This window comes from Sparus aurata, chromosome 6 (genome assembly GCF_900880675.1).
Source record: "Sparus aurata chromosome 6, fSpaAur1.1, whole genome shotgun sequence".
In the NCBI taxonomy this organism is placed as follows: Eukaryota; Metazoa; Chordata; class Actinopteri; order Spariformes; family Sparidae; genus Sparus; species Sparus aurata.
The window spans coordinates 28,072,426-28,216,604 of NC_044192.1; the positions used below are offsets into that span (position 1 = coordinate 28,072,426).

General features: G+C 43.9%; 2 protein-coding genes across 2 annotated transcripts; one reads left to right on the forward strand and one right to left on the reverse strand.

The window, feature by feature from the left end:
* The first annotated feature begins 747 nt into the window (after window positions 1-747).
* Window positions 748-61,207, forward strand: slc25a26 (solute carrier family 25 member 26). Its single transcript, XM_030421476.1, has 10 exons — window positions 748-924; window positions 5,954-6,110; window positions 7,389-7,507; window positions 14,858-14,962; window positions 15,395-15,442; window positions 40,505-40,549; window positions 45,250-45,319; window positions 49,983-50,047; window positions 53,255-53,328; window positions 60,763-61,207. Exons 1-10 carry the CDS (start codon window positions 892-894, stop codon window positions 60,857-60,859), a joined length of 813 nt encoding a protein of 270 aa, XP_030277336.1. The 5' UTR covers window positions 748-891; the 3' UTR covers window positions 60,860-61,207.
* A 2,407-nt stretch (window positions 61,208-63,614) lies between these two features.
* lrig1 (leucine-rich repeats and immunoglobulin-like domains 1) lies at window positions 63,615-99,248 on the reverse strand. The gene is made up of 18 exons (XM_030420615.1): window positions 99,046-99,248; window positions 87,736-87,807; window positions 86,311-86,385; window positions 80,426-80,563; window positions 80,048-80,191; window positions 78,797-78,940; window positions 78,165-78,308; window positions 76,307-76,450; window positions 74,003-74,083; window positions 72,143-72,214; window positions 71,586-71,657; window positions 71,248-71,411; window positions 70,549-70,902; window positions 69,684-69,965; window positions 67,758-68,192; window positions 67,059-67,193; window positions 66,568-66,822; window positions 63,615-66,057 (listed from the first exon to the last, which is right to left on the reverse strand). The coding sequence occupies exons 1-18, from the start codon at window positions 99,246-99,248 to the stop codon at window positions 65,858-65,860; spliced, it is 3,114 nt and encodes a 1,037-aa protein (XP_030276475.1). The 3' UTR covers window positions 63,615-65,857.
* Window positions 99,249-144,179: the final 44,931 nt, after the last annotated feature.

The following is a 144,179-nucleotide window of genomic DNA, read 5'->3' on the forward strand; positions in this document are numbered from 1 at the left end:
TTTACTGTCATTGTGTACAGCAATGCAACAACGTCAAACAGCAGCGCCAAAAACTTCTCCTTGAGCTGAATAGTTAATAATATGATATGATAAAGATAGCAATAACATAGAATAGAATAGAATAGAATAGAATAGAATAGAGTAAACTAGTTAGAATAATAAGAAAAATGGTCACCAAGGAAAAAATAGCCATGGAAAGACTTCCTACACCTATTTCTTCTACAAAAGTGGCTGTAATGGTCCAGCATTTCTCAGAACTAATGGACCTCCTTTTCTGTAACTTTACCGGAACACTGTTACCTTTTTATTTGTATCCTGATTATGTAATCCTGTTGCGTGTATTATGTTGCTCCTCAAGCCTGCACATGACATCCATAAGCCCAAAGAAGTAGTAGAAATTTCTGTAGTGGAGAAAATGGGAGTGAACTTTTAGCCACTCAGTATTTGCTTTCATATATCAGCATGAATGAAATTAATAATATCTGTCTCTTTGGTAAATCAGTATTTATAGACCTACAATATATAATGTGGGTGAATATGTCAAACAATCACAATCCCACTTTTCTTTTTAATAATTTCTCATCATTGCTATGTTATTTTCTTTGTAATGTCTACACACAGCACCTATGTGTCTGCACACTAAAAACTGAATTTCTTGGCGGCACGAAGCGTAGAGCTAAACTTACCATCACCATCACGTGACAGAAATGGGCGCCGGGAAAAAGCGTCTGACGTCACGTGAGTCGCAGCGTGCGTCACGGCGTTACGCGGAAGTAAGATGGCAGCGTCCTTGACAGGCATGTTTTGTTTACAGTGAAGTGAGAAACATGCCCGACAGTTGTGGATTTAACGAGTTGCTCGACTGACAAGAGAGGATTCCGGGAGCGGAGCATGGAGAGGAGAGAGTTCGTCGCGTCCCTGGTGGTAAGGTGGCAATTTTTAGTACAGTTTTAGTGTACTTATCTGTCTGCCTGTTAATATTTCCACCAGCCCACCTCTGTTTGAACCACATTTAATCACTTTGTGTCGCTTACCTGCAGCTGAAGACTAACTTAGCGCGAGAGCTCAACGCGTGGGTACATATTTGTTCGTGTTCTGCTCAAAAAATCACCAAAGAATGAATCTATTTACGAAATGTAGCGTCAGACAAGTAAAAAACCGATGCTAATTCAGACCACAGGAACCTGTGTGACACTTCGTCTACGTAGTAACCTCCTGCTACCACCTGTTAATGTGTTTTAAATATCGATATACGACGGCTCTCTTAGCTCAGCAAGGGACATTATACAAGCTCGAATAATCAAGATAATGTACCGGTCTGACATTATGGGGTGTAACTGAGTTCATGCAAGCTCTGTCACAGATAAAGCAGAAGACTTTAAGACAAGAACAAGATTTATTCGGTTAAAACAGTTCTTGTGGATTAAAAGTGTCTGTCTGTGTGCACCTGGTTGCAGTTTAACAAAACAATAATGAAGAATAAATACTAATGTACAGTGATAGAAAGTCAATTTAAGTGCCCAGTAAGTAACACGTGTTTGCACTTCTATGTCCCTACTGCTACACTCCAAGACATTTTTTTTTCTCATTATTTTGATTATAGTTTTGACAGTTGAGTCACACTTGAGTTGACAGAACAAGGCGTTGTTCAAGTGTTTGCTGATGATCTGTCACTGCTGGAGGTATTTAATCCTCTCGTCATCTCTTAAACATGTTTTTTTTTCTGAGGCTGCAGGCCTTTAGAGGGCCAGAGACACCAAACACAGAGACAAACATTTGTTAACAGATTGGGCTTTTGTGTGCAATGGAGATGTGTAAACTCTGCATTTACCCCAGGTCAATTTACTCTGCAGTAGATTGTTTTTTTCCCCCATCTTTATTTGCTTAAAACAGTTCTTGTGGAATAAGTGTGGCTGTCTGTGTGCACGCGAGCCAGGATGCAAAGCAACCCTTAACACTTGATGTGAAGATGTATTTTCCCTCAACTTTTATTTTCTTAATTTATATGAGTTTAATCCAAAATGTATCAGAAGTATCAGAAGACCTATGTGGCAGTTACCATGTTTTATCGTCTGATTGCACATTAATAATAATGTAAATTATAGTGGTAGTGGGAATTATGCACAGTGATAGAAAGTCAATATAAGTGCATTGTAAGTAACAAGTAATGTAACAAGTAGATACTTGAATACAATTTCCCAGGTAACTGTAGTTGAGTAATCACAGCATTTACACTTACGTCGATAGACTCTGCAGGAGACCCAGGTTTTCTTCACCTAGGCTCGACTTTGATGTAAACCTAATACCTGGATGAACAAGCTAAATTCTGCTGCGCAAAGTGATGATGCGTTATCATCATCCAGTGGTGGTGCGGAATTTGGGATGGAGTCAAGATGTTTTATTACTGGACACAGTGTTAGAGGTGCCCCATGGTGTTTTAAATGTTTTAAGATTTCTGGGCCTTTTTATGGCTTTATTGATAGGACAGCTTCAGAGATGACAGGAAACAGGGTGAGAGAGAGGGGTATGACACGCAGCAAAGGGCCCCAGGCCGGGACTCGGACTCGGCGTTGCTGCAGTGATGACAGACCCTCTGTACATGGGACGTCTGCTCTACCAACTGAGATAATCGGCACCCCTCATCGGTGTTTTGAAGCCAAAAAAGTTAGACTTTCCAGCTATGAAAATACCTGGATCCGTGCCGGCTCACAACCGGTTTAGCGCCAGGCTACATCAAAGGAGGATAAGATCATTTATTTGTGAGGCTTTTCTAGATTTTCCCAAAGTTACTGGACTGAATGGCTCAAATTCTGACAGTGGAACGAGTCATTTCACAGGGGTTGTGACACTCAAAATAATTTATCTACCCATTTACAGACACTTCTTTCACACTGGGTGTTGGAGCCATAATATTGTCGCTATAATGTGAATTATGTAATCAGGTGTCACTATTATAATCGGCACCAAATGTTATAAGTAGGAACTAGGGCTGCACAAAAAATCGTTAAAAAATCGCGATCTCGATTCACACATACACGTGATCTCATATCTACACACAGCGATTCTGAAGCATTTTATATCTCGAGCTGAATCACAAACAAATGTTCCTATTTTCCTCCCGGATTTTTTGAAGCGCCCCCAAACGCAGCACTGCCGCTGCCTCCGCCCTCAACCTGTGGTAAAGCGTCTTCACAACACGTGATTCAGTGGCGGAAGCCCGCCTGCAGTTAAGTGTATGGAAGGAGTGAGTGAGAAGCCGTTTTTAGACGGGGCAGCAAGCCGCCAATCTGCCCGTCCTTTTGGCGGCTAGGTCCGCGGTTTTAGACAGAGGGCGGCAAATTGGGGGTCTGTTTTGGTCCGCCGATTTCCCGCCTCAGAGGGTACACTTATTTCCGCCTCGCCTGCTAGATGAGCAACTGGACAGCCGCTGAGATCAGGAGACGCTAGCGTCTCCTTGATCTCTAGCTGTATGGTTGTGTTAGCTTGTTGTTGTAGCCACAATCTAGGAACGGTCGCTACTCTCAAATTAAAAGCCCCCCGCTAAGAACCCAGTTCTAAACTCCAATGGGGTGTAATGTAAAGCTCTTATTTTTTCAAGACAAATTCGTTGTGAACTGCTCACAGCCCAACTTCGGGCTTCACATCACGTCACATGTTTACCTCTACCTCTGAGGCAGCTTTTGGTAAAGGAAGAAAATTATGCCTCCGTTTTAGAAAGCTGATCACAGCAGCTATCACATATCACCTAGCTTAAGATACGGCCCCAATAAACACTGTACAACATGAGGTATAAAAGGATGCCATCTCATCTTGGGAGACTAATTTTTTTTTTTGTGTAAAAATAATTTCTCATCCAATGATAGAACTTGAAATGAACAAAAAAACATTGCTTTGGCAGAGGCATAGTAGTATCTGCCATACTATCATGTTTTTTTTTTTTTTGTTCCAAGTTCATCAGTGCAATAAACATTTTGTGAAAAAAATCGTGCCAGAGAATCGTGATCTCAATTCTAAGCAAAAAAATCGTGATTCACATTTTTTCCAGAATCGTGCAGCCCTAGTAGGAACCCACCTTTGTGCAGGCCAGTGTTTCTGCCCGGAAGGTAAATAGTTGTCACTGTCTGTTGCTGACGCTGACGCTGAGGAAGTAATTATTAATTGTGTTGGCAAAGTAGACATATTTTGTCTGAAGGACGTGTGTAATGACAATAAATGCTAATAAATTGTCTCAAAGCAAAAATCAGATAGTCACAGAGTAATCAGCACATGCACCTCAGTAGCTTAAAGCGTTGACAACAGTTTCCGGCGCGTTCGTGACATGCAATGTGGCGTTAGTGGTTTACAATGTGAAGCTTCAGATAAAAGTCACAGACGGGCTGCCTTGCCTGTGGGCAGTGGGAATTGGGTCTTAAGGCGCTTTTTTAGCGGGTTGACATGCATTTAAAAAAAAAACAAACCCATGTTGACCCCCTAGTTTTGGTGGAAAAGCGGTATAAATAAAATTACCTCTTGTCACTGTGTACAACCTTCCCCATGACTTTATACCTCTGCTTCACTATATGTAATGTTCTACTACACCTCTTTACTCCACTGCATTTGTTTTGAGTTGGTTTCATTGTCATTTTATAAATGAGGATGCACTGTTATAGATTAAACTACCTATCAATATATAAAGAAGGATATTAGTTTCACATAGGCCATCCGTCACATTGAAATGGTTGTCACACCGTACTGCATCAGCAGTGATTCAATGGTATAAAACTATGAAGACAACTTTTCCATGGTTAAAGCAATATTATGTAGAAATCAGCATTTTGTGAGATTTGACACCCCCTGTAGTTACTGAGTGCAACACCACTGTGATGGTGATGGGGAGGGCGGAGTGGCTGAGACAGAGACATCTTCAGGGTTCGTACGGGTGCTTGAAATCCTTGAAAGTACTTGAATTTCAATGTTGTGTTTTCAAGGTCTGAAAAGTGCTTGGATTTTAGTTTAAGTGCTTGAAAGTGCTTGACATTATAACTCTATGTCTTTCACAAATTGGGATCAGACTGGATAATTAATTTCTGAAGTTTTTGTTATTATGAAACATAATTTTAGATATTTACAGCATAATACAGTGTACATAATTGTGATGAAAAGTGAAGAAAAAATAATACGTTTATATATTCCTGTAGACGTATTTTACCCCAGCAATAAGGTGCTGGAAAATCTTAAAAATGACCCTTAAAAGTGCTTGAAAAGTGCTTGAATTTGACCTTGAAAAATGAGTACGAACCCTGCATCTTTCATCCTGTTGGAAGACACTGAACCATCAACATGATTCTGAAGCTGTTATTTTAAGTTACAGAGTGTTGCTTTCGGTACATTTACTGAATATATATGTTTTTTTCAGTGTGGTACTCCTATGGTGACTGAAAGCACCTTGTGGCTATGCGTCCAGCATTTCTGCTGTTTAGATTCACCTCGACTGCTCTCATCAGCATCGCTTAAAGAAGCAGCAAATGAGAGCTCTTATAAAAACCCTCTGCACTAGCTACCCAGGGCCAAACAAACAACAAACAAACAAAGCTTGCTACTGCCTGCTGAATGTAGTGGAGCATTTTGTAGCTGTTGTGCAAGTTGGTGTGGGGTTGTTACTGAGAGAGAGCTAAATGTAGAGTGAGTACTGAGTTGCCATACTGTATGTGAGATGGCAAATAAAAATCATGCTAATTATTCCTAATGTCGCCCTGTGTCTGTTGGATATGTCAAGAGGGGAGCTGACAAGAAGGTCACTATATCAACTTTATAAAATCAAAATGTGTCAGGGTTCACAGCTTGTTGCGTTACACCTGGGGCCAAAAAAAAAAAAAATCAATGAATGCAGGTTGGACTAAAGATCTCTACGTCCTCCATCACTGGTGTTGTAGAGCATGTATTCCATCTCATAAAATGATTGTTGTCTCTCTAGGCAGGAGGCTGTGCAGGGATGTGTGTGGATCTGACCCTCTTCCCCCTGGACACCATTAAGACAAGACTGCAGAGTCAGCAGGGCTTCTACAAGGCAGGGGGCTTCAGGGGCATCTACGCTGGAGTCCCATCTGCTGCTGTCGGCTCCTTCCCTAATGGTACGACGCTCATCCTGATGGTTGGATCTGTGGTCTGATGAAGGTTCACTGTTCAGTATTGTTTGTTTTGAGCTACCAAACCACTGAAATTCTTCTGTGTGTGGAGGCATTCTGAGCGCTTACCTCGTGCTGTGTTGGTCATAACATCCACAGAGTGACTGTTTGAGTTGGCTGTTTAGACCTAATTTTAACTGTTGCTCATTAATTTATTTTAGTTTTTTGTCAGGCCTGAAGTCAGGCACTGTGATAATAAGTAAGAGTGCAACTTTGTGGACGTTTGTTGGGTTGCACAGATCAGTTTAGTAGTTCACAAACAAATGAGTTGCATTTCTTTACTTTGTTTTGCAGTATCGGGCAGGGACTCACACGCATCCTCATTAAATCTTTTAAACTGGTGACAAAGTTCTCTTCTGTATTTGTCTTTTGTTGAGATCAGACTCTTTTGTTTCTAACTTTTGAGGAATTTTGAAGTTTCAACACAACATTGCATCCATTAGAAAACTCTTTTGACTTTTTTAATATGACTGTAAATGCACCAAGTCAGTCTGCCATTTCAAAAGGGCTGAGACTGATGATTATTTTCTTTGTCAATTAATCTGACGATTATTTTCCTGACTAATCGTTTGGTCTTTGTACAAAATGCTCGTCTCAATTTCCTCCTTATATTTAAGAGGCTGGAATCAGCAAATGTTGGAGACTTTTGCTTTATAAAATGACTGAAACCTTAAATTAATAGTCAAAATAGTAAGTAACCAGTCATTTGGTTTTGAATGACAAATCAATTAATGGACTGATCATTGCAGCTCTCCATGTCCACCTTATTGCAAAGATCTCTTTTGAACGGGAGAGGTTATGAATACAAAACCAGTTTAAGTAATCTCTTTGGATCGACGCCCCCGCTATTTAGGTGCTGTAGTGTGCAAATAAGTCAATTGACTATTTGATGGATCAGTCCGACTTTCATGAGCATATCAGAGAGAGCGACTGATAAAGATGAGACGTTTGAGTAGGGTAGTAAAATTAAATATCTGAGCCGAATCAGTTCAACACCTTTGCAGGATGAATGTGTGTGACAGTGAGAAAGTACTGAACTCCGTCCACAGGAGACACACTAAACTTTCTCAGCCCCCCTCCCCCTCTTCACCACGCAGACAGACACACATACACACTCATGCCCACACCTCAGTTTCTCCCCTGTCAGTGGTAGTGAGGGATATTAATTGCTGTATGCTGGTTGACTAATGGGCCTTAAACGGCTGTGGTTCTGCTTGGTTACAGCCGCTGCTTTCTTTGTCACCTACGACTGCACAAAATCCCTGCTCGGCGCTGGCGGAGTGCTTGCGGCACCACACTTGGCACCTGTCACTCACATGCTGGCAGCCTCCCTGGGAGAAATAGTAAGTCTTGCTGTCCCTTGTTCTCCCAACTTTTTCAAACCCCCATTTGAATTGTTGATCCTCTTTTGCTCCGCTGGTGAACTCTCTCAACTTGGCCCGCTTCATTCTCACTGGTTCCATTCTTAGAAGGCCAGCTGCTCTGTGCACTTGTTGTTTCTCTTCCCTCTTTGTTTCTTTCCCACCACTGTAAGTCCCAAATGAACACCACCGGCATTTCTGTTAACGTTGTTGCCTTCTGAAATTCATAGACCAGTATGCAAGGGAGCAGCAGGGCAGGAGAGCGGGGGCAAGTATGTGGTTTTGGCCGTAGGCCCCGGGGTCCAGCTGGGCGAGCTAAGGGGGCTTCCTCAGGACTCTCCCAGCATTTCCCCCACTAGCTGGGTAAATAAGATCTCATTACTGCCTATTGACTCATCTACTTTCCCAGCTCAGGCCCCCAGACTCTGCCAATTTAGTCTGGGGAACTGGGGCTTGAAACCAACAGCAGCGCAATTTCCTCAGCCCATCCTCTCCAAATCACTCGCAGTGAACCACAGAATCTGAGCCATATGGGGGCCACACATATTCGCATTGGCATGAAGCGGGGGATAGACGGATGGTGGGTATGGAAAGAGGCATGCCCCCCTGCTATACCACCAGGGCTCTCTGCAAAATAGTAGGCTTTCAGTATTCATGGCTTTTGGATGGATGTAATTTGGCCGAGCTTTGCATGTTTATGAAAGGGGATTACTCCACGCAGGAGGGTGTTCACTGCGAGTTTATCTCCGTCGTAAAGTCTCACAGTGTTGAGAAGAATGCCACATGCACCTCTCATGTTAGCACATTTTCAATAATTGTAGTGAGCGATCGTCCACGTCGATGCAGCAACAAAGCGCTCAACAATCTGTGCGTTCTTTAAAAACTTTTTGCCTACGACACAGTCCGGATGAGCGCCAAAGGTGAGGCTGGGGTCGCGGCTACCTTTAACCCCTCTCCCGCTGTTCTGGATTTGAGCACATCAAAGGCACCAAATCCTCAGGAGCGGAGCTGAGCAGAGCAGGGGCGGTATCCCACTGCATTCTGGCAACTGGATACGTCTTGTTCAAAGAGAGTAATCTGCAAGCTTAGCCATGAAAGGCCTACCCTGGTGCTGCCCTGTGCAAGGCCTAAACAGCCGCGCTGTGATGCAACGGCTGCCACATATGACTCTGTGTCTCCCCAGTCCTCGCTAATGATTTTTAATTATCGGTTGCCGCACCGAGGTTCTGACATAAGCTTGACTCAGTTTGGGCCAAGTGGGTGCAATACACGTGTTTTTGTCTAGAGCTGAAACGAGTGCTCGAATAATCGATAAGTTGGTTGATAGAAAATAAATCCAACCAGCTGGATCTTCTGATATTCTCTATTTTATTTATTTGCATATTGAATACCTTTTTGAATTTGGACGATACAAATAATTTGAAGATGTTAATGTGGCCATGGGAAAACAGGCCACACTTTATAGGTCTACTTTATTGACTAAATTATGTAGAAAATGTCTGAAATAATTGTTGTTGCAGCTGTAGTTTTGCCTCTTTTTCATACATAATTTTCTTCTTTCCATGTTCACACTGTTGTTTATTAGCTCTTTCGCTGCTATTGCTTTTAAGGCATACTTCATGATGAGTACATCTCACGTCAGTCAGGGCTGCCGTCACTGTTTATGATGCTTTATTATTTGTGAGGTCGAAATCCTCGTCAAATAGTAGAATCCTTCATTGCTTATCATTTTTCATAATCTGAGCATGGTGGAGTCAGTTAGTTAGGAGACCTATTAAACCTTTTCATTTTATCCTTTAAATCAGTTGCATGTGAAATATCTGTCCACACCTACATAATCTCCTCCCCCGACAGCAAGCATTGCTCCAGAGGTGCCTGAAACGCCTCGTCAGTAGCAGCTAGCAGCCAGTTTGGCACGTAACAATTGATTTTGCACAGCTGCTTTGTTGTTGTTAGCGGTGCTGGTTCAGGCGTGTGTGAGCTGACCAATCAGGGCAGACTGAGTATTCAGGAGGGGAACCTTAAAGAGACAGAGCTAAAACGGAGCGTTTCAGACAGAGGTGGGAATACACTGCTGCAGCACTGCATGTCCTCAGAGCACTAAAGCATGTAAACCTGAAGTAACCCATCGGATTATGAACCTGGAAATGAACATAGTATGTCTCCTTTAATGAATCCTCGAATCCTTGTACCATTTTGCATGTAACAATACGATACAGTAGGTGTGTAAAGTTTGCTTTTGGCCCATGGCCCACCACTTAGTTTTGGTTTTGGCCCTTAGTGAAAATGTTTTGGCCCCCCCCCCCGCTGTAAGCCATCATTACTTCTTGTAGTCCTTCTCTTGGAGTGAAAGTAAAGAGGACAACTGTCTCATGTGATGCCTCTGTACCATCTACTTTGTGACTCTAAGAGCTGTGTTTTTTCATGATTCAGAGCAGAATTTAAAGATGTGGCAGAAAGCTTGTTTAGCAGTTGAAGTTCTCTTATTTGGCTGTATTTAACCACACACCATTAGCATTATGTTTCATCTCCCCCTCTGCATTATATGATGTTCTGCCAGTGTAAGACAGGGTCACTTGTTTTTCTTTGTGTTTCTCTTCCTCCTGCTTGTCTCTCTTTTGCTGGGAACAGCTGGGTGCGGGCAGGCTTTGACACACACGGTCTTAAAGAAGAAGAACTTGTTATTTTGGTCCTCATCCGACTTCCCCTCCCCACCCCTTTCATCGACCCATGATCCTTTCCCCAGGAGTCCATTTAGTTGTGTTTTACCAACTGTTTTCCACTCCGCAACATTTGCAACAGAAGCTTTATGGGACTTATAACCTTGTTAATCCCGTCCCGAAGTCTCCCTACGTGGATGATGTGCTCGTCTTGACTCTCACTTGCTGGATGTGGACTTCAGTCAAAGTCTGCGATGGTCATACCGGGCGGGGGGGGTTGTAACTCGGAATTTACTAGAGTTTGAGATCGGAATTGAAAGACAGAAAAATATTCAATCCTTGGGTTTAACAGATGTTCATCGAGGAAACGGAGGAATGGTTAAGAATATACAGCAAGTTCACGCCTCGCCGTAATAATAATCACCATATGTGAAATACCTGTTAGATGTTTAACTTGCGGGAATGATAATTTTATCAATACATTTAAAGTTCTGAACAAAAGACAAGAAAATTATGATATTTTATGTCACTACTAAATAAGATTATCAGATACAGAATTATACGGTGGTGGACAACACAGATACAAAGCAGAAAACTACTAGAGCTGATGCACTGAGGTCTTAGAATGTAATAACTGATGTCATTTCTATATTAACCTACTTAACGCTCTGTTACACTTGTAAACAGAAGCAGGACAGAGACAGGGAGGACAGAGAGGAGGACAGTCATAAGCTGTAGACAGGAAGAACTAGAGGAGGGTCAAGACAATGAGAGAAACCCCCCCCCACCCACCCCTCTCCCATCCAGAAGTGTCCTGATGTTTGTGTGACTGCGGTGGTGGGACGCTCCCATAAAGAATGTGTAAGCTGATGGCGTCTGTCAGGCTCTAGCAGGCTGTTATCCAGCCATTAGATCAGATTTATCTTCATTCCCATTCGCTCGACGTCTGCCCTGAAAGCTCATTTGTCAAGGCCAGGCGGCGGGTTTCTCTCGCATCTATAAACCCCCGCCAACACCCCCTCGCCACCACGCGTCTTTGGGAGGATGTACTGGAAAATACAGTGTGACATGACAAGATAGGGGGACAGCGAGAGGGAGGGAGCGGGAGGGAGGAGTTTTGGGGGTAGAAACTGGCAGCCACTTAACTTGGCACTGAGAAATAATCCATGCATCGCCTTTGAGCAGCGCCACGCTCTGTGATTTATTGGCTGTTGTTTCAAATTTGGAGACGCGCAGTGTCCTCATCTCTTTCCTTTTTCTCCATGACCTTTTTTCATCCCCTTCTTCCTTCCTTCCTTTGTCGATCCTTATTTAATTCTTTCTTGGTAATAACGTGTGTTTCCAGGAATGGGGCGAGTGATCACAAACCAAGTATTTTGCTCCCACCAAGATTTGACATCTTTGGGGTTCTGAGCTAGAAGGAACTATTTTCCTATGAGCCGTGGAATAATGTGAAGTGAAACTAAGTGGAGTGAATAAGGAAACAAGGGCTCGCTAACACTATTGTGCTCACCGTTATTTCACCAAAATTAAATAAAGTTTTGATCCTTTTTTTTACTAGTTGCTTTCCCTTTCATTGTTAGTGAGTAAAGGTGCGATACGCCACCTGTCAAATTCATACGCAGAGCAAATAAGGAGAAGCCTATCTCTCTAACTAACTGTGTCTAATTGTAACAGCTGTAGCTAGTTAGCTTAGTTAGCTGTGCAGTTAGCAGTCCATACTGGGAGCTCACGGAGCAGATGTGTATTGGTGTTTACACTGCTAGCACAGGAGCCTAGATCCGGTACGGGCTAGGGCTAGCTGGTAACTTCTCTGCCACACAATAAAAAGACGTCATAATGCCAAAACTGTTATTTCTTCACATTCTGTTGATATTTTTAATTTTATTCTAAGGATATATTCTGATCTTAAGTATTACATACTTGCCTTCTGAAGGGAGGCACGGCGGAACATTTTCAAGAGCCACTTGCTTACTTACAGCAGATGTAACAGGGTTTTCAAGCTTGTTTAGCTCCATTTATTGTCTCGTGCTCGATAAAGGCACGTCAAGTATGAGATTGAGCTGTTTTGCAGATTTTTCAGCCGGAGTTATTTTGTTTATTGGTTTGGGCACTGGTAAAATTAGAAAATCTTAAAAAAAAAAAAAAAAATGTTATATGTGTGACTGCAGCGGTTTCTCTTTGGCAAATTGTCTGTTGTGCTGGTGAATGCGGGCTATTTTATGACAAATAAATCCAAATGATTGAGGCCCATAGCAACTGTTTCAGATGTTTTCTTACCTGTTGTATCTTCATGCCACATGAAAATCCTGGTCCTGATTGACTGACCGCTGTGTCCTGATGCCCGTGAGTGGTAAGAAAAGAGAGGACGGAGGGATGTAATGACTCAATCTGCGGATTGATTCGCTGGCTATGCCCATAATGTGCTGTGAGTCCCTGCTAATTTCCCATTCCTTACTGCTGTTCCCCCCTGATTGAGCGTCGGCCGCTTACCTTGTTGTTCAGCGGCCAGAGCTGGAAATTGAAAACACGCTCTGTCATTTGGATTAACAACAACATGCCAGGGGAAACTGAAAGGCTCCAATCACAGGCAGGCTGCCTCCTAATTAACGCCGCCTGACGAATCCAACAGCTTGTAAATAAAGATGAATGGTAGCAGGAATCCAAAAGACTGCCGATGGGTTTTATAATAAGTTTACAAGCCAGAGAAAAAGCACTCAAAGAAGGGCAATCAAAGTAGGTAAAGGACCAGGAGTGTGTCATCCTGGCAACCTGACTCATAATGACGGACACCTATCTAAATCCAAAGTCCATTCTTAATTTTAATTATATTTTTCTTTCCAAATTTAGCGGAATACTACCAAAACATCGCCACGCATGATATAACTCAATTATCCAGACTTCCAAGCCACAGTCCTACTTTATCATGCCCCGATTCATCACCATTGTTCCCCCGTTTTCTGCTGTTTTCCGAGATCTGAAATGGTCTCAGAGGCTGCCCACTTTATCTTCTATCCACTCAACATCGTTCTCCCCAACCCGAGGCGCGCAAATTACTCCCAAATAAACAATGTCCCTAATTTATTTGGCATAATCTCTGGCTCATTCTGCCTTCCCCTCTGCGGTGACGGGAGAGGAAAAGCCGTCTCAACTCCAGGCCCCACATCCAATTACGTCAGTAATTACTTGTCATAGCCACTTTCTTTCCATTTAGCTGCCTTATTCTGGTCCTTTGGAGAATTGGTTTGGGGGAAAACATGATGTACAATGTATTATAAATGGTAACTTGACTTGAGGGAGGGCAAATGAGATCTCTGAGATGGATGCGGCCAGATTTGTTACACATGGAGGTGGTGCAGGTGAAAGTTTGGCCACTTGGTGGTACTGTTGCTCTGTGGTTAGGTTGCAGCTACGGTCCTGCTCACCTGAAATACCAACAAGTGTTGCGCTGAATTCTTTATAGACACTCATTCAGATCTTTTGCTTATGTACAAAGAATACGGTTTATCTGCTCGCTGTGTATTGAATAGAAGAGGAACTTGCATTGTCTTGACGCTAAAGTGGTACAATGAAGGATTAAACAAAGCGGAGAAATCGACCATGTAATAAACAATAGTCGACATACACAGCAAGAACTGGGGCTGTTTCACATGTTGCATCTGTTAAGTCTTCTCCAGCTCACTTGACATCCAGCATTGCTGACTTATCCCTTCTACTTTTATGCCCCACATATAACCACGTTCCTGCTCATAAGGTGTCCTTGGTGTCTGGCAGAGGAAGCAACAGGAAGGACGAGTGGCTGACAGAAGTGAGGCCTCTAGCAGCTGTCGGGGTAGCCTTCCCCTCCTCACAGAGCAATAGATCCTCCCGGGCCCATCTCCTCGAAAACTTCCGACGGGGCCCAAACAATAAATCAGTATGGATAGCTGAATGGAGATGGAACAAAACAGAAAAAGAGTGAATTTCCTTTTTATTGCACTGCCTCGATCACTCCTTCTCCCTGCTCCTCTCCCCTACATCACGGCGCTGTGGCGAGTGTGGCACCGGCAGACTGGCATCTGTGTGACCAAGGGGAGTCACGGCAGGGGGGCGGCTCACCAATCGCTCTGTAAGATTGCTTGCCGTTAGCCGGTATTTCCGCTCCAATGCAGGATAAATGGGAAATCAAGTCGCCAGGTGGGCAGCTGTGCCTGCCTGCCTTTAGGGCGATGGGAGTTATGAAGCATAAATATTCATGTCTATCTTCACTAGCTGTTGGCAGTCCATATTTTTGTTGACATATGGTGGATGGGTTGGAATTTGTAGCGGGGAGTGTGGTTACTGAGGTGTGCATGTGTGTCCAGATCTATCACCGTGCTTGATGGAAGCGTGTGTCCTGTGGTCACAGATACACAGTCAGCCTGATGACCTTTTTACCTGTTGCTCCAGTGTCATGTCTCTTGCACACACTGGTTTGTTGATTGGCCCAATTGGATGCTAAATAAGGCCCTGTTAGCCTGCCAGCTCGATGTAAAGGCCGCGCCATATCATGGCCCCCTGCCACATAGCAAGAACCCACACAGGATGGTATCATGTACAGCCACAGGGCATCTACGGTAGATTGATATTTTATGTATTCACGCAACACCATCAGACCATCAGTCTGTTTATTCTCGCTTTTTCCATCCTGTAGGTGGCGTGTCTGATCCGGGTGCCCACAGAGGTGGTCAAACAGAGGGCCCAGGCTTCCCCATCATCAGGCACCTACCGGATCCTGCTGGCCACACTCAGAGAAGAGGTACACACTAGTCCAGGCATTTTCTTCAAGGATAACTCTGGTTTATTACAGTTTTGATCTTTTTGTAGTTTTGGCCGTCATTCCTATCAGCTCACCAAGTTAATTGTCTTGGCCTGGGAGGCTGATGATTTGGTGGGTGATGTGGGGGGTTAGGAAGCTGCTAAGCCATCTGACAAGTGCTTTTCTTCCTATTTGTAAGAAAAGTTGATTTGAGTCTCATTCCCAACTCGCCATATACTGACACTTTGATTTGACACTAAGATTTCACAGATTAATTTGAAAATCATTTTAAAAAATGTTCATGTTGTCATTGTTTTTTAACTCGTGCTGTTGGTATTGATATTTCATTGACTGTTTCTTTAAGGAAAATTTTTTCTATTTCTTGGATGAAGTGATGTCTTTGATTATAATAAATGTGTCGTCTCTGAACAGGGCATCCGAGGCTTGTACAGAGGATACAGGAGCACAGTTCTCAGGGAGGTAGGACTGATTCAGTGTTTTTCTCTCTCTTTCGCCCATTCATTGTTTGGTTTTTTTTGCTCAGTTGGTCTGTCTGCCATCCACCGGAGACGGTGATCACAGACAAAGTGACAATGATAGCTGTTTTAAAGCACATCACACACTTCTTATGTCCGTTCCCTGGTAAAGTTTAGTTTCGAGGCAGTTGTGAGGCGCACTGTGCAGATTCTGTTGAAATCAATTTCAAGAGTTTATACTAAGACAATTACTGGACTCCTTGAAGGCTGCGTAGTGAATTCTTTTTGATAGGCTGGACGAATATTGAGGCTTTCCACTCTTCTGATTAAAGACATTTTAATTTCTCTTGGGCTTCACTTGGGATGGAAGTATTGATTTACAGTTTTTTTCCCTCTCACTTTCATCTCATTCAATTACTTGTTCAAGATTCTCTTTCTCCTATTAGAAGTACATCTGATTAATTAATGCAATTAGTTGTGTTATAAATGCAAAACAAAACAAGGATAAATGAGCACTGGGCTCCAGTCCCTTGATGGCCGCTCACCTTTTTTTTAATGGAAACGCTGCTCTCGTTCTTTGATTCATGGTCTTCTGTTTAATTGCACCTGCGGTGCGTGATAACACAAAATGATTGTGGCAAAAGCTGTATAGATCTCTCACTTTTAGCCCTCCCACCTGCCTGATAAGTTTCAATAGAAGCTGAAAAGAAAATGAGAAAGGCAGGCGGAGAGGGAGACAGAAGTATATGAAGGTGACACTTGTCTTTCCATCCCTTTTTTTGGGGGAGGTGGGTGAGGGTGTAATCTAGTCCCCTCTGCTGTGCTAGCCTGTACTTATTTTCTGCCTCACTAAACTGATGTTATTCACGCAAATTCCATCTGGACAGCCGGGGAAAAAAAGGACAACAAGACACTGTGATTTCTCCGAGGGGCTCTGAATAAATGAATACATTTGGAGGCTGGCGCACGGCCTGTGTGCATACTAACACTAGCAGATGAAACGCAACGATGGCGGCGGGGATTTGGGGCGCGGGAACGGCAAGGGATGCTCCGCAGTGATTGGCTTTGACGTGTGTCAGGAAGGTAATTCATTTTCTCTCGGCCTCCTTCGCTATCCGCACATCTCCCCTGCTTTGACCAAGCGACCCTGTCAAGATAAGTTTGTTTATGTGGTATAGCGTGGCCCCCGCTCCCCACGGCCAGCCCACTAATTGGGGTCCTCTCTCTGTGCTATATATTCATAAGGTTCACAGGGCTTCTCTGATTGGTATGATATCACTTTAGTACAGGACTTGTCAGGATCGACCATGATCAGGAGGCTGGCCTGGGTTTGGGTGATGGAGTGGAGGTGTGACTGATTTGGCGATCTGGTTCATGTTGTCACACCGACCCACGTCCAGATGATCACACATGCCAGAGCAAGTTTTAAACAGTGGTGGGGGCTTGAACACAGCACACCCCAACTCTGCCCCAAGTTTTATTTAAAAAACCTTATCTGGACTATTGACTAATACGCATTAAATTCTTTTTTCTTCTGCACCACATTAATCTTTACCGTTGTCTACTCTCAATTTGAGAGAAACTTTCAAGTGCTGAGTCAGCACCTTTTGGGTTCCAGTTGAGTAGAGCATGAAATCAATGAGATTCAGATCGTGCTGAATAAAATTGTGCTGTGAAAAATGACTTTATTAAAAAAGAGGGCGCAATAATTAACATTAGAAATACTTTGCTCATGATTTTCAGTTAAAAGCAATCTTGTTTTTAGTCCCAGATGTACTTACATTTTTTGTTTCATTTTTGAAAAGTTTCCAGAGAGGTGTTGCTCAATTCAGTTCAGTTTTTGTTATTGAACATGTTTAGTCATAGTTCAGTTTTGAATATTTTGAATATTATTTTTAGTTTAAAAGAAATTAAAATAAAATTATGATTTGGTCATATTTGTCAGAGGCAACATTTAAGAGGTTCAGAAGTACATGAACTGTACTTCAGTAGAATTTTGAGGTACTTGTACTTAACTAAAGTATTTCCGTTTTCTGCTATATACTTCCACTTAACGACATTTTCACTCTACTACATTTATTTGATAACTTTACTCACTCCTTACTTTTTTAGATTACATGTTGCATCAAGAGCCGGATGAGTGCATGTTTGAAATTAACTTATTCAATCAACAATCAGGAAAACAAAAAACACTTAAAATGCTTAATATCGGATTTGATAATTGGCCAATCCGATCGACCCATAGCATACAGTATACATACAGTACATGTAAATATATGTATCACTTATTCTTACATGTACTTTTGATGCTTAAGTACATGACTTTACGACTTTTTACTCAAGTGCCATTCATTTTAACACAACATCTTTACTTTCAGTCAAATATGACTTTAAGGTTCTTGCAACACTGTTCAATACAAACCCAACACTTGAGGGCAGTTGACTCACAGTCATGTAGACATCTGAGTCTCAATAAGCATATGCACCAATGCGACCTCATGCTTTTTGTATTTCCCATATGTTTGTTTCATATGTTCCCTTTACTCATGTATAATTGTTTTTCTTTGTTGTGTTGTTTCCTTTGAAAGCATCTTTGAATATCTAGAAAAGTATTATATAAGTCTAATGTGTTATTAATTGTATTACTTTGATTTCAGCTAACTCAAATGTTTTATCACACATTTGGTTTTGTTTTTTGTCCAGTTTTAGTTCAACATAAAATTTTTGAAAAGTCTTTTGAATAAGACTTTAAAGTCATGTTGACAGGATCCCCCTTTTTAAGCTCTGAGAGGTTGCTCCTTTTGCGTAGTACCACCTTCCACCACTAGATGGCATGCTAAGAATAGCACTGCCATGAATGTTTGCGCCTCACTTTCTCTCATTTCACCCCCCCATCTATTTTCCTGTCTTTCTTCTTCTCCATTACACCAATCCAGCTTTATGACATTTATGAGCAGCGATCACTGCAGTGAAAATGATTGCTTTTTTTTTCGTTCTTTTTAATGGCGAGCCCTTTATTTTTCTGAACTAAAGTGCTGCGAGGTGATCTTGGATTTGATCTAAACTGCTCCAATTTGAATTTGAGTAATGAGCCTGAGATGGGTTATTAGATAGTAATTTAGTAATGTGAGGTGTATGAGGGCTGCGGAGCGGTAGGTGTAAGTGAAGCTGACAGTGTCTGACACAGTCGACTGAAAAGCCTTGAACATTGTCTGATTGGAATATAGCAGCGGCCACACATCATATATCTCCTCACCTACTCAGTCTGAAAGCCACTTTATCTAAATCCATTTTTTCCTCGCATTTAATCAGGTAAGCACACAGACAAGAAGGGTAATTGAGCTTGCTAAGTGAGTCAGAAGAGTCTGCCGATGAGAAATGTGTTCCTAGTCTTGCTTTTACCGGTGTTATATATTTTTTTCTTTAGCCAACGGCTGAATCAGCCCTCAGGTTTCTCCACCCCAACAGCTGGGACCTGGCAACCTGAGCTACGGGATCTGGCAGTAAGGCTTATGAAACACCTCTGCATCCAGGCTCCTCCACACTACACCTCTGATTCCTCTTTATCCCTCTTCTCCTCGATCCCTTGTTGATCCCCTCTCTGCTTCCTCCATCACGGGGTTTGGCTGCGAGGAAAGACTTGCTGACTTTGGTTTTAACTGATACCAACAGGCCAAATGATATGTCTGCAACTTTGGGATTTCTGGAGTTATGTACTGTTTTAGAGCTGATTTTAAGGTTTTAAAGATTTTAAGGTGTCAGAGCATTTCACCGGCTGACGCTGTGCTACGGATGGGTGACAAATTTAAGGGAAAAAAAGTAAATAAAGTGTTTTAGAAAGGTGTTGGGCTGAAATAGACAGATAGAAAACACACAGGAGGCTAACCAGGGACAGGTGAAGTTAATCAAGACCATCACAAGTGAGGGAAGAAAGACGACGACAGGAAGTAACACAACATGAGGATGAACATTACAAAATTAAATGGGGAAACAATAAAACTGAATAACTAAACAACTGAGTGGCTGGAGCCACAGAAATTTGGGGCATTTTTGTTTAAAAATAAGACTAATCAATGAAGGTACACACCTATCAATTTTTGTCAGTAGACTAGGGCTAGAATTAAATTCATTATCTTTTGATTATTTTCTTAACTCACTCATTTGGACATCAAAACATTAGAAAATAACAAAAACCTGAGGTGGTTTCTAAAGAACCCAGAGAAACTCAGTTGTCTGTAATGTTAAACAAGGAAACGTCTCATTTGTAAATCTCACCTGCCTGTGACCCTTGTCCGCATGTTGGCGTTCGATCCATGCGTGCTCAGGATTCATTACTACATAATCATGGGTTGGGACCACGCCCATCTTAAAATTCCATTTTCATTTTGATCTCAACTGTGACAGACATTGAAAACAACTGGCAGAGTACAATAGGTGTCTCCAGGAACACATATTTTACCCCGATCACACAGGCACAAGTTGAAAACAAGACCAGCCACACGGTCGCTGCTGGTAACAATTGACTAACTGCCCAATCGACTGATCGTTTCAGCACACATCGACCCCCTACCGCATTCTCTTCATCCTCGCAGGGCCCTTCTGCCCCTCGGGGAACGTACTCGAACCCCCAATTTAGTGTGTTTGATTTCCCTCGTCATACTGGATTCAACCTTAAAAGGTGGATCTTTGTGTGAGTTTGCAGGTTTTTCTGTACGGTATCTGTGATCGCAGCCAAGCAGTGACATTGCTTTGGCGTGCACATTGAGTTGTGACTGTCACATATGGAGAAGTGAAGGAGATCTGCTTCCACTGCTGGGCTGCTGAGGTCCAAACCGTTAGGTAAGGCATGCAGCAGAACAGAGCCGAGCTGACCCCTGCGTGGCCCTTTTTTTTTTTTGGAAAGGAGCCACTTTTCACTGTCTTTGACGCAGGTTCAAAAGGGAGAGGTGAGGGGAATCACTCTCATATCCTGTCTGTGTGCGCACTGATCCAGAGAGGCTCATGTTTATACACCCTCATATGACTAAGACAGAGAAGAGCAGAGACAGAGCAGAAAAGAGGGAAGAGAGACAGAGCAAGGGAAGCGAAACGTGTTTATTTCTCTCTACATATGTAAAGGCAGGATTTGTGGGACACGTGTGAAGGAGTGGAGGCTTCCTCCTGCTTTGTGTTTAGAGTTGGACTTTGTCAGAGCAGCTGCCATTAGTCTCTAGCAGCCAGACAGCGAAGCAGCTCTTCCACACCTTGGCTTCAACACCTTGAAAAGCCTAACAAGAGTGAATCAAACTTAAACTGTCACTAGCGAAAAGAGAATTCAAACCAAGGAAAATATGAAACTGTTGGTTGAAAATCAAATAGATGATCGTTCACTTATATTATGTCTGTGTCTGGTTCATTTTGGACCGATAGTAAGGGCCATTTTCGGTTTGTAACTGTTCGCATTTGCACAGTTGTAGAGAAAAAAATATTTTAAGCTGTGAAATGGTTTTTGCTGGCTCTAGTGGTGACAAAGATGGAGGATAATGCTTTAAAGAATGTGAGCTACTGGTGTTATCTTATCTGTTTACACTGCGATCAATAAGTAGACTAAGAGTCCAGACAAAACCTGTTGACCTCTTTAGATCTGACCCTTGACATGACTTGACCTGCAGAAGGGTCTGTGTGTGTGTGTGTGTGTGTGTTCAGTTGTTTCTGCAAATGGAGAACCAATAGAATGTCAGCTATCTGGGTGTTTTGAATGTATTGTCTATAGGAGATAGGTTTGGTAATAACACTCACAAGTGCACAAAAACCAAAAAATTGAATTCCCAAAAAGTTCCAAAGAACAACTTCTTGGGAAAAATGCCCCTTCGCTTTCCTCTTCATGCCAAGAGTTCGATGATGCCACTATGTCTGTGCACTTATTATAAAGCCTTGTACAGAAGCAGAAACAGGTGGAAACAGCTTGCCTGGCTCCGTCCAAAGGTAACAGAATCCACCACAAACACCTCTAAAGCTCACTAATTACCATTCCTGTGGTTTGGATCTTAAATCTTTGGGCAACTTTCAGCTGAATTATAACAGACAAATTTATCAGTCACCTCATTTTTTTGTTCGAGAAATGTAGTTAAATGACAAGTTCACCCTAAAATGAAACTTTTGTCATTATCTACTCACTGCCATGCAGATGGAAAGTTGAATGCGTTTCTATAGTCCATAAAACATTTCCAGAGCTTCACAGCAAAACAGCATTGCAGCATTCTCCTAAACAACTGGAGAGGATGGGGACTTGTTTCTAAATGTATTGAGCCATTTTACGAGTTGTCCCCTTGCACTCCAGAAACGTTTTGTGGACCATGAAAATTCACTTGACTATCTATCAGCATGAGGGTGAGCAGATGATGACAGAAATTTCATTTCATGGTGAAGTTATCTTTTAAGAACAATTTCATTGAGGTGATAGGGTTTCATAAGCCACACCTGTCCTAATGTAAAACATTCTTACTGTTCTTGTGCTCTCTGGAGCTTTCTCTTAAATGTTGTTGGGAACCATCTGTTCATTGGGGTTGGGGAATGCAAACACTACAAAGGATGTGATTGGATGACAGGAGCTTGTTTTGGACTTACCACAGGCCTTACCTTGGCTAATGCCTAGCTAAAGCAGAGCTCCCTCCAAATGGCTGACCAAATTGCCTGTGCCACAGATGGTGTTGTTCAGGTTTAATTGTTATGGTTGGTCCTCAGGACACAATCAGGACATGGTCTGATTGACACTTTTTCAGTTAGAAAAGCAAGTAGCCGAGCAGGTGCAGCAGCAATAAAACCTTATTATGAGAAATTGTAAAAGAAGGGCCTGTATTCAACTTATTCTGCTGGAACTTGAAGGCAGCCAGTCACAGCTGTAGAGGGGCCTCAGCCTGATATGTCTATTCCCATCGTGAGTTTTAATAGTGTTCATTTCTTTGATGAATCACTGTCTGTCCGCCTGCCTGAGTTATGGACTATTTGTTCTGAATGCTGCCCCTGTTAGAGATGTTTGCAGGTCAGGCCAACCCTTGTTATAAGAGTGATGGCCTTCTTGAGCTACAGAGAACGATTCCTCTTTGTCGCTGGATGATCTCTATCACTTTACCACACATGTCACTCCAGGATGAATGGTTTTCTACCGCCACCACTCTGGATGATGGATGGACGAGCTTCTCGACTGAACCTGACATTTACATCAGTGCAGTTGTGTGACTACAACTGTACCTTAACATTTTTTTTTGTCTGAGCTTCAGCGCCATGCCATAAATTGCCCCCCCTCATGCATCCAGTCCCTCCCTGGCGGACATTGGCACGATGTCTTTTGCCGCAAATCTGACTAAACCTCAACAGCATCTCTAAGATCAACCAGTGGTCTTATTAATGACTTCTACAGTCGGATGTGCTTAAGGAGGAGTTAGCGGCCTTGCTGTCAGACCCCTACGCGTGCCTTCCTGCTCGGTGGAGACTTGGCCGGGTGGACGGTGCACGGCTTTCTGCGCTTCCCTGTTGAGGATGATACATTGGACGCCTCTGCCACTGAGAGCCATGGATCGCAAGCTTATGTTAAGTACGTTTGTCCCCACTGAGCTCTTCAATCCACACAAAAATCCATCATTGTGGCTATAATTTGTAATGCAGGGATTCTCCGTGCATTTCTGCGTTTTTGCACTGAGACTTATTACCAATATCTAGTGCCAGACGTTTTTCCAGGAAAAAGACGCTGTTGTTTTAGCTGTGCATCTATAGCTGTTTTTATGCCTCTCCCCTCCACTGTATGCGTGAGCGCCGAGGACATGTCCGTCAGTGTCTCTCTCTGAGTCTCAGGGCTATGTTTGCATCTCACAACTTTTCGCATGTTTGTCTCAATGCAAGCCGAAAAAACCTTTTGGTGCTCCACATGTGTTTCTAATAACTGAAGCCCCGATGGCCTGGCAAGGAACTGAGGGTGGGAGAGTATTTAAAGGAGAGAGGAGGAGGGGTTGGTCTGGAGTGGAGGGAAAAGGGACAGCAGTGGTTTGGATGTCATGTGGAAGGAAATGCTTGTCAAGAGCATGCTCCTGTATGTTAGAATCTGGTGCCAACACACAAGATTGAGTGTGATGTATTATTCCCCTGACGACAATACTTGCATTGCAGATTTTGCTCAAGTTGGACACCTGTTCCACTTGAGCTCAGTCGGCATTAAAGTGACATAATACCCTAACTGCCTAATTGCTGTAATACCCAGTCAATCAGACGATTATAAAGTCACTGTAAGAAAACCTTTACATCAGCTAAACCTTCAATCAAGTCCACTCTGAAAAAACAGCAAGGTCTTATTTTCACTTTATCCCCGAGTGACAGCAGAGAGTGAGAGTTAAGGGAGTGGAAGGAGTATAAATCAGTGCTGTGAAATAGCCAGACATGGGGAAGCACCCGGTAATTACAGCACCACTTCTCTTTCATGAGACGCAACGATGCATGTCCTTCTCCCTCTCCTTTTTTTTCCCTCCCCAACTTTTCCAAAACCAGACAGTCCCATCTCTCATTTCTGTGGCTTTACATTAACATTCGATTCCGCGCAAATTATGAAATTGGCTTTTGGAATGTGAATCATTCTAGAGTTGCTTTTTTTCAATCACGTTACGCATTGCAGGACTGTATTGTAGTTTGCAAGTTTTATTTATTTTTTTCTGTTGCATAAGTGCCCTTTTTCCCAGACAGTCATATGAGGCTCTCCAGAGACAGCACCTGCTCCCCTCCACCCCACCCCACCCAGGCATATGCCTGCCCCTGTTTCCTCACAGCCATCATCTTGCTCGCAGGAGTGCTTAAGACCCAAAAGCATCTGGAACAAACCACCTGAATGTCAAGGGTCACGCTGTGATGTCACTGCTTAATGTCCAATGGAAAAAAGAAATATAAAGTGTCACCGGCACCACAAGAGCTCACCTCACTCAACCCCGGCAGAGGTCAGGAGTTCAAAACAATTCATATTTCAACACTCACCTACATTCAGGGCAGTCGGAGCCGGACTTGTTGTTTACGTGAGCCAAGTGGTAATATGGTTTAATGCTATAAGATGATAGTGATTGAAACTAGGTCAGATTAATGAAGGAGTTAACTTTATTTGTACGTATTCTATGTTATTTGAATGTTTGATGTCAACAATAGCTGTGTTTTCTTTGTGTACACGTCAGGAAATGTTGATGGAAACCTCAAAGAAGTTGCTCACTAGAGGTTTTTTTTTCTTAATGCTCACTTAATGTGCTTGATTAGAATTGGAAACACGTTTTCTGAATAAGTGTTGAGGCAGCCAACAATCAACTCACATGACCAGCAGTTTTTCCGCTTCAAGAGAAGAAGAGGAAGATGATATGTCTGAGGTGACATGTTTCAGAAGCAAAACAAAATGGGCCCTAGCACCCCGAGTGAGTCAGGGCCTGCCGCAGCCTCTTGGTCGAACACGGACAGTTCAACGTGCTTTTGAAGTTTCATGTGTTTTGGGCACTGCGCCCACTGTGACTTCAAGAGTGTCACAAGGCAAGTAATCAGTAATTACATGTTTGATTGATGTATATCAAGAGTTGAGTTTTACTGTAAATCAAATGATGATTGTCACACAGAGCTTACTTCCTGTTGCCATTAGCAGGCGTATTGACCATTATTGATTATTATTGGAACGTTGAGGCGTTATGGCTGACACAAACACGTCAAATTAAGTGAAGATTGGACAATTTACAATCAAGTCACAACAGCTTCCTGTTTCATGGTGCATAACAAGCTGCTACAGCAATGACAACTAGTGAGAAGTCACAATGTTTGGCATACACCTAAATCACGAACTTAGATTTAAATTTCATACATGAAGGTAAAACTACTCGCAGACACTGCTGTTTACCAACCATAAAACACTTGTGACGTGTGTGTGTGTGCAGTTTCATGAGTTTTGAGCAACTTTAGCCCTTTTGAAATGAGAAGGTTGTCTCAAACAAAGGAACAAATGTTTTAGCCCAGGAGGCTGGACTTGGAAAATCAGTTGGTCTGACAGTTGGTCCACAACTTTGGCCCAGACCGGAGCCACTAATTATTGGATGGATTACCATGAAATATGCACAGACATTCATGGTTCCCAGAGGTTGAATACTAGCGACTTTCAATTCAATTGTTAACTTGGCACCTACTTTTCAGATTTGAGGGAGAAAGTTTATGTATTGGTTCAAGTGCTGTGATTGTAAAGGAAAAAATCTGTTACTCGGTGACTAGACGGATAACATGGTACATTTTTATGGTGGTTTTATATTCACTTATGATAGGCGGGAGCTGGACTTTTGTTGTGCAGCCGTTTCTCGCGTTCTGTAACAAATTGATCAAGTCCGTGCATGGCCTTGTTTGACTAAGTCATCCATCTGTGTGTGTGTGTGTGTGTGTGTGTGTGTGTGTATTTAAAGTAGTTGCGTCACTGCCAGTATACACTTCTCTCACTATGGAGATACTGTTTCTTCCAGCTGTGCTGCTGCTGTTCTTATCTGATTCCCAGCTGATAAGATATGTTTCTGTTAGTGAGAAACGGGGAGAGAAACATTTCAGTTGGCCGTCGGGCAGAGATTGGTTAGCTGGAATGACTCTGGTCTGTATTTTATTGCTGTGGGCACTGCTCCCAGAGAACAGAATGTGTGTGCGTCTGCACCTCTGACCATGTGTGTTTCCATACAGGCATGCGTGTGTGTGCCATGCTGGAGATAGCACGTTTTATTCTGGACCCTCCTGATCGCTTTACTGTGGTTCGCTCTCTTTCCTTTAAAGGGAAACTCTCACATCATTGCTGAGGGTAATAAACAATCTTGAATGTTACCTGTCTTTTTAAACACACTTTTTTTTTTACATACTTTATCAGAAAATCGGGAAACTGCAAACTTTCTGCTATTTTTTTTACATCTGTTCATAAAATACCCATTATGTAAGTGCTGTACTGACATGATGACGCCAAGTTACAGTTGACCATCATAACTTGCAAATATCTTGTCTGACAATTGTACCACACATTTGCATGTACAGTTAAAAATCCTAAACAACTGAACATTAGTGACGGTATTGTTTGACTTGTATTGATCTAACCAGAAACCCAAGAAATGGCGTTCATTGACATTGTTGGTTGTATGCAGACAGTTGTGGACTCAGTAGTATTTGAGGGCTGTTGTTTCTGCAGCAATGGTTGTCTCTTGCAGTTTATGTTCGAAAATGCACAAAGTGGTAGCACATAAATTCAGGATTCCTGTGCTGCTGTCGGTGATAGAATCTGACAGAAATATGCAGCCCTCTGGTTACTTTAACTGCACCATAATGGGTTTGGTTCTGTTGATTAGAGTCGTCTGTTCAATTTTGGCGAAGTTCTCCCAGCTAGTTTGTTAGCTGCTCGTTGTGTCAGTTTTTCATTTTCAGTTAGATACTGCTGGTGGTTTTCTGCCAACCAACACTGTGCATGTTTGTCTGTAGGTTACGTTCATAACCGCATTTCTCCCGTTGTTCCTTTGAGGTTCTCTGTGCCGGTCTTGCACAGATTCAGCAGTCTGAACGATTCTTTAATAAATGGTCCACATCTAGACTCATTACATGCAGTTGGTTAGCCTCTTTGGCACCGGTTGGTTGAATGGTTTCTCTGAAATCATCCTAAATTGAGTTATTTGTCAGCACAATTGGACAAGACAGTACCGCACCCACTGTGGGTAGCAGCTAAAACACAGACAGCTGAAGCTTCTTTTTTATTTTAAATTGACTTACTATTCCCCAAAATGTTCATTTCAGAGAACCACACACCAACCATAGTTCTCCCACCTTGAGTACGAAGTAGAGATCGTGTTGGGAAGCATGTTACCCTTTAAGCTCTAGATTCCAAACATTCCTGTCAATGTAGGAATCATTTGCTAGTGAGAAACTAAGAAACTAGGCTAACGCTGCTCCACCAACCTTTCCCACTGTCACATTTTCTCTCAGTCCACTCTCCCATGTCTTACTCCTTCCCTGAGCCAGATCCTCAGGCAGCCATACATCTCTCTTCCTGTCAGCAGCTAATTGGTTGGCCCTCAGGACATCCTGTGTCACACCACACCACCATTCATTGGCTAATGCGCACTATGCCGTGGATGTCATCTGTCAGTAGCTGTGACAGAACCAGCGTCATGTTTTTAACCCAACGAAAGATGAAGTGTTTTTCATTAGGTTGATATATGTATCCAGTAAATTATGTATTAAACACTGATTGTTTTTCCCTAAACTAAACTTCCCTGTACTAACTGTGAGAGTGTTTAGCTCCAATTTACATCTCATGTTAATTCGTTGTATTAGCGGCAGCAGGCTACTCTTGTCATCCCCTTCATTAAAAGCTGTGGAGAAAAGAGAAAGCCTCAGGTGTGTCTATAAGGAGGCTTGTGTTCTTCCCTCCGTGCCTTTGCCTGCTCTTCTGTATCAGGTGTCCATTTTGAAGCAACAAGCTGCACACAGGTGGGAGGAAGAAAGAAAAAAAATCACAAGCACAACATAAATATTATTCAGAGTTTCTGGGAAGCATTTCTCTCATGTCGATGGAATTGCTCCCTTGAATCTATGCCAGCACACTGTTTCCCTCTCCCACCACCTCTCCTCCCTCTTTCCCTCGGCTCACTCCCTCTCTCCCTCCACCTCAGAACAAGTCTTAATTTGTCGGGAATAATACCGCCCTGCGCCGCCGTCCGCCGGAGCTGCGTTGGCTCATGGAAACCGTAGGCCAGCTGCGATTTGATTTGCTCACGGATGAGATGTGCCGGTGCTCAAACCTCTCCCTAGTTTGGCTTGTTTAAACACAGACGCGCGGACACACACACACACACACACACACACACACACACACACACACTCTGCCCTTGGCATTCAAAACTGTCAGATGGAATTCTTCGGCAAGTGCACTGACTCTCGTTCTAGTTTTTACAGCGCCGGGGAGCTGGAAAGGTTGGGATGAGTGATTGCTAGTCGCTCAAGGCAGAACACTCCTCATAGTTACACAGTATAGGCCTTAAAGGGACACAAGCTCATGCTGCACAGCCTCCAACACTCCCTAATCTGTGACAAATTCAAGTTTTTGAGGAACTGCACTGAGCACGGGGGGGGGAGTTGTGCTTTCTATGTGTTATCGGTTTAGGTTTGGATAGGCATATGATTTGTGTGAAGTGTGCCTCAGGGGAGTTTAAAGACAGGTGTGTGTGTGTGTGTGTGTGTGTGTGTGTGTGTGTGTGTGTGTGTGTGTGTGTGTTTGACTGAGACAGCATATGTGAGTCTGTTTTCTGTTATGGGGAGAGCAGACCTTGGCTTCCACAAACCGACACTATACAACCACCAAGAGAGAAGTAATCCAACCTTCTCTCTCTCTCCCTCTCTCTCTGTCTCACTGTCTCTCTCTCTCTCTGTGTCTCTCTCTCTCTCTCTCTCTCTCTCCCTCTCTCTGGCACTCTGAGTTTTCCCCCCTCTCTCCCCTCCATTCTCCCTCTGTCTCTCCCCTCAGGCCTCTCTTATGAAGTGAGAGGCCAAACACAGGCCCGGAGTGCCGGATCAGGCTCCTTCTATCGATTGACTTTATTTATGTGTTTGTTTATTTATTTAAAAGGCCCTGAACCCCTCTGTCCCTGAGGGGTACTTATGTGCCACACATATGCATGCGCGCGCGCACACACACACACACACACACACACACACACACACACACACACACACACACACACACACACACACACTCTGTCTCTCTGACTGGACCGTGCTTGTACAAATTCCTCCTGTGCTCCTGTGTTTGGCCAGGGGTTGTTGCAGCATCACTGCCGGGCGGAACGTGTAGTCTCTGCAGTAACTAGGTGTGACATTAGCTCATATGTGGACGCACGGCTTGTGTCCAGTGTTTAGAAACATAACATAGAGCTGCCCATAATAGGGAAAATGTCTAACGCACCATGTGTGGTTAAAACAGGATTGATGTTAAAGGTGGATAGGCCAGTGCAGTGGTTATAGTTAAAGTTATAAATAACAACTTAAAGTTGCAGTACATAAGAATTTAGCTGATTTAAATATTAACTGAATTATCAACAGAATGTCAAGAAATAAGAGTTGTGACTTTATGTCAAAGACATCTGTCTTTTGTTTCGCTGAGGCAGTTCTTACTTTTTGCACCTTTTATGTTGCATGATCAAAATAAATTCTCAAAAAATGTTAAAAAATTGCAAAAGATTTCTGTGATTACAATTTTAAAAGACATTGGTGTGTGATTCTGGTTAATTTTTACAAAAAGTACAACTGGTATCAACATCAGCAAAGTGTGTCCTCCCTTGTGCTCCAGGCTCCCTGCCGGACTGCTAGCTGCACGGCTAACTGAGCTAACCAGCTAAGGAAAGCTACAAATTGCAGCAGATAGCGGTTTGTATTGAATTCAACAAGTGGCTCATTCTTACATTTATTGTACCTTTAAATTGTGATTTGCCATATCATACATATCCTTATGTACATTAATATAAAAAAGATTGTTAAAAATGTATCTGTCCTGAGCTGGTATTCAAAAGCAGTCCCGTTGGAGTTATTTTAGGGTTTCTGCTAAGAGCTCCGGCTATTGCAACATGTGTCCTTATCTGTTATCTGTCATACTTCGTTACAGTATCACTAACCAGTGTGTATTTGTGTGCGCTTCTCTGACAGCTGTGCTGTTTGAACTGATTGTTTTTGTATTTTTGTGTTTGCTACTGCAGACAAACAGGTCTGGCTTCTTCTGCTCAGTGACTGACGCTGAACACTTGGCACAGTAACGCGGCGAGGTGTCAAACACCACCTACCGCTCCGCCATGAGTTATGACTTTATCAACTCTCAACATATTAAAATCTGATCTCTGTCTGTTTGTTATCAGCATGTCACCACAGTCAGTTCCTCATCATACTTTTGTGACACGCAGCAGATGGAATGTGGGTGCGTCTGAATGTTTGTGCGTGTGCTTGTATGACTCTGGCAAGTGAATTCAGCTTGCAGCCCTGTTGCATTAGCAGGTAATAAATGTGGACTTAGACTTGGGGCTTTGCTTCGCCTGGCCAGTGTGTATGATTTTTTTTATATTTGTGTGTGTGTGTGTGTGTGTGTGTGTCTTCATAGTGATTCCTCACTATGAATAAGGCTGCTGTTGATCGTTTCGACATCTGACTCCCATCTGCTTTCTCTTAAATGCTCTCCCCTCCCCTCTTTTCTCCCCGCTCTTCCACCTTACCCTCTCTCCCCCATAAGAAAATAAAAATAAAATCTGTGTGAATCGGTATTGAACACACAAAGTTCAGAGAGTATCAGTGTTCAGGGGAAATGCTGAGACTGAACTCATTAGTGACTCACCATTTTTTAACATGATGACCTTAACATGTAAAAGCCGGCATTGTTAATTTTATTTTGCATATAAATTGAATTTGCGAGAGCACATATGGTCTCATTTGAAATGGTACATTTGGTAAATTCCAAATCCTCAACTTTATGAGGTTTTGCCAAATGGATTTGGAATGGTCACTCAGTATCAAATACTAACAGAGGATCCAGCACACTTCTCTGGCTCATGAATCATTCGCCCTTTTGCTCATTTGCTCCACATCTGGTGGCAAGAACAGAGCAGAATGAGTTGCAAGTGCGCAAGTTGTTGGGTTCACGATTGCACCACAGTGTCTTGACTGAGTTAAAGCGTGAAAAGTGGTTTTCTGAATACTGTTATTTGTGTCTGGGATTTCATAATATGGCAGTAACATCTGGGAGGGCGTCCTTATTGTCATCGTAGTGACAGTAAACAATGTCATTAAGCATATACCGGCTTTGTGGATCATATACTGAGGGCTTTGACGCTAAGTGTTGTCAGCAGGGTGGCTGTCACCGCGTGGATGGAAATCTAGATGAAACCAAACTGGCGATCTGGTTTCCACAAGACTTCCATCTCAACAATGATAAGAATTATCAGCATGTTTGCAATGTGAACAATTAGATTGCTTATAAACTGTTGTTGAAAGATGACATGCTTTTTAGTATCACATAAGTTATTACAAAAGAACTGAATCAAACCATAGAAACAACTTACCCGTTGTTTTTGTTAACATATATTTATATATATATATATATATATTTATATTTAAATGAACTTACCCATGTTAAAGGTAGGCTGTGTTTAAAAAAACCTTACATTTAGCAGCAGTTAGCAGCTACTTTAGCAACAGAGGTACCCATATTTGTCCCAAAGGAAACTTAAAAGATCACTGTAACTGTGTTGTTCTTGGTTGTGGTTATTGGGAGGCTGCTTGTGGTTAGCAGTAGTTAGCGGTGACTTGAGAAACAAGTAAAGCAATCAGTCCAGAGTTGAGACAGAGCAGCATCAGTGAGTAAACTCAGAAATATTTTTTTTCCCAAAACATAATGGGATTCATCCAAATTAGTGAATAAAGTAAAAAAGTTGTGCTTTTATACATTAATCCGTGAGGCCGGAGCTCAGAAACGGTCCTCGTTTTCATACATCCACCACAGCCTCATAAAACTGAGAGAGCATATTGGATGCAAAATTAGCACAAGTCCCTGAGTGCAGGATGAGTCATTACATATTTTTACTCTAAAATACCCTTCAGAATACCAACAAAATGAGCTCTCTGCGATCGTTGGGTATGATACTGTCTTCCATATGAGTTATAGTGCGAGACATATGTGATGGATTTTGACTTCATGGGAACTTTTAGCAGCATGCCAAAGCAGACGCCTGTGTCGTTTTACACAGGGCTGTTTTCGGTCTAAATCCTCTTCGTTTGTTGTCAGTTTAACTCATAGCTTGGTGCGTGTTATTAGTGAGAGATTTCTGGTAACGTAATGTGAAGTGGAAATCCTGTTGATTTAGAGTTTTACAGCAGTGGTTGAAGGATTGCCCAGGGGTTTGTTTGAATTGTCGTGAATTGTTGTTGTTGATTTTTAACCAACCAACCGGCCAATCGGTATTCTTGTATCGGTATCGGTATGCCTGTCGTGTAAAAGTCTCCAGTGTGCCGTTAATGTTAAATGGACTGTACAAACTACTGTAACTTTATATCATCTCAATGATACTACATTATGCTAAATGTCAGACTGAGATAAATTGTTACATTTTGTTGGAAAGCATCTGAGTTCTAGTTCCCAGTGAGGTTGGTTTTGGAGAGCCGCTCCATAGTAGCAGCAGATAGATGTTTTGAATGGAGGGAAGCTGCAAACATTAAGGGATGAGATTTTTTTTTTTTTTTTTTTAAAGTCTGCTGGAAAAGATGAATAATGTCTCCTCTGTTGGTTTGGCCATCTATACATTTGTCTGCTTGTCTCTCCATCTTAATATCTGTCTCCCTTAGTCCTTCTCTCTCCTCCTAAATACTCATCAGCATGCAGAGGCTGGAGTATGACCGATTAAAAGTCATTTGTCAAATTGCAGCCAACTGGCTTGCCTGCAATCAGGCTCAATGTGAATATATTTTGACATGTGTTTTTCCTGCCCTCTGCTGAGTGCTTAAGGACCTGTGACAGCCCAAAGCCTCTCTGAATACTAATAAAGTTAGTGCTAATACAGTTGGCAAGGACGCACACACACATACACACATACACACATACACACACACCCACACACACACACACTGGAGCACTGTCAGCAGAGTGACACAGCAGATACAATCTCCATATTACTGTAATATAGTACCTGACAGTCACAGCAAGTGGCACTGTCACCTTTGATCACTGACAAAATGTGTCAACCGGCAAACATAAAATGCTGCTTGTTAGACACACACACACACACACACACACACACACACACACACACACACACACACACACATTAGCAGAAATACGATTAGCACGCAGACATATTCATGCACAAAAACACCAGGCACACACATGCAGGATAGCAGGTCCGTGTGAGAGCCGGTCATGTGTTTCCCAGCAGTGGAATCCTGTCCCTGGAGGCCAGCTGGATGACACAGATGTTTGTGGGCTTTGGGAGCAGATGCTGCTGAGCTCCTGGAGCACAGGCTTCACTTTGTGTCCAAGCTGCAGAGACAGATTTTTGGCATGATTTGTTTTTGTTTTGTTTTTCGAAAAAAGGGTATACAATGATGAATACATCTCTAATCTCAGAGGTGATTCAGTTTTGATCGTTACTATTTACTTTGGAATGCAGCGAAATGATCAGCAGAGGTTAATGGTCAGGTGGGTGGAGAGGGTACACTGGTTGACAGAGTGGAGATCATTTGATAGAAGTTTGATGTAGACAGGGTAGACGGACATGTCTCTGTTTTGATGTTGTTCCAGGAACATCGATTTCAATGAAACTGCAACTGCATCTGGAGAAAGCTGTTGTCTCTGAGTGATTTAAATGTAACTCCCACTCAGGAAACCACTGTTCATAATCAATTTGACATATGTTGTTGTACTGATTACTTCTTAATTTTACACTAAGTTCACTTAGAATATCTTCCCCATTTCCTTCCAGCTTTTTTGTGTTTTTTGGTGAGATTTAGGGAACTAAAATACTTGGTTTGGAAATCTTTGGGTTCAAATAGACCATTTGATATTGTTGAACACTGACTTGTATGGATAACTTGCATATTGCATATTGGTCGGTTTCAGTGAAAGCATCATATTATGTGATGGTCCAGGAACAACAACAACACAGCAATATGAGATCGTGCAAGGGGAAAACACTTAGAGCAGAGGCCCAGGTGACTGTTTGAACAGAAGATTTATCCAAGGCATGCTGAATCCTTTCAGCAAAGCTTTAGTCCAGAGTGAAACAGATTGAAAAGAAGGTCAAATATATGAGTGCAGGGCCTGGCCTGATTTGACAGACAATACAAAAAAAAGTGATAAATGCTCACCACAGTGTCCCAGAGCCGAGCCCAACTGACTGAATTAAATTGCTTATTTTGTACCGCCCAAAAATCCAGAATCTAAAGAATTGTACTTTATGATCACATAAGAAGAAAAAATGCACAAACCAAAAAGCAGAAAATCTTAACAATTTAGTAAATTGATCCAGAGAGTGTTTCCGGTGAAAAATTACTTCAGTTGATAATCCATCGGACAAGACCTTTCACTCAAGAATGTCAGCCTCCCGGTGCTGCTGGTTGAGGAAAAGTCAGGGGATCATAAAAATCAGAAAGATTCATCCTCTCAGGACCATGAAGGTTTGTACAAGACTGGATCACCTGACCTTAACCTTGCTGGAGCTACACTGATGGCATGCCTGAACAAATCCAATATGTTTACATTTAAACAAATGTAAACCTCCCCATACCATAGCTCTGAATTATTACTTTTGCCACTTTTATTTGAGCGTGTGTGCATGTGTGTGTTTTGCCTCAAGACTTGTCGTGTCAAGTGACAGGTCACGTTCACAGACCTCAACAACGTGTTACAATGCACTGGCCGTGTTTGTCTCCCTGGTTATCGTTATGATTCGGTCGCTGCTCGCGCGGCCCGTGTGAGCGCACTGATCGGCTCAAGCTGGAGTTGAGTGAGCTAGTAAAGTTTTGGCAGGCGGAGGAAAACCTCAGTCGTTTTCAATGGACATAAACACGAGTGCCGCTCTGCCTTCGGGGTAGGGTTCTTTCTCCTGCTAACTGATCATTTAAATTACAGCTACACATTTAGACTGTGTGAAATGGCACGCTGTAACAAGATAAAAAGCAGATCTCTTTCATTAGTCCTGCGAGTTTGATGATATGATTGTAGGATCCTGATTGTTTATGTCCTGATGACGCTGACAGACATTTCTTTTCCATCGTTTGTGCTGGAGTTTATGGAGTCCCGTCTGTTTTTTAGAGTCGACATAACGACCCTGGATTGAGTGGCCATCACGCACACACGCACACACACACACACACACACACACAGAAACTTTGGCCTGCCTTCATGGCGCTGAATATGCCGTGGTAGCTGAGGCGTTATACAAGGCAGGGGGATGAGACAGAGTCAGCAGTTAGCACCATTGAGCAGTGTGGATTTTATGCTGCCTGGCTGCCCTCATGCTAGCACAGCGTAGCACAGCCCTGGTTGTCTGCATGTCTGTGTGTTAGTCTACCATGACATAGTTCAGGTTGAAATGTGTCTTAGACCCTGGCAGACCTCTTTGTAACTCTGGAATATCAAAACCACGCAGTGCGCCCGGTGGCTAACTGGATGGAGTAAATGTCCCCTTTTGACTTTTAAGTTCAGCACCTGCAACCAGTTACAGCCAGGTGGTCGCTCACGGTGTCCTCAAGCTAAATGCTGAGCCTCTAAGTTGCTAAGTCACAAGCGGCACATGTTAACAGCGTAACGGCATGATGCAGGTTATTTAAAAGAAAATAAACGTTTAGTGAGGGTTGACACTCTGTTTATTCACTCTCATTCTGATTTAATTGGAAACATTTCCACAGCTCATATTTCACTATGTATGATATTTTTAGAAAAACGGTCTGGTTTGTTGGTTGGTTTGTCAGCAGGATTACACAAAAATGACTGGAAACAATGGGGGATGGGTCTCAGCCCAGAATAGATCATCTTTTGGTGTGGATCTGAATAAAGCGACAGATTCAGGTTTTTTTTTCCCCCTAATTTTCTTTAACATTGTGAGATAAGGTCTTTATATACATTTTGATTATTTTCTCAGGGAATAATAGATGGATCTTGATATGTATATGTTCTTTATTTTATTTGGCATATCTTTGTGTCTGTTATCTACAAGTGAGTACAATTTGATGTAGATTTAAATATGTTTTATATGATACTGGAAAAGACTTGATTGAGTTAAAGGGGACTGTTGGGCCTTGGCTGAAGTCTTCACATCACTGAGTACCATTCTAGTCTTGATACTGTAGTTAATCCTAAAATGTAGAGATTCAATGCTGTACTAACACCTTACACACTTTTCATACTGTCCCAAGTTTTAGAATTGTACTTGGCCTAATCCAATATGGAACTCAAAACTCCTGTTTCACTCTAAAATTTAAACCAGCCGTAATCTAATCAACAGATCGAGGATCCAAATCAAATGGAAATCAGCCACTTAAATATGCCTGATTTTTTCTCACCATTGTTCGCTGAGAAATTAACGAAAATGTCAAAAAACAAGTGAGAAAACCCTCCAAACGTTAATAGGGTCTGTATGGGGTCTGTTCTGGGCCGAGACACATCCTCCATTCAAGTTTTCTAAAGATCCATTCAATTTTTTGATGTTTTGTAATCCTGAAGATCCTGTACATTTAAAATGTTAATGAAGTGTCTAATGCCACAGCTGTTAAATGAGACATATTAGACAGAAGCATAGAAAACTGGAATCATTTCAAAAGAACGTGTTGAATTCCTGTGTGCTTTTGGTGAAAATGCAAATATGAAACAACATCTTTCTAGTTTCTAATTGAGCTGCAGGTTGCAACAGCTGAACAAACCACAAACACCTGAGGCTATTTGAAAAATGATTAAAAACCAAATCATGTATAATAAGCAACATATCTCAAGATCAGGAACAACTGAATTAGAAAATATTGGAGCAAATCAAAATAAGCGGCAAAAGAAGTTTGAATATGTGGGGGTGGTCGACTTGAGCGAGACGGATAGCCTTTGTTTCTTTTGATTGCCATTATAAGATATGTTGATTTTTTAATCTGCCTTGTTGGTTGAGCAGGACATTCTGTTTTAAAACACAGTTTCTCAGCAGCACAGACCAGGCTGGGGGTTTAGTCTGGCTTAGGCTGTTTAGTAGTTACTATAAGCAATTAACTCTTAAGAGCTGCACTCTGTTATCTTTGATATCTGATATGGTGTAAGATTAACTGTTTGGCCTGAGGAGTCACACACAAATTCAACAATTTCATTCCCATGGTGTGTAACCCTGTGTCTGTGCATTAGATAATTACAGTGGTATGGTTGCTTATATCATGGTACGTTAAGAGCGTGTTTATCTCTTTCCTCTGCATGACTGGTAGATAGAATTTCAAAATAAAAGCAGCGCTGCCCTTTTTTTAGGACGTAAATAGAGGAACCTTGACTGGAATCATCTCTGGTTCAATTTATCCTTCTTCTCACGAACCCTCATGGACAGGAAGTGCACAAGCAACCCTCTGTCTCTCAGGTACGGATTGCGATGCATAAGTTTATCTCCAAGGTTACCCCACCTCTAAAGCAATAGCAAAAGCAAATACAACCCGCTCCCCTGGGCTATTTTTGAGGAATCCTGTTTCGTGTTTTTAGTGCAAGTCAGAGCAGCGACGCAAGGATTGCAGTTGCGGTGAACAATCATTCCACAGCGGGGTAACACATTGCGTGCACCGCTCAGACGCTCAAAAGAAAATGAAAAAGACATCAGGTAACTTTTTGATTGCGATGTTCACGGTGTGATGATGCAGCGGAGAAGATGAGGAGACGGATTACTTGTCCAATCCCTTTTTCTTCACCACTTCTCCTGCTGTCTCTACCTGTTGTCGTCTCTCATTCAGTTGAGAGATTTATCACGTCTGTCGTCTCCCCCCATCACCACGCCAGCGTCGGGTTGAAGTATCGCTTCGGTCGGCTCGAGACGGTTGATTTGAGATGAGAAGACAAATCATTTCATGACACTACAGTGATTAACTTACATCTCCTCCCACCCTGTGTGCTTGATTGTATAACTATAATAAACAAACACTCATGTCGGATTCTTCACATTCACTCAGGTTCGTACATGTTTCCAGCGTGTGCCTGCGTGTGTGTGCGCTCGCCAGCCTTCCCTTAACTATAAATGACTTATCAATTTTAATCAGACCGCATGTGGTTTTCAGACGTTCCATCTCTGCCAGGCAACACATACACACATACACACACAGCACTAGCACAGTGTGCCAGGCGTGTCAAACTAAGTCATAAATCATCGGCGGATCAGTCTTTCCAGATCCTCTGCAGAACTCATCTGGTCTCCTATCGCTCTCACTCTGTACTTTTTTTTTTTTATTTTTTTTTAAGCTACTCTGTCAGCTGATTTAGAATAATAAAACATTGATTAATATTGTGAAACATTACTTGGAGATAAAAGAGAACATTACCCAGCACTTCGGATTAAAAACTACGCAACTGCAATACAAAGAGTCAGCCTGCGCTTTTCGGTTTTTCAGCCAAAACATCTACACTTTAGATTTAACAAAAATCAAAATCTGTACTGTGTTTGAGATTAAATTACATACAGTAGTATGCAATATTAAAAATGGTGTGAGCAAGTTTGCAGAAAAGTCCTAAAGTATGTAATGAGTCAGAACAGGTTTACTCACTTTCCCTTCTGATATACTATCACATATAGCAGTACATTGTGTTCCGCTTACATTTAGCAGTAGAGGCTATCACCGCGACACCCTCCTTACATTCCCTGTCTCTCCCCGGGCCTGGAGGAAAAAGCAGAGCTCATGATGCTGGTGATAAAAAAAGACACGTGCACTTTTATTCCTTTTGAAAGCTCTCTCATCTCTCCACAGTTAGAAAACAGAGGTGTGCTCTCCTGTCATTGTATAATCACTCCGCTCTCAGGGGTCTGGAGACCAGACCTACATCAAATAGAGTTCTGCCCGGACAAGAGTTTTGTTAGCTCCATGTACCAGGCCCGCTTAATCAAGCAACTGTCAAATGTTCAACTGGGATGAACCTTAGAAAAAAAAAGAAAAGGGGGAAAAAAATCAGTAAAATTCATTAAATGAGCTAACTACAGCTCTAACTACACAATTATAAGTATGTAAGTATATGGTTTAAGGATGAACAGTCCTAAACCTTTAAAAAAAACAAAAACATGTCGGAGCATTTTAAGAGTTACCAAAGAATATGACGCGTGTCTTACTGTACATCAGGTTTAGTGGTATCACAACATGTTTATTACTTGTCATAATACGCCTCACTTTTAATACAACTGTTTATCAGGTCTCTTGTCCGTTCATTTCAGGGTGGTGATTTGCTGCGCTCGGTGTGATTCACACTTGTTTTGACAGCTTTCTGTTGATACTTTTGTTTTTTTTAAATGGCCTTTATAAGATCCTCTTAATGACCTGGAGTTTTATTAAAGTTTTATAGCCGGCTCACAGAAAGCAGATGCATCAGATACCCTTTAAGCTAATCTTCTTCAGACTGAGTGTTTATATGAGGTCAGCTCGTTGGGAGTAAGTGCTTAGTAAGCTCATTAAGTGACATAAACACCGCTGGTGTATCGTCTTTGTGCTCGGGCTGACTCAGAGTTGGACGGGCTCAGCTTTTACTGACATCCTAACGTGGTCTGATGGAACATGCTGGAGGAGGCGGTGCAGATGGATGGATGAATGATCGTCTTGTTTCCGCGATCAAAGACCGATGACATGACCCAGTGTCACTTTATTTATTTCTCTCTTTGGTTTTGTTTTTGTTCCCTCTCTTCCTTCCTGTCCTGACCTGATCTGCCGCTCCTGCAGCGCGAGATGACAGGATACATGTGTGTGTCTGCAATGTGTGTCTCAAAGTGAAAAAGTGAACATTTGTCCGTGTGAATTAGTGTTTTTGTTTAGTTTTCTGTATGTGTCTGTTTATGTAAGGCATGCCAATCCCTGTGCACGTGTCTGCACGGTGCTGTGTGAGTCGGTGTGTGCTTGCCTGTGTGTGGTCCGACGGTGTGTCATTTGCCACCTTTGCCTTGGCAGTGCCATTGATTTCCTCCCGCTGTAGCTTCCTGCCCGAGCCGATTTAGTGTTTCCAGCGGCAACACTCACTCTCCAAACATCACTTGAGAGCCCTCCCTCCATCCCTCTATTCCTCTTTCCGTCCGTCCATCCATCCGTCGGTCTATCCGTCTGTCCATCCGTCCACGGCTTGTCTCATTCATTAATCATCAGCTGTGAGGAGGAACAAGGGAGCAGTCAGACGAGAGAGAGGAAACTGAGAAAGGTGGCAGGGATGACAAGTGGAGGAGATTGGAGGTTAAAGATGAAACTTGAACCTCCAGGAAAAAAAATAAAACTAACAGTGAGATGATCCTGATGATTAAAACTGTCCTCTTCTTCTTCTTCTTTTTTTTTTTTTTTTTTGCAGATCCCGTTCTCGCTTGTGCAGTTTCCACTCTGGGAATATTTAAAGGTACGTATCAGATCTTTCCATAAATGTTTGCCTTTCTGACTTTAATTCCCTCTCTGTCTTTATCCTCCATCTGTTGTATCCCCCTTCATCCCTCCACTCTCCACCATTCCTAAGCACTATTATTTGCAGTAATTGTGTTCAGTGATAAATCCGAGGTGAAGTTATGGTAGTGTGCTCACGCTCTGACACATTTACAGCGGGGTCACACTCTGCATTCCCCTGTATCATTGTGGCAGGCGAAAAATGGGACTTTGCTCCCCAGTTTAATGGCTTGTCACGACTACCATCAAACCAGCCTTCATTTTATCACAAGCACATCTGTCTCCTTGTAATATTTTTCTTAATATCTTTTTTCGTTCACTCCTGCCCTTCCGTCTCCTTTCATTGTGTGGCCCCCCCAAACACATAAAAAGCTGCCTCTCTTTGAAAAGACGGCATTTCGTTGAAGTGACATCATGTCTCAAGGGCGCGAGAGGCGGACAGTCAAACATTCCATCAATGTTCGGGAGCTAACGGCCGCGGCTACGACGAACAATACGCCGCACAGCTGTGTGTATGTGTGTGTACTTATGTGTGTCTGTGCATTTGCGAGAGTTAGATTTTGTCGTCCACAAGTGTCTCTTTGTCCCTGAGTCAAAGGCCCCCTCTCTCCAGGCCATCTGGACACGTCCGTTGGCGGAGAGCTGAGCGGCTGGAATCTGGACCTCTCCTCTCCTCTTTCTCTTTATCCTCTCCTCCATCCATTGGCTCCCTGCTCGCAGTCCTCCCAGATGTACCCTCTGTGTTAACATGGTGCTCCGAATAGCTAATGAGGCGTTTCTTGGCTACAATGGCGGAGACAAGCTGACTAGTCATGGAAGAAGAAGGAAAAAAGCTTGCAACAGGTTTTTACTGCCATTCCTTTAGAGTGACCACCAAGATGTTCTGAGGCTTTCATACACAAGAGTAACGTGACTTAGTTTGAAAAATACCAGAGCGAAGGAATCTGAGAGACTGCTTGTGTGTGGCATGATCTCCCATCTGCTTTGTGGGATGGTAATGTGCTGCGATGTGGCCCTTTTTCTTTTTTGCTTCACACTCAGAGCCAGCACAGCTGTCAGTAAGAGACTCAGAGAGATGGAAAGGGAGAAAATGAACCAACTGACGGCTGTAGGCCTGCTGGAAGAGGGAGTAAGCAGACAAATCCTTTCACAGAGTCCTTCAATTTCTGGGATATCACAAAGATGTATATTCCTGGCAGGAAAAGTCAGAGAATGATCTACATTCATCAGACAAGTCGCACATTGGACACTGCACAGACATCTCTGAAGTGTTTTTTCACACCAGACTTCAATAACCATGTGAGTAATTCTCACTGTTCTTTCACACATTAATTTCACAATATTGCGGTTTTCACTCAGTTGTTTTCCCAACAGCAGCTGTAGAATAAGGCTCACAGTTTACCCCATCTGTGCTGACCTCAAAAAACATAATTAGCCAACCAGGAGGGTGTTGCACTTTTTAGGTTATGACTGAACACCAAGAAAGAGCCACAAAAAATTCAAGGAATTTGCGCGTCAAAAGGCATGATGGGAACTCGTATTTATCCAGTAGGACCCGCTTACAGATGCTGCCTCCGTATGCAACAAATACATAAGAGGGACCTACCACCTCTTTCCTGTGGGAAGTCTTCCAGGTGCAAACTCTGACCCTGACATGGGGGTTCAAAGGTCAAAAAGTTTGTTTTCCCAGGTTCACCCCTTATTATTTATTCATGAAACAAAGAGGAAGGGATGGAGAGAGAGAAAGAGATGGAGAGTAATCCCCCAGCGAGAGGCCTTTGATGTGGAAAACAAAATCTTCGTTTTAATCTGCCCTCTAATGAAATACACATGACGCATCCTGAGCTTGTACACAGCCATGCCTCTATCTCTCTTTTTGTCTTTGTGTTTACTTGTTTGTCTCTGCGTGTGTTGCGCACACACATGGTTTTCGTGATGTTCCACACGTGTGCAAGATAGGAGGAGAATGAGATAACATGCAACCGATTAAACTTGCAGGGGGGGTGGACAAAGAAAATATTAGTAATCGCTCCATGCTGTTGCTCAATTGCTCTCCCTGAGAAGTAATCATACCTTACAGCGCCCGAGGCAGGCCAGCTGTCCACATGCATTTCATACAAAGACACATTGCATGGACAGTCCCTTCATTGAAACGAGTCTGGGCGAAGAAGAGACGAAGAGTTCATTCTCAAGACAAGAACATCAGGTGGTTTCACTCAGTAGCCAGTTGCATCTGGGCAAGCTGTCTTGTGATTTGAAGGGTTTTTTTGAAACAGAGAGTTTTTGTAAAATTCTCCTGATTTCAGTTCAATTTTAGATATTCACTGGTTGCAGACTCTACTGATGAAATGCTGTGCAACTAGCTTTGGCCTCAAATAAATCCCTTGATGTGTAGAACCTGTGGTGCTGTATAATCACTTAGTTAATTTTCCAAATTATAATTGTTAAGAAATTCTTTAGAGTTAAGTAAATACTTATTAAAGCAACATGATGTGATGTGGGGGGAGGTTGGCTTTAGGCTTTATTGCAGAATATTATTATATATGTATGTCAAAAATAATGGCAAGATGCATTGCCTGCAGTAAATGCACCATCAGATTTTTTTTGTTTTATATACTATATTGCCAATTAAATACGTTTAAAGCTGGGATTGTCCAGCTTTAAACGTATTTAATTGGCAATATATATACACTATAAACACTTCAGAAATGTTAGGGCTGGGTGACAAAGTCAAACTGCACAATTTTTTGACCAAATACCTTGGTATCCATATATTATACTCTATGTTATAGAAATCACTATTGGTTCTTGCACAAAATGTTAACATGATGAGATTTATAATCAATAACCATCAGTTATGTGGATGTAATGACTAAAGTGGATAGAGGAAAGTAATAAAACAAGTAGAACAGTCTGGTAAGTTCAGAAAATATCTTCACTATTCACTGTAATGCAGCTCTCCAACCAGGAAAAGTCAACACGCCATGTCACGGTGTAACAATATCCAAATTAGGGCCCGACCAATCTTGGATGTTTGGGGCCAATAGCAATACCAATGTTAGAGAGATAATAAATTCCAATACTTGTATATTGGCCCAGACTCTAAACCCACAATATACCCACAAAAAAGATATTTTGCACTGATCCTTTAAACATGGTTATTAAATACATGTGACAAAGAGGTAGAACTGGACTGTGCACTTAAACTATAAACTGTCGCGTATTTACTCTTACAAATGTGCTTGATGCTTCATATTCTGCATTACACCCACTGTAAAAGAAAAATCATGGCAAAACATATCTTAGGCAACATATACGGCCACACTTATTTATCTGTGAAAGGCCAGCATCAGTTGATCATATTGTTCAAATGAAATACCAGTTGTGCTCTATCCAAACTCTAAGATTATATATAGTCTCACATCATGATTACCATATAACATTGATTTATTTCCTAGTGCTAAAGGGCTTATTTTATTGTGTTGTGTATTTGTTTGTTTCACTGTGGCGAGGTGGGATTCTTGTGAAAATGTAATGCCTTTCAACCCTCTGCTGTCACTATAAGATAGATCAGTAATTTGAGAGAAATTCAAAAATAGTTTGATCGTTGGGGCAGCTTTGGATCAGGGGTAGAGCCAGCATCTTGTTATCTGAAGGTTGCTGGTTTGATTCCCCTGATCTGCATGCCAAAGTGTCCTTGGGCAAGAAACTGAACCCCAAACTGCTCCTGATGTGCTGGTCGGCACCTTGCATGGCAACCACCGCCATCAGTGTATGCTAAAAGCATCTGCTAAATGTAAATGTAATTCTTGTGCATTAGATTGCTGTGCCTGATCATTGTAAAAGCCATAATGGTAATCTTACATTTCATTGGGATCACTACCTTTTTTTAAGCCAGGGTTAAAAACTGGTGCATAAAACTGGCTTTTTATCAAACATTAGGCAACTAGCAAGCTATATCTAACTACTCAATTGGTCAGCATAAAGACATTTACCAGCAACACAATGATTTTTAATAGCACACCTGACACTGAAATGCATCATTTAATGCAATGAAAGCCACAGCTCCCCAGAAAGTATTACACTACTGAATGTGCAAAACAGTGTGTTATATAAATGTTTTGGGGGGGTGTTCAAGTGAATCCAATGTAATTTGAGTCAGAGACCCCTGGTGTGTATCATGTATGTATGTGACTTATGTGATATTTTAGTGCTTCAACACATAAATGTCGACCAGTAAAAACAAAGTGTTGATATGTGATTATGTGCTGACATATTGTATGTCCACATGATTGCATCTAGACAAAAAGTGTAAAAAAAAAAAAAAAAAAGTGTGACAGAGTGGGAGCGCTGCAGCGTATCCTCTTGCCTCCCTCTAGGCCCGTCCCAGTTCTTGGGAAACAAGTAGCATGACATCACTGGGGAGAACAGGCAACACAAAAATAGCCGGACAGCCTGGTTCCCAGCCGCGGGCCTGCACCCCAGACCGGACCAAGGTTCACAATGTGTTTTCAATGTGTCTGATATGTCCACTAACTACAGTCTTCTCTCTCTCTCTCCATCTCCCTTCCTCTTCCTCCCTTCTTCTTGCTCTTTCATCATCCCCCTCTACCGACAACCCTCTCCTTCTCTCTCGACATTTCTCTCTCTTTCTCCCAGACTCTGTGGTCGTGGAGGCAAGGTCACACGCTCTACTCTTGGCAGGCTGCAGTGTGCGGAGCCTTTGCAGGTGCAGGGGATTATTTGCTGCTTTTGGAGAGCAGCGGAGAGGAAGGGAGGGGAGGGGGGGAGGGGCGGGGTGGTGGATGAAGGGAGGGATGGATGGCTACAATGGATGGATGGATGGATGGATGGGTGGGTGGGTGGGTGGATGGATGGATGGATGGATGGATGGATGGGTGAGTAGATGGCCTGGAGGGCAGGACGAGTTTACCCAAAGCCACATTCCTCATTCCTGTAAGATTCCACAAAGGTGAGCTCAGCTGGCAGATCTGATCCTCACCTGGACAGCAGACCAGAGGAGAGAGACGAGTGGATGGAGGGAAATAGGAACCAACATTATTCTTAAACCTAGCTCTCTTACAGCTTTAAATTAGCAATCCTCAGTACAGTGAATCTGCATTGTTTTCCCATAAAGATCTCGTTATCAGACCTCTCCATCCCCTCATCCAATAAAAATCATACCATGGCAGATTTTTGTGGTTCTGTCTGAGCCTTGACGAGTATCAGGGGAGATACAGACAACCAAAGGAGGCGAAGGGAGAGATAAGAGGGGGCCAGTTCCTGGGTTTGGGCCCCTGCAGCTGTGCGACCTCCTGAGTGCTGGGGCCTGAAGTTACTTAAAAGAGAGGGAGAGAAAGAGGCACAGGAAAGGAGAGGTAACGAGGAGGAGGAGTGGCCTAAAAACAATACAAATAGGGGAAAGGAGAGCAGCTAGAGAGAAATAAATCAAGCTGTAAAACATGAGAGATAAGTAGAGATAGATGCTAGAAGTTTTATTTAGTGACAATTGCCTTCGTTTCAAATGTTGACCTTGAGCACAGTTGTGTGTTTGATTAATCTGAATTTAAATGTAAAGGGCTCCATCTCAAGATAAAGGTCTCAGAAACCAAGACAAAGGTCTCAGCCCAATGTAACCCTTATCAAAAATAAGGACATTGTTTTATTATCACAAATCATAATCCATGAGCACTATCATTCTCTCTGAAGACCTAATTGCAAGACAAAACTGAATAAAAAAACTGAATTCGGTATGGTTGCAATAGTCTGATAAACAAATTAGGTTGACACGTCACTCCCCAGTAATTTTCCTGGCATCGATAGGATTATTGGGGAGTGACAAGTTAAGGCTCCAGACTATCAGGTATATGTGACAAAAAAAATGTCCCTGATCCCCCAGGGAGTTTCTAGGTAAAACATCTAAATGTGTTCTGTCTTTAGATGCATAAAAAATAAAACACAGTAGTCCTAACTCGATTTTTTACCAGCTGTAGTTGAAAGGCCCTTGGAGGCGCTTTGGGTGAGGATGCACACGTGTATCCACGTGGAGGTTAAGTTAAATATGTTTCAACCTGTATACCTGAGTTAGTGTTGAACTACCGTATATATGTATGCTGTTGCTTGAACTTTGTGGTCTTGTTCAGTGTCTTGCATAAAGTTTGAAGAAAAACATCAGCAGCGGAAACACACATTCAAGTAAAATAAATCTAGAGGCGTGTAACAACATTGCACGTGCCTCCAATATTGTAGCTCTGAGTTAAAAAAAATGGTCACACCATCTATCTTTCCACTCAGTCCTCATCTCCTCCGTGTTGAAAAAGCAGAACCACAACCAAAATACACATTTCAGAAGAACAGTTCCGCCGACCGGCCCGCGTTGGACAGTTATAGCTTTCAGTCCATAACTCTTGCAATGCTATGCTGCGCCAGACAGGACAGGAAGATTGAGGTTAGCTGCTCAAGGAGTCATGGAGAAATGGAGATGGAGATGGAGGTGAAGGAGAGAAGAGGGGATGACGAAACGGCACCCCAAGGAGCTGAGACGTGGCCCTGAGCCACCCCACCTGGACTCAGTCCACGCTGGGAAGAAGAGGAGGTAGAGTGAATAAATGAGAATAGAATATGAGAGAGAGGAGACAGGAGCTGTGGATGAGACAGACTGAGACATGCAGAGGATAAAAAAAGACAAAAAGTACTTATGAGATAAGGAGCAGAGCGGCTTGAGAAATCTTGACCAAAAGTTTTAGTTGTTAGGCAAAGGGTATTTCTTCTTCTGTTCCATTGTTTGAACCTTTTTTTTTTTTAAAGCTAGCGAAGAAGAAAATGTAGATTACATGATATGTGTATAAACAGAAATAGGTTAACAACGGTGGTCACTCCCCAATACTTTTCCTGGCATCAGTCTGCAAAGTTATTGGGGGGTGAAAAGTTGAGGTTGAGGACATCTGTTATTTATGTGTGATACCCCCCCCCCCCCCCCAAAAAAAAAAAAACATTTTTTTTTACATAATATTACTTCTGGTATATAACTCGACCAGCGTTACATTACAAATGGCAACAAACCTGGCAGGCCACCATGTTCACTTACTTGTCACCAGTATTTTTGCAAGACACTGAAACTGTAAATTTACTGAATCTGGTATGGTTGCCTTACAGGCTGGCTACACTGGAGGCCTGTGTACTGCATGCATTACCAAGCTGCCGCAGCTCACTCGCAGCCAACTTCCTCACTTATTTGTGAGGAAAAGTAAAACATTTCCTTTACTGAATCTGGTATGGTTGCCTCAGTCTGATAAATAACATAGGTTGACAGTGGTGGTCACTCTCCAATCATTTAACTAGCATAAGCCTGAACGACTATTGGGGAGTGATACGTTATGGTTAAGGACATGTGTTATATGTATGTGATTAAAACACTTTTTTCATAACATTGGTGTTTCATAACTTCAAATTCACAAAACTGCAACAAAACCTGGCAGGACCACCTCGTACCATATGTATAAACTGTGTTTGCATGACAAAAAAAAACCTTTTTTAAATTGACTGAATCTGGTATGGTTGCTTTAGTCCAGAAACCAAGATTGACAAAGGTGGTCACTCCCCAATTATTTAACTGGCACCAGCCTGTAAAATTATTGGGGAGTGACCAAAAAAAAAGGTTAAGCTGTGTTGAAACGAGGCAGAAGAGTATTCAGCTTGAAGTAATCAGACAGCTGGATGTTTGTATAGGCATATTTTTTATTTGGTATGTGTAGGAAAAGGATTGAACATATGAAATTGTGAGAATAAAGGGTTATCTGAGCTAAAAGGTGGGAGATATTGTTAAGGGAGTAGTGAGGGGGTGGGTTGAGAGTATCGGGGGGCGGGAGGGGCGTAGGTCCAGGGTAGGAATCAAGTTCACATCCCTCTGCGACAGAGCTGCTGTCCAAGAGGGATCCTCAAGTTTCAGTCACTTCCCCTTACATCGCTCTTCACACTCTCTCCTTCACTCATACATAATCTGTTTGACACTGGAAATGCTCACACAGCCGCGTTTAATCATCCCAAATATCTCCAGCCATACCCCGCGTTGACTTACGATGGACTTGACCCGGTTTGAACTGCCTATAAAGAAAAAATCCTTGCCCAGCCGAGACGAGATTACATCACCGTCTGATTTGGGTCTAACCTTCATCACGTCACATCACATGGTTCCTCCAGCCAAATTTAGATCCACCAAATCAGTGCTCCATGTGTAAGATTTATTTGGATAATGCTGCCTTTTATTGCTGTCCAAGAATATTACAAGTCAGGCAACAGTAATGTATCTTTTTATCCTTGCTGAAGTTTTCTCCACCCAACTAAAGGGGGGAAAAAATCATTTAAAACCACTCATATAACAAGCCAGGATTAACTAGTAAAATCTAACAGTGTGTTACACCAGACTGATCCTAATGTTTTTCTGGATCCTCAGCTCACTCACAGTCACTTTGCTCCTCGGTGGCCCATGTGGATATGTTTAGCGAGAGCAGTGACCGAGTGACACGCACACGCACACACACACACACACACACTGCGGCTCAGTGGGGACACCTCTGGAACGCAGCGCCCATCCAGCTTCCAACTTTGGCGGGTGGAGGGAAGTTGGGGTGTATATAATAAAAGTGCTCTATAAAAGTGTGTGTGTGTGTGTGTGTGTGTGTGTGTGTGTGTGTTTATATGTGTATGTGTATATATATATATATATATATATATATATATATACTCGTTTTTGTTACGTAATGGGGACTGTTTCAGGCATAAACCATGTCAGGACCAAGAGTCATCATGGAGACCAGCCCTAATGCAGTAAAACATGATTTCTGCGATCCTGGTTAGGTTTAGGGGTAAGGCACGGATTGAGGTCAAGTTAAGGTTAGGCGTAGGGTAAGGCTGGCAGGCTTTAGGCTGTACAAATGAACTGAAGTCAACGTAAAGTCACAAGGATAGCAAAACTGTGTGTGTGTGTCTGTGTGTGTGGGTGGTTGGCTTTTGCACGTCTGAATAAATCCAAATGTGTGTTGTTTTTTATTATGTGTGTGTCTGTTGAGTGTGTGTGTAGCTCAGTGGAGGGTGTGGGTTGGATGAGGCAGTAAGTAGGAGGCTGGGTGGTGGAAACAGAGTGTGTGTGTGTGTCTGGTTTTTGTGGTCTAATAACGGAGAAGGTCTCGGATGGGGAATATTATCTTTTTTATGAACTTAATGGAGCGGAGGGCCAAGAGTTCCACTGTTTATTGCTGAATTAATACGTTACTGTATCTGTGGTTAAGTAATTCGACTTTTTTAATGGGTTTATTTTTAATATTTAAAGATTCTCCTGGGAGCAGAGGAGGTCCTTTTATGTTTGCACTTTGCTAAATGTGTGTCTTTCGTAGGTGCGGTGGCTGCATTTGTTACCACTCCTCTGGACGTGGCGAAGACCAGGATCATGCTCGCGAAGGTATCCACACTCAAACACACACACACACACACACACACACACACACACACACACACACACACACACACACACACACACACAGGCTCCTCTGGCAGCGACGTTTAAACACTGCTGTCAGGTGATGCCTTGCAGGCAGAAAGCTGCAGCAACAGTGGACGGAGAGGGCCGAGGTAGCAGCGGGACAGTCGTGAGACATACACACACATCGATCATTCGACGTGGACTATGGACATTGTCGGCAAGACATGTTTGTGCGTATGGTTAGTGTTAGAGAGAGGACTTGTTGCTGCTCCAGAGGAATTTCCATCTCAAGGCTACTTGTCACTGAGAGGTGAAGCAGAGGGCCAGTGTCCCTCCTGTTGACTCCTCTACTCTGTCCATCCTCTCGAACATTCCCCCTCTCTCCTCTCTTTTCTCCGTGTAGTGGTGTTCCCTCCTCTTCCTCCCTCTATCCACCTCCTCCCTCTATCCACCTCCTCCTTCGCTCCTGGCTCGCTCTGACTGTACGTCTGGCTTGCTTCACCATGTCCTGTGTGTGTCTGTGTACGGAGAGGGTAGTGAGTTCAGAGTTACCCAAATCAGCCCCCCCACATTCACACTCACTCTCTCTCACACACACACACACACACACACACACACACACACACACACACACACACACACAAACACAGACTGTCCTTGGAGAAGACACAGTGTTCTGATCCTCACCCCCCTCCTCCCGAACTAATGAGATACTGGAATTAACAAAACACTCAGACAGTCTTGATCTCTTGCGAGAAGCTGTTGGCTGTAGGTGGAACAGCGCGGCACAAAAGCTTCCTGTAAACACAATTTGAAATGCAGCTGCTGTAATTTACCACCAGCAGAGGACTTGGCCTGTGTTGCCTCTACGAGGTTCGGTTATAACTTTATAAGGCCAAGTTTGCGATCCACACAAGGCACCACAGGTAAGGTGGGAATAAAACACTGAAAGATGAATAAAACCAAAACCAAATAGAGGCCAGGATGCTTCATTTATATGTAATTCAAACTGTTACTTTTTAAAATTAATTCAGGTGCAAACTATCTCAATAATAATACAGTTCTATTGAAATGAGCTATAAAATTGCAATCATTCCTCCAGACTGCGATTTGTAATTCTTTATTCGTGGAAAAAAAATTGGAATTGCAATAGTTTTATTGCCAAATATGTCATATAGACATGACAGAATTATTATTAAACACTCTTTGTATACCGGCTTTTAGGCATAGGTAGATATTGATATTCAGTTCACTTTCACTTATGACAAAAAAATAAGCAAATCCTCCAAATGTAGAAGCTACACCCAAGTTAATGTTTGGCTTGAAAAATTACTGAAATGCTCAATCGATTATCAAAATAGCTGTGATTCATTTTCTGCCAACCAACTAATCAATTAATTAACTGAATGTTTCTGCTCTAATAGAAATGTAATAAAAAAGTAGAAGGGTACTCAGTAGAATGCTTGCCTCTGCCAAGGCCTAACAGTCCCTTCTAATTCCATCAAGCCTGATCCAGTATGAAACTCGATAGCCCTGTATTACTATAAATTGCCAAGATAAGAAACTGTATCGCAGTGTTGAAGGAAGTGAGTCTATCCTGGGCGGAGACCCATCCTTAATCCAAGTCCTTTGTGAGTAATCCTGCAAGCCAACCAACAAAACAATAGAGCGACACAGGTGAAAACATAACCTACGATATGAGGCAACAAATGATAGTAAAGCAGCTTATCACATCTGAAAATGGAGTCCTGTTGAATTATAAAAATTAGCAGAGTGGCGAAGGATGACAAGTCTCGGCAGGAGAGAGAACCAGAGACGGACAGAGATGGCGAGAGAGCAGGGCTGCTGTTGATGGGGTATGGACGGTTTGGATCGGACGGTGGGAGGAAATGTGGGTGTTGGAACTTGTCACATTAGTTTCCGTCTTACAGAGGCAGAGCAGAAGGTTGCTTCTTGTCTTAGGTGGGCAGAATGAAAGAGCGGTGTTGTACGGTAGGCAGCCTGACACGAACGAGGCCGAAGCGGGCCGGCGTCCAGGGCACAGCTGGACACGCGAAGCCCCTCCTGGGCAGGGACTGCTGCCACGCCGCCCTGCCTGCAGCCCTGACCACATGCCTGGCACACCACGGCCTCCTACGCTGCTACAGCACAACACTGCTCTTCTCCTCAGGCTGGCACCGCACTGCTGCCCTCACTGTCATGTTCACTCGAATCTGGTACGGTCCAACACCTTGTTCAAAAGTCGTCACTGTCATTCAGCCGAGACCGTCAGGCGGATTTTGTTCTATTCCGACAGTAAGAACAAAAGGCAGAGGAACTTATAGACTGAGCTGCAGGAAGATTGTCTTTATGTCAGCATAAGTTACACAAAGACCGCGTGTGTGTCTGTGTGCTTGTGTGTGTGTGTGTACGTGTGTACACGTGCATGCGTGTGAGTGTGCATGTGCATGTGTGTTTTGGAAACCCTCTTCCTCCATCCCCTCCCTCCATCATTCCACAGCGGTAGAGGAAAAGAAAACTTGTCAGACCAGAGTCATTTCTCAGCCACCTGTCTCCAACAGAAACACGAGGAATAGGGGTGTGTTTTTTTTTCTCCTCACATGAACAAAATGCGGGAATCCTCCCCTCGTTCCAGTCGCAACTTTTACAGAGGAGGCCGCAAACTTAGTTTCCTACACGCTCCGTGAGCTGTGGCGCAGATTGGCACACATGAGCCCTACACACGTACTCCCGCCGCCTCCCCCTGCCTCTCTCTCCTTTCTGTGCTGCCACCGCCCGCTCTCACTTAACCCCGGCTGGCCTCACCCCGCTGCTCCCGTACCCCTCCGCCACTCGGCGGTGATGGATTAGAAACTCTCTGGCCAGCTAAGCCGTATTGTGTAAATAAAAGTTCCAGACTTGACTGGTGCAAGCTGCGGAGGGGAGAGCAGGAGAACCTGTTGAGTGTGTTTTTGGGTGGGCAAACGGCTGGGCGGGTGTTGGAGGTGTCACCTTCGCTGACACAGCTGTCCGAGAGGAGAACAAGGAGGGAGGGACGGAGGAATGATAGGAAGGGGAGGGCGGGAGGAAGCTCAGCTGAGGAAGACTAAACAGGTCGTCTGTTTGAGGAGCAGGAAGTGAAGGAGACGTTCCATCAATCATCACACTTCTATTTTCACCCTCTCTCTTTCTCTTTTTTCTCTCCAGGCTGGGTCGACCACGGCGAGCGGCAACATCCCGCTGGTGCTGTATGACGTGTGGAGGAGCCGAGGCCTCACAGGGTGAGTCTTCATTTGAGGGAAAGGTGCCGTCCATTCAGCCGCTTCACACAAACTCTATTTATCCCTAGCCTCTTATTTTACATGATTTGATTTTTACTCCCTGATCCCTCACGTAATCAAGTTTGATGAGTCGCTTCTCTTGTGGCGGACGTGAATTTACAGCCAGAGCTGAAAAATGAGATGCATAAAAGCTTTTCCTCGTACCGTCCTATTGATTAAGGTGTTACAGGGGCTGAGTGGAGGGGTTTATTTGAGTGTTTTGATGTGTTTATAATGCACACCGGACAAAAGGCCAGGTCTAATGGGGCCACAGAGGGCTGCCAGCACTAAAACAAACCCCTCAGCCGCGATGAATAATAGGCCTGCTCGCGCACCAGCGGCCACCATTTAGTCAGGACGCACCTCGGCCTAATGCTCGGAGCAGATTTGGTTTGGGACCGGGGCCAAACACAAGTGGGACATCTCTCTATCTCACCGATGCACACACACACACACACACACACACACACACGCCATGGTGTTGTTTGTTTGTGTGTGCGGGGACTGCAGCGCTGGAATCTAATCAAGAGAGAAATTACATCTCAGCTTTGGGTTCTAATAGGAGCCAAGGGTGATTCCCTACAAACAGCTTTCGAACATCCAGCTTTCAATTTTAATAAAGATCATGTTTGAGTGGACTGCGCCGTCTCGCCGAGGTGATAGCTGCCGGGACCTAACCCCCCCCCCCACCCCACCCCCTCTCCCAGCTGCGGCGGTAACAGAGTGGTAATGTACAGGGGGGCTGTTTGATGCCAGTCCCCCCACCTCTACACCACACGGCCAACCTTTGATGTCTTCCTCTCCTTCTCTGTCTCCTCCGACGATCCTCTGAGACCGGCTGCAAAACTCACTTATATCGTGCGGCCCCAGACAACACGTACACAGACATGATCAACTCCTGAATAATCCCTTTTCTCCCCTGATGTTGATGTAACCAGAGAAGAATGAGAGACGATAGAATGAAATGCAAAGACAAAGGGGAGTGTGTAGAAAGTAAAAAGGGAGGTGGGAGGGGAAGGGGGGGCTGTTGCTCCGCAGGGCCAAAGGCCCGGTGGTTGCGCTGGTGCATGCCTGATACAAATTGCTCGGGCTTTAAAGCTGTAATTATGGTAATAGGCCCAATTGCAGTGTAGTGAAGCTCTAAAGTGCTTCCATGTGTGTGCCATGCCCCAGAGACCCCGGGTTAGCAGCACTGCGCGGTGCAGCTCACGCCGGCCTCCCCCCAGTAACCTGCACACTGCACCAGGAAACATGTCAAAACAAAGACTAATAAGCAACACGTCCCCCAGGCTGTGTCTGCTCCGTGCCTTATGTAAACCAAAATGGAAAGAAAAGTAAATACAAGGGTTTTTTTTCTTCTCACCGCATTCACACAACAAAGCAGCGACTCTCGAAGTTTGTGGTGAACCGTGATTGTACTTTTATGACATCAGCAGTCTTTGTTCTTCGCTGTCAGGAACGGAGTGAAGCAGTCTGAGCACTTTTCACCTGCCTGATTCAGATGAACACTTCATACGTTGCATAGGTGTCGCTTTACGCGTTGTAATGTTGTGTACGTTCTCACGTCAACTAAGCCTTTGTATTTTTGGAAATCTAGATCGTATCTCCAAGTGGATTCTTTGTGCATTATAAAGTATTTCTCAGCAGATTTAATCCAATTACATCCTCTCACCGTGCTGTGCGAGGCAACGACGCGTAGTCCTATATCATTTCCACACTTTGAACACCTCATACATTACTGCACGTCATTTTCTCTGAGTACTTTCATATCGCTGTCAACTCTACAACCTAAGCTGAAAGGTTATGCAAGTGAAAGTATTAAAAGTATGTCATAAATGTAAAGATTATAAAAATCTGACTTCAAAATTTTATGTGATCACATAGCAAACAATGTACAACACAGTGAAACTGGAAAGCTGCATTTAACCCATCCCGAGGGAACAGCTGGAAGCGTCTACGCACCCGGGAACCAACTCCAGATCATAGCCAGTGCCTCTGGTCAACAATTGAACAAGAGAATTGATCCGCTCATTGATCCGAAAGAGTTCTAAATGTAGAAACGATTTCAAAATACTACTTAACACTCCACAACTTATCTGAACTCTATACATGTTTCAGTTTTTGAGATATGCTCATTTTAAGTACAAAGTCATCCACAATGGAAATACAGTATATCCCCAGTATCACGTTGTTCTTTGTGTTTTTGCTTATCGTCTTATTTCATGGAGTATCTTGAAATGCCCGAGAAGCTCACAACTACAAAATACACTTTATTCAAAATCTAAACCTCAAAACTACTGTATTTATCTTTCTCTGACAACGATCAACCTGATGCTCTTCTCCCCTCCCACCGAGCGCTGTCACCACAATTTGCAACGTACGTCACGTAACGTAACTTACGCTCGACATGATTGGGCAGAAGACTGAAGTCCCAGCTTCCTTTTGCAAAATGAATGAATGCTCTAGCTATTATGGTTTTCACTTTAGATTGATTAAATCAGGGGAAAAAAAAAAAATCACCACTCGATTTTTGCACTGTATGTCACGTGACATCGGGATCTGGCAGAAGATTAAAATCCTTACTTCCTGCTGCTGCTGCTGCAAAAAAAAAAAAAAAAAAAAAAACTTTAGTTGATTGTAGCTGATATGGTGTTTGTTTAAGACTGATTTAAACAGGATCATGGAAACAACAGTGTATCGCTGCCAGTGGAGGCTGCTCACGCGAGGCTCGTTTTCATTGGATCAGTGCTGCTTGATTCTGCGCTATGTAACTTCGGTGAGCGGGTGAGATCACAGTACGTAACTCTTTACAGCAGAACATCGCACGCAGCACCAGCCATCACTGATTTTGGTGAAACATTAAAAGATCTCCATGCTCTCTTCTTTGCAAGCGGCACCATCTTTTTAAACGGCAGCCAGGACATCCTCTGTGCTCTCCTGTCATGCCTTCACGCTATATTTAGTTTGATTCCTTGGAGAGGCGATTGGCCCACAATAGAAGGATGACGGCGATCAGTTGGCTGGCCGGGCTGTGATGTCAGAGTGAGTCAGGGGGCCCGGGGGAGCTGAGGGGAATATCTGAGCTCCGGCTCTGCTCTGACGTCTGACCCAATCCACAGGTGGGCCAGATCCCAGACAGGAAATGTAACGGTAGTCCAGAGCTGAGACAAAACAAGCGCGTCGAGTTTAAAATTAGTTTGTTCGTCCACACAGCTGGCAGTCAGAGCCATCACATGAGGGGACGTCGGGACTTGTTGTGTCTACTGTGATGTTGTTTGGTTGTCCAGCTGGTTTCTGCATTAGATTCTGATTTAGCTTCGGATCATATGTGATATTGTTGTTTTAAGCTTTTTTCCCGGAGCGGGCCTGGGGTTTACCTTTTCAGCAGATGGTGATAAAAAGCCGCGTTGAGATGGGAGGAGCCTCAGCCACCTCTGACTGATGTCTCCACGTTTTATTTGGAGCAGTCACACCAGTCCGTGCTCACTCAAACACGCTCAGATTCTTATTCAAACATTCACTCTTTGCGTCCCGCACACTCCCCGAGCCCAACCACGCATAACTAACCTTTTACTGGCCGTCTTTTTGAAAACACCCGATCTGGGTCGAGGCATTCTGAAGCGTGGAGTCATGTGAATGGTTGGGATGGCTGGGAGATCCCTGGCATGTTTGTCACCTTGTAGAGCTTTTCAGTCGAGTTTGTGATCCGAATCTTTCCAGTGAAAGAGCTAGTTAAAGGGTAACTCCACCAATTTTGGACATTAAAGTGTTTTTTTTGAGTCTTGGGTAGTACGACTGCGTATGTAATAAAGGTAGTACAAAGCCCTCTGTGTCTCCAGTGGAGACCTGCATATAATCTGATAAATTGCCTCCAATGATGTCACTCAGTGGCTAAGTTGCGTTGTGGATAATGTAGGCACCCGGTAAATTGCGACTTTTTATTTTTAACTGTCCATAGTGAGTCCAACAGTGACATGAGATCTCGATCTAATCTGATGAAATTTATCAGATAACACGCAACTTCCTCTGGAGCCACAAGAGGCTTTATACTACTTTTCCAAATACGCTGTCGTGCTCCTCCAGGGATTAAACTCTTGAAGTCATAAAAGCAACCAAAAAGATCTTTAGTTAGTTTAGTGAACAAAACATAGACTCATTTTGTCTTTGATGTAAGGTCAACATGCTTGCTTTGTTCTGGAATTTTCGACCAAAAGTCAACCTAAAAGTCTGTAAAACTTTAAAGTCTTTTTATCCATTTTGGCTTCTATGATGACGATGACAGCTCTTCACCAAACCACCAAACAAACATAACCTTAACTCAAGGTCTTTCTCATTTACTAGCTTTTGTCTGTCACCTTCTTCGTCAGTTTTCAAAGGTAAAATAAATGCTTCATCACTAAAGATCCTGGAGTTTGTTGCACTGAAGACAAGAACAATGCAACGTGCCAAAGTGTGTGATTAAAACATATTTTGCGAGTTGAGAAATAAAAAAAAAATGACTGTCACTGTCCAGAATCCGGTATGAATCTTCTATCATTAGTGACGCTCATTATTCTTAATAGGTTACTCCGCTCGTTTAGTATTGCGCTTCCACAATATCTTCAAAAACGTTTGAAGGTTTGCAAACGACAGAAGGAGAGTCCAAAATCGAATCATCAAAGGCTGACGACCCTGATGATAAAAGGAAAACAAAAGCCAAATAGGCTACCATGAAATTAGCTGCACATTCAAAAGCAGCAAACTGCATCACACTTTGGCTTATCTGTCTGTTTAACCGTCAACATCTGGTGGCGGATTTCCAATGAGAACGTTACTCGATCTCAACAACGCTTCTGATTTTTTTGTGAAAGTTGTAGCTGTTGAGAATTTTTTCTGCCATGTTACAGCAGGAGAAGCACCAACTGATATGCAGTTTTTTTATGGCCAATGCTGATACCGACAGTATGGAGTAAAAAATGTGATATATCGGTACGCACAGTTTACTATTAACTATGTACCCACAGTTTTACAATAAACGATATTGTCCAAAATCAGTGAACTGAAATAATAAACTCAACTCGAAATGTTGTACTGTCAAAATCACCCAAGCACCGTTTTCTGCTCTGTCTCGGCAAAATACTGATCTTATAGGCAAAGTGATATATATCGGTCAGGCTCCAGGATAAAGAATAACGTTAATGATTGCTTCAGTTTCAGGGACTGCCATGGATTCATTTGTATCTAGGCTTCATATGCTCACTCCAGACCTCCTGATATCACAAGACTGTGTCGTCGAGACAGCAAAAGTACTTTCTGCTCCGATTTGTTCTAAAAAAAAAATGCTGTTTTTGTATCAGAATGCTTGGAAGATCTGCAGCTCGTGAAAAAAAGGGGTCAAATATTCACTTTGGATGAATGCGTGGGGAAAGAATTGGTCATGATCTGGTCTCGTGTTCGCCTCTCCCGTTGGAATTAATATAGACCCAGAGCCTGCTGCTCGTCTCCTAAAGGCGCAGGCCGGGCGGCGGTGAAAACCCACGTGACGTCGATACAGGAAATGACTCGTCAGTTTGCCATCTCGTCTCTGCTAGCACCTGTGCTTCCCCCGCTGTGACTAATCAAAATGTCTGATATGAAGTAGGTCGACTCAGGAATCTTCTCCACGGTGTCTGCTGGAGCACAGCTGATGGAAACCAAGCAGGATTCGGCGATACTTCACGTTTTTCCTAAAGATTAAAATGGACAGAAACACGAGTCTCTGACGCACACACCCTCGCAGATGAGGAATGAGGACAGACAGTCCGGGCACACAGACAGTTCCATGCGCTTTTTCTCCTCGCACACAATACCCCTTCATCCATTACATCTGGCTCGGACGAGGCCAGACCATGTGAGCGTGGGGGCGTGTTGGCAGGGCGGAAGGTGTTGGTAGGCAAATACATGCCGAGAGACGGGAGACGGGGCAGGGAAAATAAAAAAAAGGGAGAGAGACACAAAAAGGCAGATGAAGCACGAGCACGTGTCTGAGAAGTGGATGACGCAGCAAAGAAGAAAGGAGACGGAGGAGAAATCCCCGAACAACTGAGCCAGCTGAGGGGGGGGGGGGGCGTCGCTGGACAAAGAGACGGAGAGAGAAACGGACGGACGGACAGCGGAGGGACATGTGTGGATTTCATCCGGCCATCAGTCACGCTCAGAGAGAGAGAGAAAGAGAGAGAGAGAGAGAGAGAAGGGAGGGGGTGAGAGGTCCAGGGAGGCCTCAGGGTGGGGGCTCGAAGCCTAATCCCAAAAACAGCTGTGTGTATCGGGGAGGGTGGTGGTGGTTCTTGGGAGACGGGTGCTTTCTCATGGCTCATCTCATCCTCTGACCCCTGCTACGTCAACGGCTTCTTGTTGGGCCTCGGCCGTTGTAACCCGGGGGCCTCTCGCTCTCCGTCAAGAGGCTCCACCACCACCACCACAAGCCGCATGTTCCACCCATGGACCATGCGGCCTTCAATTTCAGCCATAAATCACTCACAGATAGATGCTGTCGATCAGCGGAGCGACACGCGATCCGGCCCGTGTCTTCATGGAGGTCATTAAAGCCGGAGCAGGAAAAACTGTGGAGGAATTGGCACCAGCAAGGACAGAAAAACCGTCTCCTTCCCTGATTCTTCTGCCGCGGAGAAGAAACTTCTTTTTCCTTGCAGATTTTTTTTTTTTTTTTTTTACCCAGCCGCAGCAATCGTTTTCTTTCATGTCATTACATTTATGCTGAAATCACTTGATAAACAATATGATTTTTTTGGAACTGTGACGCTCACAAAAATGACATGACGAAAACACTGAACAGATATTATCTGAGTCGTGAGCAGAGGGGACTCAGTTTAACACAATTCTAATTCATCACTAACATTTGCGCTACTCCAGAAGGTCACCGAGCTGCACGGCTAACTGAGCTAACTAGCTAATGGCAGCCACAGTTAGTGGTATCTTGAAAGGCTATCTGTCCGCCAGAAAACTGTGTGCTGAGGCCATTAGGTGGAAAACCAGACAACATTTTCACCATGAACTAAAAAAAATTCAGTTTCAGTAAAGAGTTGGCGTGGCTAAAGCATTATTCTCCTTAGGACCAGTCTTTAAGCCATCCAAGTGGTTTTGCAGATGTTATTTTAAGGTAAAATAGCTGCAGAATTTTTCTTCAGTATGTTATGTCATCATGTAATTGCATCCACTGCCTACACATCCCTTAGTCTGTGCTTCATTAGTTTCTTTATTTCATTTTTTTTTAAGTAAATAAGCTATGGTAGATCAGCTATCAAGACTGTGATCCTCAGGGTTAATTCAGCAAAGCCGGCTGTCTTAAATACTGATTGGAATCTGTATTAGTTGAAAATTAAAGGCATGTTTTGCTCGTTCTCCTCTTTCCTGCAGTCTGTTTGCGGGCAGCATACCGAGGGTGACCTTCATCAGTGTGGGTGGTTTCATCTTCCTCGGAGCCTATGAGAAGGTCCGCCACACTCTGCTATAGCGGCACGTCGTCTGTGGCCGTCCCGAGTACCTGACCTGGTGGAGGGAACAGCAGGGAGAGCTTCTCCGGAAGTAGCACCCTCGTCCCCCCATGAGGCCCCCCCCCCCTCACCTCCATGCTGCTGGGCCCCTGTGAAGCATGGAACACCTGGTGCTTGGGCGAAGAGTCGTCCGCACGGGCCTGATCGCATTACCCAGGGTGCCGCATTCCTGCTCATCAGTGCCCTGCGGCCTGAGCTCACACTTCCGTAACAGCAACAGCGGTTTGGGGAAATTGACGATGCCTCTTTACTGTTTAATGTGTGTGTAAGAATCAATAAGTTATGGTATTAAAGATGGTCTCTTTTTATGTTTTGAGTGAGGTCTGGTGATTCTCCCTCTTCCCCGCGGGCTTCCTCTACATGGTTTTTACGATCATTTTAGTGTTTCATCCATATTTTCTCTCTGCTAAGCCGGGCCACCTGTGTTACAGGCACACTCATATCTCACCATTGTTGCATTCCCGCTGGAGCGCGACTGAGCTCACCCACCTGCAGGAGCTTTCATTTTATACTGTAGGTGCCTTCAACAATAGAACACTTTGTCATTTGCTGCTAATTAACATGGGCGTAGTTTTGTTAGGAACCTCAGGTTTCCTGCAAAAGCTGCATGTTACATTTTAGAGTTCATCTCTCATCTGTTTATTGTGGAACTTTATTATTTAATGAATGGATTATGTAAGGAGTTGTTCCTTAATCTTAACCTGAGATGCTTACCCAACCTTTAATTGAAAAAAACAAACATCTGTCAATTGCGTCAATAGGCATCCACTGTTCAGCATCCTGTTAGCTTAGCTTAGCACTAAGACTGGGAGCAGCGGGGAAACGGCTAGCCTGGCTGTGTCATCACTGTGAGGTGGTTCACTTGTTCCAACCAAGAGATAGACCGATGATACACGGCCCATATAAAACCACATGTAATGTGCTTTAACATGGTCATTAGTGAGCTTTAGAGGTGCTGCTAGATGGACTTTGTTTGTCCAGAGCCGGGCTAGCTGTGCTAAGCTACGCTAACAGGCTGTATATGACCGTGGTATAGATCTTTCCATGTAAATCTGAGCTTATATCCCTTTTGTAGACTCAAGAAAAGGGTGAGCACTTAAAAGCACTGCTAATTAAAGATAGAATGAACTAGAAGTTTGTACAGCAACCTACAACAGACTATAATATAATCAATAAACAGTCCTTACATTGTAAAATACATAAATTGCATAAGTTACATTTTTCAGTTGCTTCTGTTTTTTTGTTAGTTTTTAAACTGGGCCTTTTTTTAAGGGTAACTCCACCAATTTTACACAATAAAGTGTAGTTACAGTAGTTTAAAGCTTTTTGTGGCTCCAAATAAGCTGCATGTAATCTGATGAATTGCATTGTGGGTAGTGTAGGTGCCAGGTTTTGAAAATAAAGTAGAATGCGTGTAATAAAAAAGCTTTGTCAGATTACATGCAGCTTCCTCTGGATCCACAAAAGGCTTTATACTACTTGTTCACATATGCGGCAGTCCTGTAAACACTTAAATGTGTAAAATCGTTGGGGTTGCCCTTTAAGTTTGAGACCTTTTCTACTCAGTTTACTGAGAACTGCTCAGGAGAAACGAGCAGCATATTTTCCCACTTACTTTTCGTGTTATCAAGCCGTGCAGATGGTTTCGATTTTATTTGCCAAGTTTCCGGGATATCAGCTCAGCTGCTGGGGCCTAACAAGATGATCTGCATGAGTAGATCAAGTTGGGGTGGACTGGGAAAAATGTTTTTGTTGTTTTTTTCGAAACTGACAATTCAAATGAGCTCCAGCTGTAATTGCACCTGGCCTTACACAGGAAATGATTCCACGGGGGGAAAAGGGCTGATTAAAAGCCGTAAAGATTGGAATTAATTATATTATTTTGAACAAAATTTTGGATTTATTTCATGGTTTTTCCTTAAGATACAATGTGCAGTAAAAATGTGTTAGTCTGCACCGGCCAATCGTTACTGAAAGTACTGATGGTTTCCACATGTCCTTTTTTCTTTTCTTCTTTTTTTCAAAATTAGAGCATGCACTTATCCAAGAGAACTTATTACAAGACTAACAAATCACTCCTCTACATCTCAATGACATATGTAAGAGAAATCAGCCGTCAGTATCAGTTTCCCCCCTCAGCTCAGTGTTGTCCTCGCGGTCTCTGCGGAGGAAAAAGTGAAGACTGCCGGGTGGCAGAGGGAGACGGATGGCCTCACAGGTGGGAGTGTATGTCATGCTGCTTGTCACTATGCTGTTGGACAACAATGGTCGGCGTGTGATTGGTGGAGGCCACGGCCGGAGGCATGTCAATCATCCGGTGACAAACATCCATGTGGAATGCACATTCTGGCCAGCCACTGACCCTCAGTCAGCCTCGACTCCGTAGCAAATATTTTAAACAGGCCGGAGAAGGGAAAAAATATGCCTGCTGTCTTTTGGAGCTTCAGGGAGCCAGGACACATTCCTGGTTGGAAGATTAGCTCTCTCTGTGTGTGTGTGTGTGTGTGTGTGTGTGACTACTTCACTGCTTTGAAGATCAAGGTCTGTGGATTTCATGTCTTTGTGCATGCCCCATTTCAATTGATGGCTTCTCCATAACCGCTGTGACATGCGAGCGGCGGCTAAACGCTAACTCAGCTGTTTGTGGTCCTGTTGTCACTTTAACATCCTCTCATTCTGTTTGAACAGGCGGAGAGAAAAAGAAAACGCTCGCAATAATAGCAAAATGGGATTTTATTAGACACTTCAATGCCATGTTAGACACTTCACTGTTTCAGCTTTGACATTGGTTTCAACAGTTTGTTTCAATAAATTACTCAGAACACAGACTGCACCTCACGCCCCCTCTCGTCCCTTTTACCTGCTACACTGGGATTGGATTGCCAACTGGGACCTCTGATTGGTCCTGCTGGTTTTAAAAAGAAAGAAAGAAAAAAAGTCATCTCTGATGGGTGCCATCAGGTGTAACCAGAGGAGTGTGTCCTCCACTTTACCTTGATAAGGCCACTGGTAACAGAACACAGCTCAGACGAGAGCACACTGGCGAGACACATGCACACACGAGACAAAGTGGAACTACTGCTCTGCCCGATCACGCAGGGGCGGTGACGGTCCCAACTGCGTTAATCTCCCAAATTCGGTTAGAGAACACATTTCACAAGCTTCCCGACTGTTCACAGCATGAGAGCGCACCTTTTAAGTTACCTCAGACACTACTGAGCTGTAAGTGATGTGACGATGAGAGAGTTATTGATATTGATATGACGGAGGCTGACTACTGGCCATTATCCTGTCGATGCACAAAGGTGGCTTGTCGAGTCACATTACAGCAGTAACCCGGTGACACGAAACGACACGATTCTCCCTGACTCTCCTCCTTTCTCTGAAGTTCGTAGCGTTGAAATGTTGATTTGAACATTCAGACAATTAAATGTCGCATGTTCACAGCTGTAGATCTCATTTAGAGCTGGTTATTCTCTCGATTATTCAATTAGTTGTTCAGTAATCTGATAGACTGCCTTACGGTGATGTCACTCAGAGGCTAGAGTGGCATTGTGGGAACCAGTTCTTGCCTTTTTTTATTCCATGCGTTCTTCTTTTTTTCTCTTCAAAACCTGTTGCCAACATTACCCACAATGCAACGTAGCCAAAGAGCGACATCACTACTCCCCATGACCTGTGAACACACTTTAATGTGTCAAATTGGTGGAGTTACCCTTTAAGTGTCTGGCGTCGACAACAGTTGCCAATTAATTAAATAACTGACAGCTAATCGATTAATCATTGCAGCTCTAATCTCATCATGAATGTGACGAAAAAACACGACTGGTATTTATGCCGAGACATTATCGCCATCTACAGCTTTGAGTTTGACCACATTTAATTGCAAACGTGTGCCAAAGTCACTTTTCTGGACAAATAAAGAAAATCATCACAGAGAAGTACAGAGAAGTATATTTTTTCCCGACTGGATCAGAGCAGCTTCGCAGTAACTTGTAGTATTGTGAAACAGGTGGAAGAGCCTTAATGGTACAGTGTGTACTGTCGACTTTACCGTGTCAAGATAAGCGGAGCGTCTCCTCGCGGAGGAGGTTCCCGCATTCCTATTGGCAGATTTCATGAACACAACCTGCTTGTTTCTGAAGTGAATATAAAAAGTGCTTTAACTGACCGCCCGTAATCATCCCATCTTGAACCATCTGACGTACCAAAATAATTTACATTGAAGCTCTTCCTTCATACAACAACGCATGTGAATTGTGATTGTGTAAGGCCATGGTTTGTCAAAAAACATTCAAGTGCAATCAAGTGTTTGCTTGGTTTTGCTATAAAGAGTGTACCAGGGTCTCTCACAAAAACTCTCTGGATATATGCTATTACAAGTTGTAGTTTTCTTTGATCATGCAATAAGGCACCGCAGCTGAATGTTGTTGGTAAAAGCTGAAAAAAGGCTGTTTTTGTTTTTTTTTGTTTTGAAGAAAAATAAAAATACCATCACTCCTTTCTTTGTCATGCACATAAATTCAAATACTCTTTTGTAAAAGTTATATAATATATAATATAAGAAAACTCTTATGTACAGTCAAATGTCCAAAGGTATATTTCTCTTTTCCCCCTGCACATACATATACTGTACAAGATTCCCTACATTTACATGCTTCAAATGCAAAGTCACATTTTTTGGAGCTAGAATTTCTTAATTGGTCACCTCCCGAACGAAGGTTTTTAACTATGTACAGCTGATACGCTCAGATGGGACGCCACCCACACAAGCTCTTCACACTCCGGATGCCCCCTGCCTTTTTTTCCCCTCCTGGTGCTCCCTTTCAGTCCAGATCCAGGAGGCTCAGGATCAATCGCCTCGATATGAGGTAGCAGTTTATTTCCCAGTGCAAAAAAAGAGAGAAAAGTCCACTCCGCTACTGCGAGTCCACGTTTTGGGCTGGATGGAGCGCCTGCTAGTCGCTGGCTCTCCTTAGGGGGCCGCTCTCATTCTGAGAGGCTCTGAGGGTGTGTCCGTTGGACAGCAGAGTCTGCCTGAGCTCAGGCTCACAGTCACTGTCGAGGCGGCTCGTCGTCACCCCGGCCAGTTTCACCGGCTTGTGGAAAGAGTCCTCCTGCGATGGAGAGAACGTCGCCGTCTGTCCCGTTCTGCTCACTGATGAACAAAGAAGGAGAAACGGGCAAGGTCAATGACGTGACATATACGTAGAGAAATATGCAGTCAGCTACAGGATACAGAGGCAGTGGAATGTATGAACAGGGCTGTGTTGACATGTGGAGGTGAGAATCGGTATTTGGAGGCCAATTCCACTGGTATTACTTCTCGCTAAAGGAGCTGAATCCCAGAACAGGCCCAGACGTGCAGCTGCAGCAGTGAGAGCTCAGTGCTGCTGTACAGTGTTTTCAGGTAGATATACTGAGGGGCTCTGGGTGTGCAACAACGACAGACTGTCAAATGCTGGAACAAGCCAATCCATCAACAATCATGTTTAAAAGGATTTGCCTTGACAAAGGATACTAAATTGCTGATTGTTTCTCATGGCTTCACCTGAAATAAATCAAATTCCAGGGCTTTTTAAAAAAAGTGTTTCTGTTAATGGGACTGGTTTGTGAGCAGATGTAGTGCAGGTAAGGTAAATTTCCTCTCATGACACTTTAATCTTACCTTTTCTATCATGTTGTAACGTATTGTGGTTTCTTGGAAATTCTTCAATGTCCTTTCGGATCCCGTTGGGTGTCCCGTTGCAGAGCAGCGTTGAGTGCAGCCCCACGTCATGCTGCTCCCCCGGGTGATAGTGAGAGTGCTGCTGGTACTCCATGCCTCCAGCGGGGCCGTACCCATGCGTCAGGTAGTCGGGGTCTTTGGAGTAGCTGCTGCTGTTCTCCATACAATCTGTGCACACGACTGCACCGTCGAATCCTGCAGGGCAGGAAGAGAGAAAATAAATGATTTGGAAACTCAAAATCAACAACTGTGTGTCAACACCGTGGTTTAGGGTGTCTGCTGTAATTATTTCTGATGCTGAGCAAGCCTCTACAGACAGCGGCGCTCCTTTCATCGTTACGGAACGCACGGACGTCGCTCATGGGAAGTGGGAGAAGCTGCTGGGGAGCGCAAACATTTGGCAGGCCGGGTAGAGAGTAACTGTCGGGTACCTGTGGTGTCTACGACGTGTCCGTTGGGCTGAGGTCCACCGCCGGCCTCCACGCGGATACACACATCCTGCCGCTCGGACAGAGTGCCCTGGGAGGAGAGGTAGCTGGGGACGTCTGGAGGAACGATCGTCTCATCTGGGAGAGAAGAAGAGCAGAAGGACATTAGAACCAGGGCTGTGGAGACTGTGACACTGCGGCTCAAACAAATTGTTGATTAATCCATTCTTATCGACACATTTTTTTGATTATCATCAATCATTTAATTCATTTTACTGCAACAAAATCACTGGCTCTTATTCGTCTTCTTTTTTTTGCCCTAATATTTGACAGAATATTTAACACGTCATTTAATTCATAATTGATTACTTGTTTTAGTAAAATTTTTAATATTTGCTGGTTCCAGCCTGTCAAAGGTTTTCAAATGAGATTTGCTCCTTTTGTACATCTTTAATTAAATTAAGTTAAATATCTCTGAGTCGTTGGTTGCAAAAAAACAAACATTTGGTTATTTCAATACATACTTCTGCTCCTGTAATGGACATTTTTCACTGGTTGATGTTAATTCACAGACTAAATGATGCTTATTCTCAAACATTTTCCCGTTGCAGCTGGATCTAGTTTGAAGTTTGCGTTTGCTTTTCAGGTATACAGACACATGGAATCTCTCATTTCTCTCCATGACAGGACAGAATAGTTCACCTGTGTTGGTGACGCTGCACTCCTCGCTCTTCTTCCTGGTCTGGTAGATGATGCACACCCACACCAACGACGTCACCACGATGCTGGTCACTACAGCGATGACAATGATCCCTATGGTTACCGTGCTCGGCCCCACCGGCGACGCGCAGGAGCCGCGGTGCTGCTTCACCACCAGCTGGCTGTGGGCGCGCTCCGTGCCCAGTGTGTTGGACATGAGGCAGGTGTAGCGGCCGGCGTCCTCCAGAGAGGCGGCGCCGATGACCAGCAACTGGTTCCCGGGGGTGAAGTGGTGTCTCTCGGAGGGGCGCAGCGGCTGGTCATTACGCAGCCAGGTGATGCGGGGCGGCGGGCTGCCCAGCGCCTTACACTGCAGCGCCACCGTGTCCCCGACCACCACGCTGCGGTCCTCCAGCTCCTGAGCCAGGTGGGGGGTTTCTGTGGAGGAGAGGATTCCTGAGGTCAGCGTTTTTCGTTCTGTTGTTATTCTGTGACATCACAGTTTTAGGTTTCAGCGCTCAGGTTTCTGCTTCAGCTCAGATTGTTCACAGTATTGATTACATGGCGGTGAGTCAGCGGGATCGACTGGGCACAAAGTGTGATGTTCTCAGTTTAATCTGACCACCAAAAGCTTTCTGATGATGACGGTCTCACCCAACAATCATATTTATACGTCTGAGGTCACGTCTTTAACGCTGCTGACAAACACGTACGTTTTAATGACAGCACACAAACAGGATTTCTGTCTGTCGTCTTCAGAACAAAGCTCCCACTGTTTTCTCGGCAACTTCACATTCTGCTGAAAGGAGCACATTGAACGGAGTGTGTGTGTGTGTGTGTGTGTGTGTGTGTGTGTGTGTGTGTGTGTGTGTGTGTGTGTGTGTGTGTGTGTGTGTGTGTGTTAAGGTGGGCCTCTCCTCTCAGACTGAGCACTTCCCCTCACAGTGGGACATACACAGATTAAGAGATCTCACTTAACCCACTTCAGTCGCCCCTCTCTCTTCTATCAATACTTTCTCCCTCTCCATCAATCCCCTCTTCTCTACCACCCTCCCCTCCTCTTTCTTTTTCTCTCAATCCCACTCGCGCACCTTCCCCCACACACCGACTCCTCCATTCCAATTCTTCTTTGGCTCCCATTTTTCTCCCCCGCCACTCTTTTCCAGACAGGGGCCCCTCGACTACAGCCATCTCTCTCTCTCTCTCTCCCTCTCTCTCTCTCGTCCGTCTCTCAAACCCAAACATCACAGAGGCATGGTCGCTCGCTTTGCCTCAATATTCTAAATTGTTCAGTGGATTAGCACTCGGCTTGAACTCCTGGAAAGTCTCTCACAAGTCGCGCAACATGCAAATGTGTTGTTAAAATACCTCTTCGGCCAGTCTGTTAAATAAAGACACAGTTGCTTCGGAGTTCTTTGGGGGACTTTTAAACTACTGTGTGTTAGCAAGGAAACCCCCCCCAACTCTTTCTTTCTTTTTTTTTCTGTGTTCAACAAGGGACTGCTTTGCTCAGTTCAAAGACAAAGGACAAAGATGATCTATGTCCTGCGATGGTTATAGGAGAGCAGCTCAGTTTTGTTTGATTTAACAGTGTAAAACAGCCAATAAACTGGGAGCACTGAGGCCTGCAGTGAAGCAGCCATGACTGTCCCTCCCACCGAGAGAGAGGAGGGGGGTGGGAATGCCTAACAAACACCCCTCTGTGAGCCCCCCTCGCTTCTCCACCATCCCCCCTTTGACCCCCAACTGTGACCTTTGGCCCTTGACCTGCAGCAAGGCCACAGCTGCAGAGAAAAGAAAAATATAAAGCCTCCCATTCTGCGACTGACCATTTCCCGACTGAGCACCGGGGTATTTACAAGCGCTCGTCCTTGGGGCATGCGGGAAATTTATCGACACTGATAATGTTGAACTACGTGCAGCTCTTACCCAGCACAGTGAGCGTGGCGTTGGCAGAGACAGTCCCCGCTGTGTTTTTGGCGGTGCAGCTGTACACGCCCATGTCTTCCGGCTTGACGTCCATGATGAAGAACACATCGTCGTCGGGCATGACGTGCATCCGGCGTTCACGAGCGGCGGGGAAGTCTGTGCCGCCGTCCTTCTGCCAGGCGATCTGCGGGGCCGGGTGGCCCTCGGCGGCACACTCCAGCCTCGCTGTGTGGCCCGTCCTGATGGTGCTGTCCCTTGGAGTCTTCACGAAGGATGGGAGAACTGTGGGCGGAAGAGGCACCGTTAATCTGGTGATGTCCGAGTGCTGGCGTTCGAACCAGAACGCTCGACTCCACGGCGCAAATAATTCACCGCAAAGTAAAGACGAAGCTAGAGGCCTGACGCAGACCCAAACTCTAAATAAATACTCTACATTTGCAGGATATCGGAGTGACAGAGCGCAGAAGAGATGGCCCCTGTTAGCGCTGACATGCAGCTAAATCAATTTGTTCCGAATACCATCCTTGGAGAGATGGAGGCCCGAGCCACAGAGAGAAGACTTTATTCGAGTGAAAGAGAAGAAATCTGCGTGGCTGCTAATCTCAATCGCTGCTCTGTCAAACAGGACAATTGCAACTCACATAAGTTAAACATAAGCAGGCTATTTATTCGGTGGAAATTATGCAATTACACACATGTCAACAGGGATACTGGAGTGGCGTGTTTTTCTCTGTCCATCATGTCGTGACACGACACTGCATCTCTAATATTCTTCTATTTCCCCTCACATTTTAACATCACAGCTACAATAAACCAAACCCTCCCCTTTCATATTAACACATGTCAGCTGAAAACAACGACCTACCATTGACGCTGAGGCGGGCCTTGCTGGAGTAGGTGGAGCCAAAGTGGTTAGTGATGATGCACTGGTAACGGCCCTCGTGGGCGAAGGTGACATGCCGCAGGTGCAGGATGGTGGTGTACTCCATCACACCCCCGCCTGCCCCGGGTACGTCAGATGATGTGCCTTGGTGGTGAGCGCGAACGTGGGCGTAGTTCTCCGTCTCTGCTTGGCGAAGCAGCTCCTGGTCTTTGCGCCAGGCGAAGGTCATGGGGGAGGAGCTGCTGCTCGCTGCTGTACAGGTGAGACGCACGTCGCTGCCGAGGACCGTCACCGTGGTTTCTGGCTGCACGGTGATTTGGGGCTTCGGAAGATCGTCTGAGGGAGGACAACGATAGAAGGAGAGGAAGACAGTTTTTGGAGGGATGAGAAAAAAAGGAAAAAGGAATCTGACTTTGAAGCATAAATCACACGTGTCAAACATCAAAGGTCTCAGTAGGTGTCTGCTTGCTATGAACAAATGGATGTGAAAGAGATAAATAAAACACACATTAGGATCCATTAGCTTGTCCGACTGCAATGCGAAGCTAAACAAAAACACAAAACACCACCCAAACAAATGTGTGCAACTATGTAAATAACAGAACACAGCAGCTGTCAGTGTGGCTCTTGCGCAACACACCCGTCCGCGTAAACACAGATCAAGCGCAGACGCACACTCACCACACACAAAGCTGCTGGACGGAGCCTGGAAGATGCTGGTGCCCTTCAGGCTCTCCGGGTGGGCACAGGTGGCATTGACAGCAGCCTGCAGACCACGTGACAGCAACCAGTCGGGCAGCCAGTGGAGCTGGCAGTCGCACAGGAAGCTGTCGCTCTGAATGAGCCTGCGGAGGAGAGGAGAGGAGAGGAGAAGGTATAGTTGTATTTATCACATCTGTTGCATCTGGAACTGAATATGTAGCTCTGAGAGTGTGTGTGGATGCCAGGGATTTGAGCCATGTGTCTGTTTTCTGTGCACACAAAATGAGTTTTTGTGTTAATGCATCAATAACACTCACAGTGTTTTGAGGTTCTTCATTTTACTGAAGGCATCGGGCTGGATGGAGCGGATAGCATTGTCTCCCAAGTTCCTGTAGGGACATTACACATTGTCTCATCAACAACGACCACACATTAAAGCCGAGCACACTCAAGTTTTCATTAGAGAAGGATCTGACTTTTTAACCAAGGTGGAAATATATCCACGTCTGAGGATGCATGCCACCTTTTCCGTCCCTCCCTGCCCTCGCTTGACAAAAGGCCTGTGAAAGAGCTTATAGGAATTCCATTTCTTGTGCGGAGCTCGCCATATGCTCAATAACTTTGTTCCAGCGCAGAGGCAGGAAAAAAAAGGCCAAAGTTGAGATCGTGTTAGGCTAACGAGAGAGAAGCAGCTGGCCGCTCGCAAAAGCCTCTGTCTTCTCCTTTTACAAAGACGCTATTAAATTGCTAGCGGCCCACTCTCTGCCAGCTACTTTTGGCAATACACCCTCACCACCACCGCCGCCATCTTCCACACTCTCTCTCTCTATGCCGGGGAGGAGGAGGGGGCAGCCAAGCATTGTGGGATACTCACAGGTGTTCCAGGGTCTCCAGGCCAGAGAAGGCTTTCTTGGCCACCGACTTGATCTTGTTTCCAAACAGAGTCCTGCCGTTTCCAAACATGAAGGGTGTCGATAGATGAAGAGAGAGAGCGAGGGAGAGAAGAAGAAGAGGGGGGGGGGGGGTGAGAAGAGAGAGTAAGAGAGGGAGAGAAGCACAATTAGCAAGGCAGAATCTGATAAGAGTGAGGGGGATTGAGGTATTGGAAATCTGAACTGTGCGGAGATTAGCCCGGAGGAAGGGTGAGGGAGATTGGATGGGGTCTGAAAGTGTGTGTGTGTGTGTGAGAGGGTGAGGGTGGGAGGGACCTGGGCTCTGCGCTGCTCTTCAAAGACCACTTTTATCTTTATTAGAATTTAATAGCAATGACCAGCCAGGGCTGTGTGTGTGTGAGTGTGTGTGCGTGGTGGCTCTTTCACCCCCGGCAGAGCTTGTAAGGACATACGTGCAACCATGTGAGTGTGTGTCCGTGCCTGTCAAGCCTGGTTTGAAACAAGAGGTGAGTTGCTGTTCGCTCTGATTCGGGGTCCTAATCCCTCCTTCCACCTCCCCTCCCTCGTCCCTCTCATGTTGTAGCCTCCGCTTCACAGGAAGAGGAGACACGGCTGGCTGGTTCACAATGAAGACCCCAGTGTTCCAACTCATCCACACGTACGCACAAACAAGCGGCTGTCTTGTCACAGTGATGGTGAGAGGGCTACTTTGTCATTTTTGCAACTTTTATTTTAAAAAAATGAAATAAAATTTGAGACCGCCTCATCTTCTTCCTTGGCTTGGATCTATAAGATCCACTTCCCTCCCATGTGGCGGCATTCAAACGCCACTTTAAGCAGACCCAGTGGACACTTTGATGTCTCGCCCCGTCTTTCTCTTTTCTGCATCTCTTTTTCCCATGGCTCGCTTTGCCAGCGTTGGGATGTAGCAAGGCCCGCTTCCGCCAACGCCGTGACAAAAGGGGCAGGGTCAGAGGGCGGGGCATGCGAGGCGTTTGATGTTGATGACTGAATGCAAGTCCTCGATTTCACCCTCCCTCAGTTCCAAACAACGAAAGACTGGGAAAGAGGGGACGAGAGGAGCGGAGGCATGGAGGAGAAATAGAAATAAGCCTATTGGGGAGCGAACCCCTGCCAGCCTCGAAGAAAAGCCCTTTTCTCATTCTCCTTCTCCCGTTCTTTCTCTTTCAGCGGCACACACTGGGAACCATCTTGGCTGGACATCATCTTTTCATCCTGCAGGTTGATGATTGCCGCTCGGTGCCAAAAACTCCACGTCTGCTGCAATTTCTCAACTTTTGACATTGAACTTTTTTACTAGCTGCCTTGACGAAAACCTTGATTAGTAATCATGAAAAACAGATACAACAAAAATGATTCACTATCTCCTTCTTGAACCAGTTAGCAACAAAGAGAACACAGTTTGGCCATAAAGCTACAGTGAAACAATGAAATCATAAGATTAAAGCCAGATTGAACTGGAGACAAACTGGCCTGAGCTTCAACAATGACCTTCAATGTTTCATGAACAAGCCTTGTGAAAAAAGGAAGAGGGGCCCTATAAGTCACTGCAACGACTTCCCCACCAAGTGAAGTGTGGGGTCCTGAGGGGACACATATCTCAGACTCTGTGGCCAGTAATTGGACCGGCTCAACTTGGCTGGCAATGAAGGCTGAGTCGGGATTTGGAGGGAAACATTTGGATCCAAGAAAAAAAAAAGCTCAATTCAGTTTCTTTGATTGTGTGTTACTGAAGAACAGCGCAGAGGGATGAAAAGGAGGGGTTGAGAGCGAAGGAGAGGTGGAGGGACTTTTAAGAAAGAGCGAGGGGAGACACTCACAGCTTGTTGAGGCTGTCCAATCCAGAGAAGGCCCCGTTGGTGTCCTCTATTGTGCCCGAGATGTCGTTATGGTCCAGCTCCCTGTGGAGAAAGGAGAAAAGAGGGGGGATAAGAAAGATGGAAGGAGGGGAGGGAGGGGAGCAGTAGAACAGGGACAGGGTCTGCCAGCGCTGAAGCGTTACACAGCCCTGGCAGAGGACGGTCTGGAAGTCACGGGTTACCCCTTCGCCCACACACCCTCCCTCTCTCCCTTCCTCTCTACATCATCCTCCCCCCCTTGCACCTGGCCTTAAGAGCCCCTCTGCTGCTCTGCTCTGCCAACCAAGCGCATTCTTTCCTTGGAGGGGTGGAGAAGGAGTGTGCATGTGAGTATGGGTGCATGTGCATTGGTGTGTTGAGGCAAACCCAGCGCAGGGAAACGCATGTATAATTCATGGTGGCGTGGAGGGGTTGGCGGGAACACAATGCTGTGTGAGAGGCCAAACCGTTGGGTCTTTTCGGCCAATGGCTGCAGGTATGGCACTGCCAAATGAGGCTAGGAGGCGAGCTTAGCCATGGCTGGGCAAAAACAAAATGAACTCGATGAAAAGGAAGAAAAAAGGGCTTCTTTTACAGCCTTCGGGGGTTTCCAACCACTTGTTGAATGCACTTTACTTCCCCTTGCAAGGTCTAAAGAATTACCTCTGTAGGTGAGGTCATAGCTGCGGAGGGGCCACAGCTCCGCCCCTCTTCGTGGTAATCGAAAAGAGAAAACAACAGTCGGACGACTCCTCTGAACCATTAAAAGACTTTCTTTCAAACTTGAGAAAGGCCTTTGAGCTTGATGGTCAGCAACACCCTCCGCCTCCACAATAGCACCTCCTCCCTCCCTTTGCTTTCCAAGCATCTCTTCTCCCCCTCTGGTTCTTTTCAGTCTCCACTGGCCGCTGTCTTAGTTGGACTGGACAGGGGCTGCCAATTTCCTACTCTTTCTGGCTGGCTGGATGTGAATGGCCGTTGCCTTGTTAAAGCAAGGCCAGTGACGGGGGCTGTGGAGCAGGGAGACCGGGCACTGCGAGGGGGGAGGGGGTGCTCCGATGAGCCAAAGACCCCCGTGGCCGAATTAGAGGGCAGGCTGGCTTGTTTGGAGCTTTCACACCCCGATGCAGGCTCCAGCCCCATGCCAGCACAACCAGCAGCGCAGGCCCAATTAAAGCTCCCCCGGCTCCTTTTCAGGGCCCAGCCTATGCCTGTCCTCCCCTCCACTGATTAGATTAGGCCTGCCTCAAAGACACGGAGCACAGGATGCAAGAGCAGGAGAGGACAGATCATGCAAAATCGGGCCATAGAGAGCCTGTGTATTTGTGGATAACACAAGGAGATGACAGAGTACACTTAGGATAACTGAGGGGAAGAGATAGGCATTAAGTGTGCTTTAAAAGGGTAAAGCCAAAAGAAACAAAGTGACCAATTAAAGTCAAGAAAGGAAAACATGAGAGAAGAACTGAGATAGCGTGGTTACAGGCTCAGCCATCCAACTCTCCATTTCTCTCTGTAGCTAGTTATCTAGCACCCAGTTTGCCAGCAGAAAGAGGCCTTATGTGCCTTGGCTTGTCACCCAGCTGTGAGAGAGAGCTCGTCTAGCCAGCTCTGGCACAATTCTACTCTCTGGCTCTCTCACCGTGAGGAAGGCATAGCCAAGAGGACCTTGGTTAGGAACCAAGACCCCCAAGTCTTTCTCCTGGATTTATCCCCCGACTTTCTCCCTTTCATTCACTCCTTTCATTTCTTTCTTTAGGCCTGTTTGGGCTCTTTGTGCAAAAAGGTGGATCAGCTGGAAGAGAAAGCTCCGTCTTTATTCGTGGCTCCTAAAAGTCGAGGAAGGATCTCGAGGGACGTGAGCGACGTGGACTACTTTCAGATCCAAGGTTGTTGGAAGCCCGCGTACGAGACAAAACAAAAACCTCAAAACAAAACTAGACAAAAGGAACAAAGTGAGAGAAGACGCAAGAATAATGAGGAGTTGCCAGAGAAACCGCGGCAACAGTGATGCAGATACCTCGTAAAAGTTTCAAAAACTCATGAATAGACATGAATGCAGATAGAGATTAAAGCCGTCTTGAAAAATATACAACTCAATGAACGGACTGCGTAAGCCTAAATATCAAATATCACAAAGGCAAGACCAATATTACATATCTCAGCTTTCACTGCTCCCAAGTGGCACATCTCAGCCTTATCGTCAGAAGGGGCAAAACAATAATGAGTGGGCTGTTGGGGGTTGTTTGGGGCTTGGTAATGGTGGTGGAGGGGGGCTGTACTTACAGGTTGCGTAGGGCCTTGAGGCCTCTGAAAGCTCCCTCGGTGATGTGGCTGATGGAGTTGTGGCCCAGACGCAGTGTGTGGAGATCCCCCAGCACAGCCAGGCTGCCTTCATCCAGACGTGTCAAGTTGTTGTACGACAGATTCCTGGAGAGAGAAACAGAGCACGAGACAGACGGAGAGGAGGACAGAGGCAGACGGGGAGACGGGGAGACGGAGAGAGAGGAGGAGAGGAAAATCAAGGGGAAAAGAGAAAAAAAATATTCTGTGTGAGGTCTGGAAAGAGATGACAGGTTGGCAAAACGCTGAGGCAGCTCGTGACATCATTATACTTAAATTTCATGGCTGATTCAATGTCTATTTGCCACTCCGTGATGTGCTTTTCCATTGTGACTGAAACAGAGAATGAGCTTAACAGACCTCAAGGGCTCAACCAAGGTCCTGACAGTTTGGCGGGGAAGAAAATAAGTTCTTGGTTGGAGCTTTACATGTCTACAACCTCCATTTAAAAAGCCTACTTGAGCGTGCGGTAAACCCCAGGGGAATCTATACTGTCACTCAGTGTGATACACTAAACTGATACATTTTCTCGTATCAAATCTCTTTTTTTTCCCCCTTACATGGCGTCAGGAAGTCCAAATAGGATGAGAAGAGTACATGGGTTCCAAGCAGATTCGCTTGTTTTAAGAATCTGTCAGGAAAGAGCACTCTGCTAGTAAAAAAACAACATCTGACCTGAGTTTACATGAGGAACAGGGTAAAAGTGAAGACTCAGATCCTGTTTCAATGGCTTGTAAGACTGTTTTCATATAATACCTCTTGATGAATCCTGATTATAAATCCAATAATGCTATCCTTCAGCTGTGGTCAAAGGCAGTATTGTGCATTATATTGCCCTCTCTATGGCCCTTGCTGTCTGTCTCTGTGGCCAGGACTCAGGTTTGCTTGACCAGTCATGTGTGCAGAGATTCTCCCTGATGACCAGCTCAGCCCGGGCTCATTGGGAATGCAATAAGAGGCTCCTCATAAAGACAAGTCACTCTTTTCTATCAGTCACCGGGGTCATCATAACTCAAATCATATAACTGCTGATTGGTGCAGTGCCAGGAGGGGGCTTCAGAGATGGCGCTGGGAGCTATCTGTCATTCGTAGACGTGTACACAGGAAACAGCAATGAGATACACAAAGCAAACGTACATGAATGCCACCTACGTCTTCTTTATGCCTACTGACTGTTACACATAAACTAACACAGGCGCCACGGATACCCCAGGCTACCTCGCAGTTAGCAACGCCTCAGCTGAGCAAAGCACTTTACAGCAGCAATACGACAGTCATGTCAACGGAAAAGGAAAGACTCGCAGATAATAGCTCCTCATTGGGAAGACAAAGGGCCGTAAAGGCGATCCTTCAGTGTAATTGCCACGACACAACCGGTAGAGGATTACACGCCGCTCTGCCAAACCCGCGCCTCAGAAGTGAGTACAAAAACTCTTGTCAAAGGGGTTGAGTGTTGTTGAGCTCAGCTCTAATTATGGGATAAACAGGCTTATTCTGAGAATAGTGTAATGTATTGAGTGTTAAAGCACAATGTCATTTAACCCCTCGAACGGTAGATGGATGATATGGATGGGGGTGGGGAGTGTTGGATTCTCAAGCTATGGGACAAGGGGACTGGATCCTAAGATACAGAGCAACATTTCAACCCACAAGTTTTGAATACACAACTTGTGTTTTTTAAACCGAGTAATGTTCACCTTTGTCGCCTCACACCCTCTTCCACTGCAGGAACTTTGGGAACGTTACCGCTGTCTATAATTTCAGTGTGAGTTTTCAGGCTATTTCAAACGCTTGTACTCACAGTTCCCTCAGCTTTTGGCAGAACTTCCATCCATCAGCGTTGATGCGAGCTATAGAGTTGTTACTGAGGAATAACTGCTGAAGGGAAGTCAGGCCATACAGGGAGCCACTGTTCACCTCTGTCAGGCTGTTGTAGTCCAGATGACTGCAAGAGACAAACACGAGCGAAATAAATACAAAAATAAATATCATCATGAAGAACGAAGGTCAGGGTTCAGACGCACTGGTTTAGCGTACAACAGGATGGGTGGGGTTTGGTGGTAATTGGTGGGCCTTGAAATTACTAAATTTGCAGCAGCTATTCTGAAGAAAAAAAAAACACACTGCAATTTGAGGCCATTATTGTGTTATTTAGCATGTAATTGAAATAATATGTAAAATTGCAGGTCAGCAGGAAAAGGTGTGATTGTTGAGATAATGAACAAGTTCCAGTAAGCACAAAAAGATTTCATTCTCATAAAGGTTTGGTGGGTGATTATTCCTGTTACAGTAACTGGTGTAAATAGGATAAGTGTCAGAGTTTTCCCATGCTGATGAGTGTTTCGCATAATGTGTAATACTTGGCAACTTACTAATTTCATGTAAATATATTATTCGGTTTATTTATAGACACTGTTTAGTTGTTTTACTTACAGGACTTTCATCTTGGCCAGGTCCCAGAAGGCCCCATCAGTCAGTTTGCTGATGCTGTTTCTTTGCAGTTTGAGGACCTCCAGGCTGGACAGACCCTGGAAGGTCAGACCCTCCACCTGACGAATACGGTTCCTGTTCAGCTCACTGCAGAGTGGACAGACAGACAATTCAAAGAAAATGTAGTGGCTGATAGTGGGGGGGGGAAAGTTAGTGAGCCACTTAATCATACTTTAAACTTTGTCAAAATATTCTCTTCACTAAAAAAAAACTCTTCCTCTTTTGCCCTCAGTCTACATAAGAATCCATTACAGGCAAGTCACGACCACAGAATCCTGTAGCCTGCACGCTTGAGCTGGAGTATTTTGTAGTGAACAAATCTTAACAAGCATTCCTCAGAGGTGTCCTTTCCACCTGGGGCATTAAATCAGCACTGTATACCCATAGGCTTCAACGTACAAACAAGGGTCAACTTATGACCCTATGAATTAAAGGTTATACTAAAAGGAGATATGAAAAGACAACATGGTGTAAGATTTTAAACCGAGCAGTGAGTCAGTATTTTGCATACAAGGCCTGAGATGTCTCTGCATGTAGCTGTGAACCTGTACATCTGGCGTGTGAGAGCGTGGAGGCTGTAAAAGCCCTCACGTTGGTAAAGATAAACATCCACACAGGCTCTTTTAGATCTAATGTGCATCACCACTACCGTGTGCAGATACAGTGTAACCGGGGCCACCTGTCCAACAAAAAGGCACCTGGGGGAAACTCCCGCAGTCACAATGGGGAAGACTCCCGTTACGCGAGTCCCTTTGCTCTCCAGAGTGGAGGCGTTGAGATACAAATGAGTCAACCTCGCTGTTAGGCCGGAGGGAAGTTTGACTGAGATAATAGAGCATGGTGTGTGGAATGGACTAACCACTTTCGGGATATGGAAGAAAGCAATAAATCACAGATAGTACAGCTCCGGTGTTTACCTAGTCAGACCGCGTCCACCTCTAGAGGTATAGCTCACACTAATAGTGTTCCAAATGTTAAACACACAGACCACGACCAACTCGTACTCATTTAAACTCGTCATTATTTTCAATTCTGTAATGTCTCAGAAGAAACTGGGACGCTCATATTTTTTGACATTTGTGTTTAGGCTGAAAATGAATATTGTTTTTGCAGGAACGGTTCTGACGGATCAACACACAACCTTGTCAGCATGCTAATTAGGCTGCTGAACTGATGAAATCCAGTGGTACTCACAGCTGGGTGAGCCGCGGGAGCTGGAAGGCTCTCACAGGGATCTGGCTGATGCGGTTGCGGCTCAGTCTGAGGACCTGTAGAGTTGAGCCCAGGTGGTCCAGAGCTCCGAGCTCCAACACGCTGATCTTGTTGTTGCTTAGGTACCTGTACATAGAAAAAGCACATTGTGATGTAAGATTCCCCGTTTCTGTCCCTCTTGAGTTATTTTACATAATTCAATCAATTTCCCCCCAAAATGTTTTTATTAATACAATCTTTAATATGGTATTTGGGATACAACTTTTTGATGTAAAACCCTGCAGACACTGTTAAAGTTTCATTGTTTCATTTCTATAGATTAGTGTGCTATATGCCGCAGCACTTTGAGATTGTACTTACAGGTCTCTGATTTGGAGCCCGGCAGGAAAGCAGTGCCCTCGAAGCTCGGTGATGTCATTATTACACAGGTCCAGCGTTTCCACAGAAACCAGCTCTCTGGTCCGCCTGCCATCTATGCTGCGGATCTTATTATGATGTCTGGAAAATGAAGACGCACAAAAAAGGCATGAGGTGTGGTTGAAAACTCGACCCGACAAAGTATCAGTATCACTATCATGGAAAATATGACCCTGTTTAACTTCAGTGTCCATTTCCCATCACCGGAGGAAGACACTCCAAATCCCCCTGCTTCTCTAAATCCACTCTCTCACACAAAGACAGCAGAGTACACAGAACAAAGTGGTCTTCAACCACCACAAATTTGTTCTTTAAGAGCTTCCAAACAGAGGCTGGCCTTCTTTAAACAATTCCAAGGACACCTGTGCTTCTCGACTGAGCTGAGGCGCAACATCTATTAGATAGATGGGGCCTTGGTAATCAACTAGGGCCACTTAAAGGGGAATTTCTGTGCACTTCAGTGTGTCATGGAATGGAGAGATGGCTGCGTGGTTCTCAAGAAGTTCTGGCCACTATCAAAGTGCTAATCTACTGAGGTCAAAGGAGCAGGAACTAATAACAATATAACAGCGAAGCAAAAAATTAACAATCTTGAAGAGATCCAACAAAACAAACAATTAACACTTCTTCTGCCAGGAGGTCCTCTTGTCCTCCTAAACCTCTATGGTGGGTTGTTTTTGCCAACCAGCACTCAATTAAACAAGAAGAACAAAAGAGAAAGTAAAAGAACTTATCGTATAAATTTTCCTCCAATTTGGATAAAGGGGTGGTGGAAACACTGCTCGGCAGGGACAGACACACTCCTGTAAGCATGAACTTGCGTAACCCAAACACAGCTCTACTCTACTGCAAACATACAGTACGTACACAGTATAATATGCAAAGCAGACAGGTTTAAAAAGAACACACAGTTAGACATCCATCCTGCTACACCAGTTGTCTATGCCTGTGCAGAGGTATGTTTGTGTGTGTCCGCATATATGTCAGTGTGTAACTAAGGAGTCTGATGGCCGGTGTTATCTGATCATACATGAAAGACTTTTCTGGGCGACACATTTGACACATGCCTGGGTGCTAACTAGGGACGGGAATTTCATTTAGTATCCCTTTCATTTACCCGACTGGTTGGGAAAACCCCCCCCCCCACACAAAATCTAACGAGTGAGAGAGTGAAAAGCAAAGAGATGGCTCAAATTAAGTCTCTTAATAATAAAAGCACAGAGAAAGCAGGTTTAAACACTTCACAGATTAAACTGAGAAAAGCACAGAATTACATCAAACAATTACCAAATTAAGTTTCATTTTAAACTTTCTTTGGCTCTTTCTTGACCTCCCACCACGACCATATTGAGAGGTAATAATGAAAAAATGGTCTTTTATACCAAACACCTGTGTTTCAGCCCCATTTCCAACATGGAGCTGACTGTTTTGCTCAAATCTGATGACCTGCATGGATTTCATAAGATGCAGGAAAGTGACACATATGGGAGCGTATCACAACATCACATCTACTCGAAGTTACCAAGTTAACTAAATGTTTTATCTTAAGAGCAATTCATTTGGCCCACAGAAAGTGTGGCAGCATTAGAAGAAAACTCAGAAACGCAGCAATGTTATTCTGAGTTAACTTCCTAGGATGTTGCGTGTGTGTGTAGGAGTGTGTTTGACAGAAAGAGCAGGAGACAGAGCAGGTGTTCCACCAGTCAAACTCGTCAAAACAAGGTCAGTCCCTCCTTCCTTTCTAGCCTTCAGCCAGCAGATGGACACACACACGGACACACACACACACACACAAACGTACACACACACACACACACACACACACACACACACACACACACACACACACACACACACACACACACATTTATTGGTGTCTGAGAGGAGGAGGGGTCACACCACAGCATCCCACCTGAATAAACAGTGGCAGAAATGGTTAAGGATGAGCCAAGCAAGCACGACTGGGCAAACACACACACACTACACAAATAACACACACACACGGGACAGAGCAACAGACAGTGGCTACAGTGAGCCTGAGCAAAAGGGACAGAGGGAAGGAATTGGGGAGGGTAAAGGGAGGGGGGGGGGATGAAGGGGTGAGGTGGGGTCAACAGCTGGTGACCTTTGCTGGGAAAAACAGATCAGTCTCAAACTGGTGGGAGAGGTTGACCTCTCTCACTCGTTCTCTCGCCCTGCTCTCCCTTCCACCACTCCAACCAGATTCCCTCTCCTCTCTCCCCCTGTCTCCCTCTCTCCCGCCTCTTGCTCGCTCCCTCCCACAGTCAGAGCCCAGCTGCGTGAGAGACAGATAAAGCCGCGGCGCTCAGTGTGTTTGAAGTCCACACATACAATAGTAGCGTTTATAAAAAGTGATTATCATACGGCCGGGGACAGTTCTGATAAAGAGGAGCTGGCTTCACTCTTGTTCCCTTTGATGTCCGGGGTCTTATTCGCCTCCATTCCACTTAATTCCAAATCTCATTACCCTGCCCCATTGACCATCTGATTATCATGAGACGGGCACATTTTGACACTTCTTTTGATGTATATGGAAAGTGCAGCAGTGGTTTACACTAGCATGCCCATTTCCAGTGTCATCTTTGTGGGCGATTGTTTGGCCCGTCCTCTCCTATTTGAAGCTGGCTGCCGGGACAAAAGGAGAATTATTTCAAAATCAGATCATCCAGCGGGCCATATGATTTCTATCCTGAGCTGTTTTAAAGGGGCCATTTTGATGTTCATTGAAAACAATGGGAAAGTTATTGCTTCTCTGCCGTCACTGTGACAATGTGTTGTAAAAACATTTTGTTGCTTTTTTTTCTATCCTGCTGTGGCATTCTGGGAGTCTGCAGAGATGCCAAGTGCACTGTAGGACTGTGGGAGCCCAGTTAGTTTTTAGGTAATCAGGCGACTCTTGTTTTCAATTTCCGATAGAGTGGTTACTGGTTTGACCGACTGATTGACATCTAACCAATTGATAGCTATCGGAAAGGGATGAAAGCAACAGGTAGCAGACAAAAAAGGCAAAAGAAAAATCACCTCTCGGCCAGGCAACGGGTTACGAAGAAAGCAGAACAAAGAAAGGCAGAAGGAAGCGGGAAAGAAATCCAGCCCACTCACCTTTCTCTTCTTAGTTCATCTATTCCTCTTAATTTTAATTTTAGATACAAGACTACCATAATTCTATAGAAATGTGTATACTGTGCTCCCACAGCACTGAAGTCATCAAGTATGAACCTTTTAAAGTTTGTGAACCAGATAACTCTGAATAGCCAGGTGCTGATCAGATACAGTCTGATGATTATCTTTGCAAAGATACCTCCTCAGCAATCTTCATGGGTTTAAAAGCTGCATTAAAATGAAGTAATGTACGTTTCTGACCATAGCAAATTCTTATACTTATTCTAACACTGGCCTCTACCCACTTTGTCATTATGTCCACATGACTGAGGATTATAAGAGTCATTCCTAAAATATTGTCGCAAGATTTACAGAGGTATTTGGTCAAAAATATGGTAATATTTGACTTTGTTGCCCAGCCTTATCATTTATAAAGTGGAAGATTTAAAAAACACAGTTTGTTGCTACATGGTCTTAAAATAATAGAGCAGTATTATCGGACTATGTCGCCCAGCTGTAATTTAACTGAACATTGAGAGCGACAGAAATGCTGGAAACTTTGCTATTTAATGTGTGCTATTCTTCAAATATCATTAATTTTGTCATTTCCATCAGACAGTGCAAACTTGCAAACTGATACAATCCAGGACTCACAGGCAGTCAGACAGTAGCAACCACATATGATGGACCCTTTTGGCGACCGTTGGATGGGGGGTTAGAAGTCTTTTCTCAGTCTGTTCTTTAGTGTGTGTGTGTGTGTGTGTGTGTGTGTGTGTGTGTGTGCGCGGCAAGCGTCTGTCTCACACAAACTTGTAGTCAGACAGCATTCCAGACTATCTCAACCAATGGCACAGGATCACTGCCTACAGTCTCCAGTGCTGCCTCTGCCAGGGCACATACAGTGAAACTCTCAAACTCAGAGGGCTCTGTAGTTGGCAGGGGAAACCACATTTACATTTGGGAATATCCTTGGGCATGAGCTCACCACTCGCTTCTCCTTTTCTGCTTACTTATCCTCTCTGTTCCCTTCTGCCGCTGCCTCCTCCACTACTTCTCGTCAACCATTTCTCTTTCGCCATGTAGTGATGTCACCCTGATCTGACACTATTCACATCCCCCGTCCTGTCCACCCTCCCTAGTTGCTCATCCTTCCTTCCCTTCTCACTGTCACCCATTTTACTGTAAGCCATGTGACTGACAGCTGCAGCTGCAAGTGCTTCAACGGGCCCTCACTTCAGCTGTGTGGCTTTGTAAAGATCCGACCCTCCCTCCAGCCTCCACTCCCACCAGGCCTAGAGGCCTTCCCCTAGCAACAGGCTTCAAGTCAGGCCAAAAAAAGACACCCCAATCATTTGGAGGGGCTGCGACACTGCATAGTTTGTGCAAGTAAAGGTGAACTTGCTCTGATCGGTTTGGTATCAAAAGCAACGTGAACAGGAGATTGTGTTAAACCCTAAACATCTAGTTTGAAAACACACACAAAACAGCTCAAACCTTTTGGAATCATGACAAATGTGAACAGATGTCAGATTTGCTTAATCTTCACTAACTGTTCACATATTAGAGATGTGTTCTGACCACATTAATGCATCATGATGAATTCTGAGAAGTGGGCAGATGACACACAGGGAGAGGCGTAGGTGCGACTCCCACAAAGCTCACCACCAGCAATGACACGACCATGACCAGCGTTACGGGAGCCTGCAGCTGCGCACTTTAGTCAGTCAGCCGGCATGCTAGCAAGGTGTGAAAGAACATATGTAGAGTGAAGCTAATGGTTAGCACTGGACCAGCTTAGTGGGGTTTAACTTTCTTGTTTCAGGTTGAGTGAGATGTAAGAATGTTCCCCTGGTTGCATGAGGGGAAAAAACTATGGCACGCTGGAAAACAACAGTCCACCCAACAGATGATATGGGTGGAACGCTGTCACGATTTGACTTATCCCCCGTGTCTGTGTGTGTGTGTGTGTGTGTGTGAGTGTGTGCGCGCATTTGTTTTGTGGGCTTCACATTCCTGTAACTTTTCTTGATTATCATAGTAACACAGAAAAGTGTCAGTATGACTTAATAACTTGAAGACTTAAATGTAACTTCCAACTACTAAAAGTATATGAACACCTGTATTACCGCAATCAATTCCAACTTGACTAAAGCTGTCAAACCAACAATTTCTTGCCTCAACAGTGTAAAAATGAGACTGTTGATGGAGAACTGAGCTCACGTTTGTGACATACACAAGCACACACACGCCCTTCCCAAATAGGGCAGTAAATCTCCAGTGAGATGCCAGTGTAGGCAGTCCCCACAGGCACAGTTTCACAACTGGGAGCAACCAAGTTGGAACTATATACGAGCTGACGCTCAGGTAGCCAGTACCACTCACTGTAGTCAAGAGCTCATGGCCAGCTAATAAGACTAGTCAGTTACGTGACCACATACTAATCGCTCAAGACAGAGTTCCATATTTGCTCCAGTAGAGCTCTGTTTTGATCTGGCTTGATCTAGAAACAGGGTCTAACTTCACATTAATGCAGTATAACTTCTCAGATGCAAAGACATATTAACCCTGCACAGACGTCAAGGGACTATTTCAAGAGCATTTCAAAGAGGCCACTGACCTAAGAATACAGTAACAGAAAGCCAGATAACTCTGGTACCATGTTAAGCGGTGAATGGAGGTGGGGTTGGGGTAAAGGGGGTACTCACAGGTAGAGAGATACAATCTTGGAAGCAGCTTGTCCTAAATCTGGTATGGAGGTCAGCTCATTGTGGTCCAGCCGCCTGAAAGAAGTGGCAAACACACACACACAGTTGCAGGTTAGAGAACAAAACTGTGCCCTGAAAGGAAGAAACAAAGAACGCTAAAAATGATATGTTGCTGAGATGTTAGGAGGCATTTCTCTAAGTCATTGCCAAAAGCACAGGAAATAACTTTTAGTAGCCTTACTGGTGAAAATAAAAAAGTACAATTTCGTATTTTAAATCTTAACTTCAGGCACATAAACAGAGCCTGGATCAAACTAAAGCGGCTATGCTTGCGAAGTTGTAATTTCTACACAAATAAACACGCCAGCTGAGATGCCACCGTGTTGTCGGGGCTTTTCCACACGCTCCATCGCAGGGGGCTAAATTCAATCAAACCTTGCATAAATCAAAAGGTTTCAAACGCAACTTGTCACGTCTGCCGCACAGCAAGTAGCAAGTCATCCTTTTAAAAACCAAAAATAACATGGGAGTAAAACAGATGTCGAGGAGCGTATGACTGGCTGGCCGGCCTGCCAAAGATGTCACCAGTGTGTGTATCATCAGTTAGCTTGTGTGTGTGTGTGTATGTGCCTTGTGTACTGGCGCTGAGTGACACAGAGCCAAGCCCTCTCCTCACCGTATAAAATATTTACAAGGCCAGCGTTGGCCACAGTATCGGGTGGTGAAGGGGAGGCTTAATATAGAAAACCACCACTTTATTCTCAATTGGACTTAGTTCAGGGCGACACATACGAGGATGCTACTAGGAAGTAGAGTGGCATCCGTTAGTCAGAATTAAGTCATTGACAAAAAGGTATTGCAGGTGACATTTTGCCGGCTCTGCAACTGATGACTACTTTTAAGATCAATCGATTCTGTAGATATCTTTGCAACACAATACATAAAGTCCCAACTTCTAAACTGTTATTTCTTCACATTATGTTGTCGATTTGAGTACATGTTTTAATGTTGAATCTTAAATCATTTAGTCTATAAAATGCCAAATGTAAAAAATGCACAAATCACAGTTTCACCACCACAACTCCACAACTATTTTGTCCATCAAAGTCTCTTCATCTACTATTGTGAATATAAAAACAGCAGCATATCCGTACATTAAAGAAACAGAAATAAGCAAATGTTTGACATTTCTGCTTGATAAATGAAGGATTTATCAATTAACAAAACAGTTGACAACTAATTTCCTTTAGATCAGCTAATCAACTGATCGACTAATCATTGCAGAGTTAGAGTAAAGTTAACTCACACACTCACAGCAGAGAAAAAGAGACTTTTACAAGTCAGTAATAAAGTGCTCTGGGGCTTGCTCTCTGTTGCCTCAATGGAAATCATGTGTGTGCGGCTATTCTGTCGGTGCCTACTTACAGCTCTCTCAGGTTGGGAAGGTTGTCGAAAGCATCCACACTGATGGTAGTCAGCTTGTTGTGGCCGAGATTTCTGAAAAAGAAGACGAGAAGATGTGAATACAAATGTAGTTCAAATCCATATCAGCCTAATAGAAGACGGGGAGACCGTCAACGATCAAATGATCAGCATTGTTTTCATAAATTGTATCGTCCCCGTCAAAGCCATTGGTCTGTAGTTCAAATAAGGATCCTGATCAATAAAAACAATTATCTCTCCCATTTGACAAACTGCCTCACCCGTCCACATTAAGTATGCCTGAAAACACTGCAGTACATCCATTCAGCCGGCCTTCAAGGAGGGCCCAGATCAATACTATCGATACAGAGTGCCTCTTTCTCCTGGCTCACTTTCCAAACATAACCCACAGGCTATTCATCTGCAGCAGTCAATTTGCACTTTAGGCTAACAGTGTATTTAATAGCTGGCACTTGACTTGTGCGGAGGCTTATTAGAGTGATTTGTCCAGTGATATAGCGTTACCACCGTCAGTGCACGGGTGGGAAGGAACACATCTGCATTGGGGGATTGAGCTTCCCACGCCATATGAATCAAATTTAATTCACGCATAAACAAGTGCTATCTCTGTCACACTCACACACACACACACACACGCCTCCTGGCTGGCTGGCATGCGGCCGGCCTGTTGGCAGAGAGGAGGCTACAGTGAGAGTGCTGTTTGTGTTTGTGTGGTGGGGTTAGGCTGTGGGAGACAAAGGGAGCCCACAGCTCCGAGCCGCCTGCCTCCCGCCCCTCCATCTCTCTATCCAGACGTGAGAGACGGCCCAGGAATGTTTCACAGGCCTGCCGAGAGATGGCCGCTTATTCCCAGAGACTGGGGACACTTTTTACCTGATGCAACACATTCCACGTCCTCTTGTCCCACCGTGGTCTTAAAAGACCGCCGGGGGGGCTGAGGAGAAAGCAGGTATTCGGGCTGTGGCTTCATGTCATTGATTCTTTGCTTTAAAGAAAGTGGGAATAGTTTAATACCACTGGCAAAGACTGTTATTGTCTTACATCATACACACGCCAGTTTTTATTCCCATCAATCTTCATCTCTGTCTAACTTGACAGATTTCCCTTTCTTGTCTTCTGTGCTCGATTGCAGATAATGACAGCCTCCCTCCCCAAAGCTTTCTTCCTGCGTCCATGTGTGTGTGATGAGATAATAGCAGAGCATGTGTCTGCCCTGCAGGCGCAGGTCTGACAGGGGAGGTGTGCATGTGTGTCTGTCTTATGATCATTTTACTGGGGCACCTCCCATTGTGGCCCAGATCACTAAATTGTCGTCCCCTGCAACAGGAGGCAATTACCTCGTTATGGTGAAGCTAAGTGAAAAATCGCAAGTCTTTCCTATGGGCCGCCTCCGCCCGGGGGTACGTATATTCAAACACACACACGCACGGCTCAGAGAAGATGAACTTAGGAGAGCAGGGAAAGAGCATTCACTAGTTTTCATCAACCTGCTTCAGGCACAAAACAAGTCAAGGAATTTTACTAGTGAACTTCGCATTACAAGCAAATAAAGATATATCCAAGAGCACAACATCCACAAAGAGCTTTTTTAGCATTTAAAAAGGTGGAGGAAATTGGCTATGCATATATCCACCGGCATGAAAGTCAAAGCTGAAAATAAAGAACAGGGCAAAACAGAACAAAGGGACGACTGACAAAAAAGGCAAGTCACATTTGAGAGCCAAACCTGCCGTACTGGTGCTAAAGGCCACGGCAACAAACAAAACTGGTCCTTTGTGAGCAAGCACAAGCATGCATGTGCCTCTTTCTCAGTCACCTATGGTGTTTACACAACTCAACTCTTTTTCTCTCCATCTCAGTCGGCCAGATTTATTTCTTCCCTATCAGATCAGATAAGTTTCACAGCGTTTTAACACCTACTGTATGAGCCGATGGTGATAACGCCGTTTTCCCTCCCTCTCCCTTCACCCCCTCCGCCCTGTGAAAAGAGGGTTTGGGAGGAAGTGGGTGGTAGGGGTGGGAACTCCAGTGCTAAGCGTCGTTAATGCTTTCCAGAAAAGTGACCTTACAATCATGCTGTTTCTGGAAGAGTTTGCCAAGCAGCGATCAGAAGCCTAGAAGTCATTAGAGTTCTTGCCTTTGACAGATGTGACCAGCAGAAACAAACATACGGAGACAGAAAGGAAACCATCCACGCAACCAAACTCTGCACTGGTTGCAGAGAAGAAACCAACGATGGCACAACAGCTTCTATTAGTTTCCATCACACCATTTAACCAACCGGAAAAGGATGTATGATCGAGATGGGAACAGTGATTAACCATGGCAAACACTACAAAGCAGTTTGCCGTAATGCTTCAAATGCAGCATTCCATTGTGTGGTACAACTAGTTTATACAAAAGGGCAGGACTGTTTGACATTAGTCAGCGGGATCAAAATCAAAAGCACTCTCTGCCAGGTACTTAACCGAAGAAAGTGTGCGATAATTTGAGGATACATGTTGAGCCAATTACTAATCTTCCCACTGAATACAATCTGTATTGACTGGTGCACTGCGGCCAGGTGAGCATTTAGTACATTTGCTGAAAACGTTATTATTAAACCATCCGTGGTTATCAAAAAGACTATTTACTGGGAATATTAAAACTGATGATCGTGTTATTACTCTTGTAGTCACAGCATGCAATGTCTGTAAAATAACCCTGAGGACTTAGTTTATTCAATGATTCGGTTGTGTGGTTTACCTATATTCATTTAGGGAAATTTTAAAAACTGTTTCATATTCTAATTTCGATGACTGAATATTCCTAAAATGTAAAAGTTAATGGCTCTTTGCAAGGGTGTATTCAGATTATCATGCCATTATGTCAACACTACAGCAGTGGTATAACATGGTCTTACATTACAATTACAACTTTTATAGCAGTTATTTCCTGGGACAATATATTGTCCAACCAAAGTAATTATTTTAACAGACTTCTCAGCCTCCATTCAGCACCAAGTACATCTGAAGTTAAATATGAATATTCCAAAAATCTGCAAATACAAAAAACAGGCCCTGTTCAATATTTACTATTCATTCTTAACTGCACGAGCCAACATTTCAAGTGGTTCCTTGCAATCTGCTAGCTATCAGTGTGCACAAAGGTCAGCATAAACTCTTTCCTGACAGCAGAACTGGAGGGACACGAAACAAGCGGGAGGCTCGAATGGGAGCCGGTATGGGATAAAGAAACAGTTACACTCCCGCCTTCCAACCTCACCCAGCAGCCACCGCCCAAACACCTCCCGCACATTACTAACAATAACCACAAACACTGAGAGACTGTTTAACATCAGGAAGATAAAGGCTCCCTGCAGAACACAACGGAAGGAAGGTTAAAACACAACAATAATAGAATAATCACCAACCACCTGTTGCCCCAAATCTGTGTCACAATCAATCAGTTAGTTAATCAATACAAAATTAAGTGATGTGACTGTCTGGATCAATCATCCATCATGTATAAAAACAACACTTTCGCTAGTTGCAACAAAGAGCTTTTCTCTTCTTTCTATCATTATTATGTGTAACCTGTTTGACAATTTGTTACTTGTGACATCAGCAACTTGTAAAGACATTTGGACTTTTTACAGCCTTACAAAAACAACCCGCTGTATCGCCTGATGATCGGCCGACTACTGGAAGGATGTGTGAGCAGTCTGAAATATCAGCTTCAATCTGAGCCTTCAAAACACAATATGATAAACTCATTAAAAGGTCTATCTGACTAAGCAAACTGTCTAGGAAGTAAAGCAGCCTGCAGTAGACCATCACTGCTGGATCACATAGCTGATCTGACATATAAAACTCATTAAAAGGCTTTAAAAAATAGCTGTGTTATGGGTGCTGTGGGAGTTGAGGAAAGCTGGGAGTACAGGAGTGATGTCATTGCATATGTCACTATGCTTGTAAGTCAGCACACGGTCTGTGTGAGAGAGGGGAGATATGGGGAGGGAGGACTGGAGCGGGGACTTACACATACAGAGATACATCATCATTATCTTCCTCATTTCTACTGCGGATAAATGCGGTGTGAACTTTGCTCGCTCAAAGTGTGAAGTGATGTCAGTGATGAGCCTTCTGTAGTCCAGCTGGGAGACAAAGGCCCTTTAATGTGGTTGATTTCAGAGCATCATAAAAGTAGTCAAATAATAACCTGAGTGTCTGAGGGCCAGACACACACACGGGCACACACACACACACACACACACCACTCTTCCTGTCATTAAAGGCCATTTTATAGCCAGGCAACTGCAGTGAGAGTGTACACAAAGCTAACACCAGCTCCAGGCCTCCATTTTACACACCAGTCAAACAGAGGCCGGAAACGGGCAGAACAAAGCCACTATCTTATCAACTTTGACAAGGTGAAAAGCATAGCCTGACCGACAAGATTTGCAATAATAATGATGAATGTGAAAAGTTCAAATGTGACTGAAACACTTGTCGGATCTCTGGGCGAGTGAAGGAGAACTTAGGTGCAGGATCAGAGAAGTGCAGGGCTGATGGGATCAGCATATTTCACCATTTGCATTACAGATCCCCACCGCCCCCCAACCACACACGCACTACTCAACAAAGGAGTCGCTCCAGCCTTTGAAATCAGTCAGACTCGGAGCGTGACTCAGTTTCTGAAGTTTTTCCGAAGCAGGAAGGCAGGCCACATCTTGGGGCCATGTGCACCGCCATTTGGGGCTGATGGAGCGGGGCACTCCAAACAAACAGGGAGAAGGTTAGGGAAAAAAGGGTCTGCACTTGCTCGAGGCACTGCATGAACAACGACGCCAGCATGGACTTCTCCAGACGAGAAGCACAATAACACTATATACAATTATGTGCACACATTGTCCACACACACACACACACACACACACACACACACACACACAGGTTCATGTTCCCGCATTTTACACTGTACACTAGCATGTTAACAATTTCTTACAAATGGCGCCAGATTACTTAATTATGAGAAAAAAAGGAAATGAGTGTCCCCCAATTAATCTGAAAGGAAAACATAAGTAGTGTATGTGCCTTAGTACTGCGCAGACAGCTGACCTCTTAACTTCAAAGCAAAGAAAAAGACACGATCATTAGTCAGTTTTTTTCTACTCACTGTTTATTAAACCAGCAGAGTTAAATTCTGCAATAATTACACTCCAGCCAGTGCTGCAAGGAGTGCCTAAGTAGTGGACTGTGCTATCTTTAAATTGTAAGTGTGTGTGAATGTTTGTCAGTCTAGACAGTGAAGCTCTGATGCTCCTATTATTTCAGTGGTATCAAAAAGTACTCGAGACTAGCATGGGGGGTTGGAGGTTGAAAAAAGTGTTGGGCCCTACTTCGCACTGAAAACCTCACTTCTCCAAGTACTGCCTGTTTTCTGGGTAGAGGCGGCTTCACTTGCACAGCACCTCTCCCTCTCTGTCCAAGTCACGCTTTTTTTCTTCCTAACATTCTCTCCAGATTCCCAAACTCTTACCAGATGTAGAGAATTCGCAGATGATTCATCGATCAAACCCACTTTGTAGACACCGACTTCGGGGGAGAGGGAAAGGTGGAAAAAAAAAAAACTTGGCGCCCTTAAGTGTCTTCACAAAAGGGCCATCTATTCTGCTGACTGGATTCCTGCAGAATGACTTGTGGCAGCAGCTGTTTGATTGTCATTAAAGCCAGAGCGAGGCCATGAGCTCACTCCATATCTTCATGTTAATGTCAGACTTTATCTGTTGTTATTAGAGTAGGGGCTCAACCTTAGCTGTTCCTTCCTAATTTGTTCACTGCTAATGTTTTGCATGAATCATCTCGACTTGTTAAAAGAGGATTGCCGCTTTAAATTTCCCTACAGGAACTCCCTTTTACTATCCAACTCAACACCGAACAGCCTGATAAGGGAGGAAAAAGTGAAGAGCGGCTGATAAAAATCAGTGCCAGTGATAATATCGTCTTAAACTCCACCAAAATCTCGAGTCTGACTTTAAAATATCCGCCAGAGGACATGGGAGTCACAAGGCTAGAGAAACAACAACAACTTGGTATAATCACTCCCAATACCACAAGATTACTAGGCTGCGTAGCAAGAAATGCCCGAGAAACCACAAGTAGCTGAGCCCTGCTGAGTGCTGCTGCTGTTGCTGCATCTCTGCCCCAACTGCTGAAATGTGAACCTGTTCAAGCAAAGGAAGTAGCATTTAGTTCAAGTTCAAACTTACTTACAGCAGCAATGGCCATGACAGAACCGCTGCACCAAGGGCAGGCATGCTCCTAATATGGTAAATCATTTTTGAATGCTCATTCGTAGGTTAAATGAAGTAAAGCGGCCCCTAAAGATAAAGGAGTTGTGTCTGACAGCGTGTGACATACGAGCGGACCGTCCTGTAATGCTTCATTTCCTCTGGTTTTTCTCAGTGTGTTATAACATGTGTGACAGTGGTTGAGGTTTCTGACCACTGACAAGACTTTCACCAACTAAACCAACCAGCCTGAAGGCAGCAGAGGCAGCAGACCGTGACATTGACAAAACACTTCCATGCAGTGGGTGGAAAATGTCCCCTCGACTCCCCCTTGTATTCCATCCCCCACCCCAGACCAGGTGATCTGCAGCCCCACCCGCAGCAGACCAGTCCACAACCAGCCAGATGAGCTTGCAGCCCCTGCCAGGAAACCACCGACACAAACCCATTTCCTGAGGGCAGCAGCCAAAACCAACTGCTGGGGGTGGTGTTTACCAATAAGACTGTACTGTGAGGTTGAACGCTACGCAGCAGAACATTTAGCATGCATTACGGCCAGCACATTGGGAAACTTGGGAAACCACTTGGGAAACGCTTGGTTACAATGGGGACCATTCAAGATCAGGCTTCATCTTGCATCACACTAGGGTTGCTACAAGATGGTGATGCAGGGACTCAACATTGACAAACAAAAAAAACAAAAAAGACAAACCCCCATCAACAGCTGTAGTTCTCTGTAAGAATAAGAAACATCGAAAAGGAGTTCACAATCTAGCATGGACAAAGCAGCAGGGCACTGGCAAACAGATGCCATGTGTCTGCCTTATCTCTACCCAACCACAGCAATCTTAGCCTTAAGTACTGATCTTCATGCTTTCTTTTACTTGCAAAACCCCATTATGCCTGTGGCACTGTGGGCAGAAATGCTTTTTACACACATTATCATGGCTGCAAATAAGATAAGGCACCACTCCTGAGAGGAAATATGAGACTGTGTGTGAGTAAGGTTGCTTTGAATGTTGTTAGGGCTATTTATCAATCAGAAATAATGGATAAACATCTGAGACTGGTGGCCAGTTTTTTTTAAATGTTAGGCACAGTGATGTAAAACAGCCAAGGATGTGTTTGTCATGACTGCCGAGGCTTAAAAGAAGCAACAGCTGCTCTTTATAAAATGTCAGAAAGCTGATCAAAATGCTGATCAGTGTCCCCCAAAGCATAAGATGGTGTCCTCAAATGTCTTCAATTTACTGACATAGAAGAGTTAAGGAACTGGAAAATAGGATTCAGAAAATGTTGGCTTTCTCAAAAAAGATATTCAAGCCGATTGATCAGTTATTACAAATAGTTGGATATTATCTTAATGGTTCACAACTAATCTATTATCTTCCCGCAAAAACCTAGTTCCCCTCCATCCTTCACCATCTCTGTTGGCTCAGTCAGCTCTGCCACAATGCGCCAATATGCTTGTTTCTTTGATTCCTCATCAAGGCTGCTTCCTCACAGGGGACCACTCAAATCAGGGTCCTGAAGGGAGATTATTTTGGAAAGCATTAGGGCTTTTCCCTGGCCCCACTGCTACAGGACTACTGGACTGTTACTGCAAAAGCGGCCAGCACCTACTCTATAGCCACCCATCTCCCCTTGACATTCACATTCAACAAGGTTTCCCGAATTACCCCTGCAACTTGCCATGAAGTTGACTCAAAACAGTATTTTGTCAGAGCGAGAGGTGAGGGTTTATCATGAAGTTCCTGCACCCACTTAAAGCTACTTGTTTGAAATGAATCATCATTTCCTTTTGTTATTAAGTAGTTGCTTTAACACACACTGAAGGGGAGTTTACCAGTTCATACCAGTTTTATTTAGTACTAAATATCAACCAGCGTCACCTTTTCTCTTTATCAGTCTGTACCAAACGAGATTGTGACATTTAGCTAGGCAGTTGTGGTTTTGAGGAGGTATTTTTCTTGCCTATACCATAGCCATCAAAATTGTCTGAAAAGAAAGTTTGATATTATCATATTTAAAAAGTTTGGCCTTTAATGTGTCAATTCCTATCAAAAAAGAAAGACATAAAAAACCGCTTAGCAATGTTTTTTCATCCTGGTGGAGATCACTCGCTTAGGAACTACTTCCCTCTGAGCTGCCGTATAAATTCAGGTGCTGAGGTACTACTGCTGCCTTCATTACTGTAATCTCAATTTAAGAGCCTGTATGAAGATAATTGCAAAAAAACACATGACAGCGCAATCCCTCTTCACCCACACAAAAAGGGTGGGAAAACTCCATGCATCTTAAACTGGATTTGCCCTCTGCTTGAACCACTTTTATTTTAGACAGTCAAGCAGAACATAGTGGACTTTAAAAGTCTGTAAGTACTTAAAGTAAAAAACCCAGGTACGACTAATTTGGGGGGCTTTTTGTTGATTAACAACTGCAGTTAGACTTGTTTTAGCTACTTGTTTTAACAGGGGAATCCTACAGGTGTTTCAGGTTATGGAGATATTCCTTCGAGCCTTCCATCTGCATCATGTGGAAGAGACAGAGAGGGAGGAAAGCTTGTGTTTACTGACACCATGAATGCTGTCCTTGAAACCAACACAAATGCTGCTGCTGCTGCTGCTCCCTCCCTGGGGTAAACATAACAGAGACAGTCGATTCCACACTGATTTCACTTGGCCCGCACGCCTGAAGGTAGAGATGGACAAACGCAGTTTGGTTTAAAACCAAGGCACTCTTAGCTAGCTTCACCAACCAGACACAACTGTAGCTGTTGTAATAAATAATAACCGTGGCTATACCCACTTGTCATTTGCATCAAAACTACAGCCCCCCTTTCGTCTTTCATTGACAAGCACCCACATTCTCATGCACCGTCAGCACTCTAAAATTAAACAACTTTCAACCCACAGCACAAATCACCAAGTGGACTGGCCTTTGGTGTAGGGGACTTTACAATGGGATCACACGGGGCCACAAGTGAAATTGTCCGTACTTGCCTCTTTCGGTTTACAGTAATCATCAGCTAATCTGGCTCGTTTACAGAGCCTGGAGTAACAGAGCTGGTTCCCTTTGAGTTACCTGCCAACAAAATGTGACTATCTCGAGTGGTGTGGAAATATGCAACCTAGGTGTTTTCTGAAAGATAATTCAGAGCCATAAAGCCATTCCCTTTTAAAACAATAAGATTGCGGGTCCTTATATCTTGACCGATAAGGTCTGGCTGAGACAGTAGAAGTAGACTTGGAACTCAGGAACCTGTCTTTATGCAAACCCAAAAGGTTTAGAGCAGCTGCTGCAGAGGGGACATTTGTCCCACAGTGGTTGTCCATTGTCCCAGAGGACAGGAAGAGCAGTGTGTGTCTGCGTACATGTGCATGATAAACAGCGTCTGCACTTGAACTTGAGTAAGTGGTGCTTCAGGGCAATGAGGCTACCCGGGTACAAGTGCCGTTATTCATGTTTTTCAGAGGACTTTTTTAAAAGTTGCATTCCTCACTTTCCCAGGGGAAGATTAAGCGCCTAACACAGGAACCTGGGAGCCAGAGGAGTCTCTGGGTCTTTGGTCTTTAACCCCACATTCCCAGCGACACAAACAGATGCCGAATATTCTGTGGCAAGACGCCGAATTGTCACCGCGGATGCTCAATTGCCATTGGACATAGTGGTTACAATATTCTGCGGCGAGAGCCAAAATGTTGATTGAGAGGACAGAGGGCTGTTTTGTCGGTGAAATAATTGTGTCATTTAGCTTGATAAGTGCTGAAGTTCCCCAAACATCGGAGGATGTTCCATGAAAAATGCCCCAAATTGGCTCATTTCCTAAATGAGCTGGCAGACAGGGTTTCGACTGTTGTCCGTCTTGTCCCGGGGATAATTCTTAATTTACAAGAAATGTGATTTGTGAACTGCGGCAAGCAGCACACAAACAGGGAATTAGGGTTAATACCTGTCATGAATCTGAGTGACTAAAACCGAGGTTTATTAGTTATGACAAGTTTGGGCTTATTTGTTTACTCACCCTGAGGGGACAGTTTGTTCATTCTAACATTGGAAACACTAACACATTTTTATATTACTGGCTGGCCTGTGCTATCAAATTACACTTTGTATGAGTTAATCCAATTTGTTTTAAGTATATCAAATCAAGATATATTACAGTAGGAGTTTGGTGGTGGAAAAAAATGTTTTCAATGGCAATCCTGGCACATTGAGAGAGTTTTTCGAGCTAACATTTTAAGTTGAGTTTTTTTTAATCCCTGCAATGTGTCAATGTCTCCTCGAGCAAGACACTGCACCCCTAAAAGAAAAACAATTCAGAGAATATCGGTGTGTGTTATTACTCTTCTTGCAGCTTTACCACACCAAGTCAGCAAGCCTGATTAAATACGTGATTTTAAGCTTCAATAAACGAGGTTGGAACAGACACCTGGAGGTAAAACACTACACATGGCCCACGGTCAACTCAATTAAGAAACCATCTTGCATGTCGTCCCGTTGTGGAAGACGAGGCGAAACTTGAATCACGAATTGCACAAACAGTCCTAATCAAGTTACAGCCCGATGTGCCAGGACTGTGAGGGCCGACAGAGCCGCTGGTCTGACGCTCACTCCATCAGGGTGCGGGGACTTTAATGGGGTAACAGGAGGTGACCCCCCGGCAGAACCGGAGCGGGTTTTATTGCAAGACTAAAACACTTCGCTCCCTCCGCAAGTTGGTGGTATGAAGGAGGAATGAACATGGACTACTCTGACAGCTGGGCTCATTACAGTTGATGGACAATTGTGCAAGTCGAAGCAGAACCACAATAATCTTCTCAGACGGGATTCCACTGGGAGAAACCCGTATCAACAGGGGTCCCAGTGCAGAACTGCTGCTTATTTTGCGTCTGAGATAATTTAAAAAAAAAAGTTTTCTGTGCGCTGTGAATGCACTTCTCTCCTCTTTACAAACATTGTGAGCCCGTTATGGACTGGTCAATAAATAGGCTGGGGAGCAACTCAGCGCCTTTACTTACAAGGAAACAGTCCGGACTGGAAGGTCCAGAGGCGTAGCTGTCAGCTCCAGACCGCTGCAGTCCACCGAATCTCCGTCGCAGGTACAGTTGAGGGCACAGGGCAGCTCCGAACTCAATCCATAACTGATTAACAGCTCGGCCGACAGAATTAAATAAAAAACACAACGGGAAACATATCCAAATCGTCCCAGGGACGCCGCCATTTTGTATCCAGTTTTAATAGCGCGGCCGCCGAGCTCTCTCTCTCTCTCCTCGTACCCACAAACTGGAGTGTTATTGTGTCTTCGGGGACTGGACGCCTTTTGTTCAGGGTCTTCTGGTACAGCAGAGGGCTAGTTCAAGCACCTGTGGCGCACTACAACGTTTTCCATCCCCGAAACACTCATTTAGGACACAAGTTCCCAGTCCCAACTTTCTCCTCTGGTGTCCGACGCGGGCTAAAAAAAAAAAAAATCAAAGGTGATTCACAGATTAAAGCAGCCACAGCGGACTGAGGCGAGCTGCTGTCGCCTTGAAGTTCAGTTCAATAGCTACTCTCTCGGTGGTGAACCTGCCACTGGTGACATGTTTGAGGACAGCAAAGTGTTAAAGGACGAGCCCGGGGAGCTCTCAAAAAATAACTGTTGCTCAACGCAGCAAAAACAAAAAAACTGTTTCAAACTCAGCACAGGGGCTCCGCGGTGACTTGTGACTGTGTTGGGACGTGTTCACCGCAGAGTGAGGGTGCAGTGGGGGAGTTTAGACCCGCAGGAGCTGTGCCGATAAACTCCAGCGTTGGTCTCTCAAGGCGAGGAGCGCTGCATATCGTCCGAGTCTCCCACACAGCACTTCACGGCTCCGGCCGGATAAAAATCCAACTTTGGAAACGCGCAGTCCGTCCAAGAAGAACTCAACCGACAGCTTATCAGGTTCAGTCTGTGGTCACACAATCTCGGCGATCCGATTAATAGCAAAATAGTGTCCCCCCTCCTACCGAACGTGCACCACCACCATGAGTTTTTTCCTTACTTGAGTTACTTTTCCTTTTTTTTCTGGGTGATCGTTCCGTAGTCCCACGTTGGATGCACAACAGCGATCCCAGGGTCCTTCCATGGTTGGCCGTGATTGGCTGTTGTGGTTTGATGGGCGGGCCGAGCCCTGACCTCATTGGTCGCTTCGGGTTCTCCGCGCACCGCCGAGTTGGAGAGCCTTTGAGCGGCTGTCAGTCAGCGGTCGCTGGCCCCGCCCATGTTTCCCACCCCGGGGTGTGAAACCGCACCACCTCCTCTCACTCTCACTGCTTCTTAAAGAGACAATCACTGGGATCAAGCTCTGTAATCGCATTATAACAAGCCATAATAACATAATTGGTTTGAATGCCATAACAATGCCATTTAAAGTGTTTGTCAGTAAGACCGAAATGAGGATTTACATGTAAAAGAAAATGTCAGAGAGGAAGTGCTAAACAGCACGCTCCGTTTCCTCTAATCTCCGCTCAGGCAATATGAAGGAGAAAGCAATAGTGCTACTAGGCCCAATTCTAAACTTTTATTAATACGTCCATTAATTACTATTGCATCAGTGAGCCTCCATAAATTAATCAGCTCTCTAAATCATCATGTGTTGAAGGTATTTGCATTGCTGGAAAGTAACTGAGTGCATTTACTCAAGTACTGCACTTGAGTACAGTTTGGATTTTTAGTCAATTTATGTCACTTTAAAGGTAAATGTTGTACCTTTTACTCAACTACATTCTTTATAAATGTATTTACTAGTAACAAATTCAGATTGTTAAAAAATAAAGTTCACTTTTTCATAAAAGCATGGAATTTGGTGCTCTTGTACAGTTTGGGGCCCTGAACATTTTCCAAGAGGAAGCCTTAGCAAAAAAGCCACGGTGCAGCCGTTCTAATTTCCACCATAAGTAAACTATTTATTTAGCATTATATCTCCTGAACCCCACATGATAAAACAGAAAAAGGTGATGTCTGCACCTACATTTGCTGGTCAAGGATTACAATGCAACATTCAGGTGAACAGTTAATGCTGACTTCTCTTAAATTGTGAGAAGGAAACTAGAGACTATATTCCAATGGGAACACACAGGCTGCGATTCATGAACATGTTGACCCACGAGTATTCAGTAATCACCACTACATTATTACATTAGTTCTCAGTAATCATAGTTCATACCACACCCTTCTTCCAACTCACCCTTCATTTTGATCTTTTTTGGAAAGTTTAAAGACAGTTATGGTGCTATCACATTGACAAAATGTGTTCACAGACAGATAAATCTCATGGCAAAGCACTCAAAACAGCTTCTGTGACTGGTTCCCACTACAGTAGGTGTCGGAGACAACATATTACCATGACACACACAATTCATATTGTTAATACTGTTTTTAAACACACCTGTTTGCAGAATGCATAGCAATGAGCTAATGTATCTATTTGTGACTATGAAAGACTTATATGTATGCAACATATGATATGGGTTGTCAAAACTGGTTACAGGTACGTGAGCTGAGCCATTCATGAGTCTTTGGCATTGCTCTCTCCTTTTCCTTCTTTCAGGTACATCCCTCTAAACTTGAGTCGTGTTGAATGCAGGTTTTCAAATAAGGCACCTCCTCCCTGAATGTTTCATTGATTTTGGCCCATAGCATCTTTAGAAGGGCTCAACAGTAAAACCAACACCCTGGTACCACCCCACACACTCCACCAATCAATGATATTGTTAATATTCTAAAAGTAAAACAAATTTCATTTTAACTTACCGTTTGCAATTGTTACATAATGGCAGCAGCTAACACATTGGATTTTTCTGTAATAGTAATTTTGTTGAGAAAGCTGGAGAGGAAGAGGGTTCAAGGTTGGTTTAGAATCCTTTAAAATCCTGCAACTCTTTCACAAACTAAAACCATCTCGATCACACCAGTACAAGGAATGTACAACATTTAACATGGTATAGTTCATTTTTTTCACCAAACCTAATTCCCTAATGTCATTCGTTCCACTGCACTATTCATGTGACAGCAGTCGTGATCCCCTTGACAGACAGTCTCTGGTTTTACCTAACCTCATTTTTATCTCAACCACACACCTGCCACACGCCAGTTGCTATGGTAATATTAGGGGGCAGTGGTGGCCTAGTCCACGGACTTGCAGGGCTTGCCCCACCCTCATTAGGTGCCCTGGGGCAAGGCCCTTCACCCAAACTGCTCCAGTGGCCGACAGATGAAACTGTTGCTGTACTGAAGAGCTTTTCGGTGTGATTGTGTAACTGTGTGAACATGATCAGGGTGTTCCTGAAAAAGAAAGCATTGCTCTCAGTGAAACTCCCCTGAAGAAATTAAGGTTAAAAATATAAATATAATGAATATTGTTATGCTCTTTACTGTCACTCTGTTAACATGGTCAATCAACTGAATGATTTCAAAGCTTTAAAAGTCTTCACAACATGCATGCAGGTTCTCAGTTACTGTCATTTCCTTCTCATAATGTCACTGATTTTTTTAAGCATTACCTTTATTACCTGAAAAGTTTATGATGATGCATATGGTATCATTGTAATCTTGACCATCAAAACCCAGGGACAGACATCGCCTTTTCTGTGTGCATCATGTTTGGTTAAGGAGATATGATGCAAAATACATAATTCAGCTATGGCAGAAAGTGAAGTGGCCGCCATGGCTGCCACGTGGCATTTTTGCAATGGCTCCATCTCTGAAAATGTCTATGGCCCCAAACTGTACAATCACACCAAACTTCATGCTCTTACAGAAAAGTGAATAATTCACCTCAAATTTGTTGCACATCATCTGAATTAGATACTTTTCTTTTTTTTTTCTTTTTAATGCCAGTACTTTTATTTTAGTACAAATTTTGAACGCAGGACTGCTTGTAACAGAGTGGTTTTTTTTACATGATGGTATTACTACTTTTTTTGTGAAGTAAATTCATCTTCTACCACAGTACCTAACCTGTTCAGGTTGCTGTATGCTGAGGAATTTATTTTAAAGTTTTCTTTTGAAAATGTTAGGAGATGGTCGTGTGTGTGTGTGTGTGTGTGTGTGTGTGTGTGTGGTGTATGTGTGTGTGTGGTGTGTGTATGGTTGTGCATGTCAAAACCGCTACAGCTGCTCCTCTTGATATTTCCTCTGTTTATGTGAGCCTAAATTAACCTCAACAACTCTGTTGCTGCTCTGTCAAATAAGATACAATTACAGCTGAAGAAGCAAATACATTCGACTGTCTTGAAATGTCTCTGCACTCTTTGAGTGTGTATGCAATTGAACAGTGGTGGAAATCAACTAAGGACATTTACTGAAGCACAGCACTAGAAGTAGATTACCGATTTTAAGGTACTTGTACTTTATTTGCCTATTGCCACTTAAAGACACAAAGTCAACAATTCGACAGAGGCAAACATTGTACTTATTTCACCTAAGTGAAAGTATTCAAGTATTAGCCTGAAAATATACTTACTAGAAGGAAAAATACTTATTGTGCAAAATGACCCATTTCAGAATGACATATATTACTGGATTATATTTATCAATGCATTAATGTGCAAGAAATACTGGTAACAGTGGGATCATTTTAATTACTTTACACTGCTGGGTAGCTTGATCTACAATTATACATCATGATGAATTAATTGTTTATTTTGTATTAATAATCTCACTGTGCAATGTAGCTAGTATCTATAGATGTCAAATAAATGTAGTGGAGCCATAAGTGCATTGTTTTCCGTGAAAAAGTGCAGGATAAAGAACAAGTCTTTGTAAATAGAAACATAAAGTGGCCTTTAATTCTGAGTAAAATCTTCAGGTTAAGTATAAAAACCTCCAAATTGTACTAGTAATAATGTAGCAAGTACAGTACTTGATTTGTTTAGTTACATTTCCACCAATTTGGTTAAAATTGGCTTATCAAATATACAATTAAAATGTTAAACTATTACACTTGTAATAATATCCCTGTCATGTAATATGTAATGTATAATAATCAGATAATTAGATTGTGTTAAGGGGCCATTTTACATAAAATAATGATGTCGGTGATGCTGCTGATTCTTAATCTTAAGTCAAACTTTGAATGAAGGACTTATTTGTATTGGGGTATTTTTTACAGTGTAGAGATGCAATTCTGCTTACGTATATGACCCCGATCCTTCTTTCACCACTGTCTGTGAGTATCGAGCAAAATGTTTTGCACAGGTGTGTCTGCGCATCTGCATACATGATTGTGTGCTAACTAGGTGTGTATAGTCATGTATGAAGGCACACCCATGCATGCGCGTCTCTGTGTATTTTGTACACCCAGGCTGATCTGCTCACCATTTTGAGTGTGCCCTATAATGGCCCACATGATAGCACAAAATTCTTCCCAAATGTTGAAGTGAACGTTCGCCTGTTGTCTCAAAAATGCACATCTGTGATAAATCAGTGGTCCTGTCAGCCTCCTGGCCCCACCAACACTTTTTACTCATCACATTTCTCTCCTGGCACTGACAGATGGGATTGATTGGCTTTGTCAGAGCTATTGTGATCGCTTTGTGTTGGGAGAAGTCCCAGATTTCATTGCTATTAATCATGGTAGCAGGGACGCAAGATATTCACACCTGCAGCACTGCAGGCAGTTTAGTGGCACAGTTCCTCGTTCCTTTTCCAGTGAATAGGCGAAGGTTTCACATTGCATCATGTGTGTGTGAGTGAGCAAAGTAGCCTACAGGTGAGGCCGTACAGTTCTGAGAACTGAGGAATATATCTGAGAAATGAGACCCTGTTAAAACATGACTTCATTGGTCACGGAAAACTGAGTAATCGACAGTAAAAATGTCTCTAAAAAGAATTCACTCTTAAAGGTTTAAGGAATGAAAAACATTCTTAACAGTAAAGTTCAATCAAATGAGCACTTACTTGTACATTTTATATTAATTTGACAAGAATATGTTCTAAAAACATTTTATTAAAGCTCTAAGATAAATGACTCATGCTTGCTTTGATATTAATATTCATTCTGATATGATGTAATGAAATATAATATACCAAAAAAGCAAATTTCTAAGCAAATTATAATGTTAAATCAAAAGTAATGTTTTGTTGATAACCACCTAGAAATCTACATGTACAAAGTTTTAAACATGTTAACTATCAATCAAAGTTTTATGAATACTGCCCTTTTCATTCTCTTATTTTTATTTCAGCTCGCTGTCTGTGTCCTGTGCACATCTTCAGTACAAGCTACAAGTGACGGGAGGTCTACAATTGCAGCTATCCCGAGTATGTTCAACCCTGCATTTTGATGTTCCTTCGACAGATTGGGTATATGGACCAGGTACTTTGGAGATCTATTTTGAGAGGACTGTTGACAAGTCTTTTAATGTGATTTATTCGGTGGATGACGTGCTTTGGATGACTTGGCACGCAAATAACTTTACTAATGCAGTGGGCAAATACCAGGTTAAGTTTTTGAGAAATAGAGTAAGCTCAGTTTAAGGACTTTCATAGGGAAGGTTTGTAGCCTGCTGTTTATGTTAGCCTAATTAACATAAACAAGTTTCCTTTGGACATTTAAAAAAAAAAAATTATTTGATAAACTTTTTGAATAGGCCTAAATGTAATTCTAAAGGTATGATTAGTAGTAGATGTAGATGGTAATATAATAATTATATTTTGTTTTTAAAGTAGACATATCTTCTGGTTGTTAGTAAATGTGTAGTTCATCTGACAAGGTCTTACAGAAGAAGAGAAAATAGCAAACAATTCCTTTATCCAATAGTGTTTTGCATTAAATGAGACACATTGTGTTCATTTTCAGGTGATTTTATTTTTGGTCGCTATTAAAATAGGCTCACATGCTTTAGTGCTCAAAAACAAATCTGTTTTCTCATGTGTCCAGCCTGAAGCACTGTATTCCCCTTCTGTCTGAAACGCTCTGTTTTAGCTCCTGTCTCTTTAAGGCCCCCCTCATGAATATCCACTCTCCTGTGATTGGTCAGCTCATACATGCCCGAACCAGCACCGCTAACAACAACTGAGCAGTTGTGCTAAATCGATTCTTATTTGCCAAATTAGCTGCCAGGCACAAATTATTCAAATGTGTGACATGGTGACATAGTGTGGTGTCACAAAGTTAAACACAGAATAAAGGCGGGACTACTGACGAGGCATTTCAGGAACAGTGGTTTCTGTGGAAGAGAGGAGCTTCTGTTGGTGCACTATGGGTATAGGTAAACTGTAGAGAAAAACTTTTTTGTTCATAATGGGTTGCCTCATTTTTGTATTTTGCAGAGTGAACATTTTTATTCTGCACTGTACTGAAGTTATATCTCTCATAAAACCTATGCCACTGAGCAGCACAAGCATGCACAGACATTTCACTTGTCACCATTGTGAAGAGACATTTCTCCTCGGGTATGGACTGATTTACAATCTGAGAAAAAGGGAGTCCCACAAAGAATTCACATTGTAAGGAAAGCATTAAAAGCTTTCGCTACCATAACTGGTCCACTCTTCATACTCACCCGGCACCCTTCTCCTGCGAGCCGCTGCTGTGTGAAGTTGTGACTGATGAGAAGAGTGGACGTGAGTCTGTCATGAGAGTGTGTTGTAAAGGGGATAATGACTGCACCAGATGAGCTCTTGTCTTTTTTGTTCCTGTAGAGATGTTTTTAACACCAACCATATTGGTGTTTACACAGCTGGAATGGAATGAAAGTGTCAACGCAGACATGTCTAAAGATTTTGGGGCTGGTATGAGAAAAGTGAAAGCAGAAGCTTCATAGGTGCACTTGATGAGTCAACTACATATTGTTCACATTTAGCTCCTTTTTTCAGGGGGGTGGCGTTGCTGGAGGGGTATCGCGCTGGCGGTGGGGATGGTGAGAGGGCCCGCGGATGCGTAAGGCCTGGAGCGATTCATCACGCTCGTCTTACTGGAATCTTCAAAGATAAGAAACCATCTGCTGCAGCTATTCATCAACTATAAAACAGAGAAGCGTGAAACCCGGCCAAATCATCATACTGGGACTGAATGGCTAACGGGTGTTGCAGGAGCGTGGAGATGCTTCACTAATAGGAAGCAGGAACGGTTTGGGCATTTCTGTCAATAGCAGGCTGCCTGCTAAGTGGCGTGATGCACAAGGTGGGGGAGTGTGAGCGAGAAAGGGAATTACATGGCAAGACAGTTTTAGGTGTATACAAATCCTTATGTCTAACATACTCAACTTTAAAGAAGAAGTTCAGCTGAAAATGAATATTCAGTCATTGTCAACTCACCTTCATGCTACTCACCCTAACCTAAGTGACATTACTGATTGAAAAATTTTAAATTCAGTAAATCAACAAGTGGCTAGCATCAATTTGGGTATCTCTGCGGTCAGTGGACAGATGCTACATGTTAGCTTGCTTTGGGGACTGGAAGTTGGGGGGAACTGGCTAACCTCAGCCAAAAATAAAGTAACAACAAGTATCACAGCACGGGTAGGACAAGGGAAAGAATTTTTGAAAATTAATTAATTCATCGTATCATATTGTAACAGGCCAAAACACAACCCAAATGATGCTTCACTGTTTCTACATAGCACTGCTCACCTCCTTTCGTAACACAGATGTGAACTGAGACTGCCACTGGTTTCAGTTCACCTAGGTTAACAAATAGACACAGCCAGGAACTTCACCAAAATGCCTCTAGGATGACAAAAAGAGCCACGCTATCTAGTGTCTGCTCTCTGACAAACTTGTAAGACCTTCCATCTTCAAGCTAGTGTTGCTAGGCTATTCTGAAAGCATTTTTTTGTTATATTTGTAGAAAGTCTCTTGTCTCCTGTAGCGGCTAACGTTAGCATATAGCACACGGCCCCTGAGCTGCACAGAGCTGCGGTGGCAGAAACAACCTCTATCAGCGGCTAATGCTAGCACACACCCGGAGTAACTGTTGCTAGGAAGCATTTTCGGATTCAAAATTTAGCTTGCTTTTGCTGGTTTCTGCAGTCCCAACCCTAACATTTGGACGCCAATCACCTCTGAAGTTTGCATTTTGTGAGTTGTTCGCTGGCTTGCTAACACACCTGCTGGTAAGCCTACATTTACGAGTCAGGGTTAATGTTAAGCTAGCTGCTGATGGTCAGTAAATACTTCCAGAACTGTCTGACTACTGAAATCTCTCATTGAAACAGTCTCAAAAGTCTCATTTTCTATTTCTGCCAAATTAATCATATGTGTGGGGATTTTTTGGAGTCGTTTAATGGAAGTAAAGTAACAAATACTGGAAACGGTTTTGCAGGTGATAAAGAGATGAGTAACTGTATTGAGCAATTGATTACATTTTTGTAGTAACTTGCCCAACACTGCTCATGAGGGCCAGATATTGCACCCAGGTCATTAACTAAACTGTTAAAGGAGGAGGTGAAAACAAAATGATGTCTGAATAAAGACGGCTGTTGGTGATCAGCACATGATGTGCAGGTGTCCAAACACACCAGCTCTGGCTTTTCTTCTCCCTGTGTTTTTATTTTTTTAATCTATATTGAAACTGTGTGTGCTAACATTTACATTTGTCATCAATGTTTGTCTAACGAGGACAGTGAATCAGGCCGCGCTGTGCCAAGTTCCTGTCAGCGGGTCTGCAACTTGGCGGCCCAACGGCAAGCGAATTGAAACAAAACCACGCCAGCTCCCCAACCTGTTCCATCACGAGGTAGGCGTGGTCATTGCTCGCCCTGTCTGTTATGCTCACACATCAAGCCACGGTGTCAGCCGATATGAAGGTATGCATTGTTTGAAGACGGACAAAAATGGCAGTTCGTTTCCACGTCCTTTCACCAGGTGTTTACTTGTGTCCACATTGCTCACATCCTCACCCTGCGAAGACAAAGTTGAAGCCGTGGCTTGTTGGTTTACAGCTTCTTTGACAGGCAGGGTGGGGAAGGGTGACTCTCTTGTGTATTTGGCCATGGTTGTTTTAATAGGCCTTGTCAATAGAATATTTCATAAAAGAAGCGATGGCCTGGAACAGTTTTTGTTCTCTGCAAGGAGAGGAATGTGCTTGTTTCACTCTTTGAAAGGTGACTTCTGGGCTGCACGGCTTCGGCAGCCAAACAGCTTTTTTGTCTGCCAGCACTCTTTGTTTCTGTGTTTTTAGTGTGAATGCATTTGTACCAAGAAGGCAGCTCATTCTCTCTTTTGTCTTCCGTGTCAGAAGGGGTTTAAACAGTGCTTTTGTTGTCGTATAGAATATAATTAGCGCTTTTGGAATTATTAAACCCAGGGCCCTCTCTGCACTCAGTTACAGCTTACATTAGAAAAGCCGTTTTCTACACTGAACTCTTAAAATTACTTTATTTAAACCCATGAAATGTAAAAAATCACCAGACCCACCTTTGACCTGTCACATTTCACGGTTGGCTACACGTAGGCGCAGCGTTTAGAAGTCTACTGAGTGGTTTAATTAGCCGGCTAAATCAGAATGGTCCACCAGTCCAAATTCAATTAGGTCTTCAAACGCGCTCAATGGCACCACAGGCCAGAGGTGGAAAATTCAATTTATTTGAAGTAACTGGATACCCATTTACTGCACAGTGGACCATATGGCCTCTCCCTTGGTGTGCGTTGTATATGTTTACGAGCAATTAATTTGGCATCATTACATTATCTTAAGTGTGTTATTAACTGTGGAGAAATGGCAATTAGATGGTGTGTTAACTGATACCACAACATGTGTTTGTGTGTGTGTGTGTGTGTGTGTGTGTGTGTGTGTGTGTGTGTTAACCAGCCTCTGGGAAAACGAGAAAGAGCTCAGAGAGAGGCTCGTTTTTTTTCCAGAACCGCTCGGACACAACAGTTTTCCCTCCTGAACTGCACAAATGAGTCCGATTCAATAAAACAGTTCACTGCATTTGCACTTGTACATTTAATAAAAGCTTTAATTGGCCAGCTCTCCCTGCAAAGAGTCTAAAGCGAGCGTACGCAACGCAAAGCAAAACCACCCAGTAGGCTAATGAACACAAGCCTGACGTTCCATCAGTGAAGAGAATGAGCCCGTATTAATCAAACCTTTTCTCTCTCACAAACCTGCTTCTTTCTCTCTCCGCTCACAACACTGCGGAGGCCAACTCATTAGCGGAGGCTTTGGGAGCGCTTGTATAGCTATGCGGAGTACAAAGAGAGAAAAGGGTGATCCCTCCTTTCTCTCCGTGCTCCCTTGCTCCTGACAAAGTAGGGCCTCGGTGAATAGTGGAGGCAGAGGCAGGGCTGAATGGAGCCGGAGGAGCGGGGCTCGCTCATGCAGAGAGCTCCCAGCCCCTTCTATACCTGCCCTGGAGAAAAGAGTGGCCAGCTGCTGCCGCTGAGCCTTTTTCCCTGGCTTCAATAGAGACCTTGTGAAAGGAGCCCCGGACAGGGTAGATGAATACGATGAGAGAGAGAGAGAGTGAGGAATGGAAGTTTGGGAGGGAAGGAAGGAAGAGAAAAAAAAAAGGAAGAGGGGGGAGTAATTGGGAGGAGAGAGGGTACAGAGTTTGCATAAGCCCATCGTTATGCCCCCACTGTGCACGGAGCTCTCGGGGTTGGTCTGCGACAGAGAAGAAGAGCAGCTTGGTTTAATCAATCATAATGGAAATTAGCATGTTATAGTGAAGCGGTGGAAGAAGTCAATTATTTTGGCAGTTCAAAGGGGTAGATTGACTTTGGAGCCGGGATCCACGGATGCTGGCCAAATCAAGCTTGGCAGAGCTTTTTCTAAAGCTCAAACAGAAAATAAGTAGTTTAAGGAGCTTTCAGATGCATGCCTGGTACAGGAGTAATGATATTCACGCAGCAGGTATCCTGGTGCTTTCATCCAAGCGGTCTGTTGGGAGAAATCTGTGGGAGTATCCTGGTTGTGGTGCTCTTTTTGTTATAAAGGTGCAATATGCAAGAATTTAGGTTTAAAACAAACATATTTCACAACAGAAACAGCTGCTTTGACATGTAGCTATGAAGCTGGCATGCCAGCCATCTAGCCCCTTGCCAGTTTGTTCTTCAATACGGTAAATAACACCAACACTTCCCTCATGCTCCGAGCATGTAGTCCGTGCAGAGTTAGCTGCTACCTACCAAGTTAACTGAGCTCACTAGCTAACAGTAGCTACAGTTAGCAGCAGCAGTTAGCGGTTACTCTGGCGAGATGCTGCCCCCTTTGTTTTTGGAGTATGATTTCAACAGGTGTCCAATTTTTCCACGTTGCACTTTTAACTAAAGTTCTCAACAGAACGCAGATAAATAAGTTATAACGTTATTTCAAAATTTCAAAACGTTGATGTGTTGTGTTGCAGAGATACGTACTGAAGTACATACACCTAGCCCCAGTCCTTTTGCATAATGCCACTCCCAGCGCAAATATCGATACGGAAATATAATACATTAAATCCCTTTTTTAGTCTGTGTTTTGGTCCTTTTAGTTTCCACAGTGGTACTTTAGCACTTCTTTAGCCACCACTATTAGCTTTCCTCCCCTGCTTGTTCCTCTCTTCCTTCCTCCCTCCTTTAACTCACGGACTGTTCCTTCGCCTCCTTCCCCTGACCATTGCTCCTTTTTTTGATGCCAGTTTCTTCACCCTTTTCCCTGCCCCCCCCCCCACCCCTGTCTGCCCTCAGGCCTCTGCTGCTGCTGCTAATAGGATAATGGCTGCCATGTTATGCACACTTAAGACCCACAGAGCAGCACCGAGGGCTGTGTGAATGTGTGTGTGTGTGTGCCTGTCTTCACCATCGGGCTGTGGGGAGTGCAGGATGTGTTCAAAACGAGGTGAAATTCGTTTCAGGGATCGCACAGGGAGTGGATTTCTTCATCACCTCCAAAGTCAGAATTAAGAAAATGTACACACCCTTAGCTTTCAAATTCAGGATTCCACGCGGCATTAAGTGCCTTGAAAGGCTGCGGAGAGAAAGTTTTCACCATTTTCTGCTCTCTCAGGCTTTATTAGAAGCCTAGTTAAAGGGGCTCAAGCCTTCATCTGCAGATTATGCAGCGCTCATTCAGCGTAGACACTCTATAATTCACACAGTGTAATTAGGAAGTTCCTAATCTCTTGACAACGACATAAACCAACTGAATAGAGTTTCTTTAAACTCTTTCAAATACAGAATGTTATGAGCAGGATTTCATCAGAATATATTGAGAATGTTTCCTGGATTACGTTTTTCTTTTTCATCCCCAAGACATAGAGATTCACAGTGTATTGAAAATGTACTCCATTTATCTGCATCTGTTTATTGGGAAAGGAGTGGACAATAACAAAAGGCCTTTTGAGCTTTCCTGAGTTTCAGCCAGATTTTGAAGGTGCTGTTTAAACTACCTAGCAGATGTTCGCTGCTTCTGATGTACGTCCAGTTCCTTCACTGCGCAGGGGACCTCTCTCCACACAACTGAGCTTTGAGGCCTGCGAGCCCTGCGTCCTCCTCCCTGAAAACACTGACAAAGTAAAACAGCAAGCGGAGGAATGAGGGAAAGAGACTCGGGTTTACTGAGTGAAAGGAAAAGTGAGATTTCCCTCTGCTAGTATTGTCCCCCTTGTCAAAGAGCAAGCACTGGAGATAAAGTGGAGTGAAAGCCGAGCCTGAAAATGTTGGGGTATTTGCATCCAGCTGGAAAAGTTCTGGATGGACACTCATAACATTTTAGCGTGCACCTCCATTTTATTTGTGAGAGCTGACGCTGGCAGCATGCTGCAGTTTAAGAAATCACTTGAACTGAACTGACATAAAGAGCTTCACATGTGGAGCCAACATACATACAAACACACTCTCTCATAGACACACAATGCACAAAACCTTTAGCCGCAGGAACTATTTTTCAAGGAACAGACAGGTTCCCTCACCCCTTTGTTGTCCACCTATTGCAAGCTAGAAGTGGATATTTCCAAGTTGGTCATCCCAACTTCCGATCCAAATACCTCCCAGAGCTTCACAAGTAACTACAGCAGTGGATTTAACAGATTAGCACACTTAAAAAAGACTGAAGGAGTCGACTCGTACTGCATGCTTGCAAGACTTCTGTCAGGCATTAATCAGCTAAATGGAACTGACGATGGCAACTACAAAGTTGTTTCTGTTCGTTTCACTTCACAAACACTACATACAGTCAAAAGTGATGCAGAGTAGGTGTTCAGTGTGTGTGCTGCCGTACTACTGTGACGTCATGTATGTTTTTGTAGGTGAAATTGGACTTGGTGGATCTGCCAAAGTGACCAACTGAAGTGAACATTCCATTGCACTTTTACATGTTATTGTTGTGTTATCTGTATGCTTTTTTTTCTCTGTGTCAGAACATAATCAGCAAAACTATATCATTTCAGGTGGATGCAATGAATGGTGCGTTCCATTAACTCAAGCTGGAAGTTGGAACTGGGAATGACGTCATACCAGAGTTGACTGTGTTCAAGTGCTAGCCAGGTTAGAGACTGTTAGCTATTGTTTATTAATTTATTCATATAAGCTTTTGCACAGCATAAAAATGTACGCATAGAAACACCGAAGCAACCTGTTCACGGATAGAAGTTGGACAGAACTTTTTGTAAGACTGATTAAATGAGACACAAATAAGTAAGGAGTGCTAATAAGCAGTACCTTCTAGAATTCATAGCTGTTGATTTACGAAGCAGCGGTCTTGGATTCTGATGTCAGGGTTGGTGAGGTGCGTCTGACTTTTCCAAGTTGCTAAAATAATGTCCCCACAACTTATCTCAGACCCTTGTGCCTGCAGTGGACCAGTCCCTCCAAAGGGTCCTAGTCCTCGCATGGGTGAAGTTGCTGTGATGGAAACGCTGCTCACCAAACATAGACCAACAAGCATTTTGTGACCATTATTTGACAGATAACAGATGTAAATTAACACTCCTGGGCACCTTGACTAATGTGAGATACCATGCTAAACAAGTTAGCAAAATCCAATTTGGCATGCCATCAAATGTGATAATTTAACATCTAGCATTGCACAGGATCCTGACAATGTCTGGAGAGTGTTGTTGGGTTTTAGGGTTGCCCAATACATACTGTATCTAAGAGCACACAGCAGAAGTGTGGATTTGTTGAGGAAGAGAGGCGTTAAATTGAGTTGATAATGAAATATGGACATCGGAGACCAGTTTTATAAACATTTCTTTATTTCTCCGCTGAAGTCATTCAACAGGTTGCGTTTATTCCTCATTAGCTCATTACAACGGCTGACAGCAACAGAATGTCACATGCACTCATCTGGATCTTCTCCATCCTGACTTAACTCCTGCAGATCAGTTTAACCTCTTGCACTCCAGACATGACGAGGTGATTAGTTTTGCTGGTGAGGTGCTGCTACGTGTCAAACTCGCCTGATGTTCCCAATTCCTGTTCATGCACACACATACACACACACGCGCGCGCCCCCTCCTGTGCTGAATTTGTTGTGCTTATTTAGCGTGGGCACCCCGGGCGGTTTAAGGCCAGGAGCGTGACAAGGCAGATGCACCGCAGTTCCGCATATCTAACTCCAAACAGACGCTCACAATTTCTCTCTGTCTCCCTCTCGCCTCAAATCCTGCTCTCCTGAAACCCGTCTCTTTGTGTGTTCGGACTGAAAACAAAGTCCTAGAATGGGTTTTGACAGATGCACTATAATATAAACAATAAAAATCTACAATAGGGTTCGGAGAAATAGTAAACATTCACAAACAAACACAGCAGAATCAGCTCGGCACACCTGCAATTTGTTCTTTTAAAACGTCGGTCTTGTGATATAATCGAACATTTCGAGCGTGCCTCTGCTGGACTGCGTCCTCAGAATAATCCAGGTCTTGACACCTGCGAGGAGCCTCCAAGTCAAACACGCCGAGGCTGATTAAAACATGACCATAACAGGAAATTTGCAGTGGAAATCAAACTTGGGGCTGAGGTGAGATGCAGAGCGCTGAAGTCTGGCAGTCATTGAGGGGAGCAGATTGATTTTCTTGGATTAGACTCACTCATCTCACATTTCATCTTGGAGCTGTTTGGAATAGGGCCCTCCCTACTCACAGCGTCATGTTAAACTTGAATGAATTAGATGGAATTAAAACTAATTTAAATAGATGTTTACTTGTGGTTTATATGATATTGTTTAACAGTGTGCTTTCAGAGGGAGTGTACCGTGTGTATACTTTTTGCTGTCTTTCAGGTTTCAATGGACATGCACGCTTGCCGTATTGTGTTTCTCCACACGCCCTGCCTGTTATGTGTGTGTATAATGTCAATATGCATGAATGCATTCATGCAGGCATGCGAATGAATATTTGGTCTACGGGTTACTGACCCATTTGCAGGTGTGAATATGTGTGTGCGTGCCTGCAGACACGGACAGTCAGCTATGGCAGTGACACTGACGCTCCCTGTAGGGTTTATCCTGCCGTCTCTGTCCAATGTTTTTATTTGAGCATAGTGACATATACATCTACATGAAAGCACATATCCATACAAATATATACCCATTTAGATTTTGATATACCCTTTTCTCTTTTTATTTGAACCTACACATACAAAATTTAAAAAATCACATGGAAATTAATAACGTAAATCCTTTACCCTGCTCCTTTCCCTCCTTCCTCTCTTTTCATCTATATATCGGAAATGGAAACATCTGCTTGCCATGTTTATAAAATTAGGGGAGCCTCTGCCAACTGTTGAATAAATGTGTAAAGATGCAATAAAGTAAGGACAAACAGTCTCCTGCTACATGTATCATTTTAGACTTTTAAAGAATTAACATGTAAGAATTCTGCATGAAAATGTCCAAAAACAACAATTCCAACAATGTTCAAACCCAGAGAAAGTAAATTTTACAGTACGTTTCATACATCTGTTGATAAAACTTCTATGATATAGCCAGAGAATAAGTAGTCGGCAAACAAGACTAAATGTAACCTGCAATCGTGGTTGTTTAATGACTTGTCTCTCATGGTCATCACGTTTGTGTAGAAAAACACATTTCACCTCCATCTTTCCAGTCGTCATATAACAATACATAAACACATGAAAATGGAGGTCACCTCCGCAGATCGCTGCTGCAGTCAGCTTGGTAAACGGGAGTGGAGACAAATCCATTTTCTCCTCCTGTCTGTAAATGACTCCGGATCAGAGCAGGTGTTTATTCCTCCAGAAGGTCTGTCTCTTCACCAGAGCTAGCTGGCTATGCACCCCTACTCCACCCTACCCTCCCCACACAACACTATGGCAATGTCTTTTGCTTTGTTCTGATAGAGAGACCCCTAGTGGTGCAAATGACATATTCTGCATTTAAGTGCTCTGCAAAAAATGCTCTGGGTATGTACAGCTGCCTATTGGATAATCAGATTGCCTCTTCTTTCAAATTACACTTGACATCACAATGACTAAATGCTCTGATGTTTAGAAACTCAAAGGGGATTCAACCTTTGAGGACCATGAATGTCTGTACAAAATACTAAAGCATAATGATCTTACGTACCTGTGGCGCTATCTCACCATGATGATGGTTTGGGTTTATTGCCCATGTTTTGAATTAGGCATCTTATATTTCTGTAATGCTGAACCTAAAATACTTGTGACATAAAAATAAGTCCATTGAGCCTCAAAAAAGTTTGCCCCACGTGTATATTAATGAGAAATACTGCCTTTTACTGTTCCTTGTTAAACTGCGAGAAAGCCAGTGCCAGTTTGTCATCATAACTCCACAGGGCTTAATGAAAACTCTGCATCTGGTGACAGTTATATGGGCTCATGTGGAAGACACTGTCAGATGGGAGTCTGTGTGTCTATGCCAAGCTCGGCTCTTTCGATATAATTCCTCTTTAGGAGATTATCAATCACACCGCGGCTGCTCCTCTAAATGCAGGTCAGGCAAAAAGCTGCCCGGGCCATGCACATATTTCACCTAATTTTACCAAATGTTCATCTTGTGTGCTTTCCAGTTTGGTGCAGAAGAGAGGCTTCACTCGAACTTAACTGACCTGAAAAAGCAAGTAACCGTTTCTGCCTTCTCTTTCCACACACATTTTACAGGCAGCTTAACCTTGTCAAGAAATCTTTGAAGCCTCCGTATCACATGACATAAACAACAGATGTATCAAATGTTCAAATCAGGCTTTCAGGGCCTGACTTTTCAAAACAATTAGAATGAAACAGAAGGTTAATAATGTATTGGAATGTGGAAATGCAATGTGGCGTCTGTCACAGCAGAAACATTTGATCTGCACCTGGGAGAAGTTGCTTACACAGCCTTCACACCTGCATGCCCTGGACTTGTTCGGTGTGTGTGTGTGTGTGTTTGAGGAGTAGACGAGAAAGAGGGAGGAAGAGAAAAAGGAGCCAACGAGAAAGAGAAAGAGAGAAGGAGGGAGGAAGATTTAGAGGGAACAGACGGTAAAAGAGATGAAACCAAGTCAAACAAAAACAGAGTAACGCATCGGACGCAGGTGGCCGAGACTCCAGGCGGCCATTTTCTCCCACGCTCTTTCAGGGAGAAACCGTTAAGTTTCTGTTAAGAGTGTGTGCAGGATGTTTTTCAGGGCCTCCCCGGCTCGGCCCGGGACCTTCTTTTTTTTATTTTCCCCCCTTTGCACAGTTGCTTTTTCAATCACCCAACAACGCTCTCCTGCATGTCAATGGACTGGTTTCAATCAACCTGCAATGCATTAAGTCCCCCTTAAAACACTCTGCTCCCACTATCTGGTTTACAGGCCCATGAGTCAGAACCAGGAAGACTGTTGTGGTAACAACAGTCAACAAGGCTATCCTTTCTGCTGTTCAGTCCTGTTTGCTGCACATTTCTTTTTAGCATGGAAATATCTCTTTTGTTTTCATGGTGAGATTGTTCTGACCCCTAGCAGTCAGGATCGTTCTGTGGGTCTAACACAGACTCTATGCTGCTTGATATTACATACTTGAAATAAGATAAACTGTGGCTCTCGAGTAGTCCTGTGCACCCAGAACACTGATGTTCATTCACAAGGTTCAGCTGCAGAGCGATGCACAGACAGATGGGAAATAAGCCGTCATTACTCGCTATTGCTCATTTATCTTTAAACGGCTGCATTTAAACGTAATTATCTCTATTGCAGAGCCCATCAAGACGGGACGGCGTAGGACATCTGTGTGTGTGTGTTCACTTCAGCCTGGGGACCGCTCGAAAATTGAGATGATGATGTCCCATGTATTTTTCTTGGTCTGAACGGGCTCTCTCACACTCAGACGCACACACACACACAACAGATGTTTTCATGTGTACCGCCTTGTTTTTACAGCTTTGAAATAGTCACGGACCCCTCTGATAATTCATCTAATGCGCTGTCGTGTTCGGCCTGGGACCATTACTTCATGCTTGTTAGTCAACTGATCTGCTGTCTGAAGGCACAGGATATATTGAGTTAGCCATTAGGCAGCCTAAATTAAATCTTTGAATGTACGTTTTCATCTGGTAGTTGGTGACAGAAAAAGAGATAAGTGGTTTAAGTAATGGTAGTTGGTGTAAAATGTAAAAATAAGCTACTCCATGAAATAAAAAAAAAGATCTGGCATTCAACAGCTAATTCTTCAAACAAAGTCAAAGTCCGATAATGGATATCTTCCTTAAAGTGAAATTCTCGTCAAAATGCAGCTTAGGCTTTTTTTTGTGAGTGTATATGAGTCAAACCTTCGTGTAAAAGCATAATTATGAGGAAAGAGGCACTTTTAAGATTTACCTATTTTTTTGTTTTCTGGTCAAACTCAGTTTTAATGGGAGTGCTTCGGGCAAATTAGCGATAGCATCAAAATCGCTATGTTTTTTTTAACACTAAGAAGACTCGACACAACACGAAACTTTGCTCAGGGTCTCTACACATGAACACGAGCATTGAGAACATTGTTTGTGTACACAGAGTTTACTAAAAAGAGAGTTTTTCTAACAACTCACGTTAGCAGTAGCTTGTTCCGCTAGTTCCGACGTAACCTGGAGGAGAGTTAAGGTGGACCTCTACTACTGTCTTCTGGCAACAACTATCCTCGCGATATCCCACGTGACTATTCCTGCTTTTGATTATAGTATTGTTTCTTATATGAGGCTCCTTTTTCAACTTCAAGGTCAATATAGTTTTTCGCTAATGACAAAACAATGAATTATCCGCGCATTTATATGGAACTGAGCTTTAGGAGCGTTCCACCTTAACTGTCCACCATGTTAAGTTGCATTCGGAGATTGACACTTCTCCACTGGCAGGACAGTGGCGAGTGGAGGAAACATCTGCTAATGTGAGCTGTCCAAAAACTTGCTTTTTAGTATACTCTGTGTACACAAACAATGTTTTCAATGCTCGTGTTCATGTGTAGAGACCCTGGTGATACTACGAGCAAAGTTTCATGTTGTGTCGAGCCTTCTTAGTGGTTTAAAAATATTGAATTGAAAATTAGTTTGACCTGAAAACTAGTTTGACCTGTTTGAAGAGGAGACACATTTTAAGTACTTTATTTTCTGTTGAATTGTTACATGTATTGCAATGCAATATTTATATTTCAGTAGGTGGTATAGATTGTGAGTAAACTCTTAATATCTCAATAATCTAGCAATAAGTCAACAATCTAGCAATAAGTAATTCACTCATTCAGTATCAGACTGATGCGATCAGTCTACATACCGATCCAGATTCTGCAGTCTGGTCAATTGATTGACGGTTTGTCATTGCACTCTTGTATAGAAATCTTCTTAGTTCTTCTTAGATAATGCATTGCTCTGCGCTTGACTTGTTCAACTTTTTCCAAATGTAAAGGAGTTGCCATAACAATTTGCTGTTTTTGTTTGTATGTAAAGCCTACTCAACTTATTAGACTCAGATCGCACCTGAAAAAAAAGTGAATTGGTGCGTCTCAAATGGCTAATTGAAGACAAGGAGTGTTGCGTTGACAGCTGAACCAGAAATCCTACATTTACAGTGAACACTTTGTGTTCTCTAAGATTTTGCATGCCCCATATTATACATTAAGTTGGACACTGCAGCCATTCACACAAAATCATTTGGCCATAAATGTAGAACATAATTTAAAATTAGATTCAGATGACCTGTGGCCAATAAGCAATCAGGCCTCTTTGTGAAGACATGGAAGTGTCCCAAAAGCTGTATAAATGAGCTGTGCAACTTCTATAGAAAATGCTTCATTGGCTACACAGTGTGTACAATAGTACGAGGGGAGGAGGAATGTGTGCAGCGACATGCTCAATGTGATGATTAGGCTGGATCTTATACAAAACAACCCAGCTAGAGGGCAGCTACCAGTCCGGAGGCACTTGAAGCACAGGTGCAGCTCTGGTGTCTCCCCCAACTAAAGAAGAGAAGAAACAAAACCCGACCCTGTGACATTCAAACAAAAACAAGCACAGAGCTGTGCGCCGATGGTGGCCGTGGTTGTTCTTTCTAATTTTTTTTCTTCTTCCCTCTGCTTCAGCATTTTTTCGGAGGGGCAGCCTTCCCTCACAAAGCTACAAAGCAAACAGAGTAGTGTGAACATGGGGTGGAATAAGGGTAAACACGGGTTGTTGTGACGTGTGTGCTGAGTGAGTGACCGTGTGTGGTGGACATTCCTGATATTGAGCCTGTGGTGCTATTTTTTTTCCTGCCGGGTGAGATGTTTTGAGAAGCCTGGTCCCCCACCCAGGGCTCACCTGTTGAGCCATGACAACCAAACAAATGGCTTCCATTGCTGCTCACGGTGACCCGTGACCCCTGGGCTTTGAGTTGCCCTGCAGAGAGGGGCTGTTTGAGAAGCCTTCCCGGTTCAATAACATCTTTTCCCCTGGAGCAGCTAAAGCGCTTAGCTGTTTAACACCTGTGGCTCCATCCGTTGAGCTCCGGCACAACTGCTCATATCTTCCATATATCCTCACACAATGCGCGGTTGTTTGTCACGCTTGTTCCCTGGACACCTGAATGCAGCAGCAATTTGTTAGATTTTTGTGAGGTGACAGAGGAAGCAGCATGAGTGATGTCTGTCTGAACCTTTGAGGATTTTTAGATTAAAAAAACAAGAATGTTTACATATAAAACAAGCAGATTATATTTTGTGCTCAAACCTTTATGCATGCCTCCAAAATATTGCACATATTCATTAAGTACTTTTGTGCAGACTGACAGAATTGCTGAGTATTACTGAGTACTGATTAACAGTAAATCAACTGGTGCCAAATTTTTCAGATTTTATAACATATTTATAGTACTGTTAATGAGAGAAAAAGAGAGACACACTACACATTGCAATATACTTGCAACATTTTTGCAATATGAAAGACAAAGTTGACAAACCTTAACCCTAACCCGAGGAAACACCTGATCAATCGTAAATCTATCTTAAAGCCAAAGAGTGGACTGGATTTGGTAGCCTGCAAAGTTACCAAGCCTGCAGCCAGTGCTACGCTTGTTCACGGAAAGTTGAACCCTCCTGCATGAACGACGAGTCATAGACATCTTCACCGACATCTTTATGTAATTAATTACCGAGGAGGTAACTGGGCTTCTTCCACTGTCTGATTGACATTATCTTATCGTTAGCCAAAATTCCGCTACTGGCTATTTTCGAACTTCCTTACCAACATGCTGTTTAGTATGCAAAAACAGTATGTGAGTTTTTTTTCGTATGACCAAATCCTCTGTATGAAAGCATTAGTATTTGAATAGGATACCCTTTACAAGATAGTAATTACAGTATGGAAGCACTGCTGGAGTGACAACAACATAACCAAAACGCCTGTGTTTCTTCTTCTTTGAACTAGACGGACTGGATGATGCAATGCCGTATTGCTGCCCTCTATTATTTGTTATTTATGATCCTTTTGAAAGTTATATATATTTTTATGTAGTCCAGTCCTCTGCTGGTATCCCATTAGTTTCTACATTTCAGTCTAGGTATCCAGGTTGAGTAATGGACAGAGTAAAAACTGTTAATCCAGCTGCTTCCAGTACTTTTTTGTTATTACAGAAACAGTAAAGTACTGAAAAAAGGTGCCCTTGGTTACTGAATTCCAGGTACCAGTATCAGTTCAAATTTGAATGGTTTCTAACCCTAGTCATGCAGAGTGTGTTTACCAGCTCGCCATTTCTGTGCTGAATAAATCTTTGTGTTTGGTTTTCTAATGTGTTTTCAAATGTTTTCATCGAGCCAGTCAATGTGACTGTGGCATTGCCTGCAGAATTACAAGCAGCAAACAAAATATCCCACCAGCTTTTGACCCTTTCTGATCAGCCCATGTGACAAAGCATTTGGCTTGGACGTAAAACGACAGCGCATTACATGGCACCCTTATATATACATATTGTAAAGGAACATCAGCCCAACACTTTGGTGTTTAAATGTGTTATAAATATTTAAATACAAGCTGTGACGGGAGCTGTGGTAGCCGATGTTAATATGTAGGCTGACATCCTTCATGACAAAAGCTTTGAGAACTGATCAAAGGTTTGAAAGCTGTACAGATGTGTGCCCCCAGTGGTTAACTGAGGTACATGTGTTTGTGAACAGGAGACATCTGGACTGAGTACGTTTTCTCCTTTCTTCTCCTCTTTATATCCCCCCCTCCACCAAAACCCACTTCCACTCGCTGGCACCACACCAGCGGTGTCACTGCGGACACATCCACCTCCAGCGTGCACGCCTCTAGTCGAACATGCGCAACTCATCAGTCTTTAAGCGGGAGAAAATTACTCCACACTCACGCATGAGTGGACTCAATCTGAGGCAGATATTCACTCACCTACAGCATGATAAACAATCCCCGTCTCACCTCATGAATAAAATAAATAATCAGCTTTGAAATTTACAAAGCCTCTTTCAGGCCGACTGTAATTGTTAGAGAGATGCACACACAGCCACACACTTTCACTCTAGTCACACATGTACGTGTATCAATATTCCCTCCGTGCCCTGACTCCCTCAGTTTGGTTTGTTAAGATATAAAATGCAGATTTTTCTAACCAGCAGCAGAGCCTCAAAATGTTGCAAAATGGCATTTTCTCGGAAAAAACCTTGAGGAAACACACTGTTTTCTTTCACACCTAGGTGCTGTGGTAGAACCACACGAAGGACCACACACACTGTACACTCACATCCAGTCCATAACAGTATGCAGTTTCATAAGCAAATGCAAACACACACACACACACACGCACACACACACACACAAAGATATTGAATGTAGTTAAGAAAACTATTCTGTCATGTGTAAACAGTCTTTAAGAAGCATAAAACATAAATCGACTCCCCATTCAGATTGAGAAACCTTGTACTGGAACAGCACAGTTGGGCCTGCAGCGTGCCACAAGGAACACGTAATTGCTCGTATCAAGCTGATACAGATGCACCGAAATGCTGCAATCCAAGACTACGCTGCCAAATGCTCCGACAAACAACAGCAGCACCTGCCTGAAATCTGGGAGTGAGTGGAGCGTAATGCCTTGGCTGCAGAGTCGGGATGTGTGTTTCAGTGTGTGTGCGAGTGTGTGTGTGTGTGTGTGTGTATGTGTGTGCTGCATGTTCCTCCAGGAGTGATCATGATGAAGCAGGACTAGCATTAGGTCATCAGTTCTGCTGGCGTCTCTACAGCTGCTGGGCTTGACTGGTGGAGACATGTCCACATATGGAGGTTCTTGCTGCTCACAAGATATTTCATATGAACAGCACTTCGCTCTGAATTGGAACCAGAGATGTGACTTTCTGGGTTGTCATAGGTCAGATGATTGGCTGCAGCTTTTTGGAGGTTTATTATACTCTCAATAACAAAATTAAATTGACTAATGATGTGGAAAAAGTGTGTGTGTGTGTGTGTGTGTGTGTGTGTGTGTGTGTGTGTGTGCTGGAAGTATGAAATACATTTTCATTAGAGGGAGATTTCCAGAATTCTTAATACATACTGTACTTTGGTCATAATAAGATTCCATTTAGCACCACTGTTGTCAGGCAGCCTTTAATCCAAGTACAAGTAACAACAAATACCAAATCAACACATCCTCATAACTAGACGACCTATTAGATATATTGCCAGTGACTCCAAAAACAACATGACTTTACATACGTACGTTCTGTTCGGTCACTTAAGTTATGTTGTGTTTGTGATGTAAGTTAGCTATGTCAGTAGGTCAAATATAGCTTACTGTTGTCTTTTCATTTATTTATTTTTTTTTAAGTATTTTTTTGGCCTTTTTATGGCTTTATTGACAGTACAGCTGAAGACATGACAGGAAACAGCGAGAGAGGGGGAGCGACACTCAGCAAAGGCACCCAGGTCGTGAGTCGAACCCAGGTCTGACGCAGAGCCTCAGCACATGGGACGGGCGCTCCACCAACCGAGCCAAACTGCGCCCCCACTGTTGTCTTTGGTTTCACAAGGACATGAACAGCGGTCTCCTGGGTTAAACTCCTCTGCTTCACCTTCGCCCACCCGTCCCCAACCTCCAGCCCTACGCAAACTGACTTCCTCCTTTGCTGCCGTGATACTTACTGCGGCCATTAGAGGTCGCCGCCTCACGAGAAATGTAAATATGCATAGTAATAAGATGCTTGCATAGTCAGCTTATGGACGCTTTTCTGATGAGCATGGGGTGTTCAGATTTTGCATGCAGGTGATACACCAGTCCATCCCATTCAAATCTGTGTAAAATAGATGCGTCCAAACACCACGCGTAAAAAATTTCATGAATGACGCATATTTGATGAGCGAGAATTTCCAAGCAGAGCGACAGTAAGGGATGATGACTGAGTCAAACAGACACAGGACTTTCTCCCAGGAGACCCATAAGTAAACAGACGTAACGTATTTAACTTATTGATCGGCATCAGTTCACAAACTCAGGCGAGTAAATGTGTTGCCTAACCAAACTGCGACCGTTTCAACATTACATGCACTGGATGCAATTCCAAAACCTCTCCCCTTCTTTTTACTTAACAACGCCATCATCTTGTCAGTCAACTCTCCTCACTCTTGTCACTTTATGCTGCGACTCATCTGCTACACGAAGTAAATGTTTTTCTAACTTTAGCATCCGTAAATATTGATATAAAGAAGAATAGAACTTCTCTTGGGACTGAGATAATGAAGTTTTTTTGAAAAGATAGATATTGACTATGCATGAGTGGAGCCATCCTAGCTGGAGTCCAAGTTTCCCAAATGTATACAAAGGAGTGTTTGAGTAAACTGTTATGACCAACAGTGATAATGGACAAAAATGGAAAAATATACAAATTGGCAAATACTGGATAATCCCTTTCATTATTGCTCTGTGATTGCACAAAATGCTGGATTGACAGCATTGTAACATCGAATGTGGCTGCACTCGGTGCTATTTTCCATCTGGCTATATAATTAAAAATGGCTCATCAGCAGTTACTTCTGTTCACTGCCTCATAATCCTTATGCGCACGAAGCGAAACACACACCGGGCACACATACAGACGTCGTCACAGCCGCACTCCTCTGTACCCCACTTTCACCACCAGTGACCCCCACACACAGTCTAACAGTATCAGTGCTGTTGCTATTCCGCTGAAGCTGCTGGGTGCGAATCTGTGCTGTGTTTAGCGAAGGAGATTGTGTATTTTGAGAGTGTATGGGGAGTACAGCAGGTCAATGAATATTTGATGACAGTGCCACCTCTCCTCAGCGCCCAAGCCCAAGCAGATGATCTCCTGACCTTCAGACACCCAGGGCTGGATGAATTATTAAGAGCAGGGCTGTCAGTCATGAGCGCCGGGCCAGCTCCAGGTGGAATAGAGAAGGAGGGCTATCTGTGATCGCATCTCGCTCAGATGTCAATCGCCAGACCACCACCTGCTGATTGGACGCTTCGACCCAGAGGACAGGGAGTTTCTGTAAGCTCAGCAGAAATATCCTTGTCATAAATTCACAATAAAAGTGCTAAAGCTGATCCAGTGCGGATAGATGGATAAAAGTGATAGATATTCAGATAAAATAGAGAGTGAGCTTTTCATCTTTTGGCATGATGATGGATGCACATGACCTGACACCCAAGATTAATGGGATCCTTTCATCCCTGTAGCAGTAGGAATGCTTCCTGCATCACATGGAACGCCTGTCTTTTGATATGCCAAGTGTTTCAATTGTCTTCTGACTAACTTCTGCTTTATATTATCGTATTATTTCCTGCTTCAAAAATTGCCGTCACATGAGTGTAACATCTGTTTTGATGAGGTTATAAATGAGTGTCTAGGATTTTGCACATGCTGCAGAGTTCCTGTTGTCCCAGGGCCCTGCGAGGGACAGCAGACTATTGAACTGATTGTGACCTGCTAAGCTTTGTTTGGGTGGAGCACTCCAATTTCTCCACTCAGCTGTTAGAGGCTGCTGTGTTTGTGCTAGCCCGTATGGACTAATCAATAAGTGTGTGCGCTGGCGAGTGGGACTTTTGCTGAGAATGTGATTCGTCGTTGTGTGTGAGCAGAGTCTCTGTGTGTGCATGTGTGCGTAATTTTCTATTCGCACTTGTGTATGTGTATCCGTCAGCTTTTCCTGAGGCCTGTGGTCCAGGAGGCTGCCTCAGCCCCGAGTAACCTTCTCGCGTGAAGGTGTCGCATATGATACTTCCTCAGGTCTTGGCCAAACATCACCTGATCCCTCACCCAACACTCCAGCCTGATCCCTTCCATCCCCTGTATTCCCTTTCTGCGCTCCCACCGCCACCGCCACCTTACTGCCGCCCCTTCCCTTCTCCTTGCACTGGACATTTAGTCGCCCCACCCCACCCTACTCTCTGCTCCATGTCTCCCGGCCCCAGCAACAGCTGGGCTCAACTTGCAGCTGATCGGCACTTCTGCTTTGTTTGGCTGTGGCTGGATGCTGTAGCTGGGTGACAGGGGACAGAAGACAGCGACTCTGGCTAAAGACAGTTGTGACACAAGCAAAGTGCTCATTTTAAATGTTCTAAAAGGAAGATGAAACTGTTTTTAATTGTGCACTTTAAGGTTGACAGATCCCTCAATCCACTTTGCTGCACTTTCATAAGTTTGTTAGTCTTGCCAAGATTGGAAATCACATGAAAAAACAAGAATTGTCAAACTTACCATCAAGTAAATGACTTTATTGATCCTTTCTGAGCACTTATTGCGATTCATCAAAACCACACACATTTCAGAATGAATCCATGAAACATTTCTATCGGACCACATCTCTACCTGAGACTTCTTATCCATCTTATGTCCCTGGCCAACTTCTGTGCACCGTTGACAGCGGGTTTCAACCACGATAAGCAGGGACAACAGCAGGGCATTTCATTTTCTTCCTGAGTTAAATGCTGGCAGGCCCATCTAATCAGATCTCCCGGGGGCCCTGATTGGTTTAATGGTGCTCATGAGTGACAGGTGACATTGTCGTTTCTCAAAGGCAGATGCCTGTGAGAAGAAGTGGGTTGGCATGGGTGATACACAGCAGATTGTCCCCAGCTGTCACTGTGCGGGTGGAAATGAAAGGCTAAGCATGTTCTTCTGCTCGGATCTGACAAACAACATTAGAGTGAAGTGTGCTGATCCTTATGGATCGGACTTCAAGAGAAGCAGGTCGGTATGACAAATGAAAAAGTGAACGGCGGATTTTTCCTTTCTATGGCTTGGCATTCATTGAACAGGAAGGTTGGAGGAAGGGTATCACATTGATGTGATGTGTCCTTGAAGGAGGAATCTGTCAAATGTGCACTTCCATTTGCATGAAAAGTGAGGCGTTTTTTAAAATGCACTAACAGCACTCATACAAGCACACACGCACATGTTTGCAACGTGAAGAAAGTATTCCCTCGTAGCCACAAGAGTGATCAAGCCAGCATGAGTCTTATTGTGCCCAGTGGACACAGGCTTTGTGTTTATTTCAAACACAGTGCCGTCTTTGCTATCTCAGCTATGGGCGTCAGGGGAGGCATTCTGCTCAGGGCTTGGATTCTTATGGGTTTCCTAAGTGAAAAGACAGGCCCTGCCAGGATTACTCCTCCACTTTACTGCGATGGCTTTTCCAGCGACTGGACACTTGTATACAGTAAAGCTCTTTCATATGAGGGGGGACTGTTTCTCTGCAGTCAGCGCTTTTTTGGACAATGGCTCCACAAAAGCTCAAGCTTGACTTGTCGGTCTGCTTTCTAGATCTCTTGTGTCTGGCAGAGAGAGCCGAGACATATTTCATGTAACTTGCCATCAGCTGGGACCACAGTATAATTTTTCAGTCCCTGTGTGTCTGATGTCCTGAGCAGCTCGTTTTGCTTTCTGTACAAGATCAGCAAAAAAGAATCAGCCTTATCATTTTACTGTCATCAACACCCAGCCGCTGAAATATTATCGAGTAAAAACACAGGTGCTGAATATGACTGATATTCATAATCCGATGTGTATCCAGTTTCACAACCTGTGAGGAAGACATATGGCTGGTATCAGTCTCGTTTGGCAAATGATCACCGGTTTTCCATTTCTCGCTTGATTCTCAATTTCATATTTCTCGCCGTCCTGGTGTCTCTTTAACACGTATCCCTAGCCATCACTTTTCACCTTCACCATCACTCATCCTCTCCCGTCTCTGCGGCGCTTTTTCTCTATTCCTCTTCCCTCCTCCTCCTGTTGCTGCGAGGCTCATCATCATGTCGCGATCAAACTGCAGCGTCAGTGCTGGTGTGTGCCGCACCTGTGGGGTTTCCGATTTCAGCCCACTTACTTCACAATTAAACCGAACACAACCTATTAGCACAGAGCCCCATGGGCACAGCTTGTGACAAATTGCTATTTGAATGCAGGAGGCCCAATTATGAACATCTTCAGTGTTTGTTTTTATCTGTGACTGTGGTCTGGGGACAAGGAGGTACAACCCCCTCCTCAGATTCATTACTGAAAGAACTCTGGTTGAAATTATCATTGAGACAAAAGATTGATTTTTTTTCTTTGCTTCTTAAACTATGAATAGCAAGAATTTCACCCCTCATCAATGAATCTTAACACAGCACATTTAACCGTCTGATCTACAATATCCAACTCTTGATAAATCAGTAATTTCTCTGTTCCAGCGGGCCTCTGAGGTCCATTTCCTATCAGAATAGTCATGAGAATACCCGGGAATTACAGCAGATGAATCCAAAGAACATACTTCATCTTGTATTTCTGTGGGAGGTTCTAAGAGAGAAACAGACGGAGAGTGAGAGAGTGTGAGAGAGAGAGAGAGAGAGAGAGAGAGAGAGAGGAAAGAAGAGTTTGGCTGCTGTGATGGTGAACTTTTCCCCAGTTCCACCTGGCTGCGGCGGACGGCCTTTCAGCCACGACGGGCCCCTGGGATCTGGTGCTCAGCGGAGCGGACCTTGCATATGGGCAGTGATTCTGAGTGTGTGTGTGTTTATATGTGTGTCTGGAGAGACAGCTGTCCAGCTCATCTTCCCCCCTTGTGGCCCGCAACATTTATAATTAACCCAGATGACCAGGTGGCTATGTCCCTCTGTCCCTGCCAAGGCATGCTTCATCCTGACCTCTGAACTTCTATCAGACATTCCTCGGCTCATGTTTACCGCTCATGTACTTCTTGGTTGACTGGATATCCTGGTTTTGGAACAGTGTGTCGTGGATACATAATGACACTTTATACACGATGGAGCAAAGGCGTTGGTAAGCATCAAGTGAAATGCTTGTTGGATTCACGCTTGACAAAAAGCCCACTAACATCTGGCTTTTGTCTTCAGTGGGAAAGGGTACAATCGGCATTCATTCCCAGGTCAAATGACTCTGCTGTAGTCACAGGTATTTATTGGCTTCAGCTACAATCATCAGTGCCCTTTCTTATGGTGTGATGCGATGACGTGAGTGAAGTTCCGGACATTGGTGCGTAAATACTTTTCCATCCCTCTCCATTCAAGCAGCACCGGAATATCTTTCAGTCGGCATTGAATTTTAAAGAGTGACTGTTTTCTACTGTTTACTGTTTTCTGGAGCATTTGCTGCAATGAATGTGACACAACAGGGCTAACATTGAAAGGCAAATCATCTACTGGCAGTAGGAAAGGAGCCAATCACCCATATCTAGACCAGAGTGTTCTAGCATTTAAATTATTTTGGTGTAAAAATGGTATATGCCAGGTAATGGCATATGCTCTCAACACTTTTCACATGTTGTAGGTGTTGGTCTATTTCAGGCCATACTCCTATAATGCTGAATATCAAGAGATCCTGACTAACATATAAAGACAGAACAACATAATAAAGTAACAATTCTCTGGATAAGGAGGCTCCCTGAGAGCCACGGTCAGGTCAAGGCAACAGCAAGTCATATTACCACCTGCTACTCTCATTCCTGTTTCCCACTGTGATATATGCCCCGTCCTCAAGTAAAGAATGGATAGCACCATTGAAATCAGGTATTCCTCCCATCCATTTTCCATTCAATGTATAGCTCTCGACAGACAGGCCATCCCCAAAACCCCAGAGCAACACTCAGACAAAGAGGCTGTCTTGGCCCCAAGATCTGCCTGATCAAAATCAAGCCTGCAGGCTAACCTTTGGCTCCCGTTGTTCTCTTGCTCCTCTTCCAGACATCCCGAACTCAACGCCCTATTCCCTTGCATATCATTGCCATGGTAACATTAAAGACTTATCCAGATGTTTCTGGGACCTTAGGCTTGCAATGTAAACTCTCCACAACCTCCCTGCAACCTTTCATCCACACATATGTCCTTATAGCCAATGGAGCTGCTGGCCAATGTTCGGTCCAGAATAGGTGGAAGCTCACACATTCTCTGTGCCCTTCTTTCGTCGCCCTTATAATGGTGCGAGGGGGGCTGAGGGCAGGACAGGGACCCAAGGTTAGCGAACAAGGCGTATCCAGTTTCTGTTGTGTAACAGCAATACCTCCAGGCTTCCTGTGCACATGTTCTGTGTAATGCTCATGTCCTGGTGATTGGGTGGGCCATTAGAGGACATGAGGCAAGTGAAACTCTACCTGATTCATACTTCCTCCCACTGCTGCTGCAAGTTGGATCCGGACTTCAAAGATGTCTTACAAGTCCGAGTGGATGAAGAGTTGATTGCCGTTCCAGCATCGCCACTCTATGTTTGGCTAAGAAATTAAAGCTGACTTGGTCATTTGTCATTTTCTGTCTTGCATTATTACATACTCAACTCTATTCTGAGGTCATTCATTGCTTGAAAACACACAGGCATGATGCAGCAGAATGTGACCCTGTGTCCTGACACCTCTCTTTTTCACTGCCCGGACCTCCCCCCCTCCCCCTTCTCCTCTCTCTAAAGGGCAGGGCCGTAGCACACTAATCTCCCCATACCCGCTCTACCCTTCTGACTGCCCCACCCTGACCCCACCTCGCCTCCCTGTGTTTGCTTTGGCACTCCACAGGACATCCGTCACAGCACCTGCCACTGCGGCCCGCAGCCTGCCTTCACCCATACCCCCTCAAGCGTGCTAAAGGGTGAGCCACGTGTCCCCGGCACCCTCTAAATGGGTGACAATACCACTGTCCTCGCCCGTCTGGATTAAGCACCGGTACAATCCACTCTCCATGCCCCGGTGGCTGCTCCAAGGGGAGGGGGTGTGGAAGGCATTAAAAGGGGGGAAACAGGTGTGTTGTTTTTTCTTAGCTGTCCCCTAGGCCCCTCACACAAAAACATTTCTCTCTGTCCCAGTGAATTAGCACTGGGATTGCTGTGAGGGTAAAGTAAAGGCCTAACTAGGTCGAAACCGAAATAAATCTGAATGTTTAAACATGCTGTCTAATGGCGAAAGCAAATGTTGAATGTCAATAGATATCAGGATCTAAATCCAACTAATATGTACATTCCAATAGAAATAATCCAAATGTTTGTATATAATAACTTCCAGGCAGGAAATTCCTGCCTCAAGAACTATGATAGTGTAATGTTAGCTAGCTCGGTAGTAAGCCTGTGAACATCAACAAACTGGTAGCAATTGTTTTATGATTGTTATAAAGACAAGGACCATAACACATTGAAACAGCAGAGAGTTCCTCACAACCCTCAGTTTGAACTGTGCCTCTGAAAAATCTCTGTTTGAAGGGACAGGTAGCCAAAACACGTCACCCTACCCCTAGATGTGAATGTGCAAAATGTAGGGGTAGGGGTAAGTGGTAGAGGAAAGGAGTGTATTGGATTAGGCCTTGGTCTACACATCATCAACCTTACACATCTAGAGTGTGGCTCAGGATGCATTTTTCTGTCCCAACCCATCTCTAGTCCAAGAGAGCACTACCTCAGGTAATCCCAATATGAACTCAACCAATGCTTTTTACGCCCCAAACGGACTCGCCTGACTAAGTAAATGTAACTTGAGGTAATGTTTGTGTTGCCCTGAATACAGATGTTGTAAAGTAAGGATGGCAGAGAAAAGGCTTTACTCTATGCACATAGATATAAAATAAAAAAAAAATATATATACATACAATTTATATCTATGCGTACACAGATACTCAAACAGAACTATCAGTTGACATGACAAAATGCAAACCTAACCTGGACATCATTTCTAAGTTTTTTTCCAAACCCAGCCAGGCCTGACAGGTCCCAACGGGCCCTTGGGTTTGTGTCAGGTATCCATTCTCTGGTGTAGTTAGAATGGTCTTTCCATTGACTGGCCAAGGTAGAAGAAGGCCTTTGGGGGCCTTGGTCGCTTTGTTCCTTAGTAGAAAGTAACCTAAAACAAGGGTTGAACTCAGCACACAGACCAGTCAAAATGACTGGCACCTCTTGACACCTGTATCAAGGCCCTCTTTGTGTAGGTACCCATATGTGGAGCGCAGTCGTCTTGCATTGGCCACAACTAGGCCAGGCTGAAAGGGAGAGAAGTTGCTTTTGTCCTCGGGGGGTCTGTAATGGACTGATAGCATCGTGCTGACCTCCCTCCTTCCCCACCTGCTCCTTTTCCTCTCTTTAGTCTACTGGCTGTTAAAGGGCCCATTTAGTGCTGCTGATACTCTCAACCTTTGGCTATCAGCGAGTGAGCTCGGGCCAGGGAGAGGTGCAGATTGTGTGCGGTGATAGATGAGGTAAGGTAATGGGGAGAATACACAGTGAACTCTTGTTCGGAGTGAACACTGTCTTTAACCGGTGTTACACATTCTGTAACATTATACGGTGCGCATTCAGCCGCGCTGATACCAGCTCATAAATGAAGCTTTAAGGGGACACAATTGAAATGACACTCCGGAGGTGATATCTGAAGGACTGTCGATGCATATCAGTGCTGAAGGCTTTACAATCCTTGTGGACTTCATAACATCACCACCTCTTCCCCCAACGCGGAAGGATCACCCCGATGTTAGACCTCCCGTGGGGGTGATTAGGTCCCCCGACTAGTCCGACAGCCAACATCATATTGTGATTCTTCCACCGTGTGAGAAGACCTCTGTCCTAGCAACCCAGAATGAAAGAGACCATTTTTTTCTCCTCTCAATGGGCCATCTGACAATCCAATCTACCAGTAACATAATATCCCTTTTCTGATAGGGGCTCTCTCCCACTCTCCTTTGCCTCACTTGCTTTTCTCCCTGCCTCTTTCTTCTCTCTCTTTTTTCCTCCCTGTTGTTGTGGCAGGGATCTGCAGAGAGGGGCGAAGGTTGGCAGGGCAGGTGTCTGATTTTCATTAGAATTGCAAATTGGAGTGAGTGGATGCCCGATCAGATAAGAAAGAGAGGCGAGAACAATGGGGGAGAAGAAGAGGAGACGGGAGCAGAAGAGAGGACGGTGTTTTGGTCTGACTGTGCTGCCTTTGATCCCTGTGGGTTACAGCCAAGGCTCATCTAACTCCCCACCACACCCAGGGGACCGGACCCCTTACCTCACTCATCCTTCGTCCTTCGTGCCATCCATCCAATGTAGTCCCATAGGTCGGGCGGAGGGTTGATTAGCACGGTTAGAAAAGCCTGAATCAGTCTCCAAAATCTTCCTTGGTAAATATTCGTAATGACATGGTCCTATTATATCCTACACAAAGCTGCTCATGATTAATTTCATACAGTGATTTTATATCTCCATCTCACTAATATTTCATACCTCATATAATTTCAAAGGCATAATTTCAAAGGCATAATTAACAGGCGAACATCATACCCCATTACATCAGCTATGAACAATTTCGCTAAATGAAAATGTATGGACTTAACGGATGTGACCCACTGGATAAGTAATGCACCCTTGTACAGGCATATCAGCTACACACACGCCCACATCCACCCCCACCCCCACGCACACACACACCACACACACACACACACACACGCACGCAGACACACTAACAGGCACACACGAACAGACCGAGACCAGCTGTGCCCTAAAGCTGTCAAGCCCAGCAGCTGGACTTTACAATTCTCCCCTCTCAGTGAAATTTGACACCTCTTTTCTGGCACCGAAACCCAATTGGAGCAACATGCAATCATCAGAATGTTGGTGGAAATTCGACCGATAATTTGAAGATAATGCAACGACAAACCAGTTTCTATGCTTTGACATAGACACACCTCGCAGTCCCCGTTGTCAGCAATCTTCACACCCCCTTGGGTTGAAGTGTTGAAAATCATCAATTCCACTGGGCTTGTTGCCGTGGCGAAGGCTTGCAGCGACAAGGTTGGCTGCAGCACTCCCACCATGCACCTGGGTGTGTTTGTGAAAGGACAGGACAGGCCGGAACGAAGGAACAGCTATGTCAATACCGCCAAAATGGGAAAAACAAACATTTCTGGGTGAAGTGTCGTTTCAGTTATTTTTCCCCCTGAATGTTTTCCCTCTGTACATTCCCCCCTAACATGCAGACCATGTAGCCAGACAAATCTGTTTCAGTATTTTCAGCATGTTCCACACTTCCAACAAGAACTTTAAATTAAACATCTTTTTTTGCTTGCTTCGCATCAACTGCTGTGACAGACAAGCCGGGATACGAAGAAGCTTGGTGAGTAACCCGTCTGCTATCTGTTGCAATGTTAGCCTGCGTGGGCGAGCTGGCCCTGTGTTCAATTCTGCTCTGTCCAGGATCAAGTTTACAGTTCTGCTTGGTTTAATAAAGCGGATTCCCCTCGCAGATGAACACGGCTCTGGAGCACCTGGCCTTGCCCCCGCTCCCAGCGGGCTCTGTGTTCTCACGACACTGTGCCGCTCTGCAGCACCTGTTGGTCAGACCTCGGGCAGCAGATGTTTCAGCTACATTCCATACGAAAAAAGCATGACTATTGATTTGGAGGAAATCCCTGCCAGAATCCATCATGTCGTTAGCTTTGAATGGTGAAAGTCTTGCTCCTAAATGGCGGGAAGCAGGGCCTCGAAGCTGGAAGTTTTCCTATCTGTCATAAGACATAAATGCTTTAGGGAGACGGACAGGATAAGACACACACACATCTACAAACACCCTGTTTTTCTAACCATCCCTGGAATGTTTCTCTGTCTCTTTCAGTCATATCAACAACTCCCTGCTATCTGATATCTGTCTTGGGGCACAAATCATATTCTCTTGTCTGCAACAATCACAATACAGGGATTTCCCATGTACAGGTAGTGTTTTTGCTGCCACTGTGTTGATACAAAACGGGCTCAGCGTGACTTGAGAGATATGGATCGCAGGGATCCTTCGCTGACGGGTAGGAGTGTCCAAACAAAGCAGATCCGACAGCCTAACAAGTGGCTGACTTACGGAGCAAATTGGCTGCACGGTTATCGTCACATGCACAGGTAGTACCTGACAGATAGCCGGAGGGAGAGAGGGGGGAGCGAGAGAAACACAAGGCCGAGTGAATGACGGAACGAGTGAAAAGAGTAAAGAGGGCATGTGACAGGGCCGGTGGAGGAGGTGGGAATGTGAGTGAAAGGCAGAAACAAACCATAGAAATGAGAGAGTGGGCGCAGGGAAAGAAGAAGACATAAAAAGGAGGGAAAAACTTTTTAAAGACAGAAAAAGTGGGAGCCCCCTCCCCCCTTTCATTCTCCACTCTCCCTCTCCCTGCCACTATCACCAATGGCCAAAACAGCCTCTGTCAGAAAAGAGCCTGTGCAGCTGCAAGCTCTAAAGTACTAACAGACAATTACAGGCTCTGGTTGCCTTGGCGATATGTTGCTTTCTTCCAAGCCATGCTACTTTCCACAATGTTCAATAATGTGGACAAAGCCAAGGAAAGGCCAAACAATAGACCTTTGGCCATCGTCATTCTCTCTACCCCCTTTCCCTAAAAAATGATGCATTCCCCCTCAATGACTTCAAACGTCCCAGTTACAAAAACGTTATTGAATGTCCTGTGCGTTTGAGACCCGCAGATTCAGGGGTCCAAGGCCTCCTTGCAAAGGGGCCGAGGGCTCCTCGAACTCCTTCTCTTGTCATTGTGCTGCTTCTTTTTATTAATGGGGCATGAGAAGGGTCTGGCACGGCTGTGTGACATGTCCCGTGCACTGACGCGCTCTGTGTGCGTGTGTGTGTATGTTTGCCGGGCAGTGTGTGCGAGCGTCCTCTGCATACAGACCCCATCTGTTTGGTGGCCGGACACGGTCTGGGAAAGTGTGTGCAGGCGAAGAATTCACACACAGCACAAAGGTCCAATTATGAGCCCCCACTCAGAGAAGGAGAAGGGGGGGCGGACGAGGGGATAATAGGGGCTTGTCCATCTCGGAGGGGGGCATGGTGGTTTCCTTGCCTCTCACCTCGCCCTCTTCTCTCCTCCCTGCCCCACCACAAACAAAATATGTGTCAACAAGAAGTGAGCACGCAGGAAATTCCTTTGGAGGAAAAACAGGCCTGCTATTTGACGCTGTGAATCACCAGATGTTAGAGGAGAGGCACCCTTTGAGTTAAGACATGGCTGTATAAGCAATAACGTAAAGTTGATATGAAACACAATTACATATCTCCTGCAAATAGTGTTAATCTCTCATGTAGGCGAGGTGAAAGTGCCGCTCTCACCCTCTATATTCCTCCGTAGACTGTCTCCAGTCGCGTCTGACAGGAGTTTAATCTCTGGAGTGTTGGGCTTCTGGCGTCTATGCAGTTTCACCTCCAGTCTGTCTTTACTGTAATACAACTGATTAGATTAGCCTGTATTGGAATAAAGTGATAGTAGCCCTGCAAGCGTCACCTTTCAAGCCCCAACGGTGGCTCGACTGGTGCCAGCTCAGCTTTGATTCTTTATCTCCAACTTGAGCCACACACTTTTGGCAAATTGCTGTCCGATTTAAGGATCGCGACGTGGCTGTGTTATCGCAACACAATGTCAGCCGTCTCCGCACTTTACTCTGACAGCAGCACAGCGCTGTGCTAGTTATGAGTCCAGACAGTCTTTGATCCTGCGTGTCTTGTTCGAAGCGGTCAGTACGATGTGTGAATTCCCATAACGTGCTATCAGTGGAGAGACGTGTGCACGGGTACAAACCTCAACACTTGTGGCTCGGTTCTTGGCTGGGACACAAAGTAAACAGCCGGAGCAACATTACCAAGTTAAGAATTATGAAGGTTGTGGATAATTCACAACGTCAAAGACACTGTTAAAGTGTACCTACCTTCTGTTTACTGAGTCAGAGAATGAAATAAGTCCACACTGGGCATATCAATCGTTTGCCAGACGCCCTGAAAAAAAGTCTATAGGTCAACAGTCGACAGGTACCTTCTCTTTGAGGGGATTTGTCCACATAGCAGATTAAACACCAAATGAATGAAGGGCATGGCAGATCGTTATGTGACTCCCAAATGGGTGTGGGCTTTTTGGCTTACAGGATCTTACAACTATAATCAAATTTATACTTCAAGGGAATTACAAAGTATGTTTGTTCACTTTCTTGCCAAGAGTTAGACGAGAAGATTGAGAGATACCACTCTCATGGCTGTATGGCAAATTTGGACCTACAATAGGCAGCCGTTGAGCTTAGTTTAGCATAAAGTCGAGAAAGTAAGGGAAACAACTAGCCTGGCTCTGTCTAAAGGTAACAATGATCCGCCTTTGAATAAAAACAAGTGTTCATGGCGTCTTGCCATCACTGTGAGATTGTTAGTAACCAGCGAAGAAGACTTTAAAAGTCATATTTAGAATATTTTTAAGTAGACAAATCATAAAAAAAGTATACATCTATAATGCTTGTAGAAAGGTGCAGAATAAAATCCACATAAAAACGTTACTATGGTTGTGAATGAATGATTTTAAAATGTTAATCGGGTCCAAAATGATTGTTTTGTTTATGTCTGTGTAAGAATTCCGACAGTTGATTCCAACTCCTAACGAGGTCAGTGAGATGCAAGTGTGACGCAGTTCGTGTCACGTGGTATCTGTGTTTCATCAGTGATCAACTGCCAGATTGTGAAAACAAATGTCTGAGTTATACAGTATGTGCCAAGCATACTGTAACATTAGCTAGCCAACATTAGCGTTTGTTAGCCAGTGTTAGCAATGTTAACGTTAGCAACATTAGCAAGTGCAACAAACAGGAAACCCATAGAAGGGGCATATAGAGTGTCCCATTTTGTGTCTGAACATTATCGATAACACCTTTAAAATGGTGATTATTACACTTCAGCTTTTTCATGGAATAAACAAATGATATATAACGTGTCATGGTCTCAAATCAAAGTGAGTTTTATTTATTCTAGCATTATAAAGCAGTCTAGTTGCTATATAAATACAGTGAAAGTATCAAAATGCTGAACCACATGAAACTGTGCTTTTTATAAAAAGCCACCAGGACTTCTGTTGGTTTGTGATGTCACAACTACACAATCCTTTCTCTAGCAATGCCCCCCCTCACATCCATGGTTGTAAGAACGCCGGCAGATCTGATGCATAAACATCGTTGGTGGTGTCTTGCTCAGGCTTGTGTGAGCTGACCCATCAAAGCAGACTGGCCACTAAGACAGAGCGTTCATAGAGAGGGTTATTAGAGGTGCTGCAGCAATGGACAGTATGAGAAAAATAAAGGAAACCTTTTGTTGCTGCAGGACGGAGGAAAGCTAGCTGTTCACCTGTTTCCATTCTGTATGCTCATCTAAAGGTGATAATATCTCAGAGAATTTATTATGATATCGAAATATGGATTTTAAAGTGGGTAAAACATTTACTACCAGAGAATATATATATTCTTTATTTATACGTTTTGACATAATTCACTTATTTTTCCTATTAAGTCTGCAGAACAGAGCACATTCCGGTTCATTGTGTACCAAGAGGAACAGTATTCAGCATTTCACAGTGTGTTGTTCTTTGTTGCACTTGTGAGCGCAGAGATATGCATTCATGCATCGCAGGCCATGCGTGACACGAAGGAGCATATGTCAATGCGAGGACGCATGTATACATGCGCACATGTGTCAGGAATGGAACGAACAAATATACAGTTGTGTTCGTGCGGCCTGAATGCGTGTATGTGTGTGTGCATCTGACACTCAAGCATCAGCAGCTGGTGAACCGCTCACACACACCAGGTGCGACCTGTAGCTCTAGGCGCTGTGTCAGCACATAGCGTGGTAATAGGACACTTTGAAGCAGAAACACACAAACATTTACTGTATGGACGCACACAGACACATACACACATACAGTGGAAATGGCGCACTCAGACGTGGATTCAGAATGAAGCAGGTTTTAATATGAAAAGCGTAAATCACTGATTGTATCACAGCGTTCAGTTTGATCTGATAGGCTGACAGCCTGGAGGGTGAGAGAGAGAGAGAGAGAGAGAGAGAGAGAGAGAGAGAGCTTCATGTCATGTAGTCCCTGCAGTCCTCATGACTGATGTGATTGGGACACACAAGTGGTAAAGGCAGGCAATAAAAGGCATTTGGTTGCCATCTGTCTCTGTGGCCTCAGTGTCAAACAGTTGGCTGTCAGGCTCATGCCATAGACACACAACCAGGATAACCATTAGTCCATAAACAGGCGCCCTTCCATAGACAAATGGTTAGGGATTTCTATGGTCATGTCTGTGGTGAGATAATGGCCATAAAGCTATGACATACAGCTGTTCATGTGAAATACAGGATGAATGGAAGTGGAATCAAGAAGAAAATGCCGTTTTAAAGAGGGTTTGTTTATGTGTCAAAGAATAACTGGGGGACTTATTGAGGATCATCCAGGATCATGTGCTGTGGCTTGCTCTCTCTGCATGGGGACAAGTCATGTGGAGACTCTACCTCCTCAGAAATCGCCCACATGATCTTAATGTGTTAATTTCAGGGCTGTTTATCAGATTATTAATTATCCTCGTTGGTTGTATGTTCCCAAATGAACGTTAAACGTACGTGAATGTTAAATTTCATATATGGCAGTGCTGATACCGTATTTATTTTCCTTTTGTCTTTTCCTCATCTTCTCTCTTAACGGAAACTGGGTGGCCAACAGCAAATAAACATGTGGAAGGAAGCCAATCAAAAATCACAAAATACATTTGTTATGTATACATTTTAAATCATATGTTGTCACTTTTTAAATTTTAATTTTAGCACACATGTGAAAATAGCCAGTCGCATGTGCAGAAGCAATCTCACCTGATCTGCTCACCTGTTGAAACTTGAATCCAAATGTGAACGCATACCTCCTTCTAGGCCCAACCATTCCCTTTAATTCAATCAAGCCTCGTCTAATATCAGATACAACATAATTCATTCGGTTGGATCTGGATTTGTCACCTGGATACACCTGATATTTAAAATAAAGACCCAGTATTTCCTGAGAACTTAAAGGGATATTCCGGTGTAAGTTTAATCCATGGTCTAACACACCGAGTGCGGGACTCTACTGCACTCGGTAATCGACTCACAGGGCTTCCCCACAACAAGGAAGGCTTCTGGGGTGGTAAGATTTGTTTATCTATTCCGACAAATACGGCAACTATATGAAAAGTTTGATGCCTCGAAATATGTGCTGGAACCCTGTTTCTAATGTTGCTGAAGTTTGGTGCTGTTCTGAGCATTATTTGTGGCTTTTTGATGGCGGTTTTATATTTGGACCCATTTACTGGAATGTATTGTTGTCGTGCGGTCGTTTCTGAGGATGCTAAAACTACGTTAGCTAGCGTTCTGCAAAGTTTATCTCTCGAGAGGGAGTCTAACACAGTTTCACGGTGTGTTAGACCATGGATTAAATTAACCGGAATATCCCTTTAACAAAAATTTTTTTTCAAATGCCCTATTTCGTGAAGTTAAAGGTGCAAAATGTAAGAACGGGCATCCTGTTTCATTCATCGTCAAAACAAATAGAGGGCAGCATGTCATTAGAATAACCACTAAAAAAACTGTAGCTACTGTTTGGTCAGTTATCTGACCAGCTTGCAGTATCACACCAGTAGCACAGGAGCTTAGGACCTGAAGGCACTTAGGCTAGGTGCTTTTTATTTTTTTGCAGTCAATTGAATAGATATCTCTGCAATGCAATAAACGACATCATGTCATTGTTATTTCCTCACATGCTGTTGGTAAATGTAGTTAATGTTTTAATGTTTTCAACTAAAATGCTTTTCTCAGTTTGCACCTTTAAAGGAAGTGAGAAAAAAAAATCCTGGATCCTTCCCTTTATCCAGATCCGAGCCAAAAGCTAATGGGATCTATTCTGAGCCGAGACCCATCTGAAAACCGTTCAGCAGTTTTTGTATAATCCCGCTGACAAACCAACAAACAAACAGGCACAGGTGAAATTAGTGAATCATGTTAAAACATTGAATTGATGTGGGACTGTGAATGTAAAATTTGAATTTCACATGTGAAATTTTTGTTCAGGTTGTTTTAGTCTCCTTATTTTAGCATAGTTTTCCGAAATTTCAGGAGCTATTTGAGCTAATGTGCTTGACATTCCTTCGTTGTTCTGATGGTCGCTCATTTCGTTTTATGGCTCCATTCCTAATGTCCCTCCATCCTTGTGAAGTAAAATACTGTAGATTGCTTCATCGCGTGTTGGTGTCTACTGTGTCCTTTACCTCTGTTTGACCGCCCATCGTGCACGCCTGCACAAGGCATCAGCTTCTCCCAAACTCCTGGTTAACAGTAAGTACTTTATTGAAGCTTGATAATCTGCTGAATTAATCTTTTTCTTATGAGGAAAACAGAGTGGGCGATAGGAGCAGCGCTGACAGACACGCTGAGGACACAGACACCGCCGGCTCCCACATCTATCCCTCTCTGCAGCAGACTTCCCAATCGTCTCCGACTTCACATAAGCCAGTCGTCGGGATTTAGAGGTTATTACTTTGTGTTCCCTTCTTTGTCTGAGGGGTTATCTTTCTGAGGTGAGGTGAGATCGGGGTGAACACCGGCGAAACGCGGTGTAACCGGGTAATGCAGTATTGATGTTAAACACACAATCCTGAACGCTCATCGACTGTGATGGACATAATCTTTGATGACAAACGTGGGAGTGTGGGGTTACCTAATATTTGTCAGTGAGAGGGAGAACGATTGTAAAGTGGCTCACAAGGAGGCCAGCAGCCCCCCCCCCCCTTTCTCGGAGCACCCCTGATTGTGAGGCCTGTAGTGTTTGAGCACTGAAGGTCATGGGTGACACCTGTTTCCCGTCTCATCTCCCAACATCAAGTTGAGTCGCCGGGAGGGGTGGGGGGTCTCAACCCCCACCACAGCGCAGCACAAAACCTCTTGTGTTCGTTTCCTGCCTTGAGCAAAAAAAAAAAAAGAAAAAAAATCACTGAAAAGGGGATAAAACGGCCAAGTTTGTGTATCGGGGTGGGAAATTAATTTCCGAGGTGAAAGGAAAGGCATGCATGCCTTTGAAGCACAAAAAAAAGAGAGAGAAGAGGAGTAGCTCTGGTTTAAAGCCTTGTTTGAACAACACACTCAACTGTAGGTCAGACTCACAGTGGATGAGCCAAACAATTAAACCACTTTTGTCGTACTTACAAGACAGATCTGTTGTTTGAGTAACAGCACTGTACTCTTGACTCCGGCTGCATGCAAATATTGGAGGGAGTTTGCCCCCTTGTGGAGGAAGATGGCACCTTATTCTCTGATGAGGAAACCGAGCCAGAGCTGTCTGCAAAGTCAGACAGAATACTAATCACTTGGGCAATGTAAAATCTGTTTAATATGACATGAATTTCCTCAGATAATCTCAAAACAGCCACAACAAGCAGTGTTTGCCAGAGGCTGTCTGGTTCTGTCGGACCTCTCAGTTTGGAGGAGTCGTACCTGTTTGCGCTGGATGACAGAGAGCCATCTGGTTTCTGTTGTCACGGTCAGGATCAGGCCCTTGTCTTTTACCATATGGCGTTGTAAAAAAAAAAAAGTATGGAAGCAGTCATACACAGGCACGCACGTATAGAATGCACACCGATTCGTACAGTACATACAGATACAGTCCAACACCTTTAAAACAGACTTGTGTCTCGGCGAAAGCAGAAAATGATCTGCTCCCGGTCTCTTTATTAGCCCTCTGCTTCCCAGTTGACTTCTCTGCAGCTGAGGCATGAAACTGCTCCATGTTTGGGCCCGGCCTGGTCTAAAGCCTCCATACACGCCACTGTGCTTGCGTGCAGCTGTATCCTGACTCGAGGTACAACCCCAGCTGGTTCCCCTCTCCCAACCCTCCTCCTCCTCCTCCTCCTCCTCCTCCTCCTCCTCCCCCTCCTTCTCCTTCTCCCCTTCCACTTTTTTTCTCTTCTCCTTCTTTCGCCCCTCCCTCCATCCACATGCCAAACCACTTATATATCAAGAGTTTAATAGCCTCGGTTGCAGTTGCCCTCTCTGCCCGCCAAACGATTATATGGTTTTCAGAATGCATCCATATGTATGCCATGTGCCAAACATGTGCCAAGAATTTCTTATGTCGAGTGAAAGCAGGACTTGCTTTTAAAGGGGCGCTGTGTAGTTTTGGAGAAGAGATTAGAACTCGGAATTTTGATATTCACAATATAAATGAGGTAATAATACAAACATTAAATTTTTTTTACACTATATAAACAAGCTGTTCTCAGAGGAAAATAGAGTCCCCAGCACACGGTTAGAAAGGTGGCAGGGTCCGCCACATATAAAAAAAAGTAAAACAGTATGAAAATGTCCTTTAAGGTCAGTATGTTTATTTAGTCACGAAGACAAAGAGAGTTTGTTTGTTTAGTTTGTTTAGGCATAAACAAGATCTTTCTCTCCTGATTAAAATGTCTCCCCAAAACTACATAGTGCACCTTTAACACTTTCTCCATGATTGGATTTCTGAT

Excerpts from the sequence above, each read along its gene's own strand:
- lrig1 (XM_030420615.1), bottom strand. The coding sequence starts at position 99,248 with ATGGCGGCGTCCCTGGGACGATTTGGATATGTTTCCCGTTGTGTTTTT. Across the intron at positions 86,386-87,735 it reads CTTCCCAACCTGAGAGAGCT|GCGGCTGGACCACAATGAGC; the intron begins GTAAGTAGGCAC and ends CACTTCTTTCAG. Across the intron at positions 76,451-78,164 it reads TGCCAAAAGCTGAGGGAACT|GAATCTGTCGTACAACAACT; the intron begins GTGAGTACAAGC and ends TTCTCTCTCCAG.
- slc25a26 (XM_030421476.1), top strand. The coding sequence starts at position 892 with ATGGAGAGGAGAGAGTTCGTCGCGTCCCTGGTG. Across the intron at positions 15,443-40,504 it reads GGAGCACAGTTCTCAGGGAG|ATCCCGTTCTCGCTTGTGCA; the intron begins GTAGGACTGATT and ends TTTTTTTTGCAG. Across the intron at positions 50,048-53,254 it reads CCAGGATCATGCTCGCGAAG|GCTGGGTCGACCACGGCGAG; the intron begins GTATCCACACTC and ends TTTTCTCTCCAG.